Source organism: Sminthopsis crassicaudata, chromosome 4, assembly GCF_048593235.1.
Source record: "Sminthopsis crassicaudata isolate SCR6 chromosome 4, ASM4859323v1, whole genome shotgun sequence".
NCBI lineage: Eukaryota > Metazoa > Chordata > Mammalia > Dasyuromorphia > Dasyuridae > Sminthopsis > Sminthopsis crassicaudata.
In genome coordinates, this window is record NC_133620.1 from 384,032,983 (window position 1) to 384,177,161 (window position 144,179).

Consider the following 144,179-nt stretch of genomic DNA (forward strand, 5'->3'; position numbering starts at 1 on the left):
CAATTTTCAGATGATGAAATTAAAACTATTTCCACTCATATGAAAGAGTGCTCCAAGTCACTATTGATCAGAGAAATGCAAATTAAGACAACTCTGAGATATCATTACACACCTGTCAGATTGGCTAAGATGACAGGAACAAATAACAATGAATGTTGGAGGGGCTGTGGGAAAACTGGGACACTGATGCATTGTTGGTGGAGTTGTGAAAGAATCCAACCATTCTGGAGAGCAATCTGGAATTATGCCCAAAAAGTTATCAAAATGTGCATACCCTTTGACCCAGCCATACTACTACTGGGCTTATATCCCAAGGAAATACTAAAGAAGGGAAAGGGACCTGTATGTGCCAAAATGTTTGTGGCAGCCCTTTTCATAGTGGCTAGAAACTGGAAGATGAATGGATGTCCATCAATTGGAGAATGGTTGGGTAAATTATGGTATATGAATGTTATGGAATATTATTGTTCTGTAAGAAATGACCAACAGGAGAAATACAGAGAGGCTTGGAGAGACTTACATCAACTGATGCTGAGTGAAATAAGCAGAACCAGAAAATCATTATACACTTCAACAATGATACTGTATGAAGATGTATTCTGATAGAAGTGGATATCTTCAACATAGAGAAGAGCTAATCCAATTCCAATTGATTAATGATGGAAAGAATCAGCTACATCCAGAAAAGGAACACCAGGAAATGAGTGTAAACTGTTATTTTTACCTTCTGAATCCAATTCTTCCTGTGCAACAAGAAATTCGGTTCTACACACATATATTGTATCTAGAATATATTGTAATATATTTAACATGTATAAGACTGCCTGCCATCTGGGGGAGGGGGTTGGGGGAGGAAGGGAAAAAATCTGAACAGAAGTAAGTGCAAGGGATAATGTTGTAAAAAATTACCCATGCATATGTACTGTCAAAAAAAAGTTATAATTATAAAATAAAATAAAAATTAAATTAAAACCACCATCAAGCATCATATATAATGGGACAAACTAGGACCATTTCCAATAAGATCAGGAGTGAAACAAGGTTGCCCACTATTACCATTGCCATTCAATATTGTATTAAAAATGTTAGCTTTGGCAATAAGAGAATAAAAAGAGATGAAAGGAATTAGAGTAAGTAATGAAGAAATCATGTTATCACTCTTTGAAGATGATATGATGGTATTCTTAGAGAACCCTAGAGAATCAACAAAAAACCACTAGAAATAATTCACAACTTCATCAAAGTTGCAGGATACAAAATAAATCCACACAAATCATCAGCATTTTTATATATTACCAACAAAGTCCAGCAGCAAGAGATACAAAAAGAAATTCCATTCAAAATAACTGTTGATATTTAAAATATTTGAAAATCTATCTGCCAAGGGAAAGTCAGGAACTATATGAATGTAACCACAAAACACTTTCCACAAAAACAAAAATAATAAGTTGGAAAAATATCAAGTGTTCATGGGTAGGCATAGAAAATATAATAAAAATGACAATACTACCTAAATTAATCTACTTATTTAGTGCCAATACCAATCAAACTCCTAAGAAATTATTTTACAGATCTAGAAAAAATAATAATAAAGTCCATCTGGAAGAACAAGAGGTCAAGAATTTCAAGGGAATTAATGAAAAAAAATACCAATGACAATGTCTTAGCTGTGCCACACCTAAAACTATATTATAAAGCAGCAGTCATCAAAACCATTTGGTGCTGGCTAAGAAACAGAATAATCAATCAGTGGAATAGATTAGTATAATAGGACAAAATAGGCAATAACTATAGCAATCTAGTGTTTGACAAATCCCCAAACCTCAGCTTTTGGGATAAAAACTCACAATTTCACAAAACCTGCTGGGAAAATTAGAAACTAATATAGCAGAAACTAGGCATTGATTCACAGCTAACACCATATAACAAGTTAAGGTCAAAATGGGTTCCTGATTTATACATAAAGAGTGATATTATAAGCAAATTAGGAGAATATGGATAGTTTATTTCTCAGATCTATGGAGGAGGAAGGAATTTATGACAAAAGAAGAATTGGAACTCATAATTGAATAACAAGTGGATAATTTTGATTACATTAAGTTTAAAAGTTTTTGCACAAACAAAAGTAATGCAAAACAAGATTAGAAAGGAAGCAATAAATTGGGAAAATGTTTTTACATTTAAGGGTTCTGATAAAGGCTCATTTCTACAATATATAAAGAATTGCCTCAAATTTATAAGAATTCAAGCCATTCTCCAATTGATAAATGATCAAAGGAAATGAACAAACAATTTTCAAATAAAGAAATTAAAGCCATTGCTAATCATATGAAAAGGTGCTCTAAATCACTACTGAGAAGAGAAATGCAAATTAAGACAACTCTGAGATACTACTACACATCTTTCAGATTCTCTAAGATGGCAGGAAAAAATAAGGACTAATGTTGGAGGGGATATGGGAAAACTGGGACACTAATACGTTATTGGTGGAATTATGAATAGATCCAGCCATTCTGGAGAGGAATTTGGAACTATGCTCAAAAAGTTATCAAACTGTGCATATCCTTTGAGCTAGCAGTGTTTCTATTGGGCTTATATCTCAAAGAGAGATTAATGGAGGGAAAGGGACCCACATGTGCAAAAGTATTTGTGGCAGCCCTTTTTTTAGTGGCAAGAAACTGGAAACTGAGTGGATGCCCATCAATTAGAGAATGGCTAAATAAGTTATGGTATAAGAAAGTTATGGGATATTATTGTTCTATAAGAAATAATCAGCAGGATGATTCAGAGAGGCCTGGAGAAACTTACACACACTGATGCTAAGTGAAATGAGCAGAACCAGGAGATCATCATACACAGCAATAGCAATATTACATAATGATCATTTCTGATGGATGTGACTCTTTCCAACAATGAGATGATTGATGCCTATTCCAATTATCTTGTGATGAAGAGAGGCATCTACACCCAGAGAGAGGACTGTGGGAACTAAATGTGGGTCATAACATAGCATTTTCACTCTTTTTGTTGTTGTTTGCTTGCATTTTGTTTTCTTACTCATTTTCTTTCCTTTTTGATCTGATTTTTCATATGCAGCAAGATAATTCTATAAATGTTTACATATAATGGATTTAACATGTTTTAATACATTGCATTTATTGTCATCTAGGGGAGGAGGTGGGGAGAAGAAGGGAAAAATTTGGAACACAAGGCTATGCAAGGGTCAATGTTGAAAAATTATACATTCATATGTTTTGAAAGTAAAAAGCTTTAATAAATAAATAAATATATATATATATATATATATATGTATATATCATATCCAACAAAATTGTCTATAATCCTGAATGTCAAAAAATGGACATTCAATGAACTTGTAGAATTTCAGGAATTTCTATCAACCAAAGCTGAACTTAACAGAAAATGTAACATATGAGAGCCAATAAAAAGATCAATTTTAAGAAGCTTAATATAGATAAATTTTTAAACATGTTTTTGGTATATATATATATAATATATATATATATATATATATATATATAACATATGTATGTAAGTATATAAGATTCACATTAACAATAAGGTAGCTCAAAATAAAGATTGGCAGAGTTACGGTATAACTATCATGTTATACAAATTAGTTTTAAAGGAAGAATAAACACAGAGGTATTAAAGGGGAGGGAGGAAGGTTCATGGTTCTGAAAACCTATTCACATTGGGAATGGGTTCATTAGATAATACTATATATATATATATATACCATGAAGGGTATAGCACTCTCCAAAATCTATAAAGAAATAAAAGGGAGAGGGCTGGATGGATGGGAAAGCAAAGAATGAGGGAAGAAGACAAGGGAGGGATGCTTGGGTGAGGGGAGGTTATAGAGCAGAATTTAATAAGAGTCAGCAAGATAGGAAAGACATGTATGTGGGGTGTGGGTATGTATCTATATATGTATATATGTACATATAAATATATCTTTTCTTAAATGTAACTTGCTTGGGAGTGGGGGGCATAAAAGGGGGAAAATAAAATAAATAAAGTGAGCAGCAGAGAAGTAAAGAACAATTTACAAGGAAATAAAGAACAAATGGTCATTTGTGAATATAATTTCTTCTATTAATATACTTTCTTGATCCAACCTAATGTTCTCCTGAGCACTTGACAATGTTCTCTTTTGTTTTGTTTTATTTTGTTTTGTATTTCTTTTCTGCTTTCCTTTTTTTTTCCTTACTCTGTTTTATCAAATAAAAAAAGAAAAAGGCAAAAAACAAGAAATATTCAAAATGTATCTGTATCAAGATGATAATGAAATCAATAGGAATAGACAATATGGTTATTAAAACATCAGGGAAAAGATAGTCAAAGGAAGAATAATATCTATACTTAAGGAGTGAGGGAGTAAAGAACTAGCAAAAGAAACTGAGGAATCATCAAGAAAAACCATAAATGAAGTCATAGTTAGAGAAGGTATGAAGAAGGATGATATCAAATGCCACAAAGAGGAAAAGAAAATAAGGACAGAAAAACAATTGGTTTTGAGGATAAGGAGACTGTTAGTAAGATTAGAAATGAGGAATAACACCTGCCTCACAAGGTTTCCTCCTTAGACAAATGAGACTATTTATATAACATGCTTTTCAAACCTTAAAGTGCTTCATAAATAAAAACACAGCCATAATACGTAATATTTATGTAATATCTTAAGGTTTGTAAAACAAACTTTTACATGTACCTAATACAAATACTTGTAAAGTACATTTGTCAAGCAAATACTTTAAATATGTCTTCTCAATTTCTTTCATAAAAACTCTTAAAGACAGGCACTATTTTAATCCCCATTGGGAAAACAAAGCTGAGATATGTTGAATGACTTGTACAGGCCCACAAACTTGAAAATCACTAAGATGGGATTCCAATTTAGGTCTTTCTGACTCTGAGTCTACCACTCTATACCCTATGAACTTTATTAGTGTTTTTGTTGCTATTGAGTAGTAGAAAAAGAGGTCGGCCCCATCAATTGGGAAATGGCTGCACAAGTTGTGGTATATGAAGATAATGAAATATTATTCTTTTATAAAAAATGATGAATTGTAGAGAACCAGAACTCTAGAGAAGTATACTTGAAACAAGGTGTTAACTCAGTGGAACAGATGAGATCATGGTTCTCTAGTTCACATATAAACTTAGTGTTTAGCATGGTGATGTAATGGTTCTCTAGTTCACACATACTCAGTATGCTGTAATGATGTACTTGCATTAAGATATATAAGGGCTAAGAAGGACAGGAAGATAGACATTCTATCTTTGACCAGCCTCGTGGTGGTTCTCCTGCCTCCTTCACTAAGATCAAGACTGGGCCAGAATAAAGAATCTAGACTTTATTCTTGATCATTCTTCTGGTGTCTATCTTGCTGAGACCAAGGCCCTTCCAGAAGACCTCCAGAAAGCTAGCCTGAACATTACAATGAACAAGCTGGTTTTTTAAAAAGACTGGAAAGATTTACATGAACTGCTGTGTGGAAATAAGAAGCACCAAGAATACATTATACACAATAATAGTGAGAATGTGTAATGATAAATGACTTGGTCCTTCTCAGTGTTTTAGTGAAAATTTTGGACAGAAAATGCCATTTGCATTAAAAAAAGCAAAACAAAACAACAACAATAAAAACTAAGGAGACAATGTAAATCAACACATGTTATGGTCACTTTTTTTCTCTCTCTCCCATGGTTTTATCCTTTTGCTCTCATTTTCTCTCCCAACATGATTCATAAATTATTAAACTTATTTTTAAATTATTAAAAATAAATAAATTTACTAGAAAAAAAAAAAAGAAGTCAGATTATAACAGACTAAGTAGTGAATAGGTGACAAAGGAGTTGGAATTAGCAAATAGGCCCAGATCTTTCTAGAAATTTTACAGTGAAGCCAGACAGAGATGGGATACTAGCTTGAAGGGAGTGGCAGGGTTCATGAAAAGCTTTTTTTTTAGGTTAGGGAAAAAAAAAAAACTTGTATATATTTGTAAGGTAAACTGAAAAAGAAAAGGAAACTTTGTGGTGTGGGGGTAGAATGATCAACATAGCAAAGTTACGAAGAAGGCAAGAGAAGATGGATTAATTTTTGCCAATTTAAAACTTGCAAGAAAATTAATTTCCAAATTTTACATTCACACTTAGGGAAAAAAGGCAGATTGGCATCCTACCTTTTTCTATCAAATGACCTCTTCTTTATATTTGGAACCAAATCCATCTTTAAGACAAAAAACAAACAAACAAACAAAAATCCCCAGGTTTTAATGTAATCTTAGGCTGTATTATGAATGACATAATTTTAAGAATAAGGCAGAGACACTTCTTCTGTGTTCTGTCCTAGTCAGACTACATGTAGAATACTGTACTCGATTTCGGACACTACAATGTAAGATGGATATTGATAAGCTGAGGAGTATCCAGAATAGGAAGTAAGTATGATAAAGATTTTCTTGAGTCCATGTCATTATGAGAATAGGTTGGAAAAAAAAAAAAACTAGGGAAATTTATTTAGGAAATAATAGAAGACTCAAGGAAGATATAAGCAGTTAGACAATTGAAACACATTCCTTAAACATACTGATACTATAATAAATGCTGCAGGTACAAAAAAAAAAAGAACAAAAACAGTCTCTGTTCTCAAGGACATTACATTCTATTTGGAGATACAACATATAAAGAGATAGGTACATTCAAGATGCTAAGTGTTTTCATATTTTTCAAGAGTTATCCTATGGAAGAGGGACTAGACTTTTTCTCCGATAAAAGGTTTGAACTGGAAGGTCATTGACTCTAAGGAAATAAACATTTGAGTTGTCTTCATTGTAGTAATGGTAGTAGGAGGAGAAAAAAAGAGAAGAAGGAGGAAGAGAAGGAGAAGGAGGAGGAAGAGAAAGTCATGAATAGAAGCTGGAAAGAAGTCAACTTAAACTTGATGTCAAGAAAACATTCCTAGTAACTGAGAGCTGTTTAAAGTGGAATGGATTGTTTCTGGAGCTTCCCTTTCAGTGGAGGTCTTTAAGCAGATTTGGAATTATTACTTGCCCAGTATATATGGATAGATTCCTTTGAACTATGGCTTGGAATAGATGGTTGCTAAGGTCCCTTACATCTCTAAGTCAGTCTATTTATTTATTTATTCATTTACTAATTAATTAATTAATTAATTAATTAAGTTATTTATTTTTGGCTGAGACAATTGGGATCAAGTAACTTACCCAGGGTCACACAACTAGGAAGTATTAAATATCTGAGATCAAATTTGAACTCAGATCCTCATAACTTCAAGACTGGTACTCTATCCACTGCACCACCTAGCTGCCCATCAGTCTCTTTAATTTGTAATTGTTCTTCACTTCATCAATAGCAGTTTCATCTGCCAGATGGGTACTTAAGCCAGCAGGTAACAGTGGAAAAAGTGTTGCACTTGGAGTCATATACTTTTGAGTCTTGTATCCTAGGCAATTTACTATTTATAATTTACTCCTATGCAATAACCTCTTTCAGCCTCAGTTTCCTAAAATATAAAATGGAGCTGATAATAACATCTCTCTCAAGGGGTTGCTAAATGAATAAAGTGCTTTGAAAACCTTACAGTACTTTATAAATGCTACCCATTATTAATGCTTCCAATATGTAATTTGCAGATTACAGGACTGCAATCCATGCTAAAGTAGAATTACAAATTTAGATCATTTTGCATTAAGATATTTGGCTAATGTTTTAAATGTAGCATATTAAATTTGAACTCTAAAAATAATTCAAATAATCATCATGAATGTCAAAACATAAAGGAAAAATTAGTGGGAATTCTAAAAGTGATTAAATATTTTGTTGTTTTCTTCTAAGTGGAGTATGGAAAATGGGTCCAGTATAATATAATGGAGGAAGGGATGAATTAAGTAGTGCAATATTCCAAAGAAGCTCTTCTATGATTGATGTAGCTATTCCTTTCACTAGCACAAATCACCACCTGTACACACCTACTCATTTAGTCCATGATGCTTAGCAAATCCTCTATAGAGCAACACAATAGTAGAAGCCTTACTCTAGTTTTTTTTTTTTTTAATATTTAATGAATATCATTGAAAGTCTTGGACAATCCACCTAGTATCCCTTTCTTTCTTGCTACATAACTGATCCAATTTATTTTTCAAGTCTATATATCCTTGATAATATTTTATGCCACTTTCTGACCTCATTATAATTAATGATATGCATGCTACAGATTACATATTATCTTTTCATTGCCTTATGGGTCACTTTCAACTTTGATTTTTTTTGCTATGACTCACAAAATGTTACTATTTGAAAATCAGTATTAAGATAGCCTTTGGTAGCAAGGAAGTGCTTAAGTACATTCAAAGTTCCACACAATTTCCCTAATGGTAGTCTAAACAAATTGAATTCTCCATTTCATTCTGGGCCTACTTTTCATCTACATGGCACTTCCCTCCTACAAAAATGGTGGGCAACTCTGCAGTTACTAGTAGCATCAAAGAGTTGACTAGAGTTCTGGGAATTTAAGGGACTTTTCCAGTCACATATACCTATTGCTCCTTGTAGCGTGCTGTTGTCTCCAGAAGCTGCTGATCGCTCTCTGGGGGGAGATCTGCTGTGTCAACTCAAATCTCTCTGACAGACTTAATAACCTAAACCTAAACTTAATACTTGCTCAGTACATAGCTAGAGGGCTCTCCCTCTGGAACACCATTGCTAGGCTGAGCTTGCCTTTTCACTCTATCTATGACAAATAACTGGATAGTGAACGACTTCCAGTTGACACCTATTCCTCCATTTTATATATCCTCTGATTTTTATTGTTCTTTCCTCCCCCAAATTAGTTTATGTTCAATTACCTATGTAAGTTTTCTATTACCTCAGTAGGCCACTATTATCTGTATAAATTGTAAGCACAACAGACTAAAAACCCTTATAGGTAAAGAATTGTTTTTATTTAGTTTTTTTATTCTCAGAACATACCACAGAATCTTGTATAGAGTAGCAACTTAATAAATGCAAAGCAAATTGAATTAGAATATAGAAAGGATTGCTCTAATTGGGACTCTGGTGCCTCTCAATTCTTGAGTTCTGATAATTCTATGTTAACCTTCAGAGGGCAACTATTACAATAACAGGCTGCATGTTAACTCTCATTATGATCTTAGAAAATCTTAGCTTTTCCATTAACACTTAATCCTGCCTGGAACCTGGAGACTAGGTACTAAATGACTCTTTGCAGTTCTTTCAGAAATTTTGTATGATTTCATATAGCAGATACTAAGTAAGAAGGAAAAATTCGGTATAGGCACTGAAATAAATTAAATCCCATTTGTTTGTAGCACTAGAGGGAGACAAGACATATAATGGTAAGAATTACATAGTTGGAAAGAATTTGTTTACAACACAGCAAAAGGATTTTTGAAAATAAATAAGTTGGAAAAATATTGTTGAAACTTCTCCAACATCTATAATTCTACATTTTGCTTAAGGTAAACATTCTTGGATTTACCAATTGCTAGGATGATGCCACAAGAAGGTCAATATGGTTTTCTGTGTGGTCAATTGTTCCCTTTAAAACTTACTTTTTGAAATCTTTATTAACTGATTTGAGAGTGAACAAGGTAGAAAGTAAAAGCACAAAGACATGATTATTGAACATGTTTTCTAGATTTGATTTAATGAGAATGATGATGGGGAGGAAACTTGTTCACCTGAAATACTATCAGAAGATCTGAAATAATAAATATATAAGTAAAAAGTCCCTAATAGGACATAATCGTAATAACAAAAAGGTTTTCAAGAGAAAGGAAGGGCATTGACTTTAAAGAAATAAACATTTGGGTATTCTTCATTGTAGTAGTGGTAGTAGGAGGAGGAGGAGGAAGAAGAGGAGGAAGAAAAGGAAGAGAAGGAGGAGGAGGAGGAAGAAAAGAAGGAGGAGGAGTAGGAAGAAAAGGAGAAGGAGAAAAAGGAGAAACAGGAAGAGTTGGAACAGGAGTGATAGTAGTAGTGGTATGGTAATGCTAGGAGTAGTAGGGGTGGTAGTAATAGTGGTGGTAGTATTATTATTATTAGTAGTAGTAGTAGTGGGGTAGTGGTGGTGGTGATAGCAGCAGCAACAGTAGCAGTAGTAGTAATAATAATAAGCATTTATCTAGCATTTATTATCTAGCATTTAAGATTTGCAAGATGTAAGTTTAAGGTTCAAGTTTTATAGTTATCTCATTTCAACCTCAGGTAGTTGATAATCTTAATTTACAAATGAGAAAAGTTATACTGAGAAAGTTCACATAGTACAAGTTCACACAGCTAACAGATGACTGAGACAGAATTCAAACTCAGGTCTTCCTAACTCCAAGTCCAGCATAACATCAACTATAGCACCTTGCTACTTAAAATTCAACTACTCAGTAAAATCAGAATTTTCTAGTTTTTTTTTTTCCATTTCAAGATGTTCAATTTTGTACATTAGGAGTGAGAAAGGGAAGCAGACTGAGATTATGAAAGGGAGAATTGCCCCAAAGAGAAAAGTGGATAGGGTATAATAGAAAGAGATACAGAAGAGTCAGTAAAAGAGACAGAAATGTTTGAAACACAACAGTTAGTGACATTATGAAAAACCTTAAATAGTAATGTTGATAACGCTATACATTTGCATAACACTTTACAATTTTGTAAGCTTTTCCAGATCAATTATATTTTTTGGATCACAATAACCCTGTGCGATGCATAGGACAAATATTAAATGAAAGAAAACAAAAAGAAAATCTTACAAGGAAGTACCCAGAAAATAATGCCAATCAGGAAGAAGTCAGAGTGATACATGGTTCTTGGCACTGGAAAATTGTGCAAAGAATAAAGCTAACATTGATAATAGAGAAATAGAGGCAAGAACAGGAACAAACTAAATCAGAGTAGTAAGAAGTGGCACATACCACAGTTGAGTGAAAAAGAAACAGGTTAGCAAAGTAAATTTAAGAATTCTGAACAAGATACTGAGTAAGACTGAAAAAAGATGTCATTGGAGAAGAAACCTAGAACTAAAAAAGTTGAATCAATAGGTGTTTTTATCTAGTAATTAGAATAATGATATTTGGTGGCTGTCTCTCTGCTTGCCCCCTTAAAGACTGGTTTTATTTTGTTGAACTAATATCATTAATTTTACCTTATTCCTCAGAGGAAGGTAAATATCTGGTATTAATATTGTTTTGTGAATGAGAGAATTGTGGCTCAGAGAATTGAAATTATTAGCTCAAGTTTCCTCAGCAATATAGCTTAAAACCAATATCTTTTGACCTTTATGTTTAAAAATCCTTTTACTTAAATTTTGATGTTAGAAAAGCATGACCTATAAAGAATCAAAAATAAAACGGACATGTAAAGAAAACACCATGAAGAAAAGATATGTGAGGAAAAGGTAGTCAGTTAATTTGTTCAGACAAGAAAAATTACCTAAAAAATAAAGAGTATATTTGACTTCCAAGACTTTTAATCAGGAATTCTGAGAATAAATACAACAGAAATAGAATGCTAATTTATTATAGATTCTCTTATTGCACTTTCTCTTTGTATATTCTCTAACAATTAGTATGTTGGTGGAATTCAGTAAAATAAATAAATTCAGTAAAAATAAATTGTAAATCCATTACTATAGTTGACTCACTGTGACCTTGGGTAGATAACATACCTCATTGCTACCTTGATTTTCTCATCTGGGAAGGAAAAATAATTACGTAATCCAACCTTTCTAACAACTCATGAGTAAGGCCATTGTATTTTCAAATGGTTGTAAGTGCTTTTTTTTTTTTAAGAGTTTGATTTTTTAAAAATGTACAATTCAGAATGGCAAAGCAGTTTTCCTATCTTACACTCAGGGTCATTGGCTTTATATGGTTATTTTAGCCTTAGATATCTTCAAGATTCTAAGACCTTGGCTTTCTAAATCCCCTCTAGTTTTCACATAGTTGCAATATTTAGTAAAGTCTTTCATTGTTTGAATTGGCAGTCATGTTAGCTACCAGCTGAAATCTGTAACTTTAACCACTAACAGGAAGGCAGTGGTCCAGACTTGTTTCAGTGACTAAAATGAGTGGAGGGTTTTGAAACCACATTTTCTGCCTAAAGCTTTAGAAAAATTTAGAGGAAACCACTGAGAAAGATAGGGAATTGAACATTACTAACCATGTGCTGGCTGATTTTCTGATTTATAGGAACATTTGCTACATTGAACCCTAATTTATTAACTTATCAAAGGGATGCCAGAGAAGCAGATCAAGCAAAAAATCTTGTGATGTAGTATTTTAAGATCTGCAGATAATGATGTTAGTCACATTTCCACATATTCACCCAATTGTAGTGGCAGTCTGTACTCAATTAAAATGTTCAGTTCATTTTAGTTTTTAAAATTGGGAAGGTAAAAGGGAAATTCATCTACCTGAATATGTCTAATTTTATTGGTCTTCTTTTGTATATTTATTATCCTATTTCTATGAGAAATCAAGGACATACACTCTAGTTTACTTTATACAGTGGTTTCAAAAATTAGTAAATAAGAAAAATACCAATGATACCACAATTTAATTATATGGGCTTTCATAACCTACTGTGGTTTCAAAATAGCTTTTGAAAAATATCCATCATTTCACCTCTGTTTATTCATACTCCGAGGTAGAAATCTAAAGGCTTTTAGATTTCACATCTCCCAGGTTAGAAACAGAGGTAACTGGCTTCAGAATAAATTATGTGGTCAAATTATTTTGGAGAGTTTTGTGGTGATAAAAGAAGAATTATTATAAATGTCTCATCAGGTACCCAGGACAACGATCAATTTGTATCATTGTTTATACTTTTTAAATGTAACATTTCAACTATTTTTATTTACTTTCTAGTGAACAGACTTTCAAATCAATTAAGTGAAATGATATTAAGTATCTATTAGGTGAAGGAAACTAGGCTAGATACTGAAAACACAAAGATAGGAAAAGAATCTTTCCATGGAGCAAACATTCTATTTTAAAATTTTGCTTTTATTAAAACCATTTTTTAAATTGATTTCTTTTATTTTCATCACCATAATTTTCCCCAGTACCATTCTCTTGGCCAAAGAGTTATCCCATGTAAGAAAAAAAATATCTTTAAGACAAAAAAAGAGAATGAATGAGTGAACGAGGCATTTATTAAGTGTTCACTATGTGCAAAATTCTGGGTTTACAAAAATAAAAGTGTTCATGTTCTTAAGGAAATAATATTTTGATGGGGGCATCACATACATGAAAGGTAGGGTTCTTAAAATATAGAAGCAATGCAGATGTTAATACTTATTTAATATCATTTCTATTGATAAATGATATCATTTTCTGATGTAGAATTGTTTAGTAGCAAGAACTTTCTTTGGTCTTTAATAGTTGTGTTTAATAGTTTAGTAGCTGCCAAGCTGCATCTCCAACAGGGGTTACTTTCCAGGATTATGGTTGGGGTCAGTGACTGTTTGGTTATTCTCAAAGCTGTTAGGTTTAGAGTCTTGGGCTACCTCCATCAGGATCATAAGTAAGATGGTGGTCAAGGTGGCAATCTTATTTGCCTGTCTCAGAGTGCTTTGCTACTTCATTAAGTTGGCTTGTCTGCCTTCTGTATAGCAGTTGGCTGGTATTTATTTGGAAGGGATAGAAAGCCCTTTACCACATAAAAAAACCAGAAGTTAAAAAAAGAAAGACAGCATGGTTGATTAATACATTGAAAAAATCTGCAAATATATGTTATATGTATACTAATGGACCTCTTTTTCATAATGCCAAATAACTTTCCAAAATGGGTATATTGATTCATAGTTTCAAAATAATACAGTAATGTGCCTATATTCCCATAAACTCTACGATAGTACTTACTTGTTCCTGTCTTTGGTGATCTTGCCAATTTGTAAGACTTGAGGCAAAATCTTAGGGATGCCTAATTTTCATTTCTCTTATTATTAGCTGCATGGAACATTTTTTCAAATACTAATATTTGTAATTGTAATAAAATACTAATCAAATATTAGTAGCTTGCAATTCTTTTGAGAATTGTTTATTCATATTATCCAATCACATTTTTTAGAAGAATGGCATTTAATTTTACATACACATATATGCACAGGCATAGGGACACAGAATACATAAATTAAAATATTCTAACAGTGATAATTGTTTTCTATTTATATTTATTGCATTCAGAAGGAGCCTATATTCCTTCTCAATCCAAAGTAATAAAGTTAAGTATTTTGCAAATGTGTGTGTATCTGTCCACAATTAATTACTATTTTATTGTATCATAGTTAGGAAAGGGTATATTTATTATTTATGTTTTTTAACATTTCTTTGGAATATCTCGGTATCTTAATGCATGATAAATTTTTATTAAAAGTTCAATGTAGTGCTGAAAATATAGATATCTTCTTTATCATCTAATTTCAAAGATATCATAAGTCTTTATAGTACTAGTTTCTTTAGCATTTGTTTAATTTTGTATTTTGTCTTGTTTATCTTTTCACTAGATTTTTTTCAAAAGGGAAATTGAAATCTTCTTGTCACTATTTTGCCTATATGTTCTTGCAATTCAATTATTTTTCCTTTATGTATTTAAATGTCAAAGTATTTGGAGCTTATCTATTTAATACTGATATTGTTTTGTTGCCTATGACTATTTTCAGCATAATATATCTTTATAGGAGATATAATTAAAGGAGATATAACATATCTCCTTTTATGTAGCAATTTTTTTTTGCTTTGATAGCATAAATTTTTTGTATTTACCTGAAATATTATAAATTTTCTTCTTTCATTTTTATTCTATTATGTCTTTTTAAGGGAGGGTAGGTTTTTCTAATCAGTAGATTATAGGATTTTGTTTTCTATACATTTTTTTTGTTGTATTATATTAATCCATTTTCTTTTATACTTATGACAGTCAGATATATCTTTTTTCTTCCTGTTTTTCTAAATTAGGATTCCCTCCCCCCCCCCCCCCCGTAAAGATTATATTTTGTTTACAGTTATTTTAGCTTAATCTACTTAAAGGTTTAAGGTGGTCGGTGGTCTGTTTGTGTGTGTGTGTGTGTGTGTGTGTGTGTGTGTGTGTGTGTGTATTGCTTATGTGGTTTATTGGTGTGCACATGGGTCTTTCTAGATATGGCTTAAAATAATGCCAGAATAGATATCTGGAGTTTCCTCTTCCCACCTACTGTAAGGGAGACTTTGATTCCTCCCAGGAAAGATTGGTTTTAAAGGCTGACCACAAAGATTGGTTTTAAAGGCTGACCACTCTGGTTTTTTCAGTGTAAGGATCCTGGGCAAAAATTTTATGTTTTCATTTTCTTTATCTTCATAATGCTAGTTTAAGGAAAATAATTTTAAGGTCCAAGTTATACTTCTGGCCATTACCTCTTAATGAGGTAAAGTGTCCTAAACTATATATATAGCTTCAAGGCTTGACTTTTTTCTGATCAAATGCCAGTTACACAAAGACCATGTTTGGTGAATAGAAAATCATCCCATTTATATAAACTGACAGAAAAGAGAAATCAGAGAAATTAAACAGAAGAATACACAAAATGACTGAGCTTCCTTATTGGCAGTGTGTTATCTTAGCTCATTCAAGAGAGAGAAACTGATCTTATCCAAAGGGAAATTGCTCAAGTCTCTACTGTAGTTATTTGAGGAAAGAGAAATGATTGAGGTGCCAGATCCTCTCTATATTAGCTTCTTTCCAATCTTTTTCTCCATCCAGGGATCTCTCTTTTTTAAAGACAACCTGGGACAACGATGCTCTTTCTCACCTGGAAGCCCGAAGATAAAGATCTCTCTTCTCCCAAACTCTCCTCAACTCCACCCCTTCTGCCTGAGTAGTTAATCTCCACCAATGAGCAAAGTTTGCTGCAAATAGGCTTTGAAACTTTGATTACAAAGGACAATCTTATTCCTACTGGTTTTCTTCCTCTTAATGCCACCATCTCCTGTTTGTTACCCCTTTCTCTAGTTTTAGAACTCTGCTTAATTTAGAATTTCTTTTTCATTCTTCCTTTAATCTATATATTTAAATCTTTCCCTTCCCCTTTCCAATTAAGTAATTAAGTGAAATGTTCTTCATTTTCCTCATCTTTGACTTGTTTCACTGCTTAGTTTTTAAATTTAATTTCTTTACCTTTTCTAAAAAAGATGTTTTCCTTATTATTTATCTTTCCTTTCTATCAGTTCTAGATTTTTATTCTTTTGAGATCTTTATTCTTATTTATTCTTTAATGTTCTGTATTTCTCATAGAATTAAAATTTCAGAGGTACCAATTTTTGGTTCCCTTTTCTAAATAGTTTCTATGTTGTCATATAGATTTTTTTCCCCAAGTCTCACTTTTCTGTTGTGCTTCATTCTTAGAAATCCAATTCCTGAAGGTGAAAGGAAGAAGTACTGTGCCATGATAGAAATTTTTTTGTTTACCATGAATTTTTGTGCATGTGTGTGTGTGTTCCTATCTTTCTACTCTTCTGAGTGTCATTTGTGCTAGACCTCTAATTGCTCTTCTCCTGGAGAAAGATGAATGGGCTATTTAAGCATCAACTTCCTATCGATTCTACCCATTTTAAGATTTCCATTTACCTTTATAGAATATCTTTGTACCCCATAAAAATATCCTCCAATTAGACCCATTCTCTTAATTAAAGCAAGATTTCCTGTTTCTTTCCTCATTTCAGATCATCCTTTTGCTCCCACTGATCTTTCTTCTATAGACTCTCTCCTTTTTGAGCTGATACAGAAAGTATTTTCCCTTTATTGTTAGCCTTTTACTTGAATCAGATAGCATAATCTTCACTATTTTTTTTCTTTTTACAAATCTACCAATGCAGCAATTTAATATCACACACACATACATACACAAAAATAAAACATTGGTTTATCTGTAAATAGGGTATTATGAAATTTATTTTATGATTGTGTTGTTAAATTTAGTCTGAATATTTTAGGCCTCTTTTTTTCCATTATCAATTCTATTTGAATTCAGCTTTTACCCTTGTTTCCTTTTCTATATTTAGAAATAAATCTATTATTTTTATATTTGTCCTTGGTTGATGTATTTGTATTTCTGTTGTCTAGGGTGTTTGAAAAGCATATAATTTATTCAGATCTGGTTTTCTTTCTAAAAATGCTTTAATAACTCATTAAAAACCGTACCTCTATTTCATTTGTGGTTGCCCTCAAGTTTGCTTGGAATTTCACCTTAGATTGAGTTTTGAGCTCATTTGTTCTTTGGAAATCTCATTGTTCCATTTTCTCCTTTGGTTTCTAGTAGGTACAGAACAATCTTGTATTATTCGAATTTTATTTCCTTTATTTGGAGCTATTTCTCCAGATTGCTAGCAGAATTTGTTTGCCACTGGGATTTTTATATCTAGCCATTGCATATCTTGAAGTTTGTAGTTTTCCTTTTTTTTCTTAAAAAAATCTATTGCTAAATGGCACAGTGGGTAGTCCATCAGTCCTGGAGTCAGGAAGAACTGAGTTAAAATATGACTTAGATAGACAATTATCATTTTCTAGCTGTCTGACTCTGGGCAAATCACTTAACCCCAATTGCCTCTCAAAACAATAATAGAAACAGAAGAATCTATGAATTCCTTTGATTAATATATTTTGCATGCTAAGAAGTTCTTGTAATATTTCTTGCATTGTGGTGAGTGTATTCATCTATTTATTTCTTATGTTATTCTAGAAGACCTTTAATCCTTAAATTGAGATAAATGTTTTGTTTAAAAGGAAATTATTTTAATAATTCTTTTTTACTCCTTCCAGTCTGCCTTCACTGCTGTGCATTTGCATTAACAATCATTTTTTCTCTCATTTATTTCATGAGGTTTGTCACTTCTGATTATATCTCTTGTGCAGGCTATACATTCTGCTCTTACATTTCTCAATTCTCTCAAACGTTCTGCTGCAGTTCCAAGATTATCAGAATCTACATGGCCCTCTGCCTCATCAAGTATTCATTCATTTTCCTTTACCTTGCAATAATTTATGATTGCCTGAACTTTTACAATTTGATCTGGAGGTCATATTCCTTTCTGTTACTAAATTTTTCTCTATTAATTTGATTATGCTCAAGCTCTTTTACTGAGTTTTTTTTTTCCTTCCTGATATCTTTGATTACTTCAGGTTTTACCCTTTTATATTCTTACATTGCTCACTTTCTAATTCTTGCTTTGATGGTGGTTACTCCATGAACTGGATCCAAGGACTATGTCAACTTTCTCCCATACTATGCAAATTACATTTTTTATGGCCTCAGTTTCTGCCTTCAAGGGCTTTCTGGGGGGAAAGAGCTGGTCCCAACTGGATGCTAGGCTTTTTTGCTCAAGTTTAATGGAGCAAAACACACACACATACAAAAAGAGAAAGATACACATGCATCTTTATATATCCTTTGCTCTGTTGGTATCTGGTACCAATTCTTTTCTGTAACTGAGATTTGCTGTAGCATAAAGCTCTTCTAAACTGTAGCCAGAATAAACTTTTCTTTGGGTTTTCCATGGTACAAAGAGGAGTGTAGGGCAGAATTGAGTTCTGAAGCAGGCCAGTGGTTGGCCTATGTACTATTGCCTTGAACAATAATTGGTAGGAAAGGGGGTGCTGAATGACTGAGTTGGGAGTTTAGAATTAGCATTCTTTGCTATTAGATAATTTTTTAAAAATTTCATCAGAATTCTTGGCATCTTAAACCATGGAGACAGCTTTATCTCTTTCATACAACTCCTATTTTGGAAAGGCCTAAGGAGTTATGAAGATCAAAGAAAGTATTTAATTTTCTGTCTTGTTATTCACATGATCTGGAATGGAAAATTTAATGTTAAAAAGAATAGTAATTAGATAAAAATATAAAAGGTACACTGAAAAGCTGTCATAGCCTAAAAAATTACATTTGGAATAGTGTCTTAAAAATGAATTTTATGGTGACAGTAGGAGTGGAATAAAGTTTTCATTTCTAATTTTTTTAAAAGAAGTATTTTATTTTTTCTAATCAGTAAAAATTTGTTTTTCCTTCCCAGTTCAACTCCTTCTCATACCTAAAAATAAAAAACATATACAGAAATCTGTGAAAACATAAGTTAAGCAAGTCTCATCCTCACTGAGTCCTTCCTTTTTTTTTTTTTGTCAGAAAATGAGTAGCATATTTCATCATTATATCGTAGAATTCAACACTGTTATTTGAACTCTTCTCATAGATCTATTCATTTCCCTCTGTATAAGTTTATACAAACTCTTCCCAGATATCTTTGAAATCATTTTTTCTTATTTCTTACAATGCAATAGTATTCCAGAATGTTTATATACCATAACTTGTTCAGCCATTTCTCAAGTTATAAGTACCTCTTCAGATTCTCATGTTCTGCCATCTCAAAAAGAGACATTTTCTATATCCTTTTGTTTTCGACTAATGTCCACCTTAATCTACCTTCTAATTCTTTTTTTTCTTCTCTGTTGAATAAAATATATTTTTGAATCCAATCAATGAGTGTCTATATGTATGTATGTATGTATATATAAAATTTCTTCCTTTCTTTGACTATTTCAGATGACAGTAGAGTTCAAGTGTCATTCACTTTACCTATTCCTTCCTATTTGTTTGTATAAATGTCTAATTGTTATGTGAGATAATTTCTTAACTTTCTCTTCTTTCATTAGGAAGATCAAACCGCATTCCTTTTGTTGTTCAATATTGTTCAATTTTTATGATCCCATTTGAGGTTTTCTTATCAAAGATACTAAAGTACTTTGCATTTCTGTTTCCAGCTCATTTTGCAGATGAGGAAACTGAGACAAACAGGGTTAAGCACTTGCTCAAGATCACACAGCTAGTAAGTATCTGAGGCAAGATTTGAATTCAGGTCTTTCTGACTCCAGGCCCAGTGCTCTATTTAATGTGCCATCTAATTTCCCTTAGACCCACTTTTAGGCCTTGTATAATTAGAAACCTTTTATCATCTAATTAGAAACATTTTATAATAATACATTTTAAGAATTTAGAAGCAGCTTATAGGAATTTTTTCAGGATGGGGAGTAGGCAGTAGGTACTAAGCCAATAAACAGGCAGAAATTGAAAATAAATCATTGAATGGGGATGATAGAGGGGGCAAACTCTTGGAGATCATATGCACTGGAATAATTTAAAAAGACAGAGGGGTTAGCCTTGGTAAGCATGAAAATGTGACATGAGATTTTTCATCATAAGAACCGGATTGAGTCCAAGTTCAGGTACTATCTAAGTAACTTTGAACAAGTCATGTCAATTCTAAGGTTCTTCCTTTTTCCTCAATAAAGCAAAGATTTATAATCTTTAGTGAATGCCTATATCAATGAACATTTAATAAGCACTTATACCATAGGGTTGTTGTAGGTAAAGTGTTTTGTAAACATAAAAGCACTACTAGTGAACCACCACAATTATTCCTATAAGAGATAAGAGATTGAATTTGTGATTGCATTGTTTTAGAGAACTGATTTGAGTAAACAATCTATAAATGAAGATTGGCCCCTTTGCTGAAGCTTAGTCTTAAAAGAATCATCTAGAGCACTGAAAAGTTAGGTACCTTGGGTAAGGTTACATTTTCATTAAAGGTACATTCTGATTAGGTCTCCTCCACCCCCAGGCACTGAGAAGGGAGCCGCATCAAGGTAAACAGACAGAAATGGCCTGAGTTGTCCTGCTACTGAGGACTGGGGTCTGGGCCAGCTGCCCTCTCTGAACTAAAGAATTCGATCTTAAGACATTCCAGGATGTGAAATATTGTAATTGTCCCTGGTTCCTCATTCCTCCCCCCTGGTTCTGACCAGCAGATACAAACCAAGGCATTACTCAAGTGTAGCTGATGTAGTTAGTATCTATTGCAATATAGTCAGGTCTAGAATTTGGAGGGCTGGAATATAGAGCTGGATAAAGAAACCCCTCTTCTCTGATGATAAAACATGAGGGATCTTTCTGCCTGAGACTAGACTATCTTCCTACATTCTTAGGAAAAGCCCTATAAGGCTTGTGCTGCTTTACATATGGGACATAGACCTGTGGGTTACCTATACTATTTAAGAACTCAGATACAGAATTGAATGTGTACTCTTGAAAGACATATTTTGTTAAGAGGAGTGTTTCTGAAATAATTCTTGAACACTAAATCTCATTTTTTTGTGTCCACTCATGGTTATTGATCACATATACATCAATGTGTATCACAAGGTGATCATACGTACACTAGTTACATGAGCACCACACCTTGATCACTTGTACTTGTCATCCCATTTGATCTGTGTATACCGTTTATTATGTGTCAGTCACTTTAATCGATCTGTAACGAACCTCTGCTCTGTGAAGATATGCCCCAGGCATATACCACTAGTAGAAAACACAATCATCACATAATCGATCCCTTATGGGTCACTGCACATCCCACGTTGATTGTTTGTACAACATATTTGAATACAACAACCAGTCTAGCCTCCTTTCTTGGGCGTGGGAGTGTCTAGGGTTGGAAGAGGACAATACTGTAAAAGGCCAGAAACTCCAGTAACCCAATCACTGCCACTGTCACATAAATCCAAGGCAGTGGGTTCACAGGAGGACAGGAGGTCCTTTTCCATTCAAGCACAGGGAGAAAGGGCAAACAGGAGATTAACTGTCTGGGAGAGGGGGCGGTTCTTGGACAAAAAATGATCTGCCGGGCGCGCTCCGGGCGCTGATTAGAAACCTTCTCAGGCTCGAAATGCTCTGGGGAGCTGAAATACTCCGGGCTGAGAGATCCGCCCTGCTCGGAACGAGATTAGCGCTGAGACAATTAATTTACTGCACTCTTATTCCGCAGGCGCTTTTTTCCCTAATCCCTTCAATTCCCCGAGGAAAAAGCAAAGCAAGAAACATTAAGCACTCTGGGGAGATTTCCATGCTCCCCCAAACCTGAGCGGGGGTACTACGGAAGTCTGCACTAGGCTCCTACAGTTTGCAGAAAACTTCTCAGGGCTCCAAGCTTCCTCCTCCCACCTTCCCCGTCTCCCCCAGTAGGTCATGTGATGAGGACGCGCCACTGAGGGGAGGCGCTTAGGGAGGCCCGGGTGGCTCTAGCGGCGGCCGCTGCCGAGGCCAGAAAGTAAACTGGAAGACAGGCCGGAGTGGACCATGGTGGTGACAGTGCCCGCGCCAGCGGCTGCTGCTGCTGCGGTGGAGGCGGCGGTGGCGGCGGCGGCGGCGGCAGCGAGGGCGGCAGAGGAAGAGCTGGGGGCCCACGCCGCTCGGACCCGCTGCCCTCCGGGCGCGTTGTGAGCCCCCCTCCCCATTGCCCGCAGCTTCCCCAGCTACCCCTTTCCCTCCACGCCTCCTGCTCCCTCAGCTCGCCGCTGGTTTCCCCCGCGGTAGCGGCTGCAGGAACCAGCCCTCCCTGCCGGGCGGCGGGAAGGCCAAGCAAGAGAGGCCGGGGGAGGGGGGACGATGCGCCTGCCGGGCGGCTGAGCTCGACGCTCCCCTCAGTCCTTTCGCCCTTCTCCTCGTTGTCTTCGCCTTCTCTTTCCCTTCACGCCCAGCATGGCCTTCCCGGGGGCCGAGGGAGCGGCCGATGGGCCTGCCGGCCCAGCCCGGGAGACGCCTGCGGCGGGCGCAGGCGGCTCGTCCTCTTCTTCCTCCGCCTCCTCCAGCTGCTCGACCTCGTCCTGGGTGGCCGGGGGCGGCGGCAGGCTCTGGGCCGCTCTCTACGACTACGAGGCAAGCGGAGAGGATGAGCTGAGCCTGCGGCGAGGCCAGCTGGTGGAGGTGCTGTCGCAGGACGCCGCCGTGTCCGGCGATGAGGGCTGGTGGACCGGCCAGGTGCAGAGGCGCCTCGGCATCTTCCCAGCCAACTACGTGGCTCCCTGCTACCCGCCGCGGCCGCCCGAGCTAGCCCGCCCGCGGCCCCGCCAGCCCCCTCCGCCCCCGCCGCCGCCCGTGCCCCCGCCGCCGCCGCCGCCTTCTCCGCCCGTCGCCCCGCGACCTGGTTCCCCCATGCAGATCGAGTTCGAGTGGCTGGAGTTGAAGGAGCTGATCGGCGCCGGCGGCTTTGGGCAGGTTTACCGGGCCACCTGGGGCGGCCAAGAGGTGGCGGTGAAGGCGGCGCGACGGGACCCCGAGCAGGATCCCGCGGCGGCCGCCGAGAGTGTGCTCCGGGAGGCGAAGCTCTTCTCCATGCTTCGGCACCCCAACATTATCCAGCTGCTTGGCGTCTGTTTGCAGCAGCCCAACCTCTGCCTCGTCCTCGAGTTTGCCCGCGGAGGGGCCCTCAATAGGGCTCTGGCCGCCGCTGCCGCCAACGCTGCCGCCCCCTCCTCCTCCCCGGCCCCGGCGGCAGCCGCCGGGACCCCCAAGCCTTCAGGCGCTGCTTCGGGCCCGCGCCCAGCCCGCCGCATCCCTCCGCACATCCTAGTCAACTGGGCTGTGCAAATCGCTCGCGGGATGCTCTACCTGCACGAGGAGGCCGTCGTGCCCATCTTGCACCGGGACCTCAAGTCCAGCAACAGTAAGTGGGGGATCCGGGGGCCGGCATTCCCGGGCGGGGCTGCTCACATCTTAGGGGCAACCGGCCTGGGAGTTGTTACTTCCGGAATTGGGGAGAAGGTCTGCTTAATTTAGGAGTTTCTACTCCTGGAATTAATTGAATATTTTCTTCACCTAAGGTGCTTAGGGCCACCCAGCCTGGGAGTTGTTACTTCCGGAATTGGGGAGAAGGTCTGCTTAATTTAGGAACTTAAGCCTTCGAACTAGGGGATCTTCTTACTTAAATTGCTTTGGGTGCTGCTACCCCTGGAATTGAGGGGTCTGCTCACCTGAAAACACTTTGAAACTTGCCAGCCTCTTGTATTTCTTGGGTCCCTAGTAACCATATTTGGACCATGTAAACACTTCCTTTGCCTTAGCTCAACAGTTCTGGGTTTCAAGGGGTACTCAGCCACTACTTAGAATCCAAGCCAAGGGCTTCAGAGTGGGGCAGAGATTTTTTCCAAGCACAAGGAGAAAGAGCAGCCAAAAGCCTGGTTTTGTTGGGATGGGTCCTTGACTTTTCAAGACCCTGTCCAGATATTAAGTGAACAATGGAACAGATGAAGATGGAGATTAAATTTGTCACTCTTTCCCCCACCCAGCGGCATTACCCTTTATCAGTTTTATTTGTACTTCTTGATAGTTATCTTTTTTTCTCTCCTATTTTGAAGGTGATTTCACAAAAGTTTCCTCTGCCTTTTTTTTTTTTTTTTTTTTTTTTTTCCGTTCTGTAAAAACACTTTATTAAAAGGATACCAAGTGGAAACATTATTGGTTTCCTAGCTCAGGGATATTCGTGGTACCAGTAGAGAAACTTTTTTTTTTTGAGATCTAGTTCTGTGCATGGCTCAATTTTTCATCAAAAAGATAAAACTAGAGACATTATTTGTGCTGTAACTCAAGAATGCTCTTGGTAGTGGAGGATGAGAAACTTTTTGGGGAGATAGTTCTGTCCATGCCATTTTTCTTGTCCTAAAGATTTGTTCTGTATAATGAAATTCATTTATTTATAAATTACTACATATTTCCCAATCCTGTCTAATAAAGAATAGGGAAAATAACCTAAATACAAATCTAATTAGGCATCATTGAGTAGAAAATAGGAATACTATTTGAAGTTATTTTTTAAATGGTGAAAAGTTTTATCTTTATTTTAAGAATCTCAAGCAATTTTGTTAATCATTTATCAGGACTTAACACAAAACTAGCATTAGCTTATCACAACTCCATGCCTTTCTACATTGGAAGATCTAGAATAAATGCTAACTAAATGTGGATACACACACACACACACGCACATATATATACATACATACTTTTTTCTATTTAAAGTTTTGCATTGAAAACTGCATGAGTGGAATGTTTTTGAGAATGGCTCCACCATTCTTGGAGATAGATTTGACCTTTGAAAACTACTTTTATAATAAGGAGTTACTACTGTGTTTGTTAACTTTATTTCAAGACACAATACCTTAGTCAATAGTTGACTGTTAACCTGGCTTTGCTTGAGTTTCTCATGCAGACATCTTCAAATAATAGAATCAGAGCATCAGAATAGGAAAGGACCTTAGAGGCCAAGTAATTCAGTTCTCTTCTTTCTTTTTACAAGTGAGCTATGGGAGGTTCAGAGAGATTAAGGGTCTTTAGTCACACAGGTTGCAGGTTTCAGGGGCAGAATTTGAACCCAAGTTTTTCTGAACCAGGTTTAGCACTCGAACCATAATGCCTATTCACTCTCTGCAAACAAGTTAATGGCTGTGGTGGTATTATGAAGTTGAGTTCCTGATGAAGTACCACATAAAGCATTATTTACTCATGAGGGGTGTGTGTGTGTGAAATCAGCAGTACAAATTTCACCATACTTTTTGGGAAAGAGAACCATTTAATCAGCTAGCACCATTTAAGTGCCTACTCTGTGACAGATAATTTGGAAGGCACTGAGGATAATCCTAAGGGACTGTACTAACAGTAAGGCCTGGGAAAGGCTTCTTGCCTAAAGTTAGACTTTTAACAGAAGCTAGAAGTTAGGGAGAGAGCTCTCCAGGCATAGGGACACACAGCCAGTGAAAATGCTGCTGGTAGGAGGTGGAATATCTTGTGGCAGGAAAAAACAAGGAGGCCCTTGTAGCTGCGCCCCACAGGTCATGGAAGGGGAGGCAGGTGTAAGAAAAGGAGGAAGGGGCTAGGGCATGAAGAGCTTTGAAAACCAGAGGATTGTGTATTTGATTCTGGAGGTATTAGGGAGCCCTTGGAGTTTTATTAACTGTGGGAATGATATGTTCAGACTTGAACTTCAAAAAAAGCTCTGTATGAAAGTAAATGGAGGTTGGATGGGAGTTGGGAGAGATCTGAGGAAGGGATCTATCAGAAGGCTGTTTCAGTGGTCCAAGGGTGAAGGAATGAAGACCTACACAGAACTGTGGCAGTGTCAAAGGAGAGAAGAGGATGGTGGAGGAGAAATTTTATAAAGATAAAAATTGATAGACTTTGGCAGCAGATTAAATGTAAGCAGGTGAGTTGAGAATGACAACTAAGTTGTGAACCTGGGGGTTGGGAAGATTGTTTATCCTTGACAATAAGGATGAAATTCAGAAGAGTGGAAAGTTTTGGTGAAAGGAAATGTTTATTTTTTGCTTAAGATAGCTCTGGAACATACAATTTAAGATATCTAACAGGCAGTTGGAGATGCAAGCCTGGAATTCAGGGATGAACAAGGAGATCTGGGAGTCATCTGCATAAAGTTAGCTACTGAGGAGAATACTAAGTGTAATAGGATTATAGGAAAAGAAAAGAGAGCCAGGAGTGAGGCTTGGGGGACCTGGACTCCTCTGCTTAGGAAATACAGGAATTAGCAGCATTTTAAATATCTAAAAAGAAGGGACTATCAAAAATAAGGCAATTGTCAGTGTCAGAGGCTAGTTGAGAAAGATGAGGCTTGAGAAAATGCCATTGGATCATTAGTAATTTTGGAGAGAACAGTTTGGTTGAATGTTAGAAACTAGATTGCAAAGAGTTAAGAAAGTAAGGGGCAGCTAGGTGGGGCAGTGGATAGAGCACCAGCCTTGAATTCAGGAGGACCTGAGTTCAAATGTGATCTCAGACACTTAATGCTTCCTAGCTGTGTGACCTTGGGCAAGTCACTTAATCCCAGCCTCAGGGGGAAAAAATAAAAAAAAATAAAAAGAAAGTAAGAGGAAAGGAAATGAAGGCTCTTCTCAACTGATTTACCCATAAAAGAGTAAAGTTATAGGATGACAGCTGGTGGGGAAGGAAGCTTCAAATGAATTTTTTGAGGATTAGGGAGACATGGGCATGTTTAAAGATAGTAGGGAAGACCCAGCAGAGTGGGAGCAGTGAGATAGTGGGGATGATCCAGGAATAGTCTGCTGGATAAACCAGAATGGAATGGGATCATTTGTCATATAGCAGGGTTTATTTTTAAAAGGAGAAGAGCCAACTCTGTATATTAAATGAGTGTAAGAAATAGTGTCACAAAATATCTGAGTGATATGAGTTGAGGAATAGAAGAGAAGAGGGAACTCTTAGCAAATGTCTTTAGGTTTTTTCCAGTGAAATGCGAGGCAGTGTTGCCAGCTGGGAGAGGGATTTACCTGAGCTTTGAGGAGGAAGTACTTGTCAGTGGTGAAGGAAATGCTTCCCTCAGTGGGGGAAGGTGGTACTATACCTCCTAAGGAGGGAGGGGAAGACTCCCCCCATGAGAAGCCTGTGGTGGTTGTGGGAGTAGTGGTGGTTGTGGAAGGAGTAGTGGAAGATGAATGTGAAGTAATACAAAGAAATGGTGTCAAACTCTAAGAAAAATGAATTGCTAGAGCTGCATATCAACTTAGAAAATTAATATTATTCATGTATTTTATTTCATTCATCATGTTGAACATTTCCCAATTATGTTTTAGTCTGGTTGGATTTGCACTTGTTGGCCATTTATTTGTAGGCCTTTTGTGGCTTTGAGTTTGCCACCTTTGGTATAATGGATATCATCAAAGAAATACATAATTTAAAAAGTCAGTCATTCAGAAGATGAGCTGTCACATGTCAGGATATATTTGAGATATTTTTTTCAAAGGGAAAATTGACAGACCTTAGCAGCAAATCATAAATGAGAGGAAATAGTGAGAGAGAGTGAGGAGTTGAGTTTGACAACTAGATTTCATGTCTAAAAGATAGGAGGAGGGAAGCTGGAAAGGGCAGAGAGTGAATGATAAATTTAGGTTTGTAGTTAAGAACTTAAAAGATTTTAAAAAGAACCTGAGATAAAGTCAATGGAATAATCTTATGTTGGAAGGTAATTTATCCAATTCAGATGAATCAGTGTCCATCAACATCATACTCTCAAACACTTAATACAGTGCTTTGTATATTGTGGATACTTAAGTGCTTTTAAAAATTCATCCCTTTATTTCATTCAAAAGTTGTTATCCACTGATTACTTTAAAATCTATAGTGACAGTATTAATGTAGATCATTTCAATTTTTTCTTTCTTGTTAAAATTAATTTATTCCTTTATTTATTTAAAAGTAATTATTTAGCTATTATTTGAAAATCTTTAGTGAAAAGGAAATCATTATGTACTAATGTAGACTATTTCCATGTTTCTATTTTCCTTTTTTATATAGTTTCATGGTTAGGAAGTTTTCATTCCATCAAATCTCAATATGCATTCTACAACTTTTGTCCTTGTTCCTAATTCTGGCCTCTGTGGCCAAACTCAACAGATTTTACCATTCTTCTACTTAATAGTTCCCCAATTAGTTGAACATGGCTTGTGGTGTCTTCCACTTAAATTTTCTGTTCACTGGTTCTTTCTACTGATTTACATAAATCATAATCTTAAGGCATTTCACCATTTTCTTGTTCTTTGCTTCAGATTATCAGATCTCTTTCTAAAATGTGGTATCTAGAATTTCCAGCATTTATTATGTAACATAAAGTAGTTGTGATTTTACTTTAAATTGTAAATTTGTATTTTACACCATAGTATTTTAAAAATTAATATAAAACAACCAACAGGCATTTATTAAGCACCTACTATGTCTGGGTGAGTATGCTAGGCTCTAAAGGCAAAAAGGAACAATATTGTCCTCAGGAACATTCTATGTGACAAGACACTATCTATATATGTTTGGATCTACCCAAAATGAATGATAATTTAGTAGGAGAAGGCATTAGTAGATGGGATGGGAACTAGGAAGGGCTTCATGTAGTGATACTTGAGCCAGGTTTGGAAAGAAATGGGATTCTAAGAAGTTTAAGTCATGAGGGAGTACACTCTAGTAGGCATGGGTTCAGTTAGTGCAATGAAATGGAGACAGAAGGAATGTCATATGAGAGGAAGAAAAAGACTAGTTTGGCTAGACCATAGGGAGTAAAGAGAGTAATGTGTAACAAGGTTGGAAAGACAGGTTGGGCCCAAGTTGTAAAGGACTATAAATAAAAAATAAATTTAGATTTAAACCTAAAGACTATGGGAGCCTCTGGTAATGATTAGTTAGCTTAAATTAGGGTAATGATTCAGTTAGCTCGAGCTTTAGAAAAACCATTTTAGCAGCAGAATGAATTAGAGTAGAGGAAAGAGACTTGAGATAGGAGATCAATTTGGAGGCAGTAGTCAGGAGGGACTGACTTTTCTAAGATGGGCCAAAGAAATAGAGAATGGAACATAGATGTAAGTAGTTGTAGCTATGTGGAGGGAGGAGTCAGGAATAACATCCAAATTATGAATTTATGTGACTGGTATGATAGTGGTATCCTCCTTAGAAATAGAGAAATTAGGGGAGACAAATGGATTTTGAAGGAAAGAGAAATGAGTTTTCTGTTTTAGATCTGTTGAATTTGAGATTCCTGGGATATCCATTTTGAAATAGTTAATAGCAGCATGTGATTAGAATTCAGGAGAGAGACTTAAGACTATAATAATAATAATAATAATAATAATAATAATAATAATAATGGGTTTTATTTCTCCAAAATCAGATGATTACCTTTTTTTTTTTTTTTTTTATGAGTAACACCATTTGGCCAATACACGATTCTCAAACATTTAGTCAATAAATATTTATTAGGTGATCATTGTACCAAGTGATTGGGATACAAATTGGGATACAAAGAAAGGTAGAAGACAGTCAGTCTCTACTCTCAAGGAGCTCACAGTGTAATAGGGGAGACAACATGCAAACAACTCCATAAACAGGCTGTAGAGAATATAAATCAGAAATAATAATCAGAAGGAAGGCAGTTGAATTCAGGGAATCAGGGAGAACTTCCAGTAGAAATGGTTGCTTTAAATAGAATACAATTTTATTTACAAATGTAAAAACCATGATTAAGTACAGGCAGGCTTGTAGACTCTGCTATAGAACATGGGATATTACCTGGGCTTCAAGAATAGCAGAATTTAGAAGTAGAGATAAAGAGGGAAATTCCATGCATTGGAAAAATCATTGAAAATGCTGGGAGACAGAAGATGGGATGTTCAGACCTGAAGCATATTGGGAAGCTAAATGAAGGATTTATTGGAATGAGAAAAGAATTATGGCAGGAAGACCAATAGGCTGTGGCATTGGTCCAGATATGAGATAATAAGGTGGTAGTAATGTCAATTGAGTAGACTTTAGTTGTACAGAAAAGTTCTTTTTTGAAGCTGCTCTTTACCATCTCTCACTCCTAACCCTGTTCTAAATAGTTAACCCATTCTATAAATTATAGACCTAGGCTCTATTCATAATAGTAATAATGAACATTTCACTTTAAAAAACTTGTTAAAAACTGATAGGCCATTTGGCCTTTGAAAGATTTTGCTAGGTGAGTGAGAGCAGGAAGAGAACATTTTGATATGTAAGAAAAAATTTTAAGTCACTCCTCTTTGGGTCCAATTGGTTTACTACACCCCCTTTCACCTATGTACCAGATTATAATTTTTCATCTGTTCTAAGGAAATATTCTTTGGTTTACCTTGATGTTATCCAAACACAACTTCTTTTTCCTATTTAGAACTCTTTCCTGTACAGTAAAAAACAAATAAACAACCCCCCCCCAAAAAAAAAAAAAAAAACACTCAAAACCCTTTCTTTATTATGGGGAAGATCCAGAGAAGAATTTTTCTATTTATAAAGATCACAGATTCTAGAAACATTCGAATTTCACACTTAGTTTTTTTTCATTTTTAAAAATTTGTTTTTGTTTTATAATCTCTTAGGAATTGTTTTCATATTGTTTTGCAGAAATAAGAAAGGTCTTTAAAGTTTTCTTTTTGTTGAACATTGAAACTTTTTTCCTTAGTTAAATGAAAAACATAAAACTAATAGCCCTTTCAAATATAGTCTTCTTATCATATATGCACTTATCCTGCCACCACCTCTACTTTGCAATCTCCTTTTAAAAAGACTGCTTTTGATTAAGAATCACAACTTGAGTTTATTCCATCCATCTAGAATTGTTAGCAACACAGTCTTGTGCTTTGTTCTTTTCATGACTACTGGTGATCTGTGTGCTTTGGCAGGTTTACTTTTAACTTTGGACTGATAAGTTTGGGGGAAAGAGCATACATACATTCTAAATTGCTTTGGTAACTGTTTCATTGCTGCAATTCATTTTTAGATGTGCCTATAAAAAAAGATTACTGGTAAAATACCTTATTTATTGATGTTTTAAATGTAGTTTTTATTTTTAATAGTTTAAGTTGTATAACTTATTACTTATGAAGATTTTTCTTGATTATCAAGTTAAACATTGAGTTAAAGTTTCCTGTGTTTAAACACTTTAGGAGAGACTTCTGTTCTTTAACTTATTATTTTTCTTTCTTTTTCTTTCTTTCTTTCTTTCTTTCTTTCTTTCTTTCTTTCTTTCTTTCTTTCTTTCTTTCTTTCTTTCTTTCTTTCTTTCTTTCTTTCTTTCTTTCTTTCTTTCTTTCTTTCTTTCTTTCTTTCTTTCTTTCTTTCTTTCTTTCTTTCTTTCTTTCTTTCTTTCTTTCTTTCTTTCTTTCTTTCTTTCTTTCTTTCTTTCTTTCTTTTTTTTTTTTTTAGTATTTTTTTACTTTTCTTTTTTCATTAAAGCTTTTTATTTTTAAAACATATGCATGGATAATTTTTCAACATTGACCCTTGCAAAACTTAGTGTTCCAAATTTTCCCCCCTTTCCCTCTATCCCCTCCTCAGATGGCAAGTAATCCAAAATATGTTAAACATATTAAAAATATGTTAAATCCAATAGGTGTATACATATTTATCCAATTATTGTGCTGCAGAAGAAAAATCAGATCAAAAAGGGAAAAAAATGAGAAAGAAAACAAAATGCAAGCAAACAACAACAAAAAGTGAAAATGCTATGTTGTGATCCACACTCAGTTCCCGAAGTATTCTCTTTGGGTATATATGGCTCCCTTCATCACAAGATCATTGGAACTGGCCTCAGTCATCTCATTGTTGAAAAGAGCCATGTTCATCAGAATTGATCATTGTATAATCTTGCTATTGCCATATACAATGATCTCCTGGTTCTGCTCATTTCACTTAGTATCAATTCATGTAAGTCTCTTTGAAATCATCCTACTGGTTGTTTCTTATATACCATAACTTATTCAGCCATTCTTCAGCTGATGGGCATCCACTAAGTTTCCAGTTTCTTGCCACTACAAGAAAGGCTGCCATAAACATTTTTGTACATGTGGGTCCCTTTCCCTCCTTTATGATCTCTTTAGGAGATAAGCTCATTAAAAACACTGCCAGATCAAAGGGTATACACAGTTGATATCCTTTTGGGCATAGTTCCAAATTGCTCTCCAGAACTATTGGCTCATCTTTAACTTAATATTGATCCATAGAGCAGATAACTGTAGAAGAGTTCCCTTATACTTGTATTTTAATGTCTGTATTTTTTCCCCACATTATTTAATTCTTTATTCTTTCCATGTGAAACATTTTTCTCTTAACATTTTAAATCTTTAAATTCCAGATTCTATCCCTTCTTCACTTCTACCCACCCCTACATTGAAAAGGCACATGTGAAGTTATGCAAAATATTTCCCTAAAAGTTTAATTTCTGAATCTTAAAATAGCCGAGTTGTCTTAGGAAGGCAGATCTGGTTTTCATAGAGAAAGCCTTTATCATGAAAACTAAGCTATACAAATATTGAATTTATTTCTATAATTCTTTATATTCTCTTTAGGCCCATGTGTGTCATTATCTTTTAATTTCCAGAAGCTTTTTCTCTTGCATGAATTAAAATAACATTTTAAATAAATATATTTGGTAATAGCCCATTTTCCACAAGCTTTTCAAGCTCTATTTATTCATTTGTTCCACTAATCTTTACTAATATGGAATATATATTACATGATATATATAATGTTTTACATATGGCTGGATATATTACATAGATGTAGACACATATTGTATATAGTATGTACATGCTAGAATATTTACATTGTGGTATAGTGTGTGTTATATTTTATCTGCCATACATGTATGTACATGTATATATGGTACATTTCATATATGTATATATATATATATAGTGCATGTATATGTATGCATATAAATTTAAATGTATATATGTATGGCATTGTTAAGTGCTTCATGAAATATGGAATTATAGAAAGGTTTGATACCTGTCTTCAAGTTTTTATGTCATAGTAAAGAAGAAACTTATACTCAAGTATCTAGGATAATAGTATATAATAAATATTGTGTTAATCATAAAAACTATATTTAAGAGTCAGCTGAGTGGTATACTGGATAAAGCACAAGATCTGGAGGCAGAAGACCTGAATTAAAATCTAAACTTCTGCTGCTTCTGTCTGCCTTAATTTCCTCAATTGTAAAATAATGATATAAGTGGGAGTAATCTGGGAGGAAGACAGGATGTATTCTGTATCATTGGGTAAAATTAGAAAAAATTAATCTTCTGTGTATGGAGAAATAGCACAATTACTGGATCATATGTATTATTTTAGAAACTTAAACAGCCCTAGAACAGTGATGGTCTTGGTGAATATATTTATCCTTGTGTATTGTGTTTGCCTTTCTTAGATTATTGTTCTACATTTTTTCTTAAGATTATGTTAGTTAATTATTAATTTATACAAAACCAGTTTTATCTTTTTAATGAAAAAAATCCTTAGATGTTAATAAAGTGGTCGGTGATAAGTTAAAATCTTTTCATGCAACATTATGTACCTACTGCAAATTATTTGGCTTTTAAACACTATTCCAGACTTCTAAAAGACTGAAGCTATTTAGTATCCAGTGGTTGAAAAAGTAGGCTAAGTACGAAGTTGTTAAGGCCAATTGTTAAAGAATGAAGCTAATGAGGGTTAAAAATCTTAGCAGAAGTCAGCACAAAAGGATAGTCTAGCAGAAGTTTCTAGGTTACTAACCCAGAAGAATTTCCCATCTCTGGGAGCAACAAACTCATTTGATTAGTTTTACATTATAGTTTCTTGCAGGTAACTAATATTCTATCATTCTTCTTGCTTTAATGACAGGAAATGGAAGTTTGCTATAACCTTATGTCCTTTCAGAGATTGAAACCTGGAAGGGTGCCCAATTACATTACCTGTTGTAAGGCTGGCTATTTTTTGGTTTCAGTCACATGACCCAAAAGATAAGGAATGTCAGGAATTTTCAACACATTTACAATGGAATCCAAAACAATAAGCCTTTCATACTAGTCTAAAAGCATAACCTTAATTTGTTATTTTAACTTTTCAGATGAACAGGGAAAGTATAAAGTATAGTAGCCAAGCCTTTGTGGAAACTTTGTATCTGGGGGAAAAGAAGGTATATTTTAAAACAAAGATATTTTAAAAATATGTTCGTTTCTGCTTTGCGTCTGTGCTTTTCTTTCTTTCTTTCTTTTTTTAAACAATTTTTGCTCAGCAATAAAATTTGTTTTTATTGTTTAAGTATCAGTGCTCATTAGTTTTTTGCATGTCTTTATTCTGATCCTTAATTCTTCCATTCTTTCTGCTGTCTAACATTGCCAGGCTATTCTGTGAGACTAGTAGGTGGGAAGTAATATTGCAGAGTTTGCAGTAATGCAAAATCCTCATTGGATTAGAATATAGCATTTAAGAGATCATCTGGTTCATGATCCTTGTTTTACAAGAGGAAATTGATAACGGTAAAATGACTTGACAGTACCACACTAGTATTATTCATTTTTCCTAACTCCAAATCCAGTGTGCTTTGAATAACATACTAATTTTACTGCCTTATTTGTTAATATTAATCCTCTATCTCAACATGCTTTTGCACTGCCTGTCTCCTCATGTCTGGAATGAATATTCTTCTTTCTCATTTTACATCTTAGTTTCCCTGACTTCCTTCAAAACTCACTTCAAATCTGACCTGCACTTTCCTTTACACTATATCTTGAATATGCAGAGTTATTTGTATATTTGCTATTGTTTAATTGTTGTAGTTGTGTCTGACTCTGGGATTTTCTTGGCAAAGATGCTGGGACCGTTTTCCATTTCTTTCTCCAGTTCATTTTACAGATGAGGAACTGAGGCAAACAGAGTTAAGTGACTTGCCCATGGTTATATAGGTAGTAAATATCTGAGATGGATTTGAATCTAGATCTCCTGACTCCCAAGTGTGGCACTCTATCCATCGCTCTACCACCCTCTGTTTGCTTATTATATCCCCCATTAGAACTTGAGCTCAATGGGTAGGAACTATTTTTTTTAGCCTTTCTTTATCTCCTCACTGCTTAGCTGTATACTTGGCACATAATCAATATTTAATAAATGCTTGTTGACTGAGAATTAAATGATAATGATTTGAAAAATGTAGAGACCTATGTAAAAAATTAGTTTGAATTTAGTTTTGTTTGGTAGGGAAAGGAATTTGTGAAAGAATAAGATTGCCTATTGAATGTTGGGTCGACTACCTGTGACAAAACAAAGGTTTAATGGAATAAGCAGATATAATAGATTGTGATCCATATTATTGGAGGAAACTCCTGAATTGATGATATCACAGTTTCATTTGAGAATGATGAATATTAACATTGAAAAAGAAGGAAAAGTGTATAATTAATAATAATATCCAATGAATTTTAGCTACCAAGACTGTTTTACTGTATTCTGTTTAATTGTGCTTTTTAAAATTAGGTCACATTTAAGATTTAATTATGTGAACTCACAGGGCTAAACCTATTTCTATAGATAATTTTGTAATGAGGAATAAGGATTAAGAAAGGTATACTTTATGTACAGATTTAAAATTCTGTGTCTTTGGAAATTATATTTGTATATAAAATTTTATTAGTAGGCTTAACAGTTATTGGGATCAGTTCTTCATTCTTTGATGGATCTATGATACCTTTTTGATATTCCTTTCATGTATTCTCATCCTTTGTGATTCTTGTTCATGTCCTTCTATAAATATTATTTATGATATTCATTCTACTCTATTTTGTGTATCATCGGGAACACATGGACTGTCCATCTGTTATTTCTCATCATTAATAACCAAATATTGAGTATTAATATATTACTGATATGTCTTAATATATAACATGTGATATTAAATATAATATTATACTAATATGTAATATATATAAGGTGTTAGGTTGTGTGGAGGATACAAAGTAGACCTTCTTCATGTGTTCTAGGGCCAAGGAGTTAATGATCTAAACAAAGAAGCAAGACATAATCCAAAAAAAAAAAAAAAAAAAAAAAAAAACCCAAACCAAAAAACAAACCAACTAAACAATATGAGATAGAGTATTCATAATTGGAAAATGAGTAGCAGACTGCTGTATGTGATCGATATTCAAAGCTAGGAAAGGTCAAGATGGACTAGTGTGGTCAGGGAGCCTTTATTGCAGAAGAGGAAGTTGAATTTGAATAGATAGGTAGGACTTGTGGAAAGAAGAAGAAACAATCTCTTAAGGATGGAATGGGAAGGCCTGAGTGAGGGAGTCAGAATTCTGTATTACTAGACCATCCTGGCTTGCATGGAGTGTTTGTGTTGTGAGAATAGTAGGAAGTTAAGTTGGAAAGGTTGGATAGAGTGAAATTGTGAAAATTCTTAGTTTTCTGACTAAAAGAAAGTGGGGGAACTATTGAAGGTTTCCAGATAGGTTACATAATAAAGAGTATGTTTTAAAGACTAATTTGGCTACTACTAGAGGAGATGAAAAACCCAAGGCTAGGAAATGAGAGAGAATTGTAATTCAAATGTAAAATAAGTGCCCCAACTAGGATGGTGGCTATGAAAATGACCAAAGGAATGAATGTGAGAGATATTTTTGAGGAGCTGAAAAAACTAGACGGCTGGTTAGGAGGAAGCAAGGGGATGATTAAGACAACTTTCATATCTAAGTAATTTGAAAGAATCGTGTCATTAGTAAAAATAGAAGAAAATGAGAAAGGACTAGTTTCAGAAATAAAATGATTTCAATTGTAGATGTATTTAGTTTAAAGGGATGGTGGGGTGTGTAAGTGAAAATACTTAGTAGAGATGTGTCTGTAATTTAGTGAACAAGATAAGGTTGGTTACATAAACTTCAGAGTCATCCCTAGAGCTAATGGTTTAAAATCATAGGAAGTGAAGTCTGATCTAAAGGCTTTAGGAACATTTCCATTTATAGGTAAGGAAGAAATACTGCTAAGAAGACAAGACAGAGAGAATTGTCTTTATTAATAACTTCATTAATAGAAGCAGAATTGTCTATAATGTCATAAAAGGTAGAAATGAGGAATTTCATAAAGGAAAAGCAACAATGTCAAGATACAAAGAGAACAACTATTCTGATAATAATACAATAAGAACTGAGATAAATACTTTTGGACTTAAGAGAGTGAAAATTTAATAAGAATTGTAGTGAGAGATTATTGATTATGAAAATTTCCTAGTGGTGAAGAAGGGGGCTGAACATGTAAGGTTCATTCATTTGAGATGTTTACAATGGAAGCATCCTCTCCTACTACATTCCTGTTACTTCTGCTTTTTGTGTATGTTGTTCCTCAGACATTTTCCAGTAACCTTCTATGCATCCTTTTCTATTCCATTATTATTCTTTAGAGAAAAATGGAAGCATTAGGGAAGATCATTAGCAACAGGTCCTTCCTGTCCTTACCTACTGCCAAGGAAACAATGCACAAGAATAAGCTCAGTAAGCTTGTGTGTAGCTTAGAAGATAGATTTTTTTTTTTTTATTCATTTTTCCAAATTATCCCCTCCCTCCCTCCACTCCCTCCCCCCATGACAGGTAATCCCATACATTTTACATGTGTTACAATATAACCTAGATACAATATATGTGTGTAAATACCATTTTCTTGTTGCACATTAATTATTAGCTTCCGAAGGTATAAGTAACCTGGGTAGATAGACAGTAGTGCTAACAATTTACATTCACTTCCCAGTGTTCCTTCTCTGGGTGTAGTTATTTCTGTCCATCATTGATCAACTGGAAGTGAGTTGGATCAGAAGATAGATTCTTAAAAGGCAATTTGTATCTTTCCATTTTCTAAGGATGTGGTTGTCTCCCCTATGTTATTCTGCTTTATATATCATAAATTCCACCATATTGATATTTTCCCTTGATTTTGACTTCCTTTTTCTCCCTATATGCCATTGCATAACTTGTTGTCCATGCCTAAATAGCAATCTCTTTTTGCCTCTGACTTTAGGAATTCTTAGTGCTACCTCCAAATTAGAACCTTTACTGATTTCCAGATTTTTTTCTGCTTGATTCATTCTCAAATTATCTTATAATTTATTCATCCCTCCAATGGAATGTAAGGTCCATGGATCAGGAACTTTTTTTTTTTTTTTTTTTTTTTAATTTTTGTCTGAGTTGACTGATCATTGCTCAAAACTGTTCATTAATTTCCTGTTGCAAAAAGTAAAATCAATACTTCAGCCTGTGGGTCATGATCTCCATAATTGGCCCATTCTATCCTTATAGCCTTTATTTATGTACTACTTTTATCTATGCCTTTTATCTACTTTGCCTAAATTGGGCATTCATTGTCTCCTGAATGAGTTTTATTTTTTTCCTACATCCATCCCTTTATTTGTATTGTTTCCTTAGTCTGGAATGTCATCATTTTCCTCTCTCTCTTTCTCTCTCTCTTTTTTTTTTTTTTTTTACCCATTGAAGTTCTCATCAAAGTCAAATTTAAATGGCTGTAATCGTTGGTATTTGTACATTTTGTCATTTTGTCATTTTGACAGCAGAGATTAAAGAGGAGGTAAGGGTGTTAACTGACATATTTAGTGGTACCTTATTCACTGAAGTTTTACTTTTGCCATATATTATGCCATGGTCAAGTAAAGCTGCCTTCCCCTCCCCCCCCACCAGCACTGGGACACTGGTTGTGGAGGTGGGAAAGATTTAATAAGGAGACTTGAAATAATTTTTGTAACTACTAATGAAAACCAATACTAGATTGATAGTAGCTATAGGAATAAAAGAAAGAGAATGGATATTATAAGCCTTAACAACTGATTATATGTGGAACATGAGGGAGGAAAATTAGAGATTACACCAATTTTTAGAACATAGATGACTGACCAGGTAAATGGTAAATGCTATTATTAGCACATATAGAATTCTGTAAGGATGAACTGATGGATTTAAAAAAAAAAATGGTAAATTCAATGTTGGTAATGTTTGTAAGTAATTTGAGATTGGGTTTTAAAAACTTAAGAGAATAGTCATGCTTCATGCTATTGATTTGATATTTATCTGTTTAGAGATGAGAGTTGACCCAATAGGAACAAACTGCTGGTTAAGGAGAATTTGGAAAGAAAAACGTTTGGTGTTAGGAGCATAGGTAATACAGCATATTAAGTAGTCAACAGTAGAGTGATTAAAAGAGTTAGGAAGAAAACTAAGAGAGGATAGTGTTTTATGTTCTAGGAAAAGTATACTTAGAAAAAAAGGAAATGGTTTACAGTAGTGGTATTAAACTGAAATTGAAAGAGATCCCTGTAAGTTTTGCATATTGACTTAGAAAACCACAAATTAACATTATCTGTGTTGCATTATAGTTTTATAAATTTTTTCTTAAGCATTCCCCAGTTACATTTTTATCTTATTGAGAATGCAGTATGGGAGTTTTGCTTTCTTATAGACCATGGGAAATTTGACACCTCTGGTCCTAGTGTCAGAATGACAGATATGTTTAATAGATGGAATACTAAGGAAAGGTCTTACAGTTTGGAAATAGAGCAATGATTAGTGATCCCTTAAGAGAGTTCATTAATAGAGTTGGGAGTGGAAGAAGAATATAATCCAGAGTATAGAATGTTGTGGAATTAATAGAGAAATCAAGTGTAGATTACTTTTTCAAGTCAATTCAACAGGTATTTATTAAATATTTACTATGTTCCAGGCATTGTTAGGCACAAGCATACAAAGACCAACAGTGAAATGATCCTTGACCTGAAAGAGCTTACATTTATCTTGAGGTGGGAGAGATATAATATGTGTGTGTGTGTGTGTCTAAAAGTAAAGGCAATAATGTATACAAAATATTTTGAAAAGAGGTAGCTCTAACAACTGGGAAGATTGGAAAGGCCTGGTTAAGAAAGTAGCACTTGAGTCAATATTAGACTGGAACTACCTATTGCCAGTAGTAGCGTTGAAGAGGAAGAGCATTCTTGTCATGGAGAATCCTTTGTGCAAAAGTGCAGAACTGAGAGGTGAAAGTTTATATATGAGTTAAAGAAGTAGGTCAGTTTGATTGGAACCTAACATGTAGAGGAACAGCTGTGAGTATAGACTAGAAAGACAGCTTTTAATAATTTGTCTCAAAGAAAGTAGTTTCTATTTGATTTTGATGAGAGTAAGGGAACTGTTGAAGCATTTATAGGAGATGGGATTGGACATGGGGAAAGAATGATGTGCTGTGACCTGGTTTTTAGGAATATCAGTTTGGGAACTGGAAGATGGATTGAAGGACAGGAGAGGCTGGAGGTAGCAATAAAAATGAAAGATGATGAGGGCTTGATCTAGTTTGTGATATGATTAAATAAAAGAGAATTAATATGTTTGGTATAAATAAAACTTGGTGTTGGAGGTGAGGGAGAAGAAAGAGTCAAGGATGATTGCAAGGGTGGGGACCTAGATGACAGAAAGAATAGTGATGCCCTTGATAGAAATAAATAAATAGTGTGAGGAGAAGGTTTTGAAAAAATGATAAAAAAAGTCTGTTTTGGATATCTTGAGCTGGTAATGAAGGATTGGAACCCAAAAGAGTATAAGTAGATTTGGGAGTCAACTACATAGGCATAATAAATGAACATTATATTTTATAAAATATAAAAAGAGAAAGTAAAGAAAAGGTAAGACTCAGAACAGAACCCTAGAGAATACCCATATAGAGAACTTGTAGGGGCAGCCAGTTGGAACAGTGAATAGAGTACTAGCCCTGAAGTCAGAAGGACCTGATTTTAAATCTGGCGTCAGACACTTAACACTTCCTAGCTGTGTGACCCTGGGCAAGTCACTTAACCCCAATCACCTCTGCTCCCCCACTCCCCCCCCCCAAAAAAAAAGAATTTGTAACATGGATTGATAATCCAGCCCAGATGCTGAGAGGAAACAGCTAGATATATAGAAAGAAAAACAAGAGAAAGCAATGTCAGGAAAATCCAGTATTCAGGAGGAGGGTATGAGTTCAGTATTATGAAAAGCTACAGAAAAGTCAAGAAAAATGTGGACTGGGAAATGTCCATTGGATCTAGTGGTTGAGGTATCCTTCATAACTTTGGACAGAATAGTTTCAATTGAGTAGAATAGTCAGAAGTCAGAAGACTAAGGTTGAGAAGTTAATGGATAGTGAAGAATTGGAACCAATAAATAGAGCTTTTTAAAAAATGAGTTTAGTTGTGAAAATCAGAAAAGTTACAGGATAGTAACTTAAGTAGCTGGCACTATCAAGTGAATATTTTTAAGAGTGGGGGGAGATGTAGGCATCTTTATTATAAGTAGGGAAGAAGCCAATAGGGAAATAAGAAATAAGAGAAAAATAGGGAGAAGGGGTAATTAAAAAGACAATCTATGAAGGAGACAGACAGAAAGAGATGGGATCAAGAATAAATGTAGAGTCTTTGTCTTCCTCTAAGACTAGGGTAAAGAACTGAATGAAAATGAAATGAAAAGGCATTTATTAAGCATTTGCTATGTATGAGATAGTATATTAATGTGAGGAATACAAATACAAACATGAGACCTAAGTCCTCTCCTTCTGGAACTTATTCTAATGTTATGGAAGAAAGCACGTAGAGGAGTAGTGGCTAAGAAGGAAGTTATGGTATGGGAAATCATAGAGCTGGCCAGTTGCTCTATAGAGTGATTGATTAACTCACCCTTTCTGGAGCAATGGTAATATTACAATTATTAATTACCGTTCTCAAAGCAAAAAATAGGAAAAAAGATGAGGAGAGAGGTGGGCTCAAGTAGGCTGATGACAAGATGGTCCAAATGAATGTCTGGATGAGTTGTGAAGACTGATTTAGTTTGGGACCAGCTAGGTAGAGTACATTATATGAGTTAGCAAATGCCAGTCAAAAATGCTTGGCTTCAGGATGAGAGTTGCAAAGGTGAATAGATTAATTCATCAGTGAATTGGGGACATGGTTACTGGAAGTCCAAATCTAGAAGGTGTTGTCTAAGTCAAATGATGAAAAGTTTTGACAAAGAAGATGACAAAAGGGCTGAGATGAGAAGCATACTTTTTTTTTTTTTTTTCCTAAAGCCATTTGGGTATTGTGGATTAGGTAAGTTTACATTCATTTTTTAATGCAGTTCAGTCCCAAGGTTAGACAGTAAGGGATGTTGTAATATTCTTCTCTAAAATATAAAGTTCTCTGAGAGCAGGCTTCTTGGGGGGCTTCTAGAAGCAGCCTTCCTTTTAGTTTCAATAATCACCTCAAATGCAGCCAGGAGTTAAAGTCCAAATCCTTTATTGTCTCCTTCAAAATCTTATCTCCTTCACTTGGGGCTCTGCTAGTTTTCTGGAGGCCTTCCAGATCTTGGTTTCACTGTTCTCCATAGGACAGCCTGCCACCACTTCTCTGTCTTCCTCAATTCTGCCCGATTGTGTTCTTTGGCTTGTGAATCTCCTTGATTGAATCCTGGATTGTGAATCTCCTGAAGTGCATCCTGGTTGAGGCTCCTAGCTTATATATGCTCTCTTAAAGGTGTGAATCTTGTGGAACCTCTAATAAGTACTAAGTACATTAGTGAACTAGAGAACTGTTAAGTACTATGCTAAATTGGATAATTATTGTCTCTATCAATTCCAGTGACTTAGCACCTTGTAAGAATCCTAACTGGATGTTGAGAGCATTTCAAGTGTAGATTATTTGTATTTTCAAATGAAGGTAGCAGGTAACCTCTTCTGTTGAGAATAGATGCTATTTTTTTTTTTTTTTTTAGTACTTTACTTTTTGTTTTTCTTTTTTTATCTGATTTTTCTTGTGCAGCAAGAGAATTGTATAAATATGTTTATACATGTTGGATTTAGCATATTTTTAGTATCTTTTAAAAATTAATTTTATAATTATAAATTTTTTTTGACAGTATATATGCATGGGTATTTTTTTTTTTTTTTTTTGTATTCATTTTTCAAAATTTTCCCCTCCTTCCCTCTACTCCTTCCCCTAGATGACAGGCAATCCCATAGATTTTACATGTGTTACAGTATAACCTAGATACAATATATGTGTGTAAATCCAATTTTCTTGTTGCACGTTAAGTATTGGTTTCCGAAGGTTTCCTGGGTAGATAGACAGTGGTGCTAATATTTTACATTCAATTCCCAGTGTTCCTTCTCTGGTGTAGTTGTTTCTGTCCATCATTGATCAGCTGGAAGTGAATTGGATCTTCTTTATGTTGAAGATATCCACTTCAGTAATCTTCTGGTTCTGCTCATTTCACTCGGCATCAGTTCATGCAAGTCTCTCCAAGCCTCTCTGTATTCATCCTGCTGGTTATTTCTTACAGAGCAATAATATTCCATAACATTCATATACCATAATTTACCCAACCATTCTCCAATTGATGGACATCCATTCATCTTCCAGTTTCTAGCCACTATGAAAAGAGCTGCCACAAACATTTTGGCACATATAGGTCTCTTTCCGCTCTTTAGTATTTCTTTGGGATATAAGCTCAGTAGTAGCACTGCTGGATCAAAGGGTATGCACAGTTTGCTAACTTGTTGGGCATAGTTCCAAATTGCTCTCCATAATGGCCGGATTCTTTCACAACTCCACCAACAATGTATTAGTGTCCCAGTTTTTCCACATCCCCTCCAACATTCATCATTATTTGTTCCTGTCATCTTAGCCAATCTGACAGGTGTGTAGTGATATCTCAGAGTTGTCTTAATTTGCATTTCTCTGATCAGTAGTGATTTGGAACACTCTTTCATATGTTTCAATTTCATTATCTGAGATTTGTCTGTTCATATCCTTTGACCATTTATCAATTGGAGGATGGTTTGATTTCTTATAAATTAGGATCAATTCTCTATATATTTTGGAAATGAGACCTTTATCAGAACCTTTAAGTGTAAAAATATTTTCCCAATTTGTTACTTCCCTTCTAATCTTGTTTGCATTAGTATTGTTTGTACAGAAACTTTTTAATTTGATGTAATCAAAATCTTCTATTTTGTGATCAGTAATGATCTCTAGTTCTCCTCTAGTCATAAATTCCTTCCTCCTCCACAGGTCTGAGAGGTAGACTATCCTCTGTTCCTCTAATCTATTTATGATCTCATTCTTTATGCCTAGATTTAGCTTATTTTTAACATGTTTAACATGTATTGAATTGCTTGCCATTTAAGTGAGGGGGTAGGAGGAAATAGGAAGAAAATCTGAAATAAAGGCTATGCAAGAGTCAGTGTTGCCAAATTATCTGTGCATATGTTTTGAAAATAAAAACTTTATTAAAAAAAGAGAATAGATGCTAATTGGATTATCAAGAATGATAGGATTGCTCTTCAGCTCTCAAGGCTCAGGAAAGTAGAAAGAGAAGTGACTAGAATCTATTGAGAAGATAGTTGTTTTTTCTGTTTTTGTTTTTTGAGTGGAGAGAGGTGTACTAATACATTATAATCAGATATAAGAATTTCAGAGTTTTGGATCATGGAAGAAATTAAGGGTTATTGTCATTGTGACTTAAGTTGGAGAAATGGTTTAAGTTACAATATCTGAAGAGGCAGTTGAACTGAGAAGCTGGTGTGCTTGAGGTTTTATGGATGTAAATATTGAAATCTCTATGTACAAGGGCAAGGGTTTAGATGTTTAAAAGAAAAAGCAATCCAATTAAACTTTCTGAGAAGAAATAATGACCTGATTGCATGGATAATTCCCACAGCAATTTTAGTTGCCTTTGGTCCTGAGCAGGAGGGTATATGTGGTCTGGAAAGCCAGAGTTCAGAAAGGGGACACAGTAATAGTAAAAATAGATAGCAGTAGTTTTTTTGTAGAGGAAGGAAAGAAAATCTAAGAAAGGAGTTATAGTCTGCTAGAATTTTTTGTTACAATTGAGGAAGAAAATGGTATGATGCTCTAGTAGTGACTCATAGTATCCATCCTCTGGTACTGGTAGGCTGTTTTATGATACTTTGTTTAGTGTTGTATTTCATTATTGTATCTCATTACCTTGTTCTAAGGTGCTATGGAAGAAGGGGTATCCAAAGGTTATTTGTCTTTGAGAGGAAGAATAGAAATGAGGTGGATAGTAGCTTTATGACATAGAGAAACCAAGGAATTTTTTATTAAAATTATATTTATGAAACCTAAGCAAATGTGAAGTAGCCAATAGGAAGGGAGATTTAAAATGTCAAAAAAAAAAAGCGTATTTAACAATTTTGCTGGCAAATTGCAATCTCCCCATTTCTCTATTCTTTGCAGTTTTACTACTTGAGAAGATAGAGCATGATGACATCTGCAATAAAACATTGAAGATTACAGATTTTGGTCTGGCTAGGGAATGGCATAGAACAACCAAAATGAGTGCAGCTGGTACATATGCATGGATGGCACCTGAAGTTATCAAGTCATCCTTATTTTCTAAAGGAAGTGATATTTGGAGGTAAGTACTCATATTCATTTGGCTTTTACAAACAACTCTGGTGAAATTAGTTACTGTGCTTTAAGATACTAAGTTCTTTTCCAGGAATATTTTTTATTTATGGTGTCTCCTTGTAAATTTTTAATGCAGTTTAAAAAAAAATCAGAATAATTAGTTTGAGTTTTTATTTTCAAAAAATCTCTACTTGTTGGCTCAATCTTATTGTTTAATGCTTGTGGGGATATATTATGAGTAATCACAAAGAAGAGTAATCTGCAGTTGTATAAAATTGTATAAAAATAGAGACCTTGTATTGGAGTAAAATATCTAAATCTTTATTTTGTAGATTTGCTAGCTATGTGATGATAGGCAAGTCACTTAATTTCTTAGAATCTCAGTTTCCTTATATATAAAATGTATTTATACCACCTAAATTGCAGAGTTAATAAAGTGCTTTGCAGACCTTAAAATGCAATATAAAAATTAATACTTGTTATTGGAGAAGGGAGAGTGGAAGAGGAAAGACCTGTTAGTAAGCTACTAGTTGTAGTCTAGTGACCTTGTAACAAATTCTAGGGAATTTGTACTATGATAATAGCCGTAATGATAAAGAAAGAGAAGGGAATATAAGAGATTCTTTATATCGTGAATTATTTGGCATTTTTAAAGACAGCCCTCTATTAGCAGGAATTGGTATTAGATTAGATAAGAGGTTTGGAAGAAAAGAGTCTGAAGCTTTGAATTTGAGAGAAAAAAGAAATGGTGTCTTAGATAGAAATAGTGAAGTTGGAAAGAGGAGTAGGTTTAGGAATTAAGATCATGAGTTCAGTTTTGTACATTTGGAATTTGATTCTGCTGAGACATCTAAGTGAATGAATAGTAGTGCATAGTAGAGAGAATAGTAGTATACTTCACTTTAAGCAACTTAGAATTTATAAGAGATTATTCCCTTCACAAAAGGATTTTTCACATAATTCTTTTAAATTGCTGAAGAAAACAACTCTATAAAAATAGATTGAGACAAATGGAAAAGGACATAGAAAAGTTAACTGAAGAAAATAACTCCTTAAAAATTAGATTTGGATAACCTAATGACTTCATGAAATATCAAAAACAAGATCAAAAGAATGAAAAAAAAAAAAGAAAAAAATGTAAAATATCTCCCTGGAAAAAGAATTGACCTGGCAAATAGATCCAGTAATTAAGAATTACTAGACTACTTGAAAGACATGATCAAAACCAAAGGACCTGTTCATCATACTTTAATAAGTTATCAAAGAAAAGGGCTCTGTTAGTCTGTAACCATAGAGTTAAATTTGAGAAATGAGGCCTTCATAAGAGATACTCGAATATATGTAGAACTGAGCTAAATTTATAAGAATACAGGTCTTTCTACAATTGATAAATGGTCAAAGGATATGTATGTTTTCAGATGAAGAAATCAAAGCTATCTATAGGCATATGAAAAAGTGCTCTAAATCACTTTTAATTAGAGAAATGTAAATTAAAACAACTCTCAGGTATTTCATACCTATCAGATTGTCTAATGTGACAAAAAAGGAAAAATGATAATAGAGATATGGGAAAATTGGGACACTAATGCCTTGCTGATGGAACTATGAAGTGATTGAGCCATTCTGGAAAACATTTTGAAAATTTGCCCAAAGGACAACCAAACTATGTATACTCTTTGAGCCAACAATGCAACAATACAAGTCAGTATCCCAAAGAGGTCATCAAATGACTACATTTGCAAAAATATTTATAATAACTCTTTTCATGGTGGCAAAGTATTGGAAACTGAAGGGATGCCCATCAATTGGGAAATGGCTAAAAAATCTGTGTTATATGAATATAATGGAATACTATTATGTAATAAGAAATGAACAGGCAGATTTCAGAAAAAACAGGAAAGACTTGTACGAATTGACGCAAAGTGAAATGAGCAGAACTCTGAAAACATTGTGCAGTTTCAGCAACATTGTGTGATAATCACCTGTGAATGATTCAGCAACACAATGATCTAGGACAAATACAAAAGATTCAGGAAGGAAAAATGCTATCCATATCCAGATAAAGAACTGAGGAGCTCTGAATGCAAGTGAAAGCATACTTTTTATGCTTATTTTATTTTTTTTCATGTTTTTCTTTTATTATGTTTCTTCTTTCACAACTGTGATTAATATGGAAATATGTTTTAAGTGATAGCATATATATATAATAACCTATATCAAATTGCCTACTATTTTTGAAAGAGCAGAGGAGAGGGGAGGAAGAAAAAATTTGGAACTCAAAATTTTAAAAAAGTGAATACTAACAATTGTCGACAGATAATTAGAAAAAAATAAAATACCATTTAAAATTTTTTTGATTTTCAAATATGAGACTCAAGAGAAGCATAAAATGGTAAAAAGGGAAGAGAAAAGATAAGGAATTTAATATGGTTAAAATGTTTGCATCACTACATGGGAAGATGAAACTTGTAACTCTTAAGAACTATATTAGTATTTGCAGTTAGGAGTATCTATAGACAAAATGTGTAGATATAATGTAACTTTGGGATAATATTCTTCCTTTTAAAAAATAATTAAGGGGCAAAAAAGGAGACTAAACTGGGAACTGAAGGCAAGTAGAGGGAGAATGGGGAAAATTATCTCACATGAATAGGTGTGAAAGAATGATTAGAGAAGAAGGTAGGAGGTGGGACATTGGCTCTCATTTTAATCTTACTTTATTATGATTGCCTAAAAGTGTAAATAACACATACAATCAGTTAGGTATGGAACTCTGTCTTACCTTCTAACTAAATAGAATGGGGAGGAGATTAAGATAAGTAAAGGTCACTGAGGGCCTTGGAGAATAGAGAGCAGATTGGAAGAAATGATGGTCAGAAGCAAAACACTGGTAAGTAGGGACAGGGTGAAAGCAAAGAAGGATCTATATGAGTAAAAATATCATGGAGGGAAATACACAGTTAATAATCATAACTGTGAATATCAATGGGATGAATTATAAAACAAAAGCAGATAGAAGAGTGGATTATAAACCACAGCCTTGTTTATTAAAAACACACTTGAGGCAGAAGTTCCAAAATAAAAGTGAGAGTCTAGAGCAGAAACTCTTGTGCTTCAGCTGAGGTTAAAAAACAAAACAAAACAAAAAACAACAGGGGTAGCAATCATAATTTCAGACAAAGTGAAAACAAAAATAGATCTAATTAAAAATTAATGAAGTTGGAAACTACATCTTGCTAAAAGATACAATAGATAATGAAGTAAGATCAATAGTAAATATAGATAACACCAAGAAGTATAACATTCAAATTATCATTATTATTATTCTTATTGTTTTTTGCCAAGGAATTTGGGGTTAAGTGACTTGCCTAGTGTCACCCAGCTAGAAAATATTAATTAAGTGTCTGAGGCTATCAAATTTTTTTTTAAATAATAACTTTTTATTTTTCCAAATACATGTAAAGATAGTTTTCAACATTCACTTTTGCAGAACCTTGTGTTTCAAATTTTTTCCCCTCTTTTCCCGTTTTCCCCTCCCCTAGACAGTAAGCAATCCATTATAGGTTAAACATGTATAATTCTTCTAAATGTATTTCCATATTCCTCATGCTATGCAAGAAAAATCAGCTCAAAAGGGAAAAAAAAAATAGGAGAAAGAAAAAGCAGACACCAAAAGGTGATATGCTTTGATCCACATTCAGTCTCCATAGTTTTTTCTCTGGATGCAGATGAAGCTTTCCATCACAAGTCTATTGGAATTACTTTAAATCACCTCTTTGTTGAAAAGAGCCAAGTCTCCCACAGTTAATCATCACATAATCTTGTTGTTGCTATTTAAATAAATCTTTCCAGGCTTTTCTGAAATCAGCCTGACTGTCATTTATAGAACAATAATATTCCATTACGTCCATATACCATAACATATTCAGCTAATTCCCCAGCTAATGGGTATCCACTCAGTTTCTAGTTCCTTGCCACTACAAAAGGACTAGCCTCCAAATCTTTTAAGAATTTAAATAAGTTATAGAAGAAAATAGTAAAACCATATTAGTTGGGGACCTCAACTTTTCCCACTCAGATTTAGATAAATCTAAACAAGAAAAAAGTTATAGAGGTGTGGATAGGATTTTAGAAAACTTAGATATGATAGACTTTTGAAAAAAAGTTTATTAGTAATACATGTCAGCTACACAGAAATTGATTATGTATTAGGACAGAAATACCACTAGAAAGGTAGAAATATTAAATGCATCCTTTTCCAATTATAGTGCAATAAAAATTACAATCCACACAGGGCAGTTGAAAAAATTGTTAATAATTCTAAAGAAGAGTAAGTTAAACAACAATTTATATAAACAATGAATGAGTTCATAAAGAAAAAAATAACAACAGTGAAACAACATACCAAAAATTATGGGTTACAGGCCAAAGCAATACTTAGGGGAAATTTTATATCTCTATAATCTCACAGCCATAGAATAGAGAAAGAGCAGATCAGTGAATTGGATAAGTCAACTAAAAAAAAAAAAACAACAAAAAAAAAACTGGAAAAAATAATAAAAATCTCTAGTTAAATACCAAATTGGAAATCCTGAAATGGCATCCTACAGATGCCATTAATAAAACTGAGAGTTAGAAAATTATTGAGCTAATAAATAAAAAGTAGGATTTAGATTTATGGGGGGAAAAATGATAGAAAATCCATTGGTTAATTTTATTTAAAAAAGAAAGAAGAAAACTCAATTACCAGTACTAAAAAATGAAAAGGGAGAATTTACCACCAATGAAGATGAAATTAATGCACTTATTAGGAGCTATTTTGCCCAATTACATGCCAACAAATCTGATAATCTAAGTGAAATTGATGGATATTTACAAAAATATATATTGTCCAAATTAACAGAAGAAACAGAATGCATAAGCAATTTTTAGGAAAAGAAATTGAATAAACCATCAGTGAACTTTCTAAGAAAATACTGCTAGAGCCAAATGAGTTCCAAAGTAAATTCTACAAAATATTTAAAGAACAATTAATTCCAATATCATATAAATTACTTGGAAAAGTAGGCAAAGAAGGATTCCTACGAAATTCCTTTTACAATGCAAAATGTGCTGCCTTTACCTAAACTAGGAAGAGCTAACAGAGATAAAGAAAACTATATATAAATTTCCACAGTGAATATTAATGCAAAAAAATTCATATAAAATGCCAGAAGAGAGACTAGAGTAATATATCTCAAAGATCATATACTATGATCAAATGGTATTTATATTAGGAATAGAAAGGCTGATTCAATTTTAGGAAAACTATCTGCATAATTAACCATACAAAATCAGCAGAAATCATTTAAGTAAAAATATGCAGAAAAAGTTTGTGGCAGAACACAACACACATTCCTATTAAAAACACTAGAGAGCATAGGAATGAAGGAGGGTTTTTAAAATCATAAGCAGTGACTATTAGAAATCATCAGTAAGCATTTACCTGTGTTGAAGATAGCTAAAAGCCTTCCCTGCAAGGTTGGCGTGAAGTAAGGGTGCCCATTATCACCACTGTTACTCAACATAGTACTCTTACTCTTTGCAGATGAGATAATGGTATGCTTAGAAAATCCCAGAGAATCAACTAAAAAAAATTAGCTAAAATAAATAATAAGTTTAGCAAAGTTGTGGAATATGAAATAAATTTAAATTTATTTTATATTGTCAATCCTCAATATTTCTCCATACCACCTACAAGTCCCAGTAGCAAGAGACAGAAAGAGAAATTCCATTTGAAATCACAGTATGCCTGGAAGGAGTCTACCTATCATGACAAATCTAGGAACAATATGAACACAGTTATAAAACACTTATCATAACAAATAAAGTCTGATGTAAATAATTGGAAAAATATCAATTGCTAATAGATAGACTGAGCCAATATAATAAAAATTCTGCCCAAATTAATTTGCTTATTCAATTTCATATCAATCAAATTTCCAAAAAATTTATTTTATAGATCTAGGAAAAATGATAACAAAATTTATCTGGAAAAACAAAAGATAAGAATATCAAAGAAATTAATGGAAAAGTTGCAAAGGAAGGTGACTATCAGCTCTTTAACTAGATTATAAAGTAATAGTCATCAAAGCTATTTGGTTTTGGTAAAGAAATAGAGTGGTGGATGAGTGGAATAGATTAGGTACACAAGATAATCATATATGACTATAGTAATCTACTGTTTGATAAACCCAAAGATTTCTGGGATAAGAACTCATTATTTGACAAAAACTGCTGGGACAACTTGAAATACTATAGCAGAATTTAGGTATAGGCCAACATATACGAGATACTAGAACATGATTTAGACATAAAGGATGATACCATCAGCAAATAAGAAAAGCAAAGAATAATTTATCCGTCAGATCTGTGGAAAAGGGTAGAATTTTTTTTTTTTTTTTAACCAAAGAAGAGATAGAAAACATTACTAGATGGAAAATGGATAATTTTGATTATATATAAAATTAAAAAGATTTTGTACAAACAAAAGCAATGCTCCCAAATTAGAATGAAAGCAGAAAGATGGAAACAAGTGTCTGATAAATACAGAGAACAGAGTCAAATTTATAAGAATTCAAGTCATTCCTCAAATGATAGTCAAAGGATATGAACAGCTCAATTTTAGATGAATATGCATCTAACATTTCCATATTAATAGGCATTAAGAATAGAATTATTAGATCCTTAGTAGGATCAAAATTATTTCCGTGTTTTTCTAATTTTTGTAATTTCAATTTATTAAATGACTTAGAAGATTAACATATTTTACCTAAGCATCAGTTGTTACTTCAAAGCTAGTAAAATATATAATTAAATCTTATTACACACTTTTTAGTTAGAAATATCAAAGCACTATAGAATTGTTAAGTAATTATCTCTTAATCCTCACTGTTCTTTTGATGTTTGACTCAACTACAAAGTTAATATATCTATCACTAACTGTATTTTATATATGAAATTCATTACTAACTACATCAGTTGCAAAACTTTAGTGTAGGGTTAGATTTACTTATCTCACTATTCTTCTGTCCGGATACTTCCAAACAAGTTGCTTGTTTGTTTTTAAATTTATGCTAATTTAAATAAATGGATGCTATCCAATTTTTTTTTTCATACAAAAATTATTTATCTGGTTATTCCTTTGAACTAAACCATAAAAGATTCTGAAGCTACAAAGTATTCTAATATAAACCTTATTTTGAGATCTCTGCTCTAAATATAGTCCATTATGGTACTAAACAACCTCATTTACATTCTACCTTTAATAATCCCCTTGAAGATGAAAATTCTCATATTCTCATGTGCATCCTCATACTAAGCTTTTATAACCACACAGTTAATTTAAAATTAAATTATAGATTATTTCTTTATTCTTTAAAATTACCTCCTCAAAACTGATTTTGTACCAATTCAGTGGATTTATGTCTCAGAATTATCTAGTTTTGTAAGAGATGTCTGGAGGTATTCTGCAGGTATATGTTGTTTAACAAATGAGGCAGTTCTCTTTTTTAAATATTTTTATTTTTCTCTATTATGTGTAAAGACAAATTTTAAGTCTTTTTGTTTAAATTTTGAGTTCCAAATTTTTTCCTTTTCTCTCTCTTCTCACCTCTCCCTAAGGCAGTAAGTAATTTTATTTAGGTTATATGCAAAATCATGTAAGACATATTTCCACATCAATCACATTATAAAAGAAGAAACAGACCATAAGGAGAAAAATCATGAAAAAAAATAATGAAAATAGTATGCTTCAAACTCCATCAGTTCTTTCTCTGGATGTGAATGGTGAGGTTACTATTCAAGGGAAACATGATGGGCAGGAAAAGAGCTTATCAAACTTGTTTTTGTTTTTTATAAGAACAAGTGAAATAAATTTTTAATTCTCCCCTTCTATGGAACTTTTGATTTTTAACTGATTGTTGTTACCAGTGGTTCTTTTGGGGTAAAATTACAGTAATAAAATTTCCATTTCCTTCTTTTGGATGCACTTGAGAATTTCTATCTATGGGTTTTGTGTTTGTATCATCAGTGGTGATTTGTCTGAATTGGATTGCTAGATGGTTCTGATTCATCCTGAAATTCACTCCACTTGAGCAAAATAAATGCTTATATACCTACTATGTGAAAGACATAGATCTGGGTGCCTAGAGTGCCAAGGTAAACATCAGACAATTTAGGGGAGTTAACGTTGTAATGGTGAGATGTGACCCCTTCAGGATCTTCCTGACCTCTTCAGTTAAGACCACCACCCTAATTGTAATCTATTAGGTTGAAGTCATCTAAGACTCTTCTTGTCTTTAATCTTCTTTTCAGCTATTTATCAAGTTGTATTGATTCTTCTTCCACTCTTTTGGATGTTTTCTCCCATGGCCACTACTACAATTAAGACCTCTATTTCTTTTTGCCTAGACTATTGCATTATCTTCCTAATTATTTTCTCTGTGTTAAGTTCCTTTCCTATTTATACAGTTTCCAAATTGGGGATTAGGAACAGGACCTGGACCTGTGATTTCACTAGTATAGGGAGCACCCAGTTGCCAAAACTGCTTTTTGTATGACGTTCAGCATCTTCTCTTCAACTTAAGTGTTAGAGAATTGTTGCCTAGAGTAGAGATATCAAACTTTACGTCAGAAGTCCAAATTACAACCTGAAACTGATTGAAATATAATTGGGAAGTGTTTAACACAATAAGTAAAAATACATTACATCATAGAAAATCACACATTAGCTTTTTCTAAATCAATATGCTGCCCACAGAGATCCCCTTCTATTGTAATTTGATACCATGGACCTGGAAAACTAAGAGCTTATGGGACTTGCCCAGCCAGCATCACAAATCAGGACTGGCTTTATCAAAGGTTGTACTAGAGCTCAGGAGTAAATAGATCATCATTAGAATTTTTAAAAACTGTATTAATATTCTTCATGCTCAGATGTATCATATTCTTTTATTTAGGCTGTTCTTTGTCCCCAAATCTGACTTGAATAGAGAATATTAAGAGATATCAAAACAAAGGGGAAAAACTACAGATAAACACCAAAAAAAATTAAATATTTTCTTCATTGCAGTTGAAAAAATGTTTTTAGAATATGCCACCACCATTTTGATTGGTATTATATGTTCTTTGGAAATTTTATATTTTCTTAGTGTTTATCTGTAGCTTTTTTTTTTTTTTTTCCCTTTCAAAGACATTTCATTTTAGTACTGTGGCTTACATTCATGTCAGTATGGGTATTTTAGGTTTTCTGAGGCAAATATAATTATTCTGTACATTGTCACTTTTTAAATTTTTACTTCAAAATTAATACATTATGTCCAGTGTACAAGAGGTTTATAGAAACTGGAAGGAAAATTAAAGAATTGGCCAGGAAACAGAAATGGAAAATAATTGGAAGAGTTATATAGATATTTTGAATCACATATCCACATATAATAGCAAACTTGGAACTTTATTTGAGAACAATGCCATTGTAGCCAAAATACTTCATAAATAGAAATATTCTTTTAATATGGTCATGGCTGATTCATACAGTGGTTTTGCAAGTTTGATCTTCTCTCTTCAGGTCCCCTATGCCACTGTACTTCTTGCCTTTCAGTTGAGAACCTCACTTCCTAATTTATTAAGAAACTTAAAATCATCTATCATAAACTCTGACTTTGTTTCATTCCATATCTCTACATCATCTTCCAAATGCCTTTCTTTTGTTTCAGCCACCAAAGAACTGACACCTTTTCTTGCTAAGGACAAATCCTCTGCCCTTGATCCCATCTGTTTCCAGCTTCTCTGGGGACTCCCCCCTTCAGTCATTTTGTCTTTCTGTAGCAATCTTTCATGTGCATATCTTATATACTGTTTTCTTCGTTGCTACCTACATAGCCAGATCTTTCTCATACTTAAAAAACATATTTACTACTATTCTCTCTCCACCCTTTTATAGTCAAACTTCTAAGGGGAAAAAAAAAAAATCTCTAAGAATTATCACTTTCTTATCTCCTTCTCTCTTCTCTATCTCTGGCACTACTACTCCACCACAGAATCTCAGGATTTTAAGGGAACTCTTTTTTTTTTTTTTTTTTCCACTTTAAAAAAAATTAATGGTATCCTATTTTTCCACAATTAAAGATGGTTTTCAACATTCCCCTCCCCAAGATAGCAAGCAAACTGATACAGATTATATGTATACAGTTTTTAACATATTTCCATGAGTTATGTTAAGAAAGAAGTGTTATCAAAAAGGTAAAACCATAAGATAACAGTAACAAAAATAGGTGAAAATAGTGTGCTTCAATCCACATTCTGTCTCCATAGTTCTTTCTCTGGTTGCAGAAGGCCTTTTTCATCCAGTCTATTGGAATTGTCTTGGATGAGTTTATTGCTGAGAAGAGCTAAGTCAATCATAGTTGATCATTACACAATGGTTTTTCCTGGTTCTGCTGACTTCACTCAGGATCAGTTTATGTAAATCTTTCCAGGCTTTTCTGAAATCAGGTTGTCCCTCATTTCTTATAGAACAATAGCATTTCATTACATTAATATACCGTAATTCATTTACCTATTCCCAAACTGATGGGCATCCACTCCATTTCCATTTCCTCATCACCACAAAAGAGCTGCTACAAACATTTTTGTACATGGGGACCTTTACCTTCTTTTATGATTTCTTTGGGATAGAGACCCAGTAGTGGCTCAGCTGGATCAAAGGATGTGTCTAATTTCACTGCCCTTTGGGCATAGTTCCAAATTGTTCTCCAGAATGGTTAGATCAGTTCACAACTCTACCAATGATTTATTAGTGTCCCCATTTTCTCCCATCCCCTCCAGTGTTTTTCATTATCTTTTAAAGAGAATTCTTAAGTCTAATCTGGAAGAGAATGTTGTCAATCTGGAAGAGAATCTTGGCATATCCAGCTTATCTTTTGCCTGAACAAGATTTTTGTGTGTGGTCAGTGTTTTGGTCCTTTTTGTTACAAAAGAGGAAAAGGCAAAAATGAATTAGGAAATGCCAAAAGAAAAAAATAAAAAGGAAGAAAGAAGAGTGTCAAGCATTATAACATATACAGGAAAAAGCAAAGAAAAAAAGAAATTTAGGAGACAAAAACAATTTTGTTGCTACTTTGTTCAATTTTGATTAAGATTTAGAAGTTAGTAGTATAATATAACTCTTTTAGTTGGTTGTTTTTATTGCAATACTTGTGTAAGTGGATAATTAAATTCATAATACAAGTAAAGTTTTGAAAAACTTCCTGTGATAGGGAATTCAGTTCCTCATTAAGAAAGGTCATTCGGACAGGAACAAATAATGACAAATGTTGGAGGGGATGTGGGGAAATTGGGACACTAATACATTGTTGGTGGAGTTGTGAAAGAATCCAGCCATTCTGGAGAGCAATCTGGAATTATGCCCAAAAAGTTATCAAACTGTGCATACCCTTTGACCCAGCAGCGCTACTACTGGGATTATATCCCAAAGAAATACTAAAGAGCGGAAAGAGACATATATGTGCCAAAATGTTTGTGGCAGCTCTTTTTGTTGTAGCTAGAAACTGGAAGATGAATGGATGTCCATCAGTTGGAGAATGGTTGGGTAAATTGTGGTATATGAAGGTTATGGAATATTATTGCTCGGTAAGAAATGACCAGCAGGAGGAATATAGAGAGGCCTGGAGAGACTTAAATCAACTGATGCTGAGTGAAATGAGCAGAACCAGAAGATCACTGTACACTTCAACAACAATACTGTATGGGGATGTATTCTGATGGAAGTGGAAATCTTCAACATAAAGAAGATCCAACTCACTTCCAGTTGATCAATGATGGACAGGGGTAGCTGCACCCAGAGAAGAAACACTGGGAGGGGAATGAAAATTGTTAGCACTAATATCTGTCTGCCCAGGTTGCATGTACCTTCGGATTCTAATGTTTATTGTGCAACAAGAAAATGATATTCGCACACATGTATTGTACCTAGACTATATTGTAACACATGTAAAATGTATGGTATTGCCTGTCGTCGGGGGGAGGGAATAGAGGGAGGGGGGGGTAAATTGGAAAAATGAATACAAGGGATAATATTATAAAATATATATATATATATATATATATATAAAATAAAAAAAAATGTTAAAAAAAAAAAAAAAAAAAAGAAAGGTCATTCGTCTTTTGTATCAAACCATTTGTTAGTACAGTCCTAAATTTGCTTCTTTGCAACTTCTGCTTACTTCTACTCATTGCTTCTGGTTTTGTCCATTGTAGCCAGGCAGAACAACTGTAGTTTCCTTTCCTCAAGATGGCCTTTTAAATACTTGAAGACAGCTACCATTGCCCAAATTTCATTTTCTTTAGGATAAGGATCAGTAGTGCTGGTATGAGCTTGAGGCTCTTTATTATCCTGCTTGTCCTCCTTTAGACATTCTTTTTAGCTTATTATATCCTTCCTAAAATATTTCACATAGAACTATGTGTTCAACTCTGCCTAGACCAGAAAGATCAGGCATATGGCTCCTGAGTGACATGTGGCCTATATCATTTCTGAGTATATCTCAAATCAGATTAGAATGTAATAATGCCTACTGTGTCCACTGTGCTACAAAACTGTGCATCCTTGTGGTCCAGCATTATTATTACTGGGTCAGTATCTCAAGGAAATCATAGAGGAGCGAAAAGCACACACATGTACAAAAATGTTTGTAGTAGCTCTTTGTGTAGTGGCAAATAACTGGAAAATGAGTAGATACCCATCAGCTAGGGAATGGTATGTGAAGATAATGGAATATTGTTGTTCTATAAAAAATTATGAACAAGCTCATTTTAGAAAAGCCTGGAAAGAGTTATATGAACTAATGTTGAACAAAACAAGTAGAACCAGGAATGCATTGTATGCAGTGATAGTAAGACTGTACGATGATCAATTATGAAAGACTTGGTTCTTAACAGTTCAGTGATCCACAGCAATCCCAATAAACTTTGGATGGAAAACACCATCTGCATTCAGAGAACAAAATATGGAGACTGAATATAAATCTGCACATACTATGTTCACTATTTTTTACCTCTTTTTTGTCTTCTGTTTTTTTCTCATCTTTTGTTGTGATTTTTCTCTCCCAACATAATTCATAAGAAAACATTTTTTTAATGAATGTACATGAGTAACCAAATTTTTTTTTTAAAATAATAGAATATTTTCCTGTTTTTAATATCTTGAAGTAGTAGTAATAATACTTATTTATATATGTATATGTAAACATATGTGGTTTTCTAAGTCAATAAAAGTTAATAAAAATATAATTTTTGGAAGATAGGGATTAGTTGCTAAAGGGATCAGGAAAGGCTTCTTCTAAGAGGAGGTAGTTGAGCTAAATTATGAAGGGAACTATTCTTGTGAAAGAGAAGTGAGGAAGAAATCCATTCTAGGTATGAGAGACAACCTGTGCAAAGGCACAACGGTGGAGATGCCATATTTTTTATGAATAGAGGAACATTGAGTGGAACCATTTGGCTAAAGTATAGTTTGTGAAAAGCAGTTTCCACCCTGGAAAAGTAAGCCAGACTTGGATTATAAAGGGCTAACTTCTAAGCAAAATAGTTTGTATTAATCCTAGAAGCAATAGGGAGCCATAAAAAGATTTTTGAAGAGAGCTATTATAGCAGGAGAAGAAAGTAATTTAGATTAAAAGGGTCTGAAAGTGAATGAGAAGCAAGGAAGTGGAGCAAAGAAGTATATTTGTTTTTTTGTTTGTTTTTAGAAACAATCTTTGGTTGTGATTGGTTGTGAAAAGATGGAGACATTTTGGATAACATTTAAGGGAATTGTAGGATTAAGGAAAGGTTTGGGAATCTTTGTTCTAAGATGCAGGAAACCTGAATGTGTTTCTAAGCAGCAGTGGTAAAAGCAATGGATAAGAAGAAATTGAAGATTAGCCAAAGAAAGGGAATGGTTACCAATTTTGTATCGATATTGGGAAGACACCATTTAATTCTTTTATTTTAATCTACATGTTAAAATTTGCTTTGTAGTTACGGAGTGTTGCTGTGGGAACTGCTTACAGGAGAAGTTCCCTATCGTGGCATTGATGGCCTTGCTGTGGCTTATGGAGTAGCTGTCAATAAGCTCACTTTACCAATTCCATCTACCTGTCCTGAGCCATTTGCTAAACTAATGAAAGGTATTTCTTTGCAGCTTCTGTGTCTTGTGTATTTGTGGGTACAATGAAAATAGCTCATTAGATTTTGTTGTTGTTAGGAAATCTGTGGTTTAGATTTAGTTTAATGGTAGTAAGCATATAGCAATTATTTTCTACTTTTTGATACAAAATATAATATCTTTAGGAAACTATCCTTTAAAAAATCTAGCCATATCATTGATTGTTATATAAAAATATTTTATTGATAAATCTAGATAAATTAGACATAGAATTCTAATACAATATGGATATACTCAAATCTATAATTTAAATTTCTCCTAAGGATCAAAAAACTGCTTTAAAATCTCAACAATCTTAGCATAATGTAGGTCATTTGATCCTTTCCCTTTTTGTAATTACCTAACACTTTTTAGCCAGGGACCTGTTAAGTGATTTATTTCTTAAAGATTTCCTTCATGGTTGTAGAACTTCCATTTTTTTGTTTGGGTTCATACAACATTATTTGTATCATAGTGACTTGGATGGTTAAATTTCAAAAATTAGTTTTATGGCATGAAAGTCCTCTATCTTTCAATAAATTATAGTAACATCACTACCAAATAGCACTGTGCAAAATTAATTATTTTTGTTTTAGGCAGGAAATTATCAAATGGGTTAGTATTGATAGCAATATTAGTGATTCAGTATTACATTGAAAACATTTTAGTTAAATTGGTAATTAAGCCTTCAGTTCTGAAATATCAGAGTAATCTTGTAAATAAACTGAATTTTTTCAAACTATGGAATTTATGTCATTCTGATTTATTCTAGAATGCTGGGAGCAAGATCCACACATCCGGCCGTCATTTGCTTTAATTCTTGAACAGCTGACTGCCATTGAAGGGGCAGTTATGACTGAAATGCCTCAAGAGTCCTTCCATTCTATGCAAGATGACTGGAAACTAGAAATTCAGCAAATGTTTGATGAATTGAGAACTAAGGAAAAGGTAAGTAGAATCAATTTTCTGATAATGGAATATATGTTTTAAATTTCTAAGAAAATAACAAACTGATAACTTTCATTAATTTTGACACACAATAATCCTAGAAAATTTTATTGATAATTGTTTTCATGCAAAATATCTTTACCCAGTACATGTTAATTTTGAAATGCAATGTGATTAATCAATATATGGTATGGAAGAAAAATAAACACAATAGAAGATAAGAAATTAAAAGAACAAAGAAAAGACATTGGGGAAGTTAGCTTTAGTCTAATTTCTCAATCAGAATAGATGTTTAAGTGGGGAAATAGCATAAAATTTATAATGTTTTAATATAAATGCTGGCTTGTGTTATTCTTTATTAATTTTTTGTTGAAATTTTGGTTGATCTTGGTTTTTTTGGGGGGTATCACCTTCGTGTTCCAATCTTTCTTCCCTCTCTCTCTCTCTGTCCCTCTCTCTCCTTCCCTGACTCCTTCCTCTCCTCATTTCTGCAAAGAAAAATGCAGGATGACATGATTATTCTTTTCAGGACTATGTTAAATAATTGGGATTTTTAAAAGCAAGAAAATGAAGTTGATTTTCCCATTATATTTATGCATTCCATGGATCAGTATTTATTGGTTGTTCCTCTAGTTAAGTGAGTTCAAAGCTGTATTTATGACAGACATAGTAGGACACATCTATGGTCCCTGCTATTGGGAAGGTAAGACTGATGGAAATCCTGAGCTTGGCAGCTCTGAGCTTCAGTGAGCTAGGCTAATTGGATGTGCAGTATTAAGTTTGGCATTACTATGGTGAACCTGCAGGAGAGGAGGTGGTATGAAAAAATTAACTCTGTGTTGGAAACAGAGGTCAATGGTCCCATAACAGTCATGATAGCACTTACTAGGTCCATGAGTGGCCCTTGTACTTTCATCTCAATGAAATGAAGAAACTCAAATTTTACCACCCCCCAAAAAAAGGCCAGTATGTTAAGAAGTCTCTGATTTATATATTAGTATAAAATCTAGACCACAGAACAGTAGGAAATTTATTTCATCTTGTGATATTAAATTTTTTTTCTTTTGGTCCAGGTCTGTGATTATTCATTTTAGGAAATTGATGAGGAAATTTTTTACCAATGTGTATTTGCAACAGTTATGCTACTAAGTAGTTTTAAAGAATGGTTCCAAATTTAGATGCAAACTACATACACATATTATGTTTTCTTGAACCTTTACTCCTAATAGGACCTAATCCTCCAAGCTGAGTATTAAAAGAAACCCCTGTTCTAGTCCAAACAAACTTCCTTATGTCCTTGAACTTTTCAACTAAGATTCCTTTTACTTGTTCTTTGTAACTAAAACCAGTTCTATTTTAAGGACCTCATCTCTTGGATTTCATTCCATTGGATCCCTAAACCCTTCCACCCACCCTGACCACGAGGGATAAGGAGGGAAGGAGTACATTGTCCCTTGTGCTCCATTGTTGCTTCCAGAGCCTGCCACCATTCTTCATTGATTTTTCTTCTTTTGTTTATGCTTTCTCCCTCCATCCATGCCATTCACTGAATTCAACTAGTTCTTCTGACTGGGGAAGCATATTTTTCTTTGCCCACCTACTCCTCTCTACCATATCTCCTGTCATCCTTCTGGGAGGATACAGTGTTGATGTTGCTGACCCTTCTTATCCTGAGCTAACAATTCTCTAGTATCTTCTGCATCTTCTTTTTGTTGGATATTGATCCAGTGATACTGGAAGTCTGTTGTAAATACCAATAGGCAGAAATAAGGAAGACATCAGATGTGGGGACCGGACTGGGTGATGACATCTTCAGAAGAAATGGAGGAGTTGGGAGGAGAAGATGGTTGAGGAAACTTATATGATGAATTTGGCTTTAGACATGTTGAATTTAAGATGTTTATGAGACATCTAAATCAAAATAGATAAGCACCAGTCAATTAGAAATTTGAGAAGTTGGAGAAAGAGGAAGGCTGATTATGTAGATATGAAAGTTTTCTCTTTAGCATTGATGTTAAGTAGTGAGATGACTGAGGCAATGCAAAAAGAGCAAAGAAAGAGGGCCAGGGATCAAGCCCTAGGTTTTATACACAAGTATTAAGGGCAGGATATAATTAATAATCCTTGCAGGGAAACTAAGAAAAAGTGGCTAGACAGGTAAGAAAGCTGGGGAAAGACTGTGTCACAAAAATCCAGGGAGTTATTCAGAAGAGGGTGGTCAATAGTATCAAAAGCTAAAGACGGTCAGAAAATAACAATTTAGGGGAAAATAGTCATTGGATTTAGCAGTAAAGACATCATAGGGGTCATTGGAGAGAATGGCCAGACCACAGATACTTTAGAGGTTACTGATGGATGAGAAAGTAGAGACACTGTTTATTGACAGCTTTTACTAAGAATTTGTCTGTGAAAACAAACAAATGATTAGACATATCTTTTGAGAAAAAATTAAACAGTCAAATTTAGATATGTCTTCTCTTTTTTTTTTTTTAGATTTTTTTGATAGTTGTGTATTTTTGCCTTTTACTTTACTTTTGAGCTGTTATATGAAACTAAAATAGTTTTTTTGCAAGCTTCTGAATTTATTTTGTAGTTTTACAGTACTTTTACCAGTTTGAACATTTTAATTTTTTGATGGAATAAAAAGCATCATATATGTCTTGTTCATCTGTTTAAGATAAAAGACATCAGACTTAGAATTAATGGTCAGCAACTTGGCTCTTTTTTTGTGTGTTAAGTAAACTCTAGGACTCTATAGATACTGGTTCCTCCTGGGATTCTTGGCTTCTTATCTGTGTGTGTCTGTCTTTGTGCATGCGGGCATGCACCTGTGTTTGATCCACTGTGAGAAATAATGTTACTGTTAATGATTAACATCTGTTGCCAGGAACCTGGATTTTCCATTACTAGAATGACTAGTACCAAGCAGTTAAATAAATATTACTACTGGTAATCTGACCAACTAAAAGAATTAATTCTCTGTGTGCTTTTTAATATGAAACTATTCAAAAAGGCCTTAATACTCATGGAGGTTTTTTTTTTTTTTTTTTGATGTTGTTGTTGTTAATTTCTTTTTGAATGTTTAAAATCCCATTAGAGGAAAAAACTTTCCCCCTTGCTTTTTCGTTTGATCTTTTATTTTCTCTTAAACAGTTTTTAAAAAGCAACTTTTCCCCATAGAACCTTTCATTTCAAGAAAATAAACTTTTTCTGCTTCCTCTTACCTATCTGGCCTTTCTCATAACAGAGGCTCATATTTTTGAGAGGACATTGTCTATGCTCAGGACTAAAAAAATATTACTCTTAATCACCAACTATGATCAAAAAGAAAAGCAAAATCCAGTCCTTTCGGTACCTAATTCTATTATATTGCATTTAATTTAATACTAATATATTGAAAAAAATACTGCTAGTCAATGACTATTGGTATAGGGAACTTCCAGATGAAGAAACTCCCTCTACTAATATAAGGTGGAGAGAAAAGAGAGAAAGGAGAGAAAATGCTAAGTTAAATTAGGTAACTGAAGAAAAATCATCGAAGTGTAAGTAAGCTAGAATAAAACTCATATGCACTAACTAGGGGAAGCTGAATTGAAAGAAAATGAACAGGTTGGATTGTAAAATATTTTTAAAGGAGTAAATTTAATTTATAAGAAGGGGTCAACATTTTCCAGTGTTATTAAGTAGATATCTTAACTTGAATTCATACATTCTAAAGATGAATAGTATTTTATGCCCAGAAGTCATTTGAATAAAGCTAGTGTGCTTCAAAGCATTTTAAATAAATTTGCTCTTCTGCCCTGCATTCTTATTTATATTATCTCTTGGTAAATCCCTTTCTCCATACTTTCCTCTTTTGTTATTGAAAAAGTAAACTTTTAGCAAAGGTAGAGTTAGTTGGATCTAAATTAGGGAAAAAATTTTGTACTGATATGCTACCATACCTATAGTAAGATTTATCTTTATTTTATTTATTTTTTGGTAGGAGCAGGGTTTTTTAGGATTTTTTCTTTGAAGATTTGGAATTAAATTTCCATTTGAATCTATTTACAAATACTTTCTGGACCAGGAATTTTGGGGACATTAATGTAATTTGACTTATTCCAGCCTCAGTGAATCTAACTTTTGCAATATGGTTCTTCACAAATTCAATCTTAAATGGAGAAGGGGTCGAGGGTGAAGAAGAGGGGCATATTTAAATGTGACCTGTTTTTATGTAATGAGAAACTATAATACAAAGTGTATTTACATTTATGACTAATATTTTATCTGGAAAGATAGCTGTGGTTACTCAAAAAGAACTTTTTTTTTCCCCCTGAGGCAGTTGAGGTTGTGATTTACCCAGAGCCATAAAGCCAGGAAAGTGTTAAGTATCTGAGAACAGATTTGAACTCAGGTCTTCTTGACTCCAGGGCTGGTGCTCTATCCACTGCGCCATCTAGCTGCCATCTAGCTGCACTTCTTTCCCTCCCTCCCCCCAAGAACTTTTAATAGACTATTTTAAGATGAAATGTGGCTGGCATCTATATAAATGGACTTCTTTCTTTCTCTGCCAATGCTTGATTTAATAGTGGGATAATCTAGAAAAGAAAGTAAAATGGTATATAGCACTAAGGAGAGAGCTAAAGACCAAAACACAATGCAAAAGTTTAGAGAATGAATGTTGTTTAAAATTATAGAATTACTTAGGTATGATGTTGAATTAATTAGTAAAGTAAAATGCTCTGTGAATTTTTAGTTCATACTTGTTCTTTTTTTTTTTTTAAACAGCATTAATTTTAATAAATTATAAAGCATTTTCATGAAATTGTATTTTTAAATTTCTTAACCTATGAAGATTTGGAAAGAAGGTGAATTTTTGAACATTTGTTCCCTTACATATGAAATATGATGTACTATAATGTTTGATCAGGCTTATCATATTTTAGTTTTAAGTTTCTTTTCTCTGTGAGGAGTTCTGTGAAGATCAATTCAAATTGCTAACAATTAAGAAAGTCTGTTTAGTCCAATGTATCTGTAAAGATTCCTTTTGTAATGTGAATAATTTCCTAAATTTATCTGTTTTTCAAGTTTGAATTTTTCCTTATTGGGCTTTTAAAAAATGGAACCTACTGAAATGTGTTGGAATTTGTCACTCGCATGAGAGGGGCCAAGTCAAGAGCATTTGTACATATTAGAGAAATGCAAAGAGCAAGACTGAGCCTGTGCAGAGGCATTTGGGTTTAGGCTAAGTTAATAATTATGTACAGAAAAAGTCTTAGTACTGACTTTCCTACCTACAAAAAGATCTGCCCTTTGAAGACTGAAATAACTATATAATTGTGGGGAGGGAAAAAATGTTTCCACATTTCACTTTTGCATGGGAATCTTAGCTTTTTGGTAGAAATAGTAACTTATTTGTATAAATTTTAAAAATCAGAAATGTGATTCCCTCCAAAAAACAATTCAATTTTCTGTTTATATATAGATACATATACATATCTACATATGCACATATTTTTTGTCTTGTTTTAGGAACTGCGATCGCGTGAAGAGGAGCTAACTAGAGCAGCTCTTCAGCAGAAGTCTCAGGAAGAATTGTTAAAAAGACGTGAGCAACAACTAGCTGAACGAGAGATTGATGTTTTAGAACGAGAACTTAATATTTTGATATTCCAATTAAATCAAGAGAAGCCAAATGTAAAAAAGAGGAAAGGAAAATTTAAGAGAAGCCGTTTAAAACTGAAAGATGGACATCGGATTAGTTTACCCTCAGGTGTGATTTTGATTTTGATAAAGATAAGTCTTGTCTGAAATTTATCATGTATTGGCATAAAAATGCTCTTGATCTTTGTTCCAGTTTTAACATTTAAGTTATCTAAACAATTTTGTGAATCTTTGTCTTTTAAATCTTATTACATAGAGACCAAAGATGGTTTAAAATACAAGTTGGGATATATTTTCTTACCTCTTCCATGTGATCACAACGAACCATTCATATGGTCATAAGAGGCAACCATAAAGATACAATTATATTGTCTTTCTGTGTAGTTAATGGTACCTGTGTGTGATATGTCAGATCCACTGAATCCCAGAGTTGGAAAAGCTTTCAAGGACCATCTAGTCCAATTTATACCTCTTTAGCATCTCAGCAAATTGCCTTCAGTAGTTGCTTGTTGGTTAATTGCTGCATTCAGAATCATTAAAATTTTACAGAAATACTGTTCTATCTTGATGTGAATTCTTTTGGTAGGTGTCAGTGTGTGGTGCAGTAAATTGATGGATCTGGAATTAGAGGGCCTAGGTTTGACTATTGGATCTCCCACTCTCACCAGCCTTTAGTCATAGCAACAGGTACATCAAGTTTCTCTTGCTTTCTCTTTCTTCATGAAGAGGTTTGGAGAGACTGTGCAGATGACTGCCCCAGGAATCAGCAAGGCAAACAAGGCACCTTGATCTCTCCTGCTCCTGATTGTTTTTGAGTATGACTTTCTTGGGTCTCACAGATCACGTTTCCATTTGCCAGGAGGCTAAACTTCAAGGGAAGATCTTGAATATTCTCTTTGTCTGTCCCAAAAAACTTCCATCTAACTTCTGATATTACTTTAACCACTTCTCTCCATCACTCTTACTCACTTGCTCCTGAATGAGGCTGCAGAGAATCATTACAGCAAACAGAAATTCTGATCTTCCCTAATCACTTCTTTATCCCACTCTTCAGACCTTCTTGTCTCTCCTTGAGTTTTCCAGTCATTCCCTTTCACTCTCTCACTAAGATTTTGTAAACCCTCTGTAATCTGGTGTCTGACTTCATCATCTAACTGTAATTGCTCTCTTTGGAATAACTAGTGATTTTGTAATTGCCCTGTGTAAGGGTCTTTTCTTAATTATCATTCTTGATTTCTCCATAGCACCTGACACTGTAGATCATTTCTCTGGTTACTCTTTCCTTTCTCTTAACTCTTTTTATTTGATTGTTCCTTCTCATTTCTTTTCTTCATCTTTTCACATACTCTGGCTATTGGTATTCCCTAAGTTTCTACTTTTGCCTTTTTTTTTTTTTTTTTTTTTGCTTTCCAATATAACTATGAGATAAACACCTCAGCTCCTGTGGGTTCAGTTATTATTCAGCCTTTGACTCTCTCCTGAGTCCCATATTGACAACTGCCTTTTTGAGTTCTTGAATTAGATGTCAAATCTGTCATTTGATCAGTCTGTCCCATAGGTATAATAAATACAATATATCCAAACCAGAGTACCTTCTATACATACATGTTGGCAAAGTGGAACAAAAGCAGTGGATTTGAAGTCACGGAACTGAGTTTCAAATCCTCCATCTGCCACTTACTGCCCTGATAACTTTAAACAAGATGCCTAAAATTCTAAAATGAGGGGATTGCCCAGGATGGCCTTTGATGTAGATTCTACAGCTTTGTATTTGGCTGTTGTTCCCACAGTGGATGCTCTAACCCCCATTTCTACTTCTAGGCTTCCATGCCTTCCCACAAAATGTAGCTCAAATTCCACCTTCTGCAGGAGGTCTTACCTCATCCCCCTTGCTTCTAGTAACTTCCCCTTTCCAGTGATCTACCATTTACTCATACTGCTGGTATGTATAGTTATTTATATGCTGTCTCCTCCCTTAGAATGTAAACTATTCTTAGCTTTCTTTGTGTCCTCAATGCTTTGCACTGTGCTTGTTATATAATAAGTGCATAATAAATATTTGCTAGCCGGATGACTGAAAAGATGAGATCTTTTACCTCCTTGACCTTGGGGCCTTCTTCTGTAATGTGTCTAAAAATATTTAGTAGGAATATCTCAAAAGCAGATATGTTTTCTTTGCAACATACATGTTGGCAAAGTAGAACAAAAGCAGTGGATTTGAAGTCACGGAACTGAGTTTCAAATCCTCCATCTGCCACTTACTGCCCTGATAACTTTAAACAAGATGCCTAAAATTCTAAAATGAGGGGATTGCCCAGGATGGCCTTTGATGTCCCTTTCATTTCAAAGTCTAGAAGCCCTTTGGGGAAACTTATTTTAAAACCATTTTATTAAAAAAAAAAAAAAGGTGAAAATGTACCAACCCAAGTCTCTATAATGCTCTCTCTATGAAATATCACTCAGTATATACTTGCTTTCTTCTTAAAGCACACCTTGGCTTACATCCAGAGAAGATAAAGACAGACTTAAATTCATACCAGAGTGATTTCATTCCAGCATCATACTTCATGAGTCTTTTTTTCTTCCTTATCTGAGAAAAGGAGACATTTTTGGTCAAAAAATTAAATCAGGATATCAGATATTAACATGCAATTTGGCTCTTGAAAAAAGACTCCTAATTGAACTATAATTAAAAATCTAAAAATAACTCCAGCATGGTATAATGGAGAGTAAATTTGTAATCAGAGGACCCAACTTCAAATCCTGCCTCTTGATTCCCCTTTGTGATCATAAGCAAGTGACTTTGCCTCAGTTTCTATATTTGTAAATGGAGAAGGATAGAGACTTCTGGCTCTTGATCTGTGCTGCCTTTTTTCTCTGAAGGAAAGAGTAAATTTATTGTATCATAAAATCCAATATTGTTATATACTGGTCCACAAGATGGTGCTAGCTTGTTATGAAATCTATTGTCCTCATCTGTCTTCCTCTCTCCTACTCCCCCACAAATAGAACAGATGATGGCAGTTTGTATGGAATGCCTAAAAAGTTTAATAGGTAAATAATAAGATGATTTATCTTTTTAAAAGGTTTAAATGTCTTGAAAACTAAAGAGAATGAGGCATAGATTGAATGACTTGCCTAAGTTCACATTGATATTTAATGATAGGCATGATTTAAACCCAAATACTAGCACTTTGGAACATCAGTGCACTTTATCATAAAAGGTTAATCTATGTCATCTGAAGGGAAGAACTTTGATCCAAAGATTTAAATTCTGATTCTAGAAAATAAAGCACTCAGGAGAGGTTATAATTTTTAGCAAAAATGACATGATTTGTTTGCTTGTTTTTAACAATACTTGGAAATCTTTGGAGAAAAAGATACTCTGCTTTTATTAGAAATTAGCCAATTTTTTTTTTTTTTTTGCCTCATTAACTCTGTCTTTACAGTTTGTCAGACTTATATTTAATACTTCCTAACAGCCATATTTTTTTGGTCATGTAATAGAATGCAACAACATGCTTTTCTTCTCTTAAAGAACTTAAAACTATTTTCCTCTCATATCTTGTTGTACAATATTTATGCCATTGTACTATGAACTAGTTGCCTTATAAATTATTTTTATTAATTCCCTCATTCTACATACAACTAATTTTTATAGGCAAAATCAAGTGCTATAAATTACGTTCAAAAGTTTTTTGTTTTTTTTTAGGAAAGTGCTATAGATTATGTTATATGTCATTTTCCAAACTGTCTTTTAAAACAAACAAAAAAACAAAAAAACTTTATTTATATGCCAAAAGAATCATTTCTATACCTGAAATGGAAATTCAGCATTGTTTACTTTTTTATCCCACAGATTTCCAGCATAAAATAACAGTTCAGGCTTCCCCAAATTTGGACAAACGAAGAAGTTTAAACAGTAACAGTTCTAGCCCACCAAGTAGTCCAACAATAATTCCTCGTCTTCGAGCTATACAGCGTAAGTTGGAGACTTCTTCCCTCCTCTTCTCACTATTACATAAATAAATTCAATCTATTATGATACTTATTTTGCATTATTTTTATTAATTATTTTTGATTATTTTCATTAATAAAAAGTGTTTAGAATTTTGAAAATAAGTTGGGAGGGGGCAACTAGGTGGCGCAGTGGATAGAGCACCAGCCCTGAATTCAGGAGGACTGGAGTTCAAATTTGGCCTCAGACACTTAACACTTTCTAGCTGTGTAACCCTGGGCAAGTCATTTAACCTCAATTGCCTGGCGGGAGGGAGGCAAAGAAATGAAAAGTTGGTTTGGGCTTCCTGGGAATCACAGAATATCAGAGCCAGCAGGCAGCAGAGGTCAATTAGTCACCAACCCATATCTAAATTGAAATCTTCTTTATAATACACCTAACAAGTGTCCATCTGGCATTTACTTCAAGACCTCTAATGAAGGGAAGTTGCTACTACCTCAGGAAATTGTTCTTTTTTGGGATATCTGTCACATTTTTGGAATTCAAAGTTAATTTTTTTTTTTTTTTTTTTTTTTTTTGGTTTCAATACAGTTTCTTAAATACCATAAGAAGAAAAAAACCACAAAAGCACATAGCTTTAGATATTTAGATGAATACTATAAACTTATAATCATCTGACTGGGAAAATGAAGATTTTGAAGTAGAATGAAGAGTTTTTAATACTAGAAGCTAAGTATCAGCAGTAGAAGCTAAGATCAGCATACTAGTCATAGTTCGATTTGTATATGTATAAAATGCATGTACACGTATATATATATATATATATATTTGTATGTATGTATCTATCTATATAGATAAATATATACATATCTTTATGCATAAACACAGTGTCCCAAAAGTCTTAGTGCAATTTTGTGCTTTAAAAATCTGCATGGAAATTAATATGCTGTGACAGATAATATTTACCCAGATATAATGCTTACTCCAAGAATAAATACTTTATGAAAATAATCAACCTTTCCAGGATTTTGATGCTTGCTGTTATTTCCTGCTTCAATTATATTAGTATAGATGATATCAGAGACAAGAAAATTATTTTAAAATTATCTGTTATATTTTCACATTGTCTTGGTAGTATTTACATTCTCTTTCCCCTTTGCTCTTCTCCTCTAATTGCCCCCCTCCACTCCTATTCTCCCTTTCTCCCTTTCCTTTTCTTCTCCCCAGGGGGGAAAAAAAATTGTCTAACAAGAAATAATGTTCATCTACCTTTGCTTGTGCTAAGCCAAGTATCAAATTAGGTGCTAGATGAAAATCTACTAGAATTTTAAAAAAAAAGTTATGTTTCTTCCAAAGGTGATTGACTTCAAATCAGAAAAATAATCTTAAATCCTGGTAAATTCTGTTTCATGTATATACCTGTTTTAGTAGTTATCATATGTATAGACATAAGACACTTAGGGCAGTGATTTGTGATCTCACATTATTTTTGACAGAAAGCGTATTTCTTCTAAATAATTAGGCTTTATTGAGGGTGATATATCCATTGGCCTAGAGTGGAATAGTAAACAGAGCTGATTTAGAAAATTCCTTGGAGGATATGAGCAATTGAGTTATTCTTCATTATGCTCTATCTCCTCTTTTTTTAAATTTACTCTGGACTGTCAGTCCTTTGAGGCACATTGAATTTAACATGTTTATTAAGAAATTTTAGTCAGGGGACAATCATAGTTTTATTAATAACATAAGAGGATCAAGCTCTTCCAGGGAATGTATGATAAAAACTTTTTGAGGTGGCCCTAATGGGAAGGATCCTTGTACTCCACTTCTTATAGCTTCCGCCATAAGGTTTTAGCAAGTGGGAACTTTCCCTTCAAAAAGCACAGTTTAGTCACATGAGTTTCCTCATTACCTACTGTAATTCTTTTAATTTCTTTTCCTTCTCTTATTGCTGAAGCTAATATTTCTAATACAATATTAAATAGTAATAGTGATAGTAAGCAACCTTTTTCCAGCCCTGATCTTGCTGGGAATGGTTCTAGTTTATCTCCATTACATATGATGCTTACTGATGGTTTTAAATAGATGCTACTGATCATTTTAAGGAAAAGTCCATTTATTTCTATACTCTCTAGTGTTTTTAATAGGAATGGGCGTTGAATTTTATCAAATGCCTTTTCTATATTTATTGAGATAATCACCCATAGCTTCTTTTTTATATCCTCACAATAAAGCCAAATTATACCTATGCCCTCTAAATATACCCCTAACAATGTTACAGTTCTCAAGAGTTAAATATGTCATCTTCCCATATAGAGATGTAAACATTTTAACTTTTAAAAAACATTGTTTTTTTTTTTTTCTTCCCTTTTTAACCGTTTTATGCTTCTCTTGAGCTCTGTTTTTAAAGATCAAATTTTCTGTTCAGCTCTTGTCTTTTTATCAAAAAATAAAAGAAAATTTCCTCTTTCATTGAGTGTCCATCTTTCCTTCTGAAAGTTAATGCTTAATTTTGCTGGATAGTTGATTCTGGGCTGCAGTCCAAGTTCCTTTGCCCTCCAGAATATCATATTCCAGGCCCTTTGATCCTTTAAAGTGGAAGCTGTTACATGCTGGGTAATCATGATTATGGCTCCTTGATATTTGAATTGTTTTTTTGTAACTGCTTGCATTATTTTCTCCTTGATCTGATAATTCTGGAATTTAGCTACAATGTTCATTGGAGTTTTCATTTTGGATGCTTTCAGGAGGTGTGGGTAGATTCTTTCAATAGCTGTTTTACTCTCTAGTTTTAGAACATCAGAGAAGTTTCCCTTGATAATTTTTTGAAATATTTTTAGGCTCTTTTTTTCCTCATGGTTTTCAGGTAGTCCATTAAGTCTTAGACTGACTCTCCTGGATATATTTTCTAGGTTATTTGTTTTGTCCGATGACATATTTTACATTTTCTTCTATATTTTCAATTTTTTGGTTTGTTTGACTGATTCTTGATGTCTCTTTGAGTCATTCCCTTCCATTTGTTCAATTTTAATTTTTAGTGACTGTTTTCTTCACTTGGCTTTTTTATCTCCTTTGACATTTGGTCAATTGGATTTTTAAATGAGTTCTTTTATTCATTGGCTATTTTTTTCCATTCAGAGATTCTGTTTTTCAAGGAGTTGTTTTTCTTTTTCCATTTTGTCAAAATTATTCTTTAAGGAGTGGTTTTCTTCAGTTATTATCTGTTTCCTTTTCCAGAGCTCTCATTTTCTTTTTCCATTTTTCTTCCAAATCTCTTTTAAGATGCTTTTGGAATTCTTCCAAGAGGGCCCTGTGAGATGGGGACCAACTTAGATCAGTCTTTGAGGCTTAATCTGTTGATGTTTTGCCTTTAGTGTCCTCAGGTCTGTTCTTCCCTGTCTCCATAAAAGCTATCTGTGGTCTTTTTGTTTTTCGTGCTTATTTTTAAAAGTTGAAGTTTGATCTTAGTGCAAAGATGAGATTGTCCCAAGATTCCTCTATAAGAGATAGCAGCTTCATATTGTCATGGGGCTGCCTCTGTTAGATGGGTGTGGAATATTATGCTGGACTTCAGAGGCTCAGTTGCATTCTGTAGTTGCATTGGAGGTCTCACAGCTAGTCTGCTGATCCACTGTCCTGAACCAGGACAGAGTAGCCAGCACTGCTGCCTTTTGTCTATGAGGCTCCCACTAGATTCCCCCAGCACATGGAAGCTTACCTACCCTGCCTCTCCCTTCCCTTCCCTTCCCTGCCCGATTGAGAAAGACTTTTCCTGAAGTTTTTCCAAAACATCTTTTACTGGAAATTTGTGAGTTCTGTCCTCCAAACCCCGTTCAGAAGCTTGATCTAGGATTTATATACGAGAAGCCAATAAGAACTCAAACACCTGTCTACTCTCTGCCATTTTGACTTCACGCCTATCATATTTTTGTGTTGCCTACTGAACCTCCATATTAACTGGAGTCTGTGCAGGTTTGCCTTTAAAACTGGCAATACTGCATCATCTTTATTCCTCCAAAAAACCATTTTACCAACTTGAATAGCCATCATCAACAAGCTTTTATTAAGCATCTCCTATTTGGAATATACAGTACCAAAAGAGACAATCTATACCCTCTCAAACCTTACTGGGCTTCTACTAGGGCTGATGTGAGGATGATAGGAGAAGATATGATAAGCACATAGGTACATAAATTCAGGATGTATGTATGTGGCTTTAATAAGTGTAAACTGCATTAGATTTTGGGGATTTCTCTTTCTTGGTATCCAGTTCTAAATAAACTTTTTTCATCATACACTTCATGAAATACATGTATATATAGTTCTAATGTGATTTTATATACATCTTCTCATTGGATTCTTATCACAGCATTATGATGCAAATATCTTCCCCATTTTCATATATAAATACTAAGGTTCTTAAAGGTTAAATGACTTGCCCACTGTTATTTATTTGGTATCAGAGGTAGGATTCAAATCTTCATTTCCCTCACTCCCAGTGTTTAACAGTAACATAACATGGTGATTTTGTTTTATTTCTGTGACTCTATGTTTCATGAAGCCAGGAGTCACTTCCCTAGCAGTTAACAGTGATCTAAAGATAGTAAGAGTTTAATCTGTTCTTGTTGATTGTCCATCCTGTATTCATGGTGGGAGCCAGAAGTTCTATATCTAGTTAGGAAAAAAAATTAGCAATAAGATGAAAATTAAATGAAGTGAATTTTGTCTCTGAAACTTTTTTTTTTTTTTACTTTCCTTTGGGTATTCCAGAATTCCAAAGGTTTCAGTTATTATACCTGTATACATGGCATATATTTGTTTACTTACATTTGTGAACACATACACACAAGTATTTATATAGCATTTACTATGTGCCAGGTACTATGCTAAGTATTTGAGGTGCAAAAGGAGAAAAACAACTAAATCTTCTCTTTAAAGACATTACAGTCTAATGTGGGGAGACCAAATAGGTACATCTAAGATGCATATGGAGCTCTATTTGGTAGCAATGCCAAATTGAATCTTATATATTTATTTATTAAGTATATAATAATAGTAACAATTTTTCCCTAGTGATTGCAAAATCAGATGTAAGTACTTCTCATGACCGGAGAAACAGTATATATGTGTACCAGCAAGATGTAGATATCACAAGTGAATATGTACTTTCCTGTGAGGGAATGAAAAAAGGCAAGACATAATTAAATTATAAAGGGTATTTTTTTTTTTTTTTTTGTGACTTAATTTTTTTTAAAATTATAGTTAAACTGCTGGTGAAGACTGAGCATTTAAATATAAACTTTAATGTGAAGTTCTCTAATTCAACTTTGAAAGAAACTTTAATGTCACAAATTGGACATCTTAGTATCTCACTGAAATTATTTTACTAAATAAAATAAAAATTAAATGCTTAGTTAGATTTTCTTTATTCATATAAAAAATGGAAAATCATGTATGTCACCGTATGTGAAAATAAGTCCAGATCTACTTTCTTCTTAATTTACATCTTTACTAATTATTTTATTCATTCTGTTGCTACATTTTTATTAATTGAAAAAAAGCATTTTGTGATAGCTTTGGGTGAAGTAAATCATTTCCTAGAAGGTATTTAAACCCTTTTGATAAGCATCTAAGTAAGAAGATGCTACTGGAGATTTGGTTTCTTAAATTTATTTGATTACTTTAACAAAGCAATGAAGAGATTTGTGATTGATTTTTCTCTGTATATAGTCACCTCAGATGAAAGCAATAGAACCTGGGGCAAAAGTACTGCTTGTCGCCAAGAAGAATTTGAAGATGTGAAGAGAAACTTCAAAAAGAAGGGTTGTACGTGGGGACCAAGTTCAATTCAAACAAAAGAACGTACTGACTGCAAAGAAAGGTATTTTAGTTTATTACTGATTTTTACATTTTGTAATATGATTAGTATCATTGCCTTTAGAGCTGATTTTATCTGATCATTCAGTTAGTAGGTCTTGCCTTTAAGAAGATTTAAATTTTCATCATGAGTGTTTATTTTCATCTTTTTTTTTTTGCTTACTCATTTTGATATTATGTGGATTATTACATTGATCATTCTTTGTTAGCCATTTTTAAAAATTGATAGCCTGATTAGATTTTATTCTTTTGCTCTTCAAAATTAAAACTTAACATTATTCTTTAATCACTTTCTCCATGGCCTAACTGGATTTTACTCTGTTACTAAACTAATTTGTATTATTCTGTCATGTCAGAAAAAAACATATTTATTTTTCAGAGTAAGACCCCTTTCAGATGGCAATAATCCTTGGTCAACAATCTTAATGAAAAACCAGAAAACTGTGCCTTTAGCTTCATTATTTGTGGACCAACAAGGTAAATGTACTTTTAATGGTTCTAGATTCAGAACTTGGTGTTTGTGTTAGACTGAGCTTTTTAAATGTTTTTTTACTTTTGTGTTGGGAAGAATATATATATATATATTTTTTGGGGGAAGGGAGTATTTAATTGGTATAGCATGTAATCTCTTCTGTCTTTAGAGAATTTTCCCATTCCCCCCTTCCCCCTTGTTAGTTCATCTTCTTAGGAAGGAACTTCATGGTATATATATTAGAATTCATTGTTTTATTAGGTTGGGATTCAATACTAAAATAAGAGTCTCTGTCACTTTATTTTTTTATTATGGATCCATTCATTTTATTGCATTTGTAGCTTGAATTCTCCATTGTAACTCAGAACTAACTTATTTTAAAAGATATTCAAGGTTATTACATTGGGAAATGGAGGTGATGTAAAAACAAAAAAAAAAAAATCTTAATTTTTTTTAAAGGTACTCCCCTTCTCCCTCTCCTCCTATATTTGAACCTATGCTTCTAATTTAGGTATCTCTCCAGAACAGAAACTTTTCCCAGATGGACTGGACAACAAAAGACCAAAGCAAATGAAAGTGACGAATCAGGCCTATGTTGATCTACCTCTTTGGAAAGATGATCAGGGAGATAACACTATAGAACCTGAAAGCTTTGAAGAGGGAACCTCTGCAAGTTCTGCAGCCAGCACTCCCCAAATGACTCCCACAAATAGTCTTAGCAGAACAACCCCCAAAAAGAAAACTGAATCTGCATTATATGGGTGTGCTGCATTATTGGCTTCTATAGCTTTGGGACTGGATATTAGGGAACTAAATAAGGCACAACCTCCTGATGAATTGTTGCCCAAAGAGGATAAGAAGAAACGTGATAAAATATTTCAGCGTGCTTCTAAATTACGAAGAAGTTCCAGTCCTACTAGAACACAATCTAAAAGAGAAGATATTAATATCCCATCATTAAGCCCATCATCAAACACTGTGAACCTCCTGTCCATGCCTTCCATCTCCACAAAATGTTTGCTACACTCAGACAGTGAAGACACATTTGTGGGTACTTGTGGTAGAGACAGTCCCATTATAGGAGTTTCCCCTGTAATTCAGGGAAGTAACTGTGAGCCTGCTGCAATTTCAGGAGTTGTGACTGATCACAGCTTGTCAAAGAATGTGCCTTCCTTTCCTTTCACAAAGCAAGTATCTGGAAATGTGCCAAATAATGCTTCATCAGAAATGAGGGCATCACGTCACAGACGGACTGTATCTGATGGAAATGCTTTTCAGACTTCAGGTAAATCATTTAAAATATGCAAAGATATAAAATAAAACCTATCTTACATGATAAAAATTAGTTATTCAGGGATACTCCGATGCCTTAGCTAGAGTTTCCTACTCCGGGTCCAGTTCCTTTTCTCCCTAAAATACACTTGTACTGTTCCTTACAGAGAGAACTAATTTAGCCATCTGATAATGAGGGGCTGTGGGAGCAGCAAATGGGCACTGGTTGTAGAGTCAGGAAATCCTGGGCTCACATCTTACTTCTCATGTATCCTGGTTCTGTGATCCTGAGAACGCTACTACCTCTCATTAACCTTGGCAACTCTGTAAGACTTAAAGCTGCAGAATAGTTGCCAGTTGCCAGTCTTTATTAGTAAAGGCAATTTACTTTATTAGTAAAGGCAAATCCCTTCTCAATACTTCCCCATATCAGATATATCAACACAGCTAGCAAGCAGTTCAACAGGATATATGGCCACAGCTAACCCCCATTAATTTCACTAATAACTATAATTAGGCTATAATATATAAGATTGTTTTCTGTTATTGGTTGATATAGTGATAGTCTGAAAATTAGACTTGAGTAGTTAAGAGTGGTATATCAATACTTTCAAGGACCAAGATCCTCCTCCCTGTCATAGTCCTTTCTACCAGTGAATATTCTGATTTCCATATTGACTTTTCTCAGAGCACCAAATGGTTCATATTCAGGTACTTTTGAAAAGTTAGTAAAGCTCTTACTTACAAAACTCTTAGAGCATTAATAGAATAGTAAAATAAATTTACATATTTGAATGAAAGAATGACCATGGAAAAATTCATTTCAATAAAGTACCTATTGTGTGGAAGTCATATAGAATCCTGTTTAAATCCATAAGGAACTAGATTATCTTACAACAAAAGAAAAGTAATCAGCATTTGCCAGCCAAGTGTGAATCACTGAAAAATAATATTATGCTCAGGTGATGCCAATGTTTGAAACCTACAACTGTCCCAGAGTCAATCACAGAGAAAGAAAATTTGCTTATTTTCAGCTTGTATAATCATAGCTGCTTTTAAAAATTAATTTCAGAATAATAAATAGATACTTTTAAAATAAAAATTTACTTTAAAAACTATGATTTTTTTAATAATGCTAATATTTTGAAATATTTTTGGTTCAGTATCACTACATTTTCCAATGCTGTATAACAAACTGTCAGCCATTTGATCTTCAAGCAAAATACTCAGTGTCCCAGTGTGTATGAGATGGTAGTTTTCTGGTGTTTGCCCATCATTTTTCTATTAGACTCACTTTCAAATGACTACTTAGTTGATCTAGTCATTATGGTTATTTTATACAGTGACTTTTTAAAAATAGAAACCAAAATTCCTCTAATTGCCTCTTGTCTTGTCATTTTCATAGTTACTTGTTCAACCAATGGAGCCTCAGAACTGCCAATTCTTCAAGTTTCTGGAATGCTGCACTTTCCATCTGTTCATCAGAGAAATCTGCCAAGTGAGGTCCTACTTGAAAAACAAAGTGCTGTCAGTATCATACCCAGACCTCGCCCTTCTTCTCTGAGAAGTCGATTGAATTCTCAGCAACTTCTTCCAGAAAGTGCAAAGCCTCCTCCTACTGAGACTGACTCTTTAAAAGGTAATCCAGGACCAAGTGCTGACTGTCTACTTAGTACCAAGGAAAGAACTAAATTCCATGTACCCTCACTATTGGACATTGATGTGGAAGGTCAAAACAGGGATTACACTGTGCCTCTATGCAGAATGAAGAGCAAAACGAATCGGCCGTCTATATATGAACTGGAGAAAGAATTTCTGTCTTAATTTTAAGTGCCTTATGCTTTTAAAAGCATTCTGTTTTTAATGAGAATGACTTAAAATCATGTGTCTACCTTCTAATGTTTCATGCTGCTGTATTTTCAAAAGCTGTGGCCATGTTACCAAAACAGTAGTAGATATCTTGACTTTTGGGAAAATATAACTATTGTTGTTAGCTTGCCTCTATTGTCTTTTCACTGGAACCACACCTAGTAACTTGAAATGCACAAAAGTGTAAACCTAGAAATGCACAATGATGTAAAAGTTTTATGCTGGATAGAGTCTTTCTTGATCAGTCTTACCTTTTAGGATTGTTTTCTCTTTTTCTCCCTCTTTATTCCCAGTCACAAAAAGGAAAAAAGACAAACTTTCTAAAAATTATAATGCCTTGAACTATTTTCTCCCCTTTCTTCAAAAAAAGAATAAAGTGATATAAATTTTTAATTGTGAATGTTGTGATGCAAAAACCCACTAGAATATCAAAATCTTTCAGGTGAGTCCCTCTAATTTGATCTCTTTTCAGCAACTTCCAAGCTTAGAGATTACCTAGAATACTGAGAGATTAGGCGATACACTGGAGTTGCCCAACCAAGATGAAGCAGAGGTGCAAACCCATATATTCTAGGCTTTGAAGGTGACTGTCTCTAATTCCACAATGCCTTGTTAACATTGACTAATTTCGAAGATGGGTGAATGAAATTAATGTGATAAACTACCTAATTTTAACATTGTGATTGTCAAGCAGATAATGTAGTAACATACCACTGTTTTGAGTAAATCTTACTGAATATGCCTCATTAGAGGCATTTAGAATTTATGAGGAACCTAATATATCTGAATGATGTCTGAATGACTATCTTATACCCACTAAAAAAAGATTTTTCAGTTGGCTTTTCCCTTGATGAAAGAGCATTCTAAAATTCTTTCATAAAATAAAAATGACTATCTTATTTGGTATCTGAAAACGCACAACTCTTATTCTCTAGAACTATTTTTGGTAAAAGTAAACTGAATATAAATGAAACTTTATTTCAAAGGTAAAAATTTAAGCAATGGCAAAATTACCCAGCATCATAAATCAGATAGAATTCATTATTTAAATAAACACATTTCAAGATCAGAGATCAGCTCTTGAAACTTAAATATTTTACAAAATTAATTGATATTTCAGGTACTCTTGAATATTTGTTTAAAAGACAAAAACAAATAGAAATTACTCAGGAATGGGAATATAGAATGTGTTCCTGAGTACAATTAAGAATTTCATGGATTATTGATTTGTTAAAAATTATAATTCTATTTGGATGATGGTGCTCTTGTTATGATCACTTCTTTCTAAGAAAATGTATTTTGTGAACTGTCACCTCTGTTTACTACTATCAATTTGAAAGCACACTTATTTTTTTAATTGCCATAAATTTTTAAAAGTAATATTGTTTAGTTTTTTTCTTTAAATTTCTACTCCAGTTAAATAGGCACATTTTACTAAGCTGAAATTTTAGTGGTTGAAAATTAAAATTTCAGGTTTGAAGTGCATAGATAAACAGTTTTTAAAAAAAGAAATGGTAGCTTAAATTATAAAGCTATATCTTTTGAATATATTTTCTAATGTTTTTGGTACTACAAACAGAATATAAAAGAATTATATTACTATGTACATTTTATCCTGAGGGAAACAATCTCTAGGTTAACAGTGAAGTCTCAGGTACTTTAATTCATTATTATTTTTATTATATCATTGTTCACTGTATACTTAAGTTTCAGTTTTTGGCAATTTGTTGAATTATGAGTGCTAGATTTTGATTTTTATAAATACATCACACCAACACTGTTGGCCACTTAGTTTTCAACCATTAGTGTATGTAACAGACAAAATTGCAGGAAATGCCTAAAATAATGATTTTATGCAAAAAACCACCACTTAAATTACTTACCTATAATTTTAGTTCTACAAAAACAACAAATGTTTGCATTGTATTCCCTTATAATGTTTCCTTTTCTAACCATACATCCTTTACACTCTTTAGTAGCTTCTCTAGGCCAGTTTTCCTTCTGATGAACTGAGATATGAAAATGTATTATAAATAAAGGCAATTATCTATCGAAGAATGGATTTATGCCACTACACAGATATTGAGGTAGGGAAGTGGGGGAGATGATCAAGATCTGTTGTAAATTTGTGATTTCTTTTAATGTGTTGCTGTCTGTAGCATAATATAGTTGTATTTATTTTCATGTAGATTGAATAGTCTTACTAGGATAAAAGATAAATTAAGGCGATCACTGTTAGTAAATGATATAAGGTGCTTATACTGCAGAAATTTAAGGTTATCTACTTGATATGCTGTTTTACAAAGCCTTATGACTGAAAGATGTTTACATATGTTGTATTTTTTTAAAAAATAAATTTTTTTTAAATAGTCTGCTGCTCAGTGGCTTTGGCTTTCTGTGAATGCTTAAATCAAGAATTCTGTGATACTTCATTTTGTAGTCAGTGATAAAAATAACTTTCAAAAGATAAATATCAGTCCTGTTGATAAATAAAATGCCTCAAAATACACATGTAAATTATGGTGAATGTTGCAACTTTTATCTTGGCCCATAGTTGGTACTTGACAAATGCTTTTTTAACTAAGACACAAGCTCTGGGCAAGTTACCAAGCTAAAACTCAGGCATTTCATGGATCATGTACCTTCTGTCTGAAGACCAGCTGAGACAGATTCAGAGAGGAGAAGGTTGCCACTAGGTGGGTATTTGTATTTTTTGCTTTTGACTACAATGACTCATTTAAAATTTCTCCACCCTGGACTATTTGAAATCTTGTTATATTTTGCATAAATGTCTTTTAAATAGCATTATGTTTTAATACAGGGCAAAATTGTTACATCTTTGAGCTCTTCTGGAAGGCAGTTTACAACAAAAAGCAGCTTTTCTCCCAGAGCCAAGTTGAAATTGATAAAGTATCTATTTGATGAGTTCATTTAAATAATTTTAGAATTACCAACAAATTTCAAGCAGTATACAATAGCTACTAATCCGTGTTTAGAAGATGAAATATGAAATAGCTAAAAATATGCCTGATACAGTTCTCATCTTTTTGGGAACAGAAGGGAGCGTATCCTAGGGTTTCCTATATCAAACTACAGAGTAATTAATCTATAATTTAAGAGATGCAGAAAGTTTTTATTTTGCTGCTGTTTGGGCATGGTTAGTTGGATTATTAATAACAAATTGTACCTTAAATTTAGTTCATTTTTCTCTTTACATATTTCTTTATTAAATATTTATGTTTATCTGAAAGTGTTTTTTTTTTTTTTTTTTAGGGAGTGGGGATTCTCTTTGTAATTTTGTCACAGTGTAATAAAAAGTTCTGAGTTTACCTTTATTCCTTATGAAAATCTTAGGATGCATGTAAAGACCAAGCCCCTACCACTTCCATGATAGCTTAATTAATAATTAAGTCATAGAAACTAAGCCTCAGTAAATGCTTTTCTTTTTTTTTTAAAGAAATGGCCTTGCAAGCACAGTTCATATGATTATCTAGTATATTAGGATGACTAATATTTTATTATAAATTTATAGAATGTTAGAATGCCCTGTGCTAAGGATCAAAGCGAGGATGAGTAGTAATCTCTACTGGCTGAAAAGTGGTCTTAGATTTAAAGCTGGGAAGAACTTTAGCAATAATGTAGTTCAACCCTCCCTTTACAGTTGAATAAACTGAGGCACAGAGAGTACATGACTTGTCCATGAGTTCATTCAAATAGCATCACATGAAATGGAAGTACCAAACGATTTCACCATACCCTTAAGTATCAGGCTATTTAGTTGTAAGAGTGACTTAGGGAATAGAGATTAGAACTATTTAGGAGCCAAGACTGGAACCAAGAATTATCAACCAGGAGATTATCATAATAGTTTCAGTAACTAGAGATAGGAATTCTAATTGGAATTTTTGCATCTGAAATGGCAAGGATATCTTAAGGGCTTCCAGTTAAAATAGTCTTAGGAAAGGGCTTAAGCCAAGTTCCCTTCTATGTACTCTAGTAAAGATCTAAAAAGGTACCAAATTGAATAATAATTTAAAAAATTTAAGGATGCCTCTAGGAAAGCCAAAATGAACTTAGGTAAAGAGGTAAGAAGCCTTCTATCCAGAGAGATCACAGGGGCAACTGAGACCTTCAGCATTTTGCTGCAGAAGCTCCAAAGAATCAAGAAGCCAACATTGACCAAGATGCTACAGAGGGATCCAAAAACCAGCCGTCTTTAAACATTAAGGAAAATGGAAAATAATGTACTTTTTGCAATTAGTGCACATGCATTTCTGCAGAGGCACAATTTTACCTACAGATGATCAGGAGCTTTTTATGTGATAATTAACAGTGAATATTTTCAATTATGGCTTTGCAAAAGAACATAGAAATTTTTTTCCTAATCCTTTCAGTACTTGCGTAAATTGGTCTTCAGCATATCCTCTTGCAGAATCTGTACTCAGAAGCATTTCTAGTATTGTAGATCCTAACATATTTGTGCTTTTCACTAGATCTTGAGATGACTAAATGAAAAGTTGTATACAATTCCAATACCACCCTCCCCGCCCCACTCCCATCACCAGGAATATATTTCTTGCCTAAAGATGAAAACCAGTCTTTCAACCTTATCCATTGCCTTTGCAATGGCAGATGGTTGCTGTATTTGCCATGCTCTTCCCTTTAGAAACAAAGTAAGGGCCCTACAATTTCATCACAGTTGTGAAAAAGACCTTTTTCACCTGAAAATCTGAAAGAGGTTTCACTTCATTAGTATGTCTAAAGCAATTTGGCCCATATAGTGGATTGTCAGAGTGAATTTAAAAAGGTAGAATCCTATAATATGCTGGCTATAAGAAATATAGTTGAAGCAGAAATACACAGATCAAAAATGAACTGAAGTTAAAAAAAGACACAAAAATCTATTAAAAAGAGATAATTAGGGGGATTACATTTTGCTAAATGGTACAACAGACAATGAAATAATGCCTTTATTAAACATATGTATCAAATGGCATAGCATCCAATATTCTTAAAGGAAAATTTAAATAAGTCATGGGAGGAAACAATAAAACTGCTAATGGAGAACCTCAACTTTCTCCTTGGAATTAAATAACTCTAACCAAAAAAATAAACAAGAAAGAACTTAAGGAGGTGAATAGAATTTAGAAAAGTCAGCTATAAGGAAACTGGAGAAAACATAATGGAAATAGAAATGAATATTCCTTTTTTTCAGCTGTAGATGTAATCTTCACAAAAAGTGAACATGTAATAGGGCACAACCAAAAGCAGAAAAGCAAAAATACTAAATGCACCATTTTAGACTGATTTTAGGCCATATTATATTAATATTGTGCTATGAAAAATGATAAAAAGAAGGATTTCAGAAAAACCTGGGAAGACTTACATGAACTTGTACAAAGCAGAAATAGGACAACATTGTGTAGTAACAGCAATATTGTATGATTGCTGTGAAAGACTTAGCTATTCTTAACACACGATGATTTAAAAACAAATCTGAAGGATGATGAAAAAATGTTATTCACTTTCAGAGAAAAAACTGGTAGAAGGTAAATGCAGATCAAAGCATATTTTTAAAAACTTTCTTCATTTTATTGTTTTGGTTTGTTTTTCTTCATATTAAAAATCTTAAAATATGTTTTATATGACTGCACTTATGTAATGTATATCAATTACTTTCTCAGTGAGAGAGAGGAGAGGTAAAGTGAAAGAGGGAGAGAATTTGGAATTCACAATTTTAAAAAATGAATGTTAAAAACTTTATACTTGGGATCAAGGCATAAACTCGGAGGAAGACAATAATGTCAAAACACCTATGGGCAACCCTCCTCCCCAGGAAAACCAGAAAATAGTATCAAGGTCATAAAAAATTCAGGGAAGAGTTCAACAGGAACTTAAAATCATATAAGAGAGGTAGAAGAAAAATTGGGAAAGAAATAAGAATAATGCAAGAGAATTATGGGAAAAAGAAAGCTGCTTAAAAATAGAATTAGTCAAATGGAAAAGGAGATAGAAAAATTCAAAGAGTAAAATTGGCCAAATGGAAAAGAAAGTACAAAATCTAATTGAGGAAAACAACTTCTTAAAAGTTAAAATTGAGCAAATGGAAAGTACTGCCTCTGTGAAACATTAAGAATCAAACAAATTTAAAGGTATAAAAAAATAGAACCTGGTAAATAGATCCAGGAGAGAAAATATCTGAATCATTGGTTTACCTGAAAGCCATAATCAAAAGGAGAACTTAGAAAACTTCCCTGATTTCCTGAAACCAGAGAGCAAAATGGGCATTGAAAGAATCCACCAATCACTCAGGAAAGAGATTAAGGTCAGAAAAAAAATATTATGTGTCTAGAAAGAAACAATTCAAATATGGGGAACCACAGTTAGGATTACACAAGATTTGGGAGATGCAACATTAAAAGATTGGAGGTCATGGAACATGATATTCTGGAAGACATTGACTCCAATCAAGAATCAATTATACAAATATGTTGAGGTAAAAAGTAATTATTCATTGAAATATCAGAATTTCAAACTTTCATAAGGGCAGAATTAAACTAAAAACTTGATTCCAACTTCAAGACCCAAGAGAAGCATAAACAAGTTAAAAACAAGAAAAGAATACACACATACATACATATGTATACACACATGCATATACATATATATGCACATATGCATATACATAGATATGTATATTTATATGCATGCATGTATATAGATAATGATATAGGTGAATAAAGATATAAGGTGAATTTGAGGGGATGACAAAAATAAAGGGATGAGAAAGGAATATACTGGCTACAAAAAGAAGAGAATAAATTATTTCACATGAAGCAGCACAAAAGAATTATTACAGTGGAGGGGAAGATGGGAGGTAGGCAATGGACATAATTTGTATCTTGCTTTCATCAGTTTTGGCACAAAAAGGAGAGAATAATATACACAATTAATTGAATATGAAATCTGTCTTATCTGACAGGGAAGTTGGAGCAGAGGAAATTAAATAAAGGGGAACTGGAATAAGAGGGCAGATTGGGGGAGGTGGTAGACAGAAGCAAAACACTGGTGAAGAAGAAAAGGGTGAAACAACAAAGAGGACAAAGGAGGATGAGTAAGATTGAGAGAAATATACAGATGGTAATTATAACTGGGAATGTTAATGGTATGAATTCTCCTATAAACCAGAAGTGGATAGCAGAGTAGATCAAAAAACAGAACTCTAAAGTACATTTACATGGAAAACACTTGAAATAAAGAGAAACACACAGAGTAAAGGTATAGAGCTTGACCAGAATCTATTAAGCCTCAGCTGAAGGTTTTTGTTGTTGTTGTTGTTGTTGTTGTTGCTGCTGTTGTTTTTGTTTTTGTTTTAAATCAGAGGTGGCAATTCTGATCTCAGACAAAATAAAAGCAAAAAATAGATCTAATTAAAATAGATAAGGAAGGAAACTACATCTTGAAAATAGCATAGACAATGAAGCAATATCAGTATGAAGCATATGTACCAATTGTATAGCTTCTAGATTCTTATAGAAGAAATAAAGTGACTTATGTGAAGAAGTAGACAGTAAAATTATTATGGTGGGGGGCCTCAACTCTTCCCTCTCTGAAATAAATAAACTCAATCAATAAATAAACAAGATGGAAATTAAGAAAGTAAATAGACTATTAGGAAAGTTAGATGTGACAGATCTTTGGAGATAACTGAATGAAAACATAATGGAGTATATCTTTGTCTTAGCAGCATATGGTACCTATGCAAAAATTGTCCATGTAATAGGGCATAAAAACCTCAAAATAAGTTGTAGAAAAAGGTAGAAATATTAAATGTATTCTCTTTGGATAATAATGTAATATACATTATATTCTAGCAAAGGACAGTTGAAAGATTAAAATTAATTGGAAACTAAATAATCTAATTCTAAAGAGTTATGGGTCAAAGAACAAATTGTAGAGATCTTAGTAATTTCTGTTGGGATTACTAGGTGAGAACTCGGGTTGTCTGGATAGTGACAAGGTGAGAATTCAGGTTGGACAATTACAAGGTGAGAACTCAGGTTGACTTGATGGAAGGAGCAGGCTCATTGGCTGAGGTGGTTCTTCCCAGAAGCCCTTGCATTATCCCACGCCCATTCTCTGGGAGAATAAAAGAGAGGACTCCCAGAGATAGAAGAAGACTCTGCATTGCATCAGGCTTGACGGGGCTCCCTGCAGGAAGGGAAGTCACTTCTCTGGACAAGAGTTAACAGCAACTGCCTGGAGACAACGGTTCATTACAGGAAGAAGAATCTGTCGGAGAGATTTGAGTAGAAGACACAGCAGATCTCTTCCCAGAGAGTGATCCGGCAGCTTCTGGAAATGACAAGAGTTAACAGCAACTGCGTGGAGACAACGGTTCGTTACAGGAAGAAGAATCTGTCGGAGAGATTTGAGTAGAAGACACAGCAGATCTCTTCCCAGAGAGTGATCCGGCAGCTTCTGGAAATGACAAGAGTTAACAGCAACTGCCTGGAGACAACGGTTCGTTACAGGAAGAAGAATCTGTTGGAGAGATTTGAGTAGAAGACACAGCAGATCTCTTCCCAGAGAGTGATCCGGCAGCTTCTGGAAACGACAGCTCGCTACAAATTTCATTAAATCAAATGACATTTTCTTAAAGAGAATGAGACAATATCTTAAAATTTATGGGATGTAGCCAAATTAGTACTTAGGGGAAATTTTTTCTCTTAAGTTTTTATGTCAACAAAATAAAAAAAAAAAAAAAAAAAAGAATAAATCAATGAACTGAGCATTTAAAAAAAAAAAAAATCCTACCAAACTAGAAAAGGAACAAATTTAAAATACCCAAGTGAGCACCTAATTGGAAATCCTAAAAAAATCAAAGGTAATAAAAAAGATTGAAAGTTAAAAAACAAAACCAAATACAAATTATTGAGCAAATAAATAAATCTAGGAGCTAGTTTTACATAAAAAAATAAAATAATTAGATATTACTTTATTTTTAAAAAAGGAAGGAAGCCAAATATCTAGAATCAAAAATGAAAAGGGTGAAATCACCACCAACAAAGAAATTACTCATTAAGAAATATTTCTCCAATCATGTCAGTAAATCTTACAATTTGGATGAAATTGATTAATATTTATTAAAATATAAATTATCACAATTAACAGTTCAGGAAAGAGAATTCCTAAAATATTATATTTCAGAAAAAGAAATTTTACAACAATGTTCCTTTGGGTTTTCCTTGGGAGATCTCTTTCCAGAGGTAACCAATGGATTTTTTCCATGAGAATTTCCCCCTGTGTTTCTAGGATATTGGGGCAGTTTTCCTTAATAACCTCTTGTAGAATGTTATTCAGACTCTTTTTTTGGTCATGGCCTTCAAGTAGGCCAATAACGTTAAAATTGTCTCTTCTGGATCTATTTTCCAGATCGGCTGTTTTGCCAATGAGGTATTTCATATTTTCTTCCATTTTTTCATTCTTTTTAGTTATTTTGACTGATTTTTGCTGTCTCACAATGTCATTATTTGCCCTGTACTAGTTTTTAATGTGTGATTTTCTTCAGTTATCTTTTGTATCTCTTTTTCTATTTGGTTTATTCTACTGTTTAAGTAGCTGTTTTCTTCACACAATTTTTTTCCTTCCTTTTCCAAACTGTTTGCTCTCTTATGCATACTCTCATTTCTTTTATCTATCTGGTACTGGCTAAAGAAATAAAAGGATGCATCAATGGAGCTGATTAGATTAGATACTACTATGTAGTCAATGACCATAGTAACCTTGTGTTTGAAAAACCCAAAGACCCCAGCTTTTGGGACAAGAATTCAGTATCTGATAACAACTATTAGGAAAACTGGAAAAGAAAAGAATACAAACTAGATGTGGATCAACACCTCACACTATAAACCAAGATAAAGTCAAAATAGATGCATGATTTAGACATAAAGGGTAATACCATATTCAAATTAGAAGAGCAAGGGATATTGTCTAATCTGTCAGATCCATGGAGAAGGGAAGAATACATGACTAAACAAAAAGGAAGTATTGCAAAACTTAAAATAGTTAATTTTGATTAAATTAAATTAAAAATATTTTGTACCAACAAAACTAATGCAAACAAGATAAGAAGGAAAGTCAAAAGCTGGGAAAGAACCTTTATAGTGGTTCAGTGATCCAAGGCAATCCCAATACATCCAGAGAGAAAGGTATGGAGAATGAATATAAATCAATAGATGCTATGTTCACTTTTTTTCTTTTTTTTTCTCTTGTGATTTTTTCCATTTGTTCTAATTTTCTCATAATTCATAAAAAAATATGAATGCACATGTATAACTGAAAAAATGTAAAAATTCAAAAAAAGGTCTAGTAAGTACTCTAATCACTGTGCTACTCAACTGCCCTTGTTAAAGACTATTAAAGAGATTCTTTTGTTGTTTTTACTTTTGTTTTTTTAGGATGGAAGAGATGGTCCTATTTGAAGGCAATAAAAAAGAAACCAGCAGATAAGTAGAATTTGAAGATTAGAGATAGAGGGAAGAATAAGAAGATAATCTGCTAAATTATATAAGCTATAAATAACCACCATGATACAGACAGGGTATAGATACAGTGAATTACCTAAGATCAAATAGCTAATAAGTGGCAAAGATAGAACTCAAACTTTTCATACTTTTAAATCTACTGCATTTATATTTCAGTTGCATTGAAAATTACATACACATTTCCTTTAGGTTCTTAAAGGGTATTACTTGTAAACCCTACAAGGAAAATAATAAACAAATAAACTGAAATTTACAGTAGATCTTGTTTTATATGTAAAATTGCCTAGGTCACTTCATCCTTGAGTCCCTCCCTTTAGCTCTTACCCTCATAATTGTATGGCTGGGGGCACATGACTAGGGACAATTCATATCACACTGTCTCTTATATTTCGGAGAAAGCTACTTTTGTCTGATGGGGCTAGTAGAATCCAGATCTCTAATTTTTCTCACATGCTTCAGAGCATAACAGTCCTCAAAGATAAACAACTGAAGTTAATTTGCACCACTTTCAAGCAAAGTTCATTTATCCTGAGACTCTCAGACTGTCAGATTCTTATTACATCCCTCTCCTTTCAGGCACTAATTTCATTTAAATCACTCCCACCCACCTACCTCAATTATTATTTAAGGAAACTGTATGAATTTTTGGTAATATGAAAGTTTCTATTTCAGGATTCTTAAATCAGAGCTTACCTGTATAAATATTTTTCTAAATATATTTGCTATGTATATAATATTACTTTTCATTAAAGTCTAACTCCAGTGTCTTTTTATGTGTTCTCAAAGACTATTGCAGAAAAGCGCAGGTATCTAGCAAGTCCTATCAAGCTGGCAAGTCTTTGCATATGGCCCAATGGTATATTTCCCACTAGAACTTCATTATCAGGAATTTTCAGCCACAGCAATTCATGAAAGAGGAAGACATTATGTCGCAAATTGATGAAATCTCAGATCTTTCAAAGTATGAAAAATCTGAATATAATATATATATATGTATATATATATATATATACATATATATATGTATATATATATATATATACATATATATATGTATATATATATATATATATATATATGCTACTCCCCCTCCCATATCATCCTACCCATAGCTTGTAATAGTAGAGAAGACTCAGGATTTGTAATTAGGAGAATAGGATTTCAATCTGACTCAGCCATGTCTTACCTGAGTTACTTTGGTCAAGTTATTGCCCTTCACTGCCTTGTGATTTCCTAAAAGTGAAGGAGACCACGGGTTTCAAATATGCAAAACAAATGTAATTTGGAAATACTTAGAAAAATAAATAGATATACCATAGAGCACAGATAATCATAAAATCCATTTTTAAAGTATGTGGCCTATGCCTCTTCTTGTGTGCTATTTAGTGGCTTCTATTGCTATTCCAGTTTAACACCATTAAGGTAGATGACCCTCTCAGCTGTTTTTTGAGCTCAAAATCTTTGAGCCTATGACCAGAAGATGGTAGCAAAGAGCAGTTCAGCTAAGATTGCTTGCAGAAAGACTAGTTCATCAGAGGTGCTTAGCAAAAGAAGTCAACACATCACTTGTGAACACTGACAACTGTACTGTGGGAAGTGTTCTTGTCCCTGGTTATTATAGGGCTTTCTTCACGTGCTCTCTGTCTCTATGTCTTTTTCTCTCTTTTTGTTCTTTTACACTCTCATGTTCTCTCTCTCTCACGTTCGTGTTCGTTCTCTCTCTCTCTCTCTCTCTGTCTCTCTCTCTCTCTCTCTCTCTCTCTCTCTCTCTCTCTCTCTCTCTCTCTCTTTCTCTCTCTCTCCCCCCTCCCTTTCTTTTCCCCCTCCTCCCTCTCCCTTCTTCCTCTTTCTTCTCTCACCCCCCCCACCATTGATTAAAGTAACCTACAGAACCTGAACCCTTCTGTGTAGGATGATATTCTTGGTCAAGTAAAATAAATATATTTATTTAGGTTCATGACATAGTTTGAGAATGGATGCTGACCCACAAAGTGCCTTAAAGAAGAGAAATTTTTATGGAAGTCCATATGTAACGAGAAGCCCTGGGTGCTACAGATACATCTGGAAAAAGGAGCAGAATGATATCATTAGCAGAGTGCCATTGGACATTTTTAGTAGTATAGCAATAGTAATTATAGGGTCTTGGAAAAATTCTTCACTACAGAGGGAAAGAAATGAATTACAATGAATTTGTTTTCAGTGATACCTTTTTGGATCATAGGACACAAGAAGGAGGATAAAGGATAAAATGACTGGAAAGATAGGAAGGACCAAAGATGTGAAGAGCATTTACAGGTTACCATCTCATCTCACAACAAATAAATGTCCTGCTTCAACTCCTCTAGAAGTAGCTATTGCATTGTGGATGGCTGCCAGGCAAATGGTCTTACCTAAGTTCATCAGTGTCCTCAGAGCAATCTGCAATCATCTGGTCCTCCCCTACAGTCCAGGATTTCATGAATACAAAATGCAAGTTAATTGTTTATGTGTCTCATTTGGGTAAACCAAGTGTCCCAGGGGTAGCTGCAACAGCCCCTCCTAGGAAGCATCTGTGCTGCTAGCTCGGACATCCAGATGGGGAGGAGACATCATTGTCTATGACAGTGGTATCGAACTCAAATAGAAATGGCAGCCAATAGTTTATACGAGTATGCCCCTCTAGTATGAATTCATAAAAGAGCTCAGTGTCTTAATATTAAAGACCTTACGATTTAAAGAGCAACCCAGTCTCCTCACCATAATTCTCTTTTTTTTCCATTAATCCTCCGAGGGCACATAAGTCACAGATTCTTCTCTCCTTTGGTGCTTTCCAGTTGGGAAACATACATGGGATAAGCCATGGACAGCAGGTGTGATAGAACAAAGAATAAAATGATAAGGAAACAATGAGGTATATAGTTGGGTCAATTTCAAATTGACCTATAAATCAAGCAGTTAGGGCAACTAGGTGCCACAGTGGCTAAAATACTAGGCCTGGAGTCAGGAAGATGGGTGACCTTGGACAAGTCATTTAACTCTGCCTCAGTTTCTTCATTTGTAAAATGAGCTGGAGATGGAAATGACTAACCATTCTAGTATCTTTTCAAGAAAACCCCAAAAGGGATCATGAGGAATTGGACATGACTGAAAAATGACTGAACAATAGCAACAAAATAAAACTCTAAATAAATAAGAAAGAAGAGATGGATTAAAAAAAAAACACAACAAAAACAGGCAGTCTGTCAAGACCTAACCCTTTCTTAAGTTAAATTTCTTAAGAAAATTTAACCAGTACAAATTGCCATAGTGAAGAAATACTTTGAAATTACCTCAGTCTAAAATTATTTGTTCTTTTTACTAGAGAAATATGGCAGTCAAGAGCAACACTAGTTCAGAATATAAAGTTATTTGTAAAGTCTTATGAAGATGATGCAAGATTATGAGTAATGTCACATCATAAAATAATGAGAAGCACTAGAGGAAAGAATAGGTTATAGAAAACCTGGTGACAGACAAAAATGCAAGTCAAATGATTGTTAGAGTATTTCACAATAAAGCTAGGAAAAAAACCAGAATAAATTTGAAAATGTCTATAAATATTTCAATAACAAGCTCTTTTTTCCATCAATTACAGTGAAATCATAGCATTTAGATTTTCAAATCATAGTCCCTGGTGTGTTGAATGAGGGAATAAAAATGACAATAAAGAAAATAAAGATGGAAAAAATAGCTAGACTGGAGAATTGAGGAGACAATTTTCAAGATATCAGAATGAGGAGAGTACATAACACTTGAAAGAAAATCTCAGATCTCATTATTGCAAAATAAGTGTTCAAGGAAATATCAACAGCTACTAATACATATGTCTACTTTCTCATTTCAAAATTTGCTTAGCATTTTACATATATTATTTCATGTGTTTCTCATAATAATCATGTGAAGTAGTTGATATTATTGTTACCATATAACAGATGATGTTACTGGCTTAAAATTTAAGTGTTAAGGGTCACACAGCTGATAAGATTCTGAGGTGTATTTTGCTTTCAATCTTCCTGATCCCAAGTCTAGTGCTCTGTCATATGTTACCTAGCTGTCTTTTGTCTATTGTAAAAAGTAGACATTTTACAGTAGGTGAAAGTTTGAGAATGAAATAAGCTATCACAAATGATATTTCCAAGTATACTGCATTTTCATAGGCATAGTATGATTAGGTAGAGAGACAAAAGATCCCATTGTATTCACAGCTTTTTGACAATTTTTTTTAACTTGGCCAAATAAAACACTACTTTACTGACTCTTCCCCAATTAATATCATCTATGAATGTTTTAAAATATTATTTAGTCATTTCAGTTTTTTCTAACCCTTCATGACCCCTTCTGGTATTTTCTTGGAAAAAGTGGATTTCCATTTCCTTCTCCAACTTATATGACATATGAGGAAACTGAGGTATACAGGGTTAAATGATTTACCCAGAGTTACCCAGTTAGCAAGTATCTGAGGTCAGATTTGAACTCAGAGAGATATTCTATGTCTTAAAAGACCCCTTAAATGATGTGATAACAAGAAGTCATTTTATTTCATAACCTTCTGATGATCAGTGTCATACCAGATCTAGTAAAACAGAGATGATTTTCAAATGTACATAGTAGCTTTGGGGAGGTTAGAATTTGTTTCCAAAGGGATGTAGGAAAACTGGGGCACTATTGCATTGGTGAGTTGAGAAATGATCCAACCATTCTGAAGAGCAATCTGGAACTATGTCCAAAGTGCTATCAAAATGTGCATACTCTTTGATCCAGCAGTGCCATTACTGGGTCTGTATCCCAAAGAAATTATAAAGAAGGGAAAAGGGCTCATATGTGCAAAAATATTTATAGCAGCTCTTTTGTGGGGAATGGCTGAATAATTTATGGTATAAAGAGGTAATAGAATATTATTGTTTCATGAAAAATGATGAACAAGCTGATTTTAGAAAGGGTGAGTGAAACAAGCAGAACCAGGAATACATTGCATATAAAAACAGCCAGAATATGTCATGATCAACTATGAAAAATTTAGTTCTTAGTAGTTCAATGATCAAAAGCCATCCAAAAATCTTTGGACAGAACATGCCTTCTGCATCTAAAAAAAAAAGAACTATGAAGTTGAATGTAAATCAGCCCATGCTATGTTCACTCCTTTTTTTCTATTTTTTTCTCTCCCATGGTTTTTCCCTTTTGCTTTGATTTTCTACCCCAACATAAATCATAAAACAATGTGTATTAAAAATAAATAAATTTAAGAGCACACTCTCATAAAAGAAAGAAAAAGAATTTGTTTCCAAAAAGGTATCACATATTAGTGGTATAAATGATGGAATAATAAATGTATACAATTAGCAAAAACAATAAGTTAGTGACAGAGTAAGAATGAAGGATAGCCTGCATCTTTCATTGGTAGCCATGCAACAGTGAGAGATCTAAGGTCTCTAGCATACTTTAGGTATGCTAATGAAAGGATTATGGCAGACAAAGGTTCAATAAGAGGAGAGAGCATGAATATGTGGCAATCTTTCCTTTTGGAGAAAGTACCATAGAGGAAATCAAAGGTGCCTTAATTATGGAAGCATTAATGGTTCCAGGAGCAAAAACTTTCAATCTTGATAGCTTTTTCGAAATCATCTATATAAAAATAATGTAATATAGGATAATAAGGCTCACATTAGTGAAATAACGTATAGAAAATCCTAAAGCTAATTAATAGTAGAGTAAGACTAAAAAAAGAGATCTCCTGACTTTCAAAGTTCAGGGCTCTGACCTCTACATTTTACAGCCAGGGATAATCAATTGTTGGTTTAAAACCAGACATCTTCAAAAACAAAATACACAATCTGTCATTCTGTGAAAATGTTTACTGAGAGTAAGAAAATTCATTCAAGCAATATCCTGATAACAAGTATTAATAACTGATTTAAATTAAGGTGACATAAAAGTAAACATGATAATAATTAATGAATTAATAAATGTTTGCCATTTCTGAAACTTAGCTCAAGAGGCTCAGGACACCCACTTCTAAAATGAATTTGTACTTTGTCCTTTGTTTGTTTGGATGGGCTTTTTCTCCTGGTGTTCTGGACACAAGATTCTTTAGATGTAGCCACATTTTTATCTTTAGGGCGGAAACAGCAGTGATTTTTTTGATTTGAGAAAGTATTGGGTCTTCTTCCAGATAAGATGGCGGTGTGGAGGCAGACAGCTGCTTGAGCTCCACCTTTTCTCTCAGGACTTACTTCATGACATGCCTCAGAATTAATGCTTGGCTGGAAACCCCCCCCCCCCCCCAAATAATCACCAACAGAAGACATCCTTGAAATTTGCCAGAGAAGGTCTGTGTTTGCTCGGGGGAGGGAATGAACAGACTGGGCACAGACTGAGGGCAGGCAGCAAGAGCAAGGCAGGCAGCTCACACAGCTCAGACCAGAGTGGGGAGGGGTGCTATCTCTTCCATTTCTGCAAAAAGACTTTTACTCCAGTGTGGATGTTCTGTCTTGGCAGTAAGCCAGGAGCGGCAGAGAGGGTATAAACACTGGAAGTGAAGAAAAAACCCTAGAAATCTAGCATCTCTCAGGAACCGCCACCCCCATCCCCACCCCAGAATGACTCAGCACATTCTTAGAGCCACAGAATGCAGACGCAGTACAACCATCTCTGTCCTGTTAGTGCCTTGCTGCTGTCTCCCACAGTCTGTAGAAGAAGCCCAGTTACACCATCCAGCCCCATCCCCTCCACAAACAGACCAATTATTTCTGCCATAAAGATATGTAAAGAACACATGTATAATTTGCCCTAGAAACTAGAGGTGGAAAGGAAATTATATCATAAAAAAGGGTAAATTGTTGTACTATATCTCATGAAGAGGCAAAAGTAACCTATTATATCTGAGAGAAAGAAAGGAGGGGGATGAACATAGTGTGTATCAATTGACATATTCTATTTATGGTGAAACTTCTTCCACTTCATTGACAAGTGGGAGGGAAGGAGTAAGCTAAGGGGAAGGGAATATAGAAATTGTGAGGAAAAGGGGTAAAATAGGGGGAGGAACTTTAAGGTGGGAAAGAGATACTAAAAAGGGAGGGATGTGAAAAGCAAGTGGTGCTCACAAGTTTAATGCTGGGGAGGGGGGTAAGAGGGAAGGAAAGGAGAAAAGCATAAGCAGGGGTTAACAGGATGGCAAGCAATATAGAATTAGTCATTCTAACCATAAATGTGAATGGTATAAACTCCCTTATAAAGAGAAAGCAGTTAGCAGACTGGATTAAAAACCAGAATCCTACTATATGTTGTTTACAGGAAACACACCTGAAACAGGGTGATACATTCAAACTAAAAGTAAAAGGGTGGAGCAGAATCTACTATGCTTCAGGAGAAGCCAAAAAAGCAGGGGTAGCCATCCTCATCTCAGATCAAGCAAAAACAAAAATTGATCTAATTAAAAGAGATAAGGAAGGGCATTATATCCTGCTAAGGGTAGCATAGATAATGAAGCAGTGTCAATATTAAACATATACGCACCAAGTGGTGTAGCATCTAAATTCTTAAAAGAGAAATTAAGAGAGCTGCAAAAAGAAATAGACAGCAAAACTATAATAGTGGGAGATCTCAACCTTGCACCCTCGGAATTATATGAATCAAACCACAAAATAAATAAGAAAGAAGTCAAAGAGGTAAATAGAATACTAGAAAGGTTTGATATGATAGATCTTTGGTGAAAGCTAAATGGAGACAGAAAGGAGTATACTTTCTTCTCAGCAGTTCATGGAACCTATACAAAAATTGATCATATATTAGGACATAAAAACCTCAAAATCAAATGCAGTAAGGCAGAAATAGTAAATGCATCCTTTTCAGACTACAATGCAATGAAAATTACATTTAATAAAAAGCCAGGAAAAATAGACCAAAAAACAATTGGAAACTAAATAATCTTATACTAAAGAATGATTGGGTAAAACAGCAAATCATAGACATAATTAATAAGTTCACCCAAGAAAATGACAATAATGAGACATCATACCAAAATGTGTGGGATACAGCCAAAACAGTAATAAGGGGAAGTTTTATATATAAAATAGAGAAAGAGAAGGTCAACGAATTGGGCTTACAACTAAAAATGCTAGAAAAGGAACAAATTAAAACCCCCCAGACAAACATAAAATTTGAAATTCTAAAAATAAAAGGTGAGATTAATAAAATTGAAAGTAAAAAAACCCAAAAAACTATTGAATTAATTAATAAAACTAAGAGTTGGTTCTATGAAAAAACCAACAAAATAGACAAACCCTTAGTAAATCTGATTTAAAAAAGGAAAGAGGAAAAGCAAATTGTTAGTTTTAAAAATGAAAAGGGAGAACTCACCACTAATGAAGAGGAAATTAGAACAATAGTTAGGAGCTACTTTGCTCAACTTTATGCCAATAATTCAATAACTTATATGAAATGGAAGAATACCTTTAAAATATAGCTTGCCCAGATTAACAGAGGAAGAAGTAAGTAGCCTAAATAGTTCCATTTCAGAAAAAGAAATAGAACAAGCTATTAACCAACTCCCTAAGAAAAAATCCCCAGGACCAATTGGATTTACATGTGAATTCTACCAAACATTTAAAGAACAACTAACTCCAAAGCTATATAAACTATTTGAAAAAATAGGGAGGCGGAATAGGGAAGGAGGGGAAAAATTTGGAAGAGAAGGGAGTACAAGGGATAATGTTGTAAAAAATTACCTATGCATATGTACTGTCAAAAAATGTTGTAATTATAAAATTTTTATAAAAAAATTTAAAAAAGGAAAGTATTCTCCTAAAAAAAACAAAAGAAAGTATTGGGTAGGGCATGGAAAGTAAGAGTTGAAAATTGTTTCATACTCCCATGTTTTCATTATAAATATCATCATGAAATATTAGAGGTAAAAGAATAATCAGGAAAAATTTAACCAAGCTATAAGTGATGCCCTTAATCATTAAGGGATGAAAATATGGATTTTCCAATCTCACTCATCATGCCATTTAGTTACTACAACTTTATAATCATCTATCCATATATTCAGAAACATTGAATAAAGTGTTTTTAGCATTATGTTAAATATTAGTTAAAGGAGAGAATGATACAAGTCCAGTCATTTCTTCCTTTCTCTCAGATAATGATCTTGATTCATATTTTATTGAGAAGATTGAGGTCACCTGACATGAACATCCTTATAATTTCACAATCCTCAATATTCTCACCTATCCACAATTCCTTCTTCCCAGATTCAGAAGTGGTACTTCTTTATTATCAAAATTGGATTTTCCACTTGTGGACCCCTTCTTTCATGTTTATTTAATCTTTTTCTAATGGACCCTTTTCCTGAGCTGACAAACACTCAAGTTTTCCTCATCCTAAAATTAAAACAAAATATTCATCAATCATTTTCCATCAGATAAAATTTGCACTTTCTGCTCATAGAAATGAGCTCAAATGAGAATTTATGGAAACTTCTTTATGAACTAATTGTATAGGTGAGTTAGCATTATTTTGCCCTACTTCTACCTCTTTCCTCTGAATAATTTTGCATCTTTTGTAGGTTCCTCATTTTCCCCCTAGCTGTTAAACATGAATATGCTGATAAAAAATTTATCGTTGTTATACTCTTAATTCTCCTACTAAAATCTCTTCCCTATGGAACTTATCCACTCATCATCCTGCAAATAACTTCCTAATATATTCTACTCTCAAATGCTTTCCAAAATTAAAGTATTATATTTTCAAATGTCATTAGATAAAACCTTATTTTATTTTTTAATTATTCAAATAATTCATTTATTTTAATACACATTGCTTTATGAATCATGTTGGGATAGAAAAATCAGAATAAAAGGGAAAAACCATAGAAGAGAAAAAAAAAAACAGAAAAAAGAAGTGATCATAGCATGTGTTGATTTACCTTCTATCTTCACAGTTCTTTTTCTAGATGAAGATGGCATTTTCTATCCAAAGTCTATTGGGATTGCTTTGGATCACAGAGAGGAAGAAAATCTTACTTGATCATCACACATTCTTGCTGTTATTGTGTACAATGTATTCCTCATTCTGCTTGTTTTGCTCAGTATCAGTTTGTATAAATCTTTCTAGGCCTTTTTAAAATGAATTTGTTCATCATTTTTCTTTAATAAAACAGTGATATTCCATTATCTTTATATACCACAACTTTTCAACTGCTCCCCAGTTGATGAACATCTACTTATTTTCCAATTCTTTGCTACCACAAAAAGAGGTGCTGCAAATATTTTTGCATATGTAGGTCCTTTTTTTCCTCCTTGATGATTTCCTTGAGATACAGATCCAGTAATGATACTGCTGGGTCAAAGGGTATGCACAGTTTTATAGCCCTTTGGGCATAGTTCCAGGTTGCTTTCCAGAATGGTTGCATTATTTCACAACTCCATCAACAATGTATTAATGTTCCAGTTTTCCCACATCCCCTCCAACATTTATCATAATCTTTTCCTATCATTTTAGCCAATCTGAGAGGTGTGAAGTGTTACCTCAAAGTTGTTTTAATTTCCATTTCTCTAACCAGTAGTGATTTAGAGTATTTTTTCATTTTATTCATATCCTTTGCCCATTTATCAATTGGGATAATTGATTCTTTATATATTTTTTATTTTTTTAATATATTTTTATCACCTTATTTTATGTTCACTTCATTTCAAATTCATCATGCCTTAGACTAAACTTATTTTAGTCCTTAAGACTGACCTTTCTTTCTCTTTACTTCTTTACTGCTGTTGAGGGCACCAGAGTTTAAAGATCATCTTTATCTCTTATCTCAACATATTAAGTTACCAAGTCATTTTAATTTTTTGTTGTTTTCTAATTGTTTTTCAGTTATGTCTGATTCTTTGTGACCCCATTTGGAGTTTTCTCCACAAAGATACTGGAGAGATTTGGCATTTCCTTTCCTAACTCACTTTAGAGAGGAGTTACTGAAACAAACAGGATTAAGTGATTTGCCCAGGATCATACCAGAGTTGAACTCATGAAAATGAGTCTTCCTGAGTCCAAGCCCAGTATTCTGAATCACCTAGTTACCCTATTTTAATTGTACCTCCATAATTTCTCTCAAATCAATCCCTTTTTTTCTATTCCTGTAATACCTACCCTAAGTTAAGCTTTCAAGTCTTTTCTTTTTTGAATGACTCTTTACATTCATAGCTTTTGAGCTGGAAAGAAACTCAGAGATTATCTAATCCAGTCTTGTCATTTTACAAAACCCAAAGCCCAGAGAAATAGTTTCCCAAGAACAAACAAGCAGTAAAAAAAACAGAGTGGAGTTTGGATCCCAGATTTTCTGACTCCGAATCTAGTGCCCTTTCTACTATATTTTATTGTCATTCTATATGATGTTGGATTCTAAACTCCCATCTATTTTTCTCATGTATCCCTCTTACCAAGCTCCAACAATGAGAACAGTTATAAGCAAATAGTCAGGGGTGATATTTAATCACTATTTCAGTTTTCTCCCCTCTTAACTGTGGGTGTTAGATAGATCCTTTGCTAGAAGGAACTTTACTTGCTACTTACTATCTGTGTGAGCCTAGAAAGTTAATAACTTCTATCTGGGATAATAATAGTCCTTACCTCTCAGGGAGGTTGTGAAGGGATAAAATGAGTTAATATTTGAAAAGTGTCTGGCACATAATAGATGTTAATACATTCTTTCTTGGCTAAATTTAGGACACAATGCAAAGGTTGTAAATAAGGAGAATTCAGATGAGGCTCTTAGGAATCCCAGGCACTTACTCAGATGAAAAGCAAATCAAGAGTTGTGGCTGTATGGGGGACTCTAATAGAGGCTAGAATTGGATCTAGGCAATCTGCTCTTTCCTTTAAGGTCTTTCCAGGGGTTAGGCAGGACTTGATACCAAATCCATTCTAGTGAGGTAGAAATGAAGGAGAAATCACTGGTTGATGATAAGGGTTTGGGTTCAGATATGCTAATTAGGCAATCTTACCTAAAGTGGAAGTGAAGAATTTTAATAGCAAAAGGTTTAGGGCTGTTAAAATTACAGGTAGACATCCTTAGAGGTAACTAGGGTGATACCTTCCAATGGGGAGGAATGGGAGGAAGAAGAGAAGGAGAAGAAGAAAAATAACAATTCATGACAGCAGTTCAGGAGACACAAGCATGAGTGTGTAGGGAGAAAATTCTGTGGGTACTAAAATCTGGGTGAGAAAGTAGGAAGGCAATAATAACTACAGCCAAAGGAAGGCATCCCAATAGTAAATTTGAATATGCAAAACACAGAATTTCCCAAGACAAGGAAATAAGGAGTTTCAATTAGAATGGATAGTGGTATCAGAAGGAAGCAGGAAAAGATAATAAGAAGAGGAAAAGGAAAGCCACAGGATATTAATGTGCTTTAATAGTAGGAGCACTGTGCTTGCAGTCAGAAGGTCTACCTATTTTAAATCCCTGCCCTAACAGTGCAGGGTTGATACAGTTGATAAAGAGCTATTCACAAAGCCAAGGAAAAATATGTTCAAGTCTAGTCTTTGAGATGTATTGCCTATGTAACATTGCAGGGAAAAATGCCAATCTGCATTAGTCAAAGGACATTCTTCACCAGAACCCCTTACCTTAATGAAATCACAAGTCTAATAAAAAAAAAATCATGAGGGAAAAAAGAACAAGAGCTTTGAAGACATTAATAGAGATTCCACTGAGCAGATCAAGGTAAAAGATTTTATTCTTTCTTTTCCTTGAAGTTATTTAGGAACACAGGACTTTTTCTGTCTTTAATAGTTGATTTCTTGAGTCCTTACTTTCTCAGTCCTTTATTGCTGAATTCAGATTGTTTGAGAGAATGGTGTGTGTGGGAGAAGAGCCAGGCTTCAGGAAGATAACAGAAACTGCTTAACTCCCCAGAGAATGAGTTACACCTAATCCTTACTCCCACCAAAGGAGGAAAATATCCAATGTAATTTTATTTTCCAACACTACAAAGATAAGAGCTAGTTCCAGAATCCTCCTTGGTCTACCCTGCTTAGATAAGGGAAACCTTGGGGCCTTAAACAAAGGTTCATTTGAACTAGTTAAGGAATCAATCAATTGGGCTTGCTTATTTGTAATGTCAATGATGTAATATGACCATAAACTAGGTTGCAAATGTTGAGGCTATAGACTGCCTTTATAATCTATCTGGTTTAGAAGAGGGATACTTATTCTCAGGGGAATAGGAGATGTGAAATTAATAGATGCTGCAGGCACCTGGGTAATATCCTGGATAGAGTGCTGGATTAAGGATTGGGACAAACATAAGTTCAAATTCTGCCTGAGACATTTGTTTTCTGTGAGATTTGGGGCAAGTCATTAAGCTTTACATTTTCCTCATATGTAAAATGGGCAATTATCATAGCACCTAAAATGAAATTATATATGTGTATGTACATACATAATTTTTGAACCTTAAAGTGGCATATATATACATGTTGTTGCTATTGTTATTGCTATAGTCCTATTGATTTCATGTCTTTCCTGTACTGAATTTTCAGGATTGAAATCATAGATATGGGGGATAGTGTGACATGGTTAGAAGGATGTGATAAGGTTAAGAGGTTCTTTAACAAAGCTAGTCAGTTAGAAATTTGCATTGATGAATGTAAGTCTGAAACATACTCCTGACAAGGTAAAAACTTTGCATTTATTGAAAGAGAAGGATTTCAACTCAGAGCTCAAAGTCCTACTACATTTAATTCTACATTTAATTAACAAGAAATTTTGAATACTTCTTATAAACAATATAAGAATGTTTTCTGCTAGGAATTATAATATCAAAAATTACAGTTCATCCCTCATAGAACATTGTGGAATAGGAGAGATAAAACACACAGGCAATTCTAGAATGGAAACTTCTTGAGCACAGGAACTATTGCATTATTGTGTTTGTACTTCTAGCACTAGCCCAGTGCTTAATTATGTGCTTAATAAATGCTTGAATGTGGCATAAATTATATCATAATAGTAAAGGCAGAATATCCTTTGAGAATACCTACATGTAATTTTCACAGTCCCATATCCTTTACTATTAAAATCCTTCATTTCCACCTTAGGTAGGATTGCCTAATTAGCATATCTGAACCCAAGCTCCATACTGCCTTATTATCAAACAGTGGCTTCTCCTTTATCTCTACCTCACTGGGATTGATTAATTATCAGGTCCTGGGTAAAAGGACTAAGACTAGGAATAAGAGAAAGAGCAGGTTACTTAGATCCAATTCTAACCTCTGGGTTGATTTGTTTGAATTAGTGTAACATGAAGGTTTTTTTTTTTTTCTTTTTTCTTTTTGAAGAGACTTCATCTGATTTGGGCCATGAAAAAAATGAAGAAGGGATTTAAAAAGTTAAAGAAAGGAAAGAGACCATTTCAAATATGGGGCATAGAGACAAGTGATAATAGGAAAATGATGGACAGAGTATCTTGGACAGAGTATTTTAGTTTGACTGGAATAAAATAGGAGAAGGATAGAGGAAGGTAATATTTCAGTGGTTCTCCAACATTGTTTGCTACAACTACAGTATTTTTTGGTATGAAGAATGATGGTAGGCAATATATTTATTTTAGCAACAAAGACAATTACTCCAATAGCTACACCTTCTGACTGTTGATATAAGGCCTAGGATCCTCTGACTTGCTTTCCCATCCCCACTCTACCATCTCATTTCCTTCTTTATTTACTTTCTCATGGCTTCCATTGATGGAGATGCAATTGTAACTATATCAATACCCACCCAGAAAGAGCAGGTGGCAAACTATATGGTAGGACACGGTGGGAGAAAATACAGTTCTTGTGCTTATGGAGAGATGTTTCAAAAGACACCTAATTAAAAAAAGGTATAGCATATCCTTTGAAAATATACTTTAGAATTTTATATCTTTAGAGGCTTACTTGAATAAAACAGAGAAAGAGAAGATCAGTGAATTGGGTTTGTAACTTAAAAAGCTAGAAAAAGACCAAATTAAAAACCCCATTCAAATACTAAACTTGAAATTCTAAAATTAAAAGGAGAAATTAATAATATTGAAAGTAAAAAAAAACAAACTATTGAACTAATAAATAAAACTAAAAGTTGGTTTTATGAAAAACCAATAAAATAGATAAACCTTTGGTAAATCTGATTAGAAAAAGGAGAGAAGAAAATCAAATTATTAGTCTTAAAAATGAAAAGGGAGAACTTTCCACCAATGAAGAGGAAATTAGAGAAATAATGAGTTACTTTGCCCAACTTTATGCCAATAAATTTGATAACCTAAGTGAAATGGATGACTACCTCCAAAAAACAGGCCTCCCAGAGAGGAGGAAGTAAATTGCTTAAATAGTCCCATTTCAGAAAAAGAAATAGAACAAGCTATTAATCGACTCCCTAAGAAAAAAATCCCCAGGACCAGATGGATTTACATGGGAATATTACCAAACATTTAAAGAACAATTAGCCCCAATGCTATATAAACTATTTGAAAAAATAGGGAATGAAGGAGTCCTACTAAATTCCTTTTATGACACAGACATGGTACTGATACCTAAACCAGGTAGGTTGAAAATAGAGAAAGAAAATTATAGACCAATCTCCCTAATGAATATTGATGCTAAAATCTTAAATAAGATATTAGCAAACAGACTACAGAAAATCATCCCCAGAATAATCCAACATGATCAAGTAGGATTTATACCAGGAATGCAGGGCTGGTTCAATATTAGGAAAACTATCAGTATAATTGGCCATATTAATAACCAAATTAACAAAAACAATATGATCATCTCAATAGATGCAGAAAAAGCATTTAATAAAATCCAACATCCATTCCTACTAAAAACACTTGAGAATATAGGAATAAATGGACTTTTAAAAAATAATCAGTAGCATCTATTTTAAAAAATCAATAATCATCATATGTAATGGGGATAAACTGCAACCATTCCCAATAAGATCAGGAGTGAAACAAGGTTGCCCACTATCACCATTACTGTTCAATATTGTATTAGAAATGCTAGCTTTAGCAATCAGAGTTGAGAAAGAGATTAAAGGAATTAGAATAGGTAATGAGAAAACCAAATTATCACTCTTTACTGATGATATGATGGTATACTTAGAGAACCCTAGAAATTCTACTAAAAAGCTATTAGAAATAATCCACACCTTTAGCAAAGTTGTGGGATACAAAATAAACCCACCTAAGTCATCAGCATTCTTATATATCACTAACAAAATCCAACAGTTAGATAAAAAAAAATTCCATTTAAAGTAACTACTAATAGTATAAAATATTTAGGAATCTGTCTGCCAAGGGAAAACTAGAAACTATATGAGCAAAACTCCACATAAATTAAGTCTGATCTAGCCAATTGGAAAAATATTAAATGCTCTTGGATAGGGTGTGCAAATATAATAAAGATGACAATACTATCTAAACTAATCTATTTATTTAGTGCTACACCAATCAGACTCCCAAAAAACTATTTTAATGACCTAGAAAAAATAACAACAAAGTTCATATGGAAAAACAAAAGGTTAAGAATCTCATGGGAATTAATGAAAAAAAAAAAATCAAATGAAGGTGGCCTAGCTGTACCAGATCTAAAATTATATCATAAAGCAGCAGTTACCAAAACCATTTGGTATTGGCTAAGAAATAGACTAGTTGATCAGTGGAATAAGTTTTTTTTTTTTTTTTTTTTTTTTTTTTGAGGCTGGGGTTAAGTGACTTGCCCAGGGTCACACAGCTAAGAAATGTTAAGTGTCTGAGGCCAGATTTGAAATTAGGTCCTCCTGAATTCAAGGCTGGTGCTCTATGCACTGCGCCACCTAGCTGCCCCCGGAATAAGTTAAGTTCAAAGGGCAAAATAATCAATAACTTTTATAATAGTGTTTGACAAACCCAAAGACCCCAGCTTTTGGGATAATAACTCAATGTTTGACAAAAATTACTGGGAAAATTGGAAATTAGTATGGCAGAAACTAGGCATTGACCCACACTTAACACTGTACACCAAGATAAGGTCAAAATGGGTTCATGACCTAGGCATAAAGAATGAGATTATAAATAAATTAGAGGAATATAGGATAGTTTACCTCTCAGACCTGTGGAAGAGGAATGAATTTATGACCAAAGAAGAACTAGAGATCATTATTGATCACAAAGTAGAAAATTTGATTATATAAAATTGAAACTATTTCTAGCCATATGAAAAGATGCTCCAAGTCATTATTAATCAGAGGAATGCAAATTAAGACAACTCTGAGATACCACACATCTGTCAGATTGGCTAGAATGACAGGGAAAATAATGTGCAATGTTGAAGGGGATATGGGAAAATAGGGACACTGATACATTGTTGGTGGAATTGTGAATACATCCGGCCATTCTGGAGAGAAATTTGGAACTATGCTCAAAAAGTTACCAAAATGTACATATCCTTTGATCCAGCAGTGTTACTACTGGTTTTATATCCCAAAGAGATTTTAAAGAAGGGAAAGGGACCTGTATGTGCAAGAATGTTTGTGGCAGTCCTCTTTGTAGTGGCCAGAAACTGGAAACTGAGTGGATGCCCATCAATTGGAGAATGACTCAATAAATTGTGATATATGAATATTATGGAATATTATTGTTCTGTAAGAAATTACCAACAGGATGATTTCAGAAAGGCCTGGAGAGACTTACATGAACTGATGTTGATTGAAATGAGCAGGACCAGGAAATCATTATATACTTCAACAACAATACCATATGATCATCAATTCTGATGGACATGGACATCTTCAACAATGAGATGAACCAAATCAGTTCCAATAGAGCAGTAATGAATTGAACCAGCTACACTCAGCAAAAGAACTCTGTGAGATGACTATGAACCACTACACTGAATTCCTAATTCCTCTATTTTTATCTGCCTGCATTTTTGATTTTCTTCACAGGATAATTGTACACTATTTCAAAGTCGGATTCTTTTTGTACACATATTGTATTTAATTTATGCTTTAACATATTTAACATGTATTGGTCAACCTGTCATCAGAGGGAGGGAGTGGGGGGGAAAGAGGGGAAAAAATGGAACAAAAGGTTTGGCAATTGTCAATACTGTAAAATTACCCATGCATGTATCTGGTAAATAAAAAGCCATATTAAAAAAAAAAGAAAATATACTTTAGCATGATATAAGACTGATTAGGGTAATGAAGGATTTTTTAATTCCAGAGCCAGATTAAACTTCATTCAATAATCAATGAGGAGCCATTGATGGTTTTTGAAAAAACAAAAAAGATCCCTGGCTACTTTAGGTTATGAAATAGTCATGGTAGAATAACTGGAGGGGATGTTGTTCATCAATTATTTTTTTTAAAGGGACCAGTAACTTCATGGATTCATGTATGAATTTAAATGAGGCAGAGTTGCATAAAGTCAGTTCTCATCAAAGTCCAGTGGCAAGACACAAAACCAAATGGCAGTGGCAGTGAAATGATCTCTTGCCTTTCTTTGACTTTGTAAATCCCTTCTTCCTTTTTTTCATGGCCCAAATCAGATGTAGCCTCTTCAAAAAGAAAGAAAAAATCTTCATGATATACCAATTCAAACAAATCAAAGGAGAAGTTAGAATTGGATCTAAGTAATCTGTTTTTCTGTTATTCTGCTATGCTGTGGATGAAAATTGCACTCCTGAATCATTGAATCAGTTCAAAACTCCAATAACACTGTATCAGTGACTCAATTTTCCCACATCCTCTGCAACATTTCTCACTTTTCTTTTCTGTCATCATAACCAATCTGATAGTTGTAAAATAACACCTCAGTTGTAACACCTCAGAGGTGTTTTAATTTGCATTTCTCTAGTCAATAATGATTTAGAGTATTTTTTCATATGACTATAGATAGCTGTGATTTCTTTATCTGAAAAAAAAAAGCCTGTTCATATCTATTGACCATTTATCAATTGGAGAAATATTTGTATTCCTCAATATTTGACTCAGTTCTTTATATGTGTGAGAAATGAGAGTAAGAGACAACTTGCTATAAAAACCATGCTTGTCTTCTAGGTTTTTTTTTGCTTTCATTGTAATCTTAGTTGCATTGATTTTATTTATATAAAAACTTTTAATATAATCAAACATTCATTTAACATCTAAATGTTTTCTAATCAAATTAACTGATGTTTTATCTATTTTGTTTTTTTTTTTCATAAAACCAACTCTTAGCTTTGTTTCTTAGTTTGATTTTTTTTTACTTTCAATTTGATCAATCTCCCCTTTTATTTCCAGAATTTCAAATTTCATATTTAATTGAGGTTTTAAATTTGTTCTTTTCCTAGCTTTGTTAGTTTCATACCTAATTCATTGATCTTCTTTTTCTCTATTTTATGCTATTGAGCTTCTAGAGATATAAAACTTTCCCTAAGAACTGCTTTGATTGCATCCCATAAATTGTGGTATGGTTTCTCATTATTGTTGTTCTCTAGGATAAAATTATCAATTGTGTCTATGATTTATTGTTTCAGATTGTTTAGTTTCCAATTAATTTTTGATCTATTTTCCTTGGCTTTCTACTACAAATAATTTTTATTGCATCATGATCTAGGAGAAATACATTTATTATTTCTGCCTTTCTGTATTTGATTTAAGGTTTTTATGCCCTAATACATGCTCAATTTTTGTGTAGGTTCTATGAACCTCCGAGAAAAATGTATACTCCTTTCTGTCTCCATTTATTTTCTCCAAAGATCTATCACACCTAATTTTTCTAGAATTCTATTAACTTCTTTCTTATTTTGTGGTTTGAATTAGCTATTTCTGAGAGAGCAAAGTTGAGATCCCCCACTAATATAGTTTTCCTGTCTAATTCTTCTTGGAGCTCTCAACTCTTCCTTGAGGAATGTGGATACTATACCACTTGGTGCATATATGTTTTTACTTCATTTAGATAATACTTTCTATGTTTTGTTATAAATTCTTCCCTTCTCCACATATCTTACAGGTAAATTATTCCTTGTTCTATTAATTTCTTTTTGGTACCACCCTTTATTTCTAAATCATGTACCCATTTGAACTTATCTTGGTATACAGTATAAGATGTTGCCATGTATTTAGTTTCTGCCAGATTATTTTACAGTTTTCCTAGAAGTTTTTGTTGAACAATGAATTCTTTTCTCAAAAGTTTGTGTCTTTGAGTTTTTCAAACACTAGATTACTATGGCCATTTACTACTCTGTTTGCTCTGCCTAATCTATTCCAGTGATCCATCACTCTATTTTTCTCCTTTGTATTTCTAAATAACTCTAGTAATATATTTTTTCAATGTAGAACATAGTTTGTAGAAATTCAAAAGCAACAAAAAGTCACTTTTTTGTTAGGGTGGGTTTTAGGTTATTTTGTTTTCTTCATTATGGAAATTAATTAATGTCATTTAAAACTGAATTAAATTGTAGTAACTGATACTGATGTCTTTTCTTTTATCTTCTCCCCTCTCCAACCTTTTTGGGCATTTATGAAGTATTTGAATTAATCAGGCTTTAGAAATAGATTGCCTTAGAAAGTATAATGATGTATGATAAAGTTTTGGGGTTATTTATAAGTTCTTGTCCTCTTAGATTCCAAACTACTAAATAATTACTCCAAATATTTATAACCATTCTTGTCTATTTACTTCTACATTTGCATTGAAGTCACTTGGTATCAATATGCCTGATGATTTAATTTGAAAGGTCATAAGGTTTTGTTTTTGTTTACTTCTTCTCCCTCTGTTATTGGCTAATAAAGCTTCATTTATTTTCATGGTGAATTTTTTGTAGATAATCAAATGTTTAGTGTTTCTTGGTGGTTTAGAATTCATGAGAAGAAAAAAAAAAAACTCCTTTAAAGGAAGATTTATGAGCTATCCTTTTAAACTTCAACTTCCTCTTGTCTTTTGGTTTGTTTTTAATGTTTTATCAAGATTAATGTGTTAATTTCACCAGCAGAATATCTATTAAGATAAAAAGGCATATCTACTTTAAAAATGCTTAATTGGTGTGTATTGAAAAAGGTCTATAAAATGATGACATATTACTCATATGTTTCAAGGAATTCCTTTAAATTCAAAAGTGGTACAATATATAAAAATTTGTGTGGATCATATATAAGTTCTGTATTCATATTCTCAGCAAGATTGCAAGAAAGTTCTTTTTGTTTGTTTAAGTTTTGGTTTGGTTTTTTGCTAACTCTCTTCATATATCTGTTAAAGTTTTTCCTGGATTCTAACCCCAAATTTCTTCCTAGGAGTGTGGTAAGGCTCATAGATTGATCTTCTTAATATTCCTGGATAGTCTAGGGCCATAACATCTGGACCCAGACTCAAATGTCCTTTATAAACCAAGCTCTTATGTTCCAGAAAATGGCATCCTGCTCCCCATCTGCAGATAAATTACATTAGTTCTTTGTCTTGAAATCTTTAAGTGTGAGAAATAGGATTTGCTCAGGAAAATTAAGGCTTACTAGTTAATGAAAGAAAATGGTCTATTATTTGGAGAATTGAATCCAATCAGCATTCAATCAGAGTAAGTACCTTCTTTAATGTGACCTCAAAATCTATTGAAGTTTAGGCCAGCTCATATACTTATTATCCAATGGGGAAAACTATCAATTCAGGTACAGCTATATATCAGAAAAAGTGACATAAAGGGACCCTAGAAGCAAACATATTTTATTCTTAACTTTTTCTGAGTTATGTTTGTGCATAAATGAATGGCTAGTATGTCATTTGAAGAAATAAATTCAAAAGTTGGAATTAGTTCTGTCACCATTTTACTGGAATTATTGATGCTGTATCTTATTTGACACAGTGGGCACAACCTTTCTTAAGCCTTATCATTCTATGTAATTTTTACCCAGTTTTTCCCACAAATTCTACACTACACTTGCTCCCAACCTTATTGAATGAAAAAACCTTTTAGAAGAAGAAAAAAGTGATCCGCATGTGACAGTATTGGCGCAAATATATAAGTTAGTGCATAATACCAAAAAACTACTATGGATTTAGTAATGTTCTTAAACGAATCTGAAATTTACTAGAAACAATAGCTAAAAGCTAATCCCCAAAAATATGAACAAAGAGTTCTCTCTTTATTCTCTAAATAAAAATTATAAAAAATTAAAAAGCACATGGTCCAAAACACTCATAATAAGAAATGCAATTCTGAGGTTCTATCTCAACCTATGAAAATTGACAATGACAAAATTTATAGTTAATGTTGGAATGCTTGTAGGAAGATAGATACGTATCTGAGTCATTGTTGGTGGTGCTGTGAATCAATACAAACATTTTAGAAAATAATTTGGAATTTACAAATAAACTAAGATGTCCTTTGAACTAAATGTTCCACCATTCATCTTATACCCTCAAGAAGTCCATTGATAAGAATGAAGTTTCCATATACATGTATTAATAATAGCATGTTTTATGAAAGGAAAGAATTGGAAACAAAATAAATGTCCAATGATTGGAGAATGGCTAAACAAACTGTGGTACACAAATATGATGAAGTATCACTGTGCTGTGAAGTACTTATGGATATGATGAAAACAGAAAAACATTAAAAGGTATCCATAACCTGACTTGGAGTGAGGTAAACACAGCCAAGCAACAATATACACAATAATAACAGTATAAATATAACATATTAATGCTACACAATTAAAAAATATGACCGAAGAAAATATATGAGTAGAGTAGACATTCTTACCTCACCCCTTTTGCAGATGAGAGCTCCATGAGTGTGGTATATCTCACAAATTTTCAGACATTTTTGACTTATTAGTTTTTGCTGATTTTAAAAATGTTTTCCTCTTTTGTCTTTAAAATATTTTTTACGTGAGATGATTTCAGATGATGAGGGATTGATATTCTAGGAAATTTTGACAGTGCAGAAAAATAAGTGATATAAGTTTTAGAAATGTATATGTACACACATATATCTAAATGTTTTTAAATGCTTTCTACATATTAGCTTATTTGAGTTTTATAGTATTTTGATATAGGCAGTATTATTTTTAACCTTGTTTTACAGATGAGGAACCTGAAACTCAGCAAAGTGCTCATGGTTCAACAACTAGGAAATATTTGAAGCAAGACTAGAATCCTGATGTTCCTATCTGAAGATCAATATACTAGACAATACTTTTTCTCATCAAACTAATATTTAAATTTAACTACATTAGAAATATTTGTTTAGTCTATAAAAGACATATTTTTATATACTTCCACACTAATTATTTTGTACACATATAAATAACAAAATGATAATTTCTAAAATATGTTTGGATTCAAAGGTCCATTACAAAAATTCTGTCTCCCACTCCTAGGAGTTCTTGGTCCATACATAAATTGGAATCAGTTTTTAAAAATATTCTGTTGGTACTAATCTTTCCTTTGTGCTACATTATATTTCCTTTTTTAGGGTCATTTTTGTCCTTATTAATGGATTTTCACCAATGGCAATAAGATGCAGGCCATTTTTATATTTCTAATTGAAAATATTTTGATTTTTCCTAAATTGTAATGTTTTATGAATCATAGCAATAGATTATCACTGGGAGAATATTGGGATTAGAGTTGGGGTTTTGTGTCCCTGAATTTCATTAATGCATACTAATTTTCTAAATACAATTCAATTCAATGTCTTCTTCCTGCTCAATTACAAAACCAGATCATTGTTCATCTGTCATGACCCTCAAGACACTAACAAATAACAAGAACTAAAAACAATCCTACTCAAAATCCCATCCATTATCCACATGATATGGGGGTAGAGAGTGAGGACAAGTCACTGTGAAATAGGGAAATTATAGAAACAAGATGTGTAAAGGGAATTTCATATGCTCTGGGAAAAATATATAATACTTAAGAAAGCATGATAGAAGCCCTGGAAGTCTTAATTAATTGGACTCTGGTAATAACCATTGATACTGCCAGTATTCCAGTCAATGTATTGAAATGATAAGATAATATAGGGTTATAAATTGATCCCACTTGAAATTGTTGTAACAATTGCTTGCTATGTAGGATAGTAGGAAGTGTTCTTTTCTTCTATCCTAGGACCACAAAATCTTAAGAGACACCAAAACAAATCAGCAATATCAATTTTCTGTTTCAGGAAATATTCTAGAACAGACAGTGTTGACCACTAAGGCATATAAACTAAAAAGTAGCATGAAATAGACTTAATATATGCATTACATTATAACAAAAATGGAAATATATCTTATTAGTTTATAAAGCAAAGGTTTAATATATTTTTTGGGAGGGCAATAATAACTTCAATTCCAAACCAAATAATTATACATTGTCAACTGGTTTAGGACATCCTCCCTAAGTATAGATTATATGTGAAATAAGAGATAAAATCAAAGAGCTAGGAAAATATAAAGAGGAAAATATTGAAGAACTTGTGGTTATTGAAAATCTTCACTTAAAGTTTCACTTAAGATAAACTACAGAATAATAGTGAAAAGGATGACCAAAACCAGTTGTATTGTATCCAACAATTTTGTAATGGAGGATACTTTGTAATGGACATACTTAGACAAAATTTTCAATTTTTTTTTTTGAAAATTACAACACAAATCTAACTAGCAGATCACAAAGAGAATACTTTTTAAAAATTGGAATTTATGGGGCAGCTAGGCAGTGCAGTGGAGCATCAGCTCTGAAGTCAGGAAGACCTAAATTCAAATCTGGTCTCAGACACTTAACACTTCCTAGCTGTGTGATCCTGGGCAAGTCACTTAATCCCAATTGTCTCAGCAAAAAACAAATAAATAAATAAATAAATAATTGGAATTTGATTTCACCCTTAATAGATGCATTTCTGACAATATTTGAAAGTATAAAAATATTTTAAAACATTCTGGCGATAGTATATGCATTAGTCATTATTATAGTAAGAATCACAAAGGAAAACTGAAAATCTCAAGGAATAGCTATCAAAATTCAGGCTTAGGAAATGATGATTTTCAATTTGTTGATATTCACTAAGAATTGTTAAGTTGAAAAAAGTTAAGCAAATAGAAGTTAAAATAGCTGCTCACATATCTAGTAAATACATAATGCCAGATTTAAATTTATGTCTTTCCAAATTCAGAACTCCAAGTTCATCATTCTATACACTGTACCACCTAATTGCTCAGGTGCACAGTAAGCCAGCCCCTAACTTTCTTCATTTCTTCATTTAGAATAACATTTCTCACCATAATTTTGACCATTCTGTGTAATTTCCACTTCTATTTTGAAGTAATAGAACATCAAGTTATTCCTTGGATTTTGGGAGAATTATCGGAGGATCATTTCAGTCTTTTCATACAATTTTTCTACTTTATGCTTTAATTTAATTTAATTTAATTCTGTTGTCACAGAAGTTTCAATTATATAGGTCAAGGTATTCATCTTGTTTGTTTTAATAAGTTTTGTAAAGTTAGAGGACCAAGTCTTGTGTGATAAAAACTGTTTTTGTTGCTTTTATATGAATGATGAAAACAATTTTTATTTGTGTTTCTGAAAAGAATGCATTAACCATACTTCCATTAATTTATGAATTTTAATATTTCCTAATTTCATTTATAGTAAGATTGTTAATATAAATGTGGTCCGTTTCCTCTAGAAAAGTATCAAAAGATTGATCATTGGAGAAACACCATTCATTAACAACAATAATAATTAAATTGTTGGTATAGATTATGGTTCAGTCTGTTTGATTAATGATCTTTTGTGCTCTCTCATTCTACTACCATTGACACAAGGACTGAGAGTCATTTTGCATTTTTGTCCACTTGGCAATTAATTGATTATTATCTTTTAATTGGCAGTGATGTTTTTTTGTACTTTGGAATGTGGACATGCCTTGCAGAACATATAAATATTCATTGTTGAGTCATATTCAATATCATTATGCCTTGGTAATCTGTTAGACCTTGCACTCTACTGATACTGTCTTAGAGAATCTTAATTGTATTAGGTGGTACTATGTGAAGGATATTAATTAAAAATGCATAGGAATGTCATACATTTACATAAATCATTATATTTGTGTTATAAATATGATATACATAATAGATATCACCAGCTAAATAGCATTTGTGCATTTGTTAAATACTTATGTTTTAGCCACTGCATTAAATTCCGAAGATAGAAATTAAAAAAAAAAACAAGCAAGAAGAAAACAATCCCTATACTCAAGAACATCATGTTCTAATGAGAGAGACATGTAAGCCATTATGTACAAACAAGACATATACAGGATATATTGGGGGGATCATCTCAGTGGGAAGGCACTCAGGTTAGGGTGCACTAGAAAAAAAACTTTTTGTAGGAAAGGATTTTGGTTGATATTTGAAGGAAGAGGAAAATTGGGAGGTGGGGGTAAGGAGGGAGGCAGTTACCATCATGAAGTAATTGGTGTTCAGGCAGTTAAAATTCTCAGACTTAGGAAATAGAGTGTCATGTATTCAAGTGATAAGTAGAAATTCAATATCACTGGATCATAAAATAAATACACCAAGTAAAGTAAGGCAAGACTGGAAAGACAGGAAGGGACCAGGGTATGGAGGCCTGTGATAGCCAACGTAGGATGTTTTATTTGATTTTAGAGGAACAGGGAGTCATTGGAGTTATCTGAATGGGGGGAGAAGGGTGTATTACATGGTTACAATACCTGTGGATTGGAGATAGTTTATTTTTAGAGAGAAGGATACTATGGCTCAATGTGATTGCTGAAATCCCATTTGTTAGCTCTCTTCCCTGATAACAATTGGACTTTGTATTTATGTACTTATCCCACTGAACCTGGCATCATAATGGAAACAGAGTTTCAAGTTTTCCTCTTAGACAGATGTCTGACACACTGAATACCTAAAACATCATGCAGGTTTTGGGTTATCAGTTTGGAAAGTGCTTCCAGCTTCAAATTCTACAAGAATGAATCATCACTGTTGTTACAGAGTATCCCCAAGGCTGAAGTCCAGATAGCAGCATTGACATGGTTATGTGGTACACCCTGGATTTGTTTACCAGGATGGAATTCTACCACCAGTCTTCTAAAATAATGCATGCCAAAGAATTCAGATAAAACATAGAAGAAATTATACTCTGATCAAGATTTCCTATAAACTGCTGAAAATACTTGAATGTACCGGTAAATATTTAACAACCAGCTCTCAGAAAAGTATATGATACACTTTTAAGTCTAAACTGAATTATTAACATTCAATCACTTTATCCAGCCTAGACCAGGAGTCAGCAAACCATATCCAGAGGTTCAAATTCTGTTGCAGCCAATTTTTGTATATTCATTTTTTTCTTCTTTCCTTTTGTTTTTACAGATTGCAAAAGCAGGTAGCTGAGTGATTATGGTGACCCAAACAATCAACTAAACAAATAAAGTCCTGCTTTATAGCATTTTACAATTTTAGAGGTATAAATATTCACACTGATTATCTAATAATCAACTCTCTTAAGTAAGTATATGTTGATTCTAGCACATTCCTGAATGCATCTCTCAAATAATAGTTTTGAAATAGTAAATGGATCTGGTGATCGGAAAATATCACAAATTAAAAATAAGTAAATTACTAAGAGAATGAACCGGAGGTAACACAATATTGGATTGCACTGAAGCCCTGGGGAAGGGGAGAAAGGGACAGGACATAAGCCAAATTCTCCCTGGCACATGAAAGAAGTGAGTAAGCCTCGGAGAGCTAAATTCCCAACTTTTCTAGGAACTAATAAACAGGGTCTGACATTGAGCTAGTATCCCAAGTAATCATGAACTGGATAAAATTATGTTTCTAAACTTATATGGTATAAAAAAATTGCTAGGTATCCAAGTTAATTCAAATTTTCTTTACTTAATTCAGAACTGAATCAACTTTAAAACAGATCGCCTAGAACTAATTTGAATGAAAGCCAGATCTACATACTTCTAAAAATATAAATTTTGACAAAGCCCAAACATCAAAATACTAAACTTGGTCTAAATTGAACCATTTCCCCTCTTCATAACAAGATTGTTTTAGTAATGCAAGAAGACATGAGGTTATTTTTTGACATGCAAATAGACATGTTGATGAAAATAAAATATCTAAGAGAAAATCAATTTCATAAGAATTTATTAAATGACTACTATGTGCTAGAAGAGATAAGGAATGTAAGACAAATATAAGACTATCTGTAGCAAGAAAGAGTATAGATAGTATAGCTACTTTAAATAGTATATATAGCTAAAGGCAGCTAGTTGCTACAGTGTAAAAATATAGATAATATAGCCAGAGGTAGCTAGTTGTTGCAGGCAAAGATTTCTGGCCTACAGGCAGAGAAACCCAAGTTCAATTATAACTTCATGTGCTAGCTATCTGCATAATTCTAGAAAAAATCACTTAATTTCTATTTATATCAATTTCCTCATCTGTAAAGTGGAAATAATAATAATAATATCTGCTTCCCAGTATTGTCATGAATATTGAATAAAATAATATGTATAAAGTGTTTTGTAAATTATAAAGCACTTTATAAATGCTAGCTATTATTATAAGTAAATACAAAACATTTTAAGTGTAAGATATCTAAAACTATGCCTCCACCTAAACTTTTTATAATAATCTCTTTATATATATATATATATGTATACACACACACATACCTATAACAAAATCTCTGGGTTTTATTTATCATTCCTGCCAGAGACAGGCATCCAGGAACTTTTCACATTTATCACTTTGAATTCTTTCACTTTCTATTATAAAATTTATACTAACCCCTCCCCTTTGAAAATAGATGACAACCATTTAGTCATGGAAAAGATATAAATGTCACACAATGAATGCAAATCATTGCCAAATTATTCAGTGAAAAGGAGGAAGAGATAGTTATTAAAACAGGAGAGAATCAGAGGAACAACTGGGTATCATAGGATGGGAATTGTTTTTATTCAGTCATTTCATCATGTTGTGATCTTTATGACTTCATATGGGATTTTCTTGGCAAGATACTACAAACAAGATACTAGTTTGTCATTTCCTCCTCCAGCTCATTTTACAGATGAGGAAACTGAGGAAAATAATCTTAAGTAACTTGTCATAGGTAATAGATATAATGGGTAATAAATAATAATAACATAGCTAATAAAAGTTTAAGTTAGGCTTGAACTCAGGAAAACAAATATGTCTGAATCTAGGCAAGGCACTCTATCCACTGTGTCAACAGGTATTTTTTAAATAAATCAGGCTCATAAGTATGTTACCAAGAAGAAACAGTGTTTTATGTTTCAGCAAAAAGTGTAGTGGTCAAAGAAAAGTATTGTTAGCAAGGTATATTAGGTAGGTTAGAAAGAATGTTTTCTTCATTGAACATAGGTGAGAACTTTCAGGTTGAGTGATCAAAAATGTGGAAGACTAGACATTTTCTCTACTTATCACAGCCTTTGAAATCTCTCCAAAACAAAAATAAAGTGTCAAAGATAAAATAATTTCAACTGCCTCCATGGTTTAGGGCATCAGGAACTCAAAAGAAGATGTAACCCCCCAAAAAATAATGACTAAGTGGAATTCCTTTGCAATGCAACTCTACATCCTAACTTCTACTCTTTTCTAGTGCCATGGAAATCAAAGCTCCAAACTACAGAAATTTGTTGAATTTTGCAAAGCCAGCAGTGCAGTAGAAGCATTCTATGCTACAAGACATTTCTGTAGAAGAAAAGAGAAACAGAAGGGAAAGAAGTAAAGAATATATGTAAGCTTGAAATAAAACTCAACCATGTATTTTGATATCTGCCACTCCTTCTTATCAGTGCCAGAAAATTCAATTTCAATTAACAAAAAATCAACCCAAACTGCACTAGCAGTAGTTTAGTCTCATTTTGCACTGCTAGTTCTCAGAGAATTGAGAAACAAGGTATGGGGCAGGACAATGTGTGTGTGCGTATGAGTGTGTGTGTGTGTGTGTGTGTGTGTGTGTGATTGTACTATACCTAAGTTTAAGGTTTCCAGTTAGGGCCTGTTCTGGCTCCCAAAAGTATCAGGGGACCTAAAATTGTGAACCATAAATTGATCCATATGAAGGAAGCTAAGACACTTTGAGATCCAGTCTCCAAGGAAACCATTATTCAGAGGAGAGAATCAGAAAGTGAGCAGTAGGGGAAGATAAGAGTGGGAAAAAATATAACCAAATATCTGTTTCACCCTCAAATAAGAACTCATCAGCTTAGTCTGAAAAGTATTGATCCTATCCAATCCAATTCAACCAATATTTATTAAGTGTTTACTATGTTCCAGACACTGTATTGTGTATTGAAGATACAATTAATAAAAAAAGATAGTCCCTGTTCTCTAAGAGTTTACAATTTAATGGTGAGACACCATGTGCCAAAGGATCAGGAAAGCTAGGGAGCCTCTTTTATAAACTACAAACATTAAGCAAACACCTTTTAAACTATGCACTGCAAACCAGGATCCTGGTTCTCTCCAGCAACTCACAAGATAATCTTTCCTATATCCCCAAAGTATTAAGCACCTACTATGTACAATGTACTGTGCTTGGTTCTGAGCATTAAAAAATAAGAGCCAGGGCATTGGCTCAGCCTACTTGGAGAGTTCACAACATGCACATAGATAAATAGCACTAAAAATTACAAATATCAAGGAAATCTTGGAGGAGGTAGAATGTGAACATAGAAGCAAAGATTTTTAAATGCAATGTACGGATAGAAGAAAAAAACAGGTTACCTTTAGTAGCAGAATCTTTTAGGGAAAAGATCACAGGATCTAAAGATGGAAGAATTAGGTTTGAAACTGGGTCTCATCACAAAACAGTGATCTGTGATTTTCAAATTATCTTTCTGGGGTAAATTTGGGATGACACTCCCCCTCTTCTAATCTATCTAAAGCTATCTTCTCCTCACACACACACACACACACAATCCTATATCAATAATATCTGTTCTTCTAGGAAACAATGTGAAGCATTACAGCTAGCTCCAAGGTCATCTACAATGAGAGCAAATTTGTTGCTGTTTAGTCATTTTCAGTCATGTCCAACTCTTTGTGACACCATTTGAGATTTTCTTGGCAAAGGCACTAGAAAGGTTTGTAATTTCCTTTTCCAATTTATTTTAAAAATGAGAGAACTGAGGCAAATGGGACTAAGTGACTTGCTCAAGGTCATATATCTGCTGTCTGAGGCCAGTTTTGAATTCATGAAGAGGAGTTGTCCTGAATCCAGTTTCAACATTCTATCCATTGTGCTATCTGGCTCCCATAGGATAAATCTAGGCTTAATTTATAAGGAAAAACTTCCCCCAAATAGAATGTAAACTCCTTGAGATCCGGGACTGTTTATATTTATCTTTGTATCTATAGTGTTTGGCATAGCAGGTTGTATATAGAAGACAATATTTGTTAAATACTGAAAGTATAAACCCTTAAAGTTCAAAAGTTGAATGAGCTCCTTAAGCCCATTGAGTTCCTGTTCTTTGGAAGTTTTCAAGCAATACAGTTGGATCCCTTGTGTATTATAGTCGTAGTCTTTTGAAAAGGGGAATGGTTCCAATTTATCCCAATTACATATGATGCTTGCTGATGGTTTTAAATAGATGCTGTTGATCATTTTAAGCAAAAGTCCATTTATTCCTATATTCTCTAGTGTTTTTAATAGGAATAGGTATTTAATTTTATCAAATGCTTTTTCTGAATCTGTTGAGATAATCATATGTTTTTTTGTTAATTTGGTTATTGATATAGTCAATTATGCTAATATTTTTCCTAATATTGAACTATCCCTGCATTCCTGGTACAAATCCTACTTGGCCATTGTGTATTATCCTAGGGATGATTTTCTATAATCTCTTTGCTAATATTTTATTTAAGATTTTTGCATCAATATTCATTAGGAAGATTGGGCTATAATTTTCTTTCTTTGTTTTTGTCCTATCTGATTTAGGTATCAGAACTGTATCTGTGTTATAAAAAGAATTTGGTAGGAGTTCTTCATTCCCTATTTTTTTCAAATAGTTTATATAGTATAGGAGTTAATTGTTCTTAAAATGTTTGGTAGAATTCACATGTAAATCCATCTGGGTCTAGGGATTTTTCTTAAGGAGTTGAAATAGCTTATTCTATTTCTTTTTCTAAAATGGGACTATTTACATAATTTATTTCCTCTTCTGTTAGTCTGGTCTATATTTTTGTATTTCTCCATTTTACTTAGGTTGTCAAGTTTATTAGCATAAAGTTGGCCAAAGTAACTCTTAAATATTGCTCTGATTTCTTCTTCATTGGTGGAAAGTTCTCCATTTTCATTTTTGAGACTAACAATTTGATTTTCCTCTTTCCTTTTTCTAATCAAATGAACTAAAGGTTTATCTATTTTTTTGGCTTTTTCATAAAACCAACTCAGTTTTATTTATTAATTCAATAGTTATTTTACTTTTAATTTTATTCATCTCTTCTTTTATTTTTAGAATTTCAAGTTTGGTATTTGATTGGGAATTTTTAATTTGTTCTTTTTTCTAGCTTTTTAGTTGTAAGCCCAATTCATTGATCTTCTCTTTCTCTATTTTATGCATGTAAGCATCTAGAAATATAGAATTTCCTCTTATTACTGCTTTGGCTGCATCCCACTCATTTTGGTATGCTGTCTCATTGTCATTTTCTTGGATGAAATTATTGATTGTGTCTATGATTTGCTGTTTCACCCATTCATTCTTTAGGATGAAATTATTTAGTTTCCAATTACTTTTAAATCCATTTTCCCCTGACCTTTTATTGAATAGAATTTTTATTGAATCAAGATCTAAAAAAATGCATTTACTATTTCTGCCTTTCTGCATTTGATTTTAAGGTTTTTATGTCCTAACATATGGTCAATTTTTGTATAGGTTCCATGTACTGCCGAGAAGAAAGTGTACTCCTTTCTATCTCCATTCAATTTTCTCTAAAGTGCTATCATATCTAGATTTTCTAGTATTCTATTTACCTTCAACTTCTTTCTTATTTATTTTGTGGTTTGATTTATCTAGTTCTGAGAGTTCAAGATTGAGATCTCCCACTATTAAGGTTTTGCTGTCTATTTTTTCTTGCAGATCTCCTAACTTCTTCTTTAGGAATTTCTATACTATGCCACTTGGTGTATATATTTAGTATTGATATTGCTTCATTTTCTATTGTACCCTTTAGCAAGATATAGTTTCCTTCTTTATCTCTTTTAATTAGATCAATTTTTGCTTTTGCTTGACCTGAGATCAGGATGGCTATCCCTAGCTTTTTTTTTTTTTTTTTTTTTACTTCACCTGAAGCATAATAGATTCTGCTCCAGTCTTTCACCATTTCTCTGTATGTATTATTACTCTGCTTTAAATGTGTTTCTTGTAAACAATATATTGTAGGATTCTGGCTTTTAATACAGTCTGTTATCAGCTTATGCTTTATGGGAGAATTAATCAACATTCACATTTACAGTTAGAACTACTAATTCCTGCCATCTTATTAACCCCAATTTATACTTTTTTTCTTTCTTTTTCCCCTTTCCCTCCTTAGTATTTTACTTATGAGCACTACTTATCTCAAGCAGTCCTCCCCCTCCCCTTTTCTTATACTTTCCCCTATTATTCTATTTAGCCTACCCCTTCCCCTTTCCCCTTTCCCCTCCCACTTTTCTATAGGGTGAGAGAAGTTTCTTCATGAAGCCAATATATCTAACATTCTTTCTTTGAGCCAAATCTGATAAGAGAAAGATTCAAACAACATTCATCACCTCCCTTCTTTCCCTCAATTATAATAAATTTTCTTTGCCTCTTCCTGAGATGTAAGTTCCCTCATTTTACCTCCACTTCCCCCTTTTTTTTCCTGTTACAATCCCCTTTTAACCTCTAGTTTCTTTTTTATATTATAATAGTAAAAACAGATTATACATGTACTCTCTATGTATACCCATAACAGAAATACAGTTCTCAAGAGGTTTTTTTTTTTTTTTTTTTTTTTTTACCTTTTTATGCTTATTTTGAGTTCTATATTTGGAGGTCAAATTTTTTGTTTAGCTTTGATCTTTTCATTAAAAATAAATTGAATGCCCATCTTCTTCCCTGAAAGAAAATAGTTTAGCAGGGTAATTTATTCTTGGCTTCATTCCAAGTTCCTGCACCTTTCAGATTCCAGGTCCTTTGATCCTTTAAAGTGGAAGGTGCTGGGTCTTGAATAATCCTTATTGTGGCTCCTTGGTACTTGAATTGTTTCTTTCTAACTGCTTGTAATATTTTTTCCCCTAATCTGATAGTTTTGAAAGTTAGCTTCAATATTCTGTGAGGTTTTAATTTTGGGGTCTCTTTGAGGAGGTATTAAGTAAATTCTTTCAATGGTCTTTTTACCTTCTGATTCTATGATATCCATGCAATTCTCTGACTCTTTGAAGACTTCCTGAAATACATTGTCTAGGCTCTTTTTTTCATCATGTATTTCAGGGGAATCCAATAATCCTTAGATTGTCTCTCCTAGATCTATTTTCCAGGTTGGTTGTTTTCCCAATTAGGTATTTTACATTTAAAAAAATTTTTTTTCTTCTCTTTCTTTCTTTTCTTTTCTCTATCTCTTTTTTGTTTTGCTTGACTCATTCTTGTTGTCTCATTGATTCATTCATTTCCATTTGTGCAGTTCTGAATTTTAATGAATTATTTTCATTTACTTAAAAAATTTTTTTTGTACTTGTCCAATTGAATTTTTAAATGAGTTGTTTTGTTCAGTTATTTTCTTTTTCCATTTTACAAATTGTTTAAGAAGCTATTTTCTTTTTCTGTTTCATTTTTTTTTTCTGGGAGTTGCTTTCTTTTTTCATTTTATCAAGTTTATTCTTTAATGAGTTATATGACCTATCCAAACCCTCTTGCAAAGTTTTCATTTCCTTTCTCCATTTTTCTTCTAGGTCTCTTTTAAGATCCTTTTTAATTTCTTTTCTTCTAGGAAAGACTTGTGTGATGGGGACCAAGTTATATCACCTTTTGGGGCTTCATCTGGAGACAATTTGCTTTAGTCTCCTCACAGTGAAATCTGTTCTTCTCTTTCAATATAAAAGCTGTCTATCATCAGAGTTCTCTTTACTTTTTTACTCATTTGAAAAAAAAAATTAAGGTCTGCTTTTAGGGCAGGAGAGGTTTTCTAAGCTTCCTCTACAAGTAGAGGCTTTCTTTATAAGTGACTGCAGCTGTGCTGGGTCAGTGCTGACTCATTACCAGTGCTGGATGGGCATGGCCAGGTCCTATGAGATTCTGGCATTTAGGGGGTTCACTATTTACCTTTTGTTTTTGCATTGGATGTTGGATGTTTTATTATTTCTCTGCTGATCTACTGGATTGCAACCAGGGCAGAGTGGCCAACTCTGACCTGTAGACTCCCCATAGATTCTCTGCTACCGGAGTCTGCACCACCCTAGAACTCTGCACTGTCTATGCTGGCAACTGTGCTCAGCAGCTTGCACTTGGTTGCCTCTTTCCCCTTTCCAATTGAAAAGACCTTTTCTGGCAATCTTTGAAATAATCTTTTGCTGGTAATTTGTTGCACTCCCAATATTTGTGGATTCTGCTGGTCCTGAGCTAATTCAGAGGCTGGATTTGCTAATTAGTCTGAGGGTTGCAGGAGAAGGTCAGAAAGAAATGTGTGTCCTCTTCAGCATCTTGGTTTGGACATGGCTCTTTTTAACAACAAGATGATTGAACACAAAGAATGGAATGGAACGAATCATCTGATGCAAAGAGAGAACGGTGGAGACAGAGTATGGATCAAAGCACAGAATTTTCACTTTTTGTTACTGTTGTTGCTTTTTTTTTTGTTTCTTCTCATGTTTTTTCCCTTTTGATCTGATTTTCTTGCACAGCATGATGAATATGGATTTTTTTTAGAAGAATTGCACATGGTTAACCAATATTGGATTGCTTGCTGTCTTGGTGGTGGAGGAGAGGGAGAAAACTTTGGAATACAAGGTTTTCCAAAAGCAAATGTTGAAAACTATCTTTGCATGTATTTGTAAAAATATTATTTCAAACTGTGTGGAGTTATGCTAATGGCTAGTATGTGTTTCATTCAGATTATTTTAACTGCTTTTTCTTCTCATGTGAGAATGCTGAAGTATGTATGCTGTGTACCTGCAGGAGTGATTGTAGGAAAATAGTTAAAACTTTTTGAAAATTCTCCATTCTTTTTCACTATAACTGCAACTGTTGGTTTCAAATCTCTCTAGAGATTGTCAGGCAATTAAAGGACCCCAAATTGCTGTTTTGTGAAGACCATCCAAATTATGTATTTAAACTCAAATCCATGTTAAAAAACAGACACACACAAAAATTTAAGGTCCCATGACTCCTTTCCCTCTGGTGCAGGCTATCAATCTTCCCTTGCTTCCCAAATCTTTTCTCTTCCATTAGTCAAATAATTCATGGAATCCCAACTACCTCTTGAAGACTAACTCAAAAAACAAAAGAAAATTTAATTTCTACTTCAATATGTGCAAGTAGCCTTCTACTTGAGTTAATCTATGTATTCATTCAATGCTTAATTGTCAGCATATTAAACCAACAATTACATCGTCACTATGTGCTTTGTATAAACCATGGTGTGTTCTTCAGAATTTTCTGAAGTGTTAAATACCATAAGGGAACCATATTATAATTGTATTGATATGTCTTCTGTGCATTTCAAACACATTGAAAAAATTGTACAGAATAGAGGAATATCGCTTTAACAAGTCAGATTTGGAAACAAAGAAGATCTAAAAACAAAACCCCAAAGCAAATGAAGTTTGTATGGTGATTCGTATCAGATAGTTTTCTGAGAGTTTCTGTTTCAATAAAGATATAATTTTTATGTAAATGATATTATTTTTAAGGAGGGAAAAATCAATTAACCAGTTCAACACATTTCCCCCTTTCCAAAGTGGATCTTTGACTTCACTTCTATAGGAATCTCCTGGGGAGGAAGTTTCCTTACCAGTACAGACTGAAGATGTAATTAGTATTCCTTGTAATTAGCATTCTTACACCATTGCCTAAGGCACCAAGAGGTAAAGTAACTTGGCAAGTCACATAGTCAATGGGTGTAAGAAGCAGAATTGAACACAGGCCTCTTTCACTCTGGACAGCTCTATTTCCACTATGCTAAACTGCCTGCCATTTATGATAATAAATCATACATTTACTTAAGGTAAAGTGAAAGAGTGAAAATCACAAAGGTAAGAGTAGGAATTATAGCCTGGTTAGTCACCAGCTATGCCTATTAGAACAAAAAAAAATACAACTCACAACATTTTGGTCAAGGTGAGAAGAAAAAAAAAAAAACCCAAAAACCCAGCATTATCTTTTCTGCCCATGGAAAGGATGGAGAGCTTAAAATTTTTCTTGAATGGGTAATTAGATTTAGAAGTAAGAAAGAATTAATCTTTATTCTTTTCCCCCTACCCCTTCTCATCTCCTTCATTCTCTTTGCCCTTTTCCTTTCTTCTTCTTTCTTCTTCCCTCTTTATTCCCATCACTTGCTAACCTTCTCTCATTCTCCAAGAGGCAAGGGTGATGTTTTCCTTGAAACAGAGAGTCAAAGAAAGTGGATAGACTCAAAGTTATAAAAAGTAAAATTGGATCTATTTACAATCCTGCTCACTAGTTCTAACATTAAAATTGGAAATGAATTAATCTCTGGTTGGAAAAAAGTTCAAATTAGAAATTGATTTTTTGATATATTTGTTTAAATGCCATATTTTCTGTTAATGTTATATAATAATATTTAATGTTAATATTTTAGCTTAAAGGGCCTATATATGTAATCACTAGGTATTGCTGGAGAATGTAAAGTTGATCATATTATAATTGCCCTTTTCTATTCCTTCATTCCTTATAGAAAGCCCTAAGGCTATATCCTACAGAAGAAGGGACCTCAACACTGGAAAACTCCTTGAAGGAGAAAATCTTCAACTCTGCCTCAGTGAGGGACCCCACCCAAGGGAAACAAGACAAACAGTTTCATTTGGTTATCTAGCAAAATAATTTCAATCCTATTTAATTAAAGATCTTCTATTCCATTCTATTCAAATTTCAGCTCAAACTGAAACCCAGCTAGTAGATGAGCCAACTTGGAACTCCTCTCACTAGCCCCCTTCAGTTTGTAGCCAAAGATCCTATTATAAAAGAGCCAATCTAAAATCCTCTCTTTGCAGAGGTTCTAAACATGCCATGCTATACCATGCTAGGTTATGCCATGTCAAGGAAGCCTCTGTACACTGGAATAATGTTCTTTTCCAGTGCTACCCTCTCTTTACCCTCACCTATTTCCCTAACAAGACTTTATGCCTTTCTGTTAAGATTTCTACCTTACTTCTCAATCCCTATAATAAACCTCTTTTATCAGTCTAGGTTTTCAGGTTTGTAAATTCCTTTACAGAGAATCCCTATGCCACCAGAAAAGGATTCCCCAAACTCCCTACCCTTGTGCTGAATCCCAAGGGGGTACAGGGAGGCAAATCTCTCTATTTGGTCCCTTGAAACCTAAACTTGCCACTAGGCCTTATCATTTAACTCCCTGACTACCAGAAACGCTAATCTCATTTTGGTTCCCTAAATCTAGACCTTACCATTTGGTTCCCTATGAAAGAGAACTCCAGATGACATGATGGTATACTTAGAGAATCCCAAAGACTCTGCTAAAAAGCTATTAGAAATAATTCAGAATTTTAGCAAAGTTGCAGGATACAAAATAAATCCACATAAATCCTCAGCATTTTTATACATTAACAACACAATCCAACAGCAAGAGATACAAAGACAAATTCCATTCAAAATAATGGTCGATAGTATAAAATATTTGGGAATATATTTACCAAAGGAGAGTCAGAAATTATATGAGCAAAATTACAAAACACTTGCCACAAAAATAAAGTCAGATTTAAATAATTGGAAAGACATTCAGTGCTCTTGGATAGGCCGAGAAAATATAATTAAGATGACAATACTCCCTAAACTAATCTATTTATTTAGTGCTATACCAATCAGACTCCCAAGAAACTATTTTAATGACCTAGAAAAAATAACAACAGAATTCATATGGAACAACAAAAGGTCGAGCATTTCAAGGGAAGTAATGAAAACAAAAATTAAATGAAGGTGGTGTACCTGATCTAGAACTGTATTATAAAGCAACAGTCACCAAAACCATTTGGTATTGGCTAAGAAATAGACCAGTTGATCAGTGGCATAGGTTAGGTTCACAGGGCAAGATGGTGAATAAAAATAGCAATCTAGTGTTTGACAAACCCAAAGATCCCAACTTTTGGGATAAGAATTCATTATTTGACAAAAACTGCTGGGAAAACTGTAAATTAGTATGGCAGAAACTAGGCATGGACCCACATTTAACACCACATACTAAGATTAGATCAAAATGGGTCCAAGATTTAGGCATAAAGAACGAAATCATAAATAAATTGGAGGAACATGGGATGGTTTACCTCTCAGACTTGTGGAGGAGGAAGGAGTTTATGTCCAAGGGAGAACTAGAGACCATTATTGATTACAAAATAGAACATTTTGATTACACCAAATTAAAAACTTTCTGCACAAACAAAACTAATGCAAACAAGATTAGAAGGGAAATAACAAATTGGGAAAACATTTTTCCAGTTAAAGGTTCTGATAAAGGCCTCATCTCCAAAATATACAGAGAATTGACTTTAATTTATAAGAAATCAAGCTATTCTTCAATTGATAAATGGTCAAAGGATATGAATAGACAATTTTCAGATGATGAAATTAAAACTATTTCCACTCATATGAAAGAGTGTTCCAAATCACTATTGATCAGAGAAATGCAAATTAAGACAACTCTGAGATATCATTACACACCTGTCAGATTGGCTAAGATGACAGGAAATAATGATGAATGTTGGAGGGGTTGTGGGAAAACTGGGACACTGATGCATTGTTGGTGGAGTTGTGAAAGAATCCAACCATTCTGGAGAGCAATCTGGAATTATGCCCCAAAAGTTATCAAAATGTGCATACCCTTTGACCCAGCAGTACTACTACTGGGCTTATATCCCAAGGAAATACTGAAGAAGGGAAAGGGACCTGTATGTGCCAAAATGTTTGTGGCAGCCCTTTTTGTAGTGGCTAGAAACTGGAAAATGAATGGATGTCCATCAATTGGAGAATGGTTGGGTAAATTATGGTATATGAATGTTATGGAATATTATTGTTCTGTAAGAAATGACCAACAGGAGGAATACAGAGAGGCTTGGAGAGACTTACATCAACTGATGCTGAGTGAAACAAGCAGAACTAGGGGATCATTATACACTTCAACAATGATATTGTATGAGGATGTATTCTGATGGAAATGGATATCTTCAACATAGAGAAGAGTTAATCCAATTCCAATTGATCAATGATGGACAGAATCAGCTACATCCAGAAAAGGATCACTGGGAAATGAGTGTAAACTGTGAGCATTGTTTTTGTTTTGTTTTGTTTCTCTTCCCAGATTATTTTTACCTTGGGAATACAATCCTTCCTTTGCAACAACAACAACAACAAAATTCGGTTCTGCATATATATATATATATATATATATATATATATAGTACCAAGCATATACTGTAAGATATTTAATATGTATGGGAATGCCTGCCATCTAGGGGTGGGGGTGGAGGGAAGGAGGGGAAAAACTCAGAACAGAAGGGAGTACAAGGGATAATGTTGTAAAAAAAAAAGAAATTGACCTATGCATATGTACTGTCAAAGAAAATGTTATAATTATAAAAATTAATTAAAAAAAAAAGAAAGAACTCCAAAACCTAAACCTCATCATATTTTTGGTTCCCATACCAGGAGCCCCCAAAACTAGACTTCACTTCATCACTACCAGGGCATATTTTTGTCATCCTCTGGGGTCATTTTTGAATGTAATTTTGGTTACATTTCCTTCCACACTAACCTCAATATGCTCTTTCTTCAAATCAGAGACTGGGGATTTTATATATTACAATAATTAGTTCAATTTTAGCTTGAGTGCAATAAAATGTTCCTTTGGCCTATATGAGACCATTTTTTTTTGTGCTCATATTTGATGAAAATCTATTAATAAAATTACAATAAATCAAGCATCCTTCTTACCCAGTAAGGAATATTTCTCAAATATATGCAGAGATTTAACTCTGCCTTAAAAATAATTGTGTGTTATTTCCTGCTCACCTATTGATTCCTTCATTTCTCTTCTCTAGGCATAAGCTGATATAGACAAATAATATAAGTTCTCATAAGTGACTAAGGATTTTTACATCAAATCTATGGAACACAAACAGATAAGAATAAAGAGAGGTAAAAAAATCAAGGTAAATATTGGGGAAAATGCAAAGGGAGATGATGGGCTAACCCTACCAGACCTAATATTCTATTATAAAGTGGCAATCATAAAAAAATTTGGTCCTGGCTAAAAAAGAGTGTAATAGATAATTGAGTACTCAATGACTTAATAAAATATTGTCTGATAAAGACCTGAGATTCTGGGGTAAGAACTTCCTATTTGACAAAAACTACTAGAAAAATTGGAAAATCATATGGCAGAATGTAGGTATCGAACAACATCTTATAAACTATCCAAAGATAAGGGCAAAATGGGTTCATGATTTAGACATAAATGGTGATACTATAAGGAAATTAGGAGAGCAACAGATATTTTTTCTGTCAGATCTTTGGAAAAGGGAGGAATTTATCACCAAAGAAGGTAATAGAGAACATTATGAAATATAAAATGGATAATTTTTATTACATTTAATTAAAATTTTTGCACAAAAAAAACCAATATAGCCAAGATTAGAAGAAAAGTAGAAATTTGGGAAATAATTTTTAGTGTTTCTGGTAAATGCCTTATTTCTTAAATACTTAGAAAAGTGAGTCAAATTTATAGTTGTAATGTGCTAGAACTAAGCAGATGTATTTAACCTAGATGCAAGGTAATCTAGCACTTGATGATTAATTACCAATTGGACAATTCTCTATTAACATGTTTGGAGGATGACCCTACTTAACTATTCTGTGCTGGCTTGATTGGTGGGTGTGGACAAAGAAGGGGAAGTGAGATCAGTGGGTGGAGTAGGAGGAGGAGATTCATTCTTTGGCTGTAGAGAGAGAGGAAGGAGGTGGAGAGATTCTTATATCTAATCCCCTGAGAGCAACCCTAAAAGAAGAAAAATAAAGACTTTTGCTTATCCTAACTCCTGCTGATTCTAAGATATCCAGGGTCACAACATATATTAATATACATCATTCCCCAAAATGGTAAATGGTCAAAGGATATGAAAAGACAATTTTCAGATGAAGAAATATAAGATATCTTTGGTCATATAAAAATGCTCTAAATCATTATTGATTAAATAAATATACATTAAAACTACTCTGAAGTACTACCTCAAACATATTAGATTGGCTAATAGGATAGAAAAAATGATAAATGTTGTAGATGTGGGAAAATTGGAACACTAATGCACTGTTGGTGGAGTTGTAAACTGGTCCAACCATTCTGGAGAGCATTTTGGAACTATGCCCAAAGGGCTATAAAACTGTGTTTCTACTGGGATTATATCCCAAAGAGATCTTAAAGAAAGGAAAGGCACCCACATGTGCAAAAATGTTTGTGGCAGGCCTTTTTGTAGTGTCAAAAAACTGGAAAATGGGTGAAATGCCCATCAGTTGGAGAATGGCTGAATAAGTTACGGTATATAAATGTTATGGATATTATTGTTCTATAAGAAATAACCAGCAGAATGATTCCAGAGAGGCCTGGAGAGACTTACATGAACTGATGCTAAATGAAATGAGCAGGACCAGGAGATCATTGTACATAGGTAACAAGACTGTGTGATGAACAATTATGATAAACTTGATTCTTCTCAGTAATATAACAATCTAAGACAATCACAATAAACTTGTGGTAGAAAATGTCATCCACATCCAGAGCAAGAACTATGGAGACTGAATGCAGATTGTAGCCTAATATTTTCACTTTTTCACCTCCCTTTTTCATAGTTTTATTTTTAGTTTTGATCTTTCTTTCAAAATATTACTAATATGGAAACATATTTAAAATGATTGTACATGTATACACTATATTAGGTCAGCTTGCTGTCTTGGGGCAGAAAGAGGATAAGGAGGGAGAGAGAAGAAATTTGAAACTCACAATCTTAAAAAATGAATGTTGAAAACTATCTATATGCAATTAAAAAATAACAACAACAACAAAATACTGTTACATGAGAAGGAAAAGAATAAAGCCATGATGGCAAGAAAAGGGAGGAACTCATCTGAGCTCTCCAAAATTTCCTTCCAAATAAGCTTAAAATAACACCTCACAATGAATTCTGGAGTGGCAGAAGCAATAAAAGGATGGGATAAACAATTTTTCATCTCAAGACAACTCAAAACCTCTGCATATAAGATCTGTTTCATGGGGAGAAGAGTGGAGTTCAGTCTAATGTGGGAAGCAAAATAACATCAGGCCTTGGCGTAACAGTATGATCAGCAACTTACAGAGTTCACAGCCCTAAACAGGAAGGATGAATCAGTCAATCAGTCAGAAGGAAAAATATAGAGAACCCTTTACTGGCATTTACAAAAGGCAAGGCTCAGGACAATGACCCCTCCAACCTAGGATCACATCCCAACTTTAATAAAGTCAAAAATTAAGAAATAGAATGGGAAAATGAACAAACAACAACAAAAGAACTTGATCTTAAAAAAAATTACTAGGGGGGGTGGGAAGCTCAAAACATAAACTCAGAAGGCAATACAATCAAAATAGATACAGCAAAAGCTCAAAGGATAAAATTAATTGATTTCAGGCCAAAGAAGTTTTTGAAGACTTTACAGATTTTAAAAATCAAATAAAACAGGTAGAGGAAAAAGTGGGAAAAGAAATGAGGGAGATGTAAGAAGAAAATATTACCTTAAAAACCACAATAAGCCAAATGGCAAAAGAGACTCAGTTATCCACTGAAGAAAACTCCTTAAAATTCAGAATTGGCCACATGAAAAAAATGTACAAAACTTCATTGAAGAAAAGAAATCTATTAAAAATTAGAGTTGAATAAATTAAAAAGCAGATACAAAAGCTCACTAAAAAATAATTCCTTAAAAATTAGAATTGGGCAAATGGAAGCTAATGATTTTATGAGAAATCAAAAAATAATGAAATGAAATCAAAAGAAGGAAAAATAGAATGAAATATTAAATATCTCATTGAAAATACAAATGACCTTGAAAATAGATCAAGGAAAGGTAATTTGAAAATTATGTGATTGCCTGAAAGCTATGTCAAAAAAGATCCTAGATATCATAATTCAAGAAATTATCAAAGAAAAGTTCTCTAATATTCTAGCATCAGAGAATAAAATTGAAATTGAAAAAAAAATTTACCAATGAAATTCTGAGATTCGTTCCCAGGAATATTGTAGTCACATTTAAAAGTTCCCAGTAAAATTATGTATAATTCTTTAGGGGAAAATTAATAATAAATTGAGAACTGTAAGTTTTCTTGATGAGAAGATAAGATCTGAATAGAAAAATCTTACTTATGAATATAAGAGAAACCATAAGGGAGTCAATAAGATTAAACTATTTACATGGTATCTATAGTTGTAACTCTTAAGAACTTTCTTATTATTAGAAGGGTTAGGCAGAGTATACATAGAGAATATTGGTGTGAACAGATTATATTGGAATGATATCTCAAAACAAACAAAAACTAGAATAGGGGAAATTATCTCATAAAAGATGCACAAAAGAGCTTTTACAGGGCAGAGGAAGATGAGAAGGGATGGTTAGCAATGCTTGAACTTTTTTTCTCATCAGAATTGGCTCAGAGTGAAGAATATATACAGTCAGTTGGTTATACAAATTTATTTTATCCTACAGGGTAGTAGAAGTGGAGAAGAATAAAGAAGAGGGGATTATAGAAAAGAGGACAGATTGGGGAAGATGGTGGTCAAAAGCAAAATAATTTTGAGGAGCGACAGGGCAGAAGGAGAGAGAACAAAGTAAAAAAGATTAATGGAAAAAAAATCAGGATGGAGGAAAATACAATTAATAATCATAACCATAAGTGTTAATGAGATGAACTTAGCCAAAAAATAGAAGTGAATAACAGAGTGGATAAAAAACTAGAACTATGTTTATAAAGAATACATATGATGCAGAGAGACACACAGAGCAAATAAAGGTATGATGCTAAAGCAGAATCTATTATGCTTCATTTAAAGTAAAAACAAGGCAAGAGTAAAAATCATGATTTCTGAGAAAGCAAAAGCAAAAATAGGTCTAATTAAAAAAGATAAGCAGGGAAACTAAATTTTGCTGAAAGCTGGCATAGATGAAGTAATATCAATAATAAACATATATACAGCAAATTGTATAGCATCCAAATTCTTTTTCTAAAAAAAATTAAAACTTTTTTAATTTTCAAAACATATAGAGTGTTTTCTGCATTTGCCCTTGCAAAACCTTGTGTTCTAAATTTTTTTTTCTCCTTTCTTTTCCTCCACCCCTGTCCTAGATGGCAAGTAATCCAATAATTGTTACACATGTGTAGTTTTTCTATACATATTTCCACAATTATCATGTTGCACAAGAAAAATCAGATCAAAAAAGTAAAAAAAGAGAAAGAAAACAAAATGCAAGTAAAAAAGTGAAAATATTATGTTGTGATCCTTACCTAGCCCTACAGTCATCTGTCTGGATAGAGATGGTTCTCTCCATTGGAAGACCATTGGAACTGGCCTGAATTACCTTAATTTGAAAAGATCCTCATCCATCAGAATCAATCATCATATAATCTTGCTGTTGCTGTGTGCAATGGTCTTCTGGTTCTACTCACTTTACTTAGCATCACCATAAGTCTCTCCAGGCTTCTGTGAAATCATCTTTCTGATCATTTCTTACAGAACAATCATATTCCATAACATTCATAAACCATAACTTATTCAGCCATTCCTCAAGTGATGGACATCCACTCAATTTCCAGTTCCTTGCCAATACAAAAAGAGCTGCTACAAACATTATTGCATATGTGGATCATTTTCCCTTTTTTTATGATCTATTTGGGATACATGCCAAGTAGAGACACTGCTGGATCAAAGAATATGCATAGTTTGATAGCCCTTTGGGCATAGTTCCATAGTAGCATCCAAATTCTTAAAGGAAAAATTAAATGAAGTACAGAAGGAAGTTGTAAAACTATACTAGTAGGAGACCTTAATTCTGTCTTCTCAGAAGTAGATAAATCTAATAAAAATAAGCAAGAAAGAAATTTAGGAAATTAATAGAATTTTAGAAAAATTGGATACAATAGGCTTCTGAGGGAAAAAAAAAATTGAATGGGAATAGAAAGCAATATGTCTTTTTTCCCCTCAAGTGTATTTGGCACCTACACAAAAATATATTTTGCATTCAAACTTTAAAACTTCACAACTGAATGTAGAAAAGCAAAAATATCAAGTGCATCCTTTTCATACTATAATAAAATAAAAATTAAACCCAACAATGGGACATGGAAATATACTAAAAATTAATTAGAAACTAAATAATCTAATCTTAAAGAAGGCATCAAGAAAAAAAGGAAAATCAAATTACCAGTATTAAAAATTAAAAGCAGGCCAAAAAGTTATCAAACTGTGCATACCCCTTGATCCAGCAGTGCTACTACTGGGCTTATATCCCAAAGAAATACTAAAGAGGGGAAAGGGACCTGTGTGTGCCAAAATGTTTGTGGCAGCCCTTTTTGTAGTGGCTAGAAACTGGAAAATGAATGGATGTCCATCAATTGGAGAATGGTTGGGTAAATTATGGTATATGAATATTATGGAATATTATTGCTCTGTAAGAAATGACCAGCAGGAGGAATACAGAGATGTTTGGAGAGACTGACATGAACTGATGCTGAGTGAAATGAGCAGAACCAGAAGATCACTATACACCTCAACAACAATACTGTATGAAGATATATCTGATGGAAGTAGATATCTTCAACATAAAGAAGATCCAACTCGAGCAATCTGGAATTATGCCCAAAAAGTTATCAAAATGTGCATACCCTTTGACCCAGCCATACTACTACTGGGCTTATATCCCAAGGAAATACTAAAGAAGGGAAAGGGACCTGTATGTGCCAAAATGTTTGTGGCAGCCCTTTTTGTAGTGTCTAGAAGCTGGAAGATGAATGGATGTTCATCAATTGGAGAATGATTGGGTAAATTATGATATATGAATGTTATGGAATATTATTGTTCTGTAAGAAATGACCAACAGGAGAAATACAGAGAGGCTTGGAGAGACTTACATCAACTGATGCTAAGTGAAACGAGCAGAACCAGAAGATCATTATACACTTCAACAATGATACTGTACGAGGATGTATTCTGATGGAAGTGGTTATCTTCAACATAGAGAAGAGCTAATCCAATTCCAATTGATCAATGATGGACAGAATCAGCTACACCCAGAAAAGAAACACTGGGAAATGAGTGTAAACTGTTATTTTTACCTTCTGAATCCAATTCTTCCTGTGCAACAAGAAATTTGGTTCTACACACATAATTTGTATCTAGAATATATTGTAATATATTTAACATGTATAAAACTGCCTGCCATCTGGGGCAGGGGGTTGGGGGAGGAAGGGAAAAAATCTGAACAGAAGTAAGTGCAAGGGATAATGTTGTAAAAAATTACCCATGCATATGTACTGTCAAAAAAAAGTTATAATTATAAAATTAAATAAAAATTAAATAAACAATTAAAAAAAAAAGAAGATCCAATTCATTTCCAGTTGATCAATGATGGACAGAAACAACTACACCCATAGAAGGAACACTGGGAATTGAATGTGAACTGTTAGCACTACTGTATTTCTACCCAGGTTACCTATACCTCCAGAATCCAATTCTTAACGTGCAACAAGAAAATTGGATTTAAACACATATATTATATCTAGGTTAAACTGTAACACATGTAATATGTATGGGATTGCCTGTCATTTAGGGGAGGGAGTAGAGGGAGGGAGGGGAAAATTTGGAAAAATGAATACAAGGGATAATGTCATAAAAAAATTACTCATGCATATGTACTGTCAAAATTGTTTTTTATAATTTTATAATTATAAAATTAATAAAAAATAAAAATTAAAAAAAGAAAAAAAAAGAAAAAAAGAAAAATTAAAAGCAGGAATTCACCATATTTATATGTGTAATGTTCTCTTTTCTCTAAATTGTAATTCTTCTCTGGCTTCTTATATTCTCCCAGAGAATGGGCTTGTGGGTACTCCCTGGGCTTTGTAGGAGCTCCCTTAAAGGAGATTCGCAAATGAATTTTAACTAAACATTCAAAAAATAATTAATTCCAGTATTATATAAATTATTTGGGGGAAAAAGGCAAGGAAGTAGTGCTAACAAATTCCTTTTATGACAGAAATATGGTGCTGTTATCTAAATAAGAAGTAGAAGAAAAATAGAGAAAGAAAATTATAGACCAATTTCCCTAATGAATATTGATGCAAAAATCTTAAATAAAATACTAAGAAGGAAATTAAAGCAATATATCAAAAAGATGATCTACAAAGAATTTTACCAGTAATATGAGGATGGTTCAATATTAGGAAACTATTAGAATAATTTACCATATTAATATCAAAAGGAATAAAAAATCAATCAGATGAGACAATATTAACATGTTTTATGAACTCTTAAGCACCACAAATTCTAGATTTTAGTAATAATGATATCCTTAATTACTGGCCTTCAAGAATATTTGTTCAGTATTTTTACTTTCTGACTATTACTTAATTCATCTGGAGACAAATATGTCTTCTAGATCAGGAATGGGGAATTTTTATATACTTGGGAATCATTTCTATTTTTCAGAAATTTTATCCAACAATGCAGAGAAGAAAATGTTTAGGTAAAGAAACAAAACAAGAAAAGACAAACCAAAACTCATCCTCTATATTACAAACATTTTCTATTTACAGAGGTAAAAATGAAACTAAATTTTGAAAAAAGAAAACTTTTTATAGACAACAGTATATAATCACTGTCAAGTAAATACATCTTATTGAGTTATTTAGGAGATACTTTGATGCTCACTTGTCCAGCTTTTTGTTGTTGTTGTTGTTGTTGTTGTTGATTTGCCAATCTTCCCACATCCCTTTTACCTCTAGATAGGAACTATCATTTTGCCTAAATACTTTCCTATGTTCTTCCTGCCATAAGATATTAATAAATTCTATTAATATTGCCTCATATTAAGTAAACAGGCATGTCACCCTTGACATAATCAATTACAGTTCTATTAATAACTATTTAGACTTGTTTTCCATAAGAAATGCTATTTCTATTGCTACAAAGTCACAAATTCAGAAGTAGGAGGAAGACAGGTTCCTTTAGTCCACCATAATTCCATAGTGGCTTCTAATAGAAATTAAAGACATAATGGAAACAGTGATTTCCAGATAAATGCAACTCATTCTTTGGATGTTATTTTGCTACTATACAGTCCAGAAAGATTACAAAACTTTCCTGACAATACCTAATATAACAAAACAATGTTTGTCAGTAGAACCAGGAATCTGCCTTTCAGTATCTATTTCACATGCTGAATATACAACTGCTTCCCTAAAACTAAAAATGAAGAAAAAAGAGGAGGGGAGATGCATATTGAACTAGGTAGAAGTGTTATAATTTTTAAAAATCTCACACATTTGTTAGTAGAGAATATTGGCTCCACTTTATAAAGAAGACAAAGCATAGGGAAATGAGACAAAAATGATTTCTTTTAGATTAAAAAACATGGACCTTCTCTTTTCTATATATCAAAATTGCTTTTTTCCCCCTTTTTCTTAATCTAGGACTTGTGAAGAATCCATACAAAGAGTTGAAATTCCTCCTCACTATGTCTCAAAGCTTATTCACTTCAGTCCTTCATTCTCAGGAAAACTCACAGCAATAACAAGGAAAGTTTATTAAATGTTGCCAGCACTGAATTGTGACCTATTTTAATCATTTCCAGAAGCAATATCAAGAAACTATACTCTTTATTGTGAGGCCTTAAATCAGTCTTCTAATTGCAATGCTTCAGAAAAAAAATATTAAGCAATTCTCCACTAAACAATTTTAGATGCCTGCTGTTTGTCAGATATCATGATATTCACTGAAGATGCAAATACAAAAGCAAAAGTTCTTGCCTTCAAACAGCTTACATTCTACTAAGTGAATATAAAATGTTCAAAGAAAAATAAAAACATCATCTATCCAAAATGAATAGAAAGTTATTTGGGTAAGAGGGATTCTAACTGGGAAAATAAGAAAATGTCTTTTTTAGGAGAAGCCCTTTAACTATGTTTTGAAGGGAGCCAAGGGTTCCAAGAGGCAGAGCTGAGGAGGATATGATTCTGTACTTTGAATGCAGGCAAAGGTTTAGTAGAATCACAACTATGCAAAACAGAAAAATTGAAGATGGACTATTCTATCTAAGAAATGCAAAACTGGTCAATGTGTCTAGACTACATTGCTAATGAAGGAGAATTATATGAAGAAGATAGGCTAAAGATTGAGAATAACTTTAAATGTAGAACCAAAGAGTTTGGAGTCTTATCTTAAAAGTAATATGTTGTTTATCTTTTTCTACACTGACTTAGAGAACGACAAAGATAGAATGTCCATCAAGTTAGACATAGAATTAGAAAGAATAGTTAATATGTTGGCTGACAAAGTTAAGACTAGAGCATTAGGCCAAATCTAATAAGATGAATTCAAGAGAGATAAATGTACATTTTTACACTTGTGTATAAAATAATCAGCTTTACAAGTATAATGTGGAGAAGGAAGAGTGAGTTAAGTGCTGAAAAAAAAAAGATCTGGGGATTTAAGTGGACTAAATGTTTAATAAAGATCATTACTGACCCTATGACTGCTTCTGTCACCCCCCTGAAAAACAAAAAACAAACCAAAAAACCAAACCAAAACAAAACAAAAAAACTTAATATGATCTTTAAAAGGGATTTTTCTTTCAGGAATATGGTGGCGATAACCTCATATATTATGCCCTGTGAAATTCTGAGCCTCTATTTTTATCATTTGCAAAATGTAATAAAATTGCAAGATGTATTACCCATTTCAAAGCTATTGTGGGGGGAAAACTTTGTAAACTTTAAAAGGATTTATAAAAGTGAGTCATTATTTCTATGGCCCTGAGTTATTTTGATTTAAAAACATTATGAATAAAGCAATCTATACTCTTATTATTTCAATAAACTTGTCAAAGAAGCTTTTGTTGCACAAAGAGAAGGCCATTGCATTTTCTGCATTGCATATTGCTTTAGGAAATTGACTCAAAAATCCCTTCAAATAAAGAAAAATCATTATATTAAATCACTGCAACAGACCCAATTTATTTCATAACCTCCAAGGCTATTTAGTTAAACTCAATTTAACAAATGTGATTCTTGAATCCCTTGCTACTTAAAGTCCAGTGTGGGCTGGTTTCTGTAATCATGATCATGCAAATATGTTTTAAAGCTCTATATTACATTTTCTATCAACAGACAAGGCAGGAACCATAAATCAAATAGCAAAGGATTTAATTAGGACAGAATAACAAAGCAAATAGCAAGAGAAAAATCAAGGTGCAAGATCAATATACTTTTAGTATAAACACACACATACACAGAGACAGACACAAACACAGAAAGACATCAAGAGAAAAAGACAGACACAGAGAAAGACATAGATATATATACACACACATACAGAGAGAGAGAGAGAGAGAGAGAGAGAGAGAGAGAGAGAGAGAGAGAGAGAGAGAGAGAGAGAGAGAGAGAGGGAGGGAGAGAGGGAGAGAGAGAGAGAGAGAGAGAGAGAGAGAGCAATCTCCCTCAGATTCCTATATCAGTAGGGGAAAGGTGCATTCCTTAGAAAACAAATTCTTTTTTCATTAGGCTTACATTAGAAGTGGACTATCTGAGCTTTATCTCCTTACTCTTTCTGATCTCTGCCTCTTACATTTCCTTCTCTTTATGATTGTCACTTCAATACTTCATGACTTTCCATTCCTTTCTGCTTCTAATACTGCTACTTCTCACTGAGTTGCTTTCGTCATTAACTATAGTAGCTTCTTTCTTAAAGACCAGATAGAGAATATTTCCACCATGAAATAGATAACATGTATCTAAGAAAATTAGCCTGTAGTTAAAAACAAAACTGAAAAGAGACAGGGAGAAAGCTTTCCACATTTATCTACCAAGCCAAATGCCATAGAGGCCATATAAGATGGGGAGACTTAAGAGAGGACCAATAATTCACAGTAAATAAAATCTATGAAGAATATCAGCAATAAAACTTCACACTCCTGCTGGGAAAAGTTGTTTTTTCTGTGTTATGTTTGGTTCACTGAAGCACAAATTATTATAGTACACACTGACTCTTGGTAGGGTGTTGAGGAAGTGTTATGCTCCTCTAGTGACAAGTTGGATACTTGTCAAGCTTGTCAAATATTCTCAGGGACTCTCAGGAATTTCTCTTTCAAGACAGATTTTTCCTTTTCAACTCTTTAAGAAGTCAAGAATTCTGTTTTATCCAATTAGCTATCAGCAGAACCAAGCCCTTCTCACTGCAAAACAGATGAAAAGCCTGTTTTCTCCTATTTTCACCCTTTCAAGTCAGGGAAGGAAGTAGAGAGCAACACAGGTACCTCCTAAAGTTTTTCCTTCTTTGGGGATATAGTTGACTTTAGAGAGCAACAAACTCATCAGCAGAATTCAGCTGCTGCTATTGGGCTTATATCCCAAAGAAATACTGAGGAGGGGAAAGGGACCTGTATGTGCCAAAATGTTTGTGGCAGCTCTTTTCGTAATGGCTAGAAACTGGAAGTTGAATGGATGTCCATCAATTGGAGAATGGTTGGGTAAATTATGGTATATGAAGGTAAAAATAACAGTTTACACTCATTTCCCAGTGTTCCTTTTCTGGATGTAGCTGATTCTGTCCATCATTAATCAATTGGAATTGGATTAGCTCTTCTCTATGTTGAAGATATCCACTTCCATCAGAATACATCCTCGTACAGTATCATAGTTGAAGTTTATAATGATCTTCTGGTTCTGCTCGTTTCACTTAGCATCATTTGATGTAAGTCTCTCCAAGCCTCTCTGTATTCCTCCTGTTGGTCATTTCTTACAGAACAATAATATTCCATAACATTAATATACCATAATTTACCCAACCATTCTCCAATTGATGGACATCCATTCATCTTCCAGCTTCTAGCCACTATGAAAAGGGCTGCCACAAACATTTTGGCACATACATGTCCCTTTCCCTTCTTTAGTTTTCCTTGGGATATAAGCCCAGTAGTAGTATGGCTGGGTCAAAGGGTATGCACATTTTGATAACTTTTTGGGCATAATTCCATATTGCTCTCCAGAATGGTTGGATTCTTTCACAACTCCACCAACAATGCATCAGTGTCCCAGTTTTCCCACAGCCCCTCCAACATTCATCATTATTTTTTCCTGTCATCTTAGCCAATCTGACAGGTGTGTAATGATATCTCAGAG

The 144,179-nt window shown here is 33.7% G+C and overlaps 1 protein-coding gene across 2 annotated transcripts; it reads left to right on the forward strand.

The window, feature by feature from the left end:
• Nucleotides 1-22,490: 22,490 nt before the first annotated feature.
• Nucleotides 22,491-82,321, forward strand: MAP3K21 (mitogen-activated protein kinase kinase kinase 21). 2 transcript variants are annotated; one of them, XM_074262418.1, is made up of 10 exons: nucleotides 22,491-23,585; nucleotides 45,513-45,693; nucleotides 59,745-59,893; nucleotides 60,683-60,858; nucleotides 66,373-66,613; nucleotides 70,364-70,486; nucleotides 76,193-76,343; nucleotides 76,719-76,816; nucleotides 77,323-78,096; nucleotides 79,489-82,321. In XM_074262418.1, exons 1-10 carry the CDS (start codon nucleotides 22,622-22,624, stop codon nucleotides 79,905-79,907), a joined length of 3,276 nt encoding a protein of 1,091 aa, XP_074118519.1. In that variant the 5' UTR covers nucleotides 22,491-22,621; the 3' UTR covers nucleotides 79,908-82,321. The 2 variants fall into 2 exon arrangements, with proteins under 2 accessions (XP_074118519.1, XP_074118520.1); XM_074262419.1 differs by having other exon boundaries at nucleotides 77,335-78,096.
• Nucleotides 82,322-144,179: the final 61,858 nt, after the last annotated feature.

Bases quoted from the DNA above. Each gene is read 5' to 3' on its own strand.
- MAP3K21 (XM_074262418.1), top strand. From the start codon at position 22,622: ATGGCCTTCCCGGGGGCCGAGGGAGCGGCCGATGGGCCTGCCGGCCCA. The intron at 59,894-60,682 runs GTATTTCTTTGC...GATTTATTCTAG, and splicing joins ATTTGCTAAACTAATGAAAG to AATGCTGGGAGCAAGATCCA. The intron at 60,859-66,372 runs GTAAGTAGAATC...GTCTTGTTTTAG, and splicing joins AATTGAGAACTAAGGAAAAG to GAACTGCGATCGCGTGAAGA.